Genomic DNA, 144,179 nt, shown 5'->3' on the forward strand with positions numbered 1-144,179 from the left:
TGGATTCCTAGTTGATTGGCGGCCGTATTTACAGGTGTTAAAAGTCAAAAATATCCCTGTGTTTTTGACTTCAAGGGTTTGCCATTTCAGTAATGGATATGATCGTTTTCTCCCATACTCGTAACCCCCACTCCCATTTCGTTTTTTTTTTACCATAATCACAACCAGCGGGAGAGTTTGCAAATTGCAACTCAGCCTCCATCAGTTGGTCGAAATTTGCCCTAGTCCTAATCTCTCCCTTCAGCAGAAACATAAAACGGAGAAGAGCCACAATTCATCATTTCATCATATATATATGGCCTTTGAGTTGAGACGCTTCACACCACAATCTCCAACGGTCAAAATCCTTATCCCCAAACCCAATCCAAACCTCGCCCAATCCCTCAATCTACCGTTTCCCTCCACACCTTTTTTCGCCCCCCAAAACGAAAAGAAATAGAAGAAATAAACATTCAACACTCACAGAACTTCTTCTCTCTCTTCCCTCTTCCCTCTGTAGATAGATCTCTGCAGAGCTAAGAAAATTCATCCTGACCATGTCTTGCTCCAATCTAACGATGTGGGTCTCCTCCAAGCCCTCACTCTCCGACCCTTCCTCAATCTCCTTTCGATCTCTTCTCAACCCATTTCGTCTCCCTTCCCACAGTTCAGCAACCAGTATCCCCTCTCGCTCATCGTCGACGAACCCAATCCAATGTGGTCTCCGCGAGCTTCGCGAGCGTATTGATTCCGTGAAGAACACACAAAAGATCACAGAGGCAATGAAGCTTGTCGCTGCCGCTAAGGTCCGAAGAGCCCAAGAAGCCGTCGTCAATGGCCGGCCTTTCTCCGAGACACTCGTTGAGGTTCTGTACAACATAAACGAGCAACTCCAGACTGAAGACATCGATGTTCCTCTAACTAAGGTCCGCACTGTTAAAAAGGTCGCATTGGTTGTTGTCACCGGCGATCGGGGTCTCTGTGGTGGCTTCAACAACGCAATTATCAAAAAGGCAGAGTCCCGGATTGCAGAATTGAAGGATCTCGGCCTAGATTACACTGTTATAAGTGTGGGTAAAAAGGGTAACTCCTATTTCCTCCGCAGGCCCTATATTCCTGTTGATAGGTTTCTTGAAGGTGGGAGCCTTCCTACGGCGAAGGAAGCTCAGGCCATCGCCGATGATGTGTTCTCACTCTTTATAAGTGAGGAGGTCGATAAGGTGGAGCTCTTATACACCAAATTCGTGTCCTTGGTCAAGTCTGATCCTGTGATCCACACATTGCTTCCACTTTCACCCAAGGGAGAGATTTGTGATATTAATGGTAATTGTGTGGATGCTGCGGAGGATGAATTGTTCAGATTGACAACCAAGGAAGGAAAACTGACAGTGGAGAGGGACGTTGTGCGAACCCCAACTCCGGAATTCTCACCCATTCTGCAATTCGAGCAGGACCCAGTTCAGATCCTTGATGCACTTCTGCCTCTCTATCTAAACAGCCAGATTTTGAGGGCGTTGCAAGAATCATTGGCAAGTGAGCTTGCAGCGAGGATGAGTGCAATGAGCAATGCCACTGACAATGCAGTCGAGTTGAAGAGGAATCTCTCAATTGCCTACAATCGGGAACGCCAGGCCAAAATCACGGGTGAGATATTGGAGATTGTTGCAGGAGCTGAAGCCCTTGCGTAGTTTGATTTGAGTCTGGTTCTTCGACCCCTTCCCTTCATTGTTATTCTCTTTTACTCTATTGTTATCCCTATATTTTTGTGGTTATTTTCTAATTCATTCAGATATGCCTGTTTAAGAAGACTTATTTAGAATAGACAGCTTCTTAGTTTTAATCCACGGCTGTGTGCATGCTTCCCTTATAATGAGAATCACAATGTGGATTTGGATCAAAAGGATGTTCCATGTCAAACTGTGTTCTTATATTCATAATACTTGTATCATATTGGAGTTCTTTGCTCCATGGACTACTAAAGTTATCTGTTAATATTTGGGTGGAAATAATAGTTCGGCATTGTTCAATCTCAATTTTATATAGAATCCTTGTTGGAATTTGATGTAATTCTCATGATTTTTTATCAAAATGTGATGAGGATTCTTGTTTCCTAGAATCATAATCATTCTATCTACAAGAACATAGGAATGTTAGAAAACGCCAGATGATTTTGTTCTACTTATGTAGCAGTGGTTTGGGTATATGTTAGGCTAAACTGATATGCAGTCCATGATGCAACATAGTTAAGTTAGATGGATGCTTCTTCGTTTGATTTTTCAATAAAACAAAATTCTTCCTAAGCCTATATACAACAGTCTCATATGGCTCCATAACATGTTTCAAAATGAAGCTTTATTTGTAACCAGAGAACTCATTTTTTTCTCTGATGGTCTTATCTCGATATATATATAATATAACAACTTAAGTAGAAAAATATATAATTTAAAATATTTGTGATACCAAGATCTGGTTGTAGTGTACTTGCAGAAAAGTCAGCTCTGAAACTAATTCAGTTGTCCTTGGTGACCTCCTAATGTAATGTGTATAGTTGTAGATAAACATTAACTTCTTGTTAATGTAAATCCCATTAATATTTTAAGTGGGTTTAGATATCATATTTTCATTATAAGAATTTATGTGAATCCAAAATTAGGCTCAAACTCGGCATAAAGCAAATAATATGGTAAAGCTGAAATGGGTTCCTTGACTCATAATTAGTCTGTTTAACCACTTGTGTCTCACTTCTTCATTTTCATTGTGTTCTTAAGGAGAGGAGGCATTTAGAAACACAAAAGTTTGTCAATAGAAATAAACATTAAAATACTAATTAAATATTTTAAGTATATTTATATATAACTTTTGATGTTCCGGTGTCAACAGAACTAACATTTGTTTAACAGCATATCTCCCATTATTGTTGTTAGTGTATGAAATATTGTATGGATGCATCATCCTGAGGTTTATCATACTCGTACATCAAAAATTCACTATAGTTGTAAGAGTGCCCATAAAAAAGCATACAATTATAAGAAAATGAACATTAAATGCATTCCGTTTTATTTCTACAACCATTAAACCTCCAAAGAAACAATAATATATTTATTCTTTCTAGATCCACGAAGAAAACTTGGTCCAAAACCTTTGTGCACTAATATTCTTTTTGTTGTTTGTTCAAATGAAGCAAAGCATGTGTTGTATTGAACAAGAATGAACTTTATCATTGCTACAAGGCTTATCACTGTGGCAATTAAGATTATTCCATATAAATATCTTTTATTAGATAAAAAATGAAGTAGAAAAGCGGATAGGTCGAATCATGGGAGAAGAAACCTCAAACCTAGAGTTCAAGAGGTTACTGTGGAATTAAAATTGAACTTCACCCTATCAAACTAATATTTTGATAGAACTTCACCTTACCATACATTTCTTCTCTGATACAACATATGAGGTAATGTAAAATTTAAAATTTTTAGTCATTCTTTAAGAAATTTTACATTTTTCTTATTATTTCAACACCTCTACATTTAACTGTATTGATGATTTTTATGCATCCCTAAAAAATGCATAGTACCTACCTTTTTATCAAATCTTGCTTGATAAACTAAATCTTGTAGGTGATAGATAAGTGACTTTTAGCAATCACAGGAAATTTATGCTATGACTTGTGATGGCTATTATTGCATCAACTCTATCAATTGGATTTTTTATAGAATTTATTAATTGGATCCAGTTATGTAAAATTTACCATATAACAAAATCAATTTCACCAAATTATCAAAGCATTATAATCCCAGGATAGTATTAATCTTTGCAATTTCAAAAAATTGCAAAAATAAAACTTATCATTTACATTTTCTAGCCTATTTAGACTCAAAATTTAGCATAACATAGTTGCAAAAATATTTTGTTTTGAAATTGTAAATGGGATGCTCAAGAAAATATAAAACATTTAACTTGGATTGCACATGCATATTCTATCTTATATTGATTTTAAAATTTCACAACAACCTAATTTTGTGATTTGGTAGAATGATTGCAACCAAAATGTCCCAATGTCATAGGACTTGCAATGTTGAATTATAAAACCCATATCTTAGAATCCTAGTTTTATGGTTATCTAATTTGCAATTACTTTTGATTTAGGTGATGATTCATACTTGAAAAAAGATTTTGTAACTCAAAAAATGAAAAATAACTATTTTGATTACAAATTTGAGTAACTACAATCCATAATTAGTTTTAGGGAAACTTGGATTTTCTCCTAATGAAGTGATCCCCACACCAATTCCACAACACATTTGCAACTATGTATTGGGAACTTCTCTCATGCACTTATTGTTGTCAGTCATGGGGAAAAGTTTTAAATGCATGATTGTATTGTGATGTGGGGAGCAAATTCGAGTTTGTCTTTGGAAATTAAATAAGTCTTACACCTCCAACAAATGCCTTGAGGAAAGATAATATCATTGAAAGGTAATTTGATTATGGTTCTTAAATTTCATTATAGACCATTCATCATTTACTTTGACGATTCATAAGAAGGACTAATTTTGTCTTCTATGAATGTTTCATTCCATATAAAAAAAAAAAAAAAAGAGAAAAGAGTTATTGGCACAATTAGTCTTACTATTAATTTGTTTTTAAGAGCGATTAATTCAGGTTATAGTTACAATATTGAATATAACAAAAGCACAAACAACAATATAACATCCCTTACTCTTATAGAAGTTCTCCAGTTATTGTATCAAACAAGAGATTTGTTTTCACTCATTGCACTAAAAATAGAAACAAAATCCAAAAATGGAAAATATGGTAAAGTAATGACCCAATAAATTTGATGTGGCAAGTGATCTATTAATTATGTGTTTGCATTTACTACATTCTTGTGTTAAATAATTTTGATTAACTATTTGCCTATGTCAATTCCGTTAATATTTTAAGTGGTTTTAGATATTATATTTTCATGATATGAATTTATGTGAATCCAAAATTAGGCTTAAACTCGGCATAAAGTAATTGAAATGGATTTCCTAATTCATCATTACTGCCTAACCACGTGTACATCACTTCTTCATTTTATTGTCTTCTTTAGGGGAGGGGCTTCTATAAATACAAACTATGAAAATATAAATGAATATTGAGATACTAATTAAATATTTTAAGTATATTCCTATATAACTTTTGACATTCTAGCATTAGAAAATTTGATATTTGTTTAACAATATATTTTCCATTATTATTGTTTGTGTATAAAATATTGTATGAATGCATCATTTCAAGGTTTATAGTACTCGTATATCAAGAAGTAATTGTACTTGTAAGAGTGCGTGTAAAAAAGCCTACAATTATAAGAAAAATGCACATTAAATGCATTCCGTTCTAATGGATTTGTGAACGACATTTCTAACATTCATGTGTTTATTGCTAATGTTGGTCTTTGCTACTTAGCTTAAGGTCCAAAATAGCCCTTTTAACTATTTATGATCGAAATTGGCTTTTTTGCAACATTCAGAGGATGTCAGAGCCAAAAGTCCTTTATATTATACATTTTTCACCTTTTATTAAAATGATGTTACATAATTTCTAGTTTATTTAGACTCTACACTTTGGCATAACATATATAGAGTAGATTTTGTGTTGTTTTGAAGGCCTTTTTATTTTCTTCACATTCTCCGCTAAAGTATTTATTACATAATTTTGTTATTCATAGTTTTAGGGAAAAAATTGTGCTAATTATATTTTGTCCAGAATGGAATGCTAGTGAAAATATACAACATTTAATTTTGATTGTATATGTATATTATATATCTCATGTCGATTATAAAATTCTACTACAACATAATTTTGTGATTTGAATACTATGATTTGATAGAATGATTACAATGAAAATGTCTCAATGTTATAAGATTTATATTATTCAATTTCAAAATCTAAATCTCATCATCTTTAATTTGTGGTTATCTAATTTGCAATTAGTTTAATTTAAGTGATTCATACTCGGATAATGACTTTATATTCATAGAAGGCAAAAGGATGTACCATTGCATATTGTGTTATTTCTTATATTCATAATGCTTGTATCATATTGGAGTTCTTTGCTTCATGGACTCCTTGAGTCAGTCATATGTTAATAGTTCAACATTGTTCAACTCTCAATTTTATATAGAATTCTTGTTAGAATTTGATTTAATTCTCATGATTTCTTTTATCAAAATGTGATGAAGATTGTTAGAAAATGCCAGATGATTTTGTACCACTTATATGGTAGTGATTTGGGGTGTATGGTAGGCTAAACTAATATGCATTCCATTATGTAACATGGTTAAAATAGATGGATGCTTCTTGAGTTCTTGGTTTGGTTTTTAGTGAAACAAAATTCTTCCCAAGCCTGCATACAACAGGCCCATCTGACTCCAAAACATGTTTTACGATGAAACTTTAGTTGTACCTAGAGAATTGTTTTTTTCCTCTTACGGTCTTATCTCCATATAAATTTTGGGTAAATTTCTTAAACTACCCTTATGGTTTAGTTAATTGACTAAATATCACCTTACCATTTCACTATTGTCTAAAGATATCCTTACTATTTCAGAAAATTACCATTGTTGTTAAGATATTAATGGAAGGGTTGAAATGTCCGTTTTGCCCTTAAGTCCAATTGGAAGTTCCTCCAGTTCTTCGTCATCTTCCTCAATCTGGTCTTCACTACCAGGTCCAATCACCCCGCCTCCAATACCGACACTGTTGGGTCCCGATAGGTTGGCCACATCATTTTCTATGTCTACGTGGCTCAGACTCACCGTCCTCTAGCAAATGAAATCCCTTTCTCTGAGGTGGGTATTGCACGACCAAATCAATTAGCCTTTTTTAGGTCGATCACTTAGAAACCGATGATTAACTATTGATCCATCTCCCAAGAGAAAGCTGGTCGGTGGGGATTTTGGGAGCGGAAGCTCAAATTTGAGTACGCCATCATATTCATCTTCGGATTCGACCTCACTTACTCCATCTATGTCTAATAGTCCTTCAGTAATTAGCTTAAGCTTAAGAAGCTTAAAATCAAAATTGCCAGACCTTGTTGCAACCTTACTTCCACCTCCTCAACCACCGTCGCCACCACCACGTCCAATGACTCCATCAACTCCCAAGAGAAAGCCCCCTTCACCCTCTCTGCCTTCTTCGCCCCCAGATTCGAAAATGGGTGTGATTTTCGTTCTATTAATTGAACCAATTGCAATGGATGTATCATTGTGTTATCTTCATGATCCAAAATCTGTACACATGAAAAAAATTAGGCTTTTCATACCCACTTAGTTTGACTCAAATGCCTTAGCTAACACGTGTATGCTTTTTTTACAAGGTCAAATGGTGGATCCTAGAGATATACAAATGTGTATAAATTCTTGTTGAACTTCAGTTATCCTGGAGATATAAGAATGGAATCCAAAGACAGTGATGAAGCTCTTCTCTATCGATCCCTTTCTCCGAGGTAGATAGGGGTGAACAAAAAAATGACCAAAATCGAACCGAAAAATCGGTTAACTGAATCGATCGGTTTGGTGTTTTTAAAAATTTGAAGGTATCTGTTCGATTTCAGTTAACCAATATAGAAAATCGGTGGTTAAGCGAACCGACCGGTATACATATATTTCTATATTATATATATTATGTATATTATATATATATTTATAATTTTTATTATATATTTATATATTTTTTAATATATATTGTAAAAATTAAAAACGAAAAAACTGATGAACCAAACTGGTCAATTGGTTAACCGATTGGCTTCGATTCAGTTTCGGTTACCAATTTTCCAAAAATTGGTAGTACCGGTTCAATTACAAAAAAGGCTCATGATTCAGTTACCCTAGATGTAGATATTGCATGATTAAATCAAGGAAACCTATCTCTTAGATCTGAGATGGGATTGCATACAGGGGAGGTGGAGAGGGAGAACGAAGAAGTGAAAGGGTGGAGGAAGAAGATTATCACCACTGCTAGAAGTTGCAGTGACGTTGGTGATTTTGATTGATAAGGGTGAGTGAGTGAGAGAGTGTGTGAGAAAGAGTGTGTAAGAGAGGGGCCGTAGGTGGAGGGGTTCGCTATTGCAACTCGAGTTGCAGCGGTGGTGATGAAACAAGGGGGAGATATCAAAGGGGGAGAAGGAGAGAGAGAGAGAGAGAGAGAGTGAGTGAGTGAGTGAGGGAGGGAGGGGTCGGAGGTGGAGGGGGCTATCACCGCCGTTGGTTAAGGACCAAGTCAGCTTGGTTTGCCACTACTTAAAGGAGGAAGAAGATGGAGGAGGAGGAGGAGAGGGGCAAAGGGTAATATTGGGTTTAAAAAACTTTATACATCACGTATGTATAAAGTTTTGACGAACATTGACGGATGTTAATGATAAGAGTAGAGCTAGTCAGTTGTTAGAAACAATAGGGGTAGCGCTAGACAATAGTCAAACAGTAAGGGTGTATACTTAGTCGATTAGCTAAACCATAAGGTAGTTTAAGAAATTTACCCTATAACTTTTGATGTTCTAGTGTCAACATAATTAAAATTTGTTTAGTGTATGAAATATTGTATGGATGCATAATCCCGAGGTTTATCATACTCATATATCAAAAATTCACTACAGTTGTAAGAGTGCTTATAAAAAATCTTACAACTGTTAGAAATGCACATGAAATGCATTCCGTTTTATTTCTACAACCATTAAACTTCTAAAGAAACAATAACACATTTATTTTTGTTAGATTCTTGATATATCAACCTCCCACACAACACATCATAATTGTGCATTACAAAGATCTTTCATACTTTTATATTGTCATTCATGGGGAGATGTTCCCAAGGAATGACTACAATGTATTTTAGCGTTGATGTGGGGAGCAAATCCAAATTAATTTTGAACTATAGCTAAGTAATGCCCGTCCAAAAAATGCCTTATGAGTACAAGGCTTTTAAAACTGACCCGAACAACGAACCAGTTAGGGGTCCGGTTCCCGAGTCAAACGGTTTGACCCATTCGAACCGAATGGTCGACCTATTGTTATAAAAAAATAAAAATAAATAAAAAACTGTCAAAACCATTTAACGATTTGAATGCCCGAGTCAGTGGTTTGCTGACCAAACCAAGGTTTTTTTGTTTTTTTGGCAAAAATCTGGTTTTGGGGAAAAATGAAAGCCTGACCAGTTTTCAAATTTTTGGTCCGACCGTTTGGTCCGGTCCAGTTTTGAAAACCATGTGTGAATATGTAGTGCCATTCAATGGATATGATTTTGTTTCTGAAATTTCATCGTAGACCATTCATTTGTTTACTTTCGACATTTCATGAGAAAATGGTAACTTTGTCTTCTATGAATACATCATTCCTTATATGGAAATAAGGAAAAGAGGAATTATTAGCACAATTAATGTCGTTATCAGTTATTTTTAGGGGCATTGTTGATTCGAACTAAAATTAAAATGTTGAACATAACGAAGTCATAAGCATTAATGCAACATGCCAACACCTCTTACCCTTAAAGAAGTTTTCCACTTATTGTATTGAGTGGGATGAATGTTTTCAGAAATTAAATCGAATTACATAGAATGTGGTGAAGTTTATTTTATCCAATACATTTAATGCGGCAAAAGATATACTAGTTATATATTTATGTTTATTAAGCTTTTCAATTAAATAATTCAGATTAACATTTTGGCAATGTTAATCCCATTAATATTTTCGAAGATTTTAGTTGTTAAGTTTTCATGATTAAAATTTATGGGAATCCAAGATTAAGCCCGAACTCACCATAAATCAAAGTGATGTAGTAAACCTCAAATTGGTTTCATAACTCATCTTTAATCTATTTAATTACCTTTTGTCTCTCTTCTTCATTTTCATTGTCTTTTTCAAAAGAGGGGCATCTAGAAACATAAAAATTAACAATGAGATACTAATTAAATATTATAGGTATATTTTTATTTAACTTTTAATATTTTAGTAACAGAAAAAACTAATGTTTGTTTAATGATAAATCTCAAATTGTTATTATTCATAGTGTATGAACTATTGTATGGATATATGCATCATCATGAGGTTTATCATACTCAATTTTTGGAAACTAAGTGCAGTTGTAAAAGTGTTCATAAATAAATAAAGAAAGAAAATACCTACAATTATAAGAGGATGTACATTATATGTATTCTATTTTATTTCTATAACTATTAAACCTCCAAACAATTTACTAACTTATTTTTTCTTGTTAAATCATTGAAAAAAATACCTATAATTATTTTTTCTTGTCAAATCACGGTCTACAAATGGGGTGGATCCTTTAAGAATGCACACACAACAATGACAATATTGGTATTACTATACCTGATATAAATTGTGTTGGATCCCAACCTTCCAATTTGGGCTGAAATTCCAGGAACATGGATCCTTAACGAATCCAAACACTTTGATATGGTGGTCCTTCAAGATTAAAGATTTCACGTCAACCTGCTCAGTTTCAAGACTCCAACAAAGTTGATTATCCAAACTAAGTTCAAACCATTCGTAGTTGGATCCATCAAGGGAAAATCTATTTTTAGTTTTAGTAATGTTAATATCATATAATATATTTTGCCCTAACAGGACTTCACCTGTCCCCATACCTGAAACTCCAAACCTAGATGATGATGAGAATTGATATATATATATATATATATATATATATAAATATAAAATAAAATTACACGTGCCATGTCAACATGTCTCTCCTTTGATAGAAGCCATTTATCTATTTATCTATTTTTTGTATTTTTTATTTTAAAAATATAAAAAAGTAATCATTGTCTATTTTGATTTGATCAATAAAACTATACACTATTAGAGAGAGAGAGAGATTTGGGTTTTCTATGGCCTCTTATTTTAATACGTGTTATTATTACATTTAAGAGAGAGAGAGAGAGAGAGAGCGAGAGAGCTTTGGGTTTTCCAAGGCTCTTATTTTAATGCATGTCATTATTGCATTTAAGAAACACATAATAGTAATAATATAAATAGTTTGAGTTTAAACAATAAAAAAATTATTAATTTAAAAATCCAATAGACTTTCACTCAAAATAAATATTAAAAAAACTTAGTAAATATTAAAAATGTGTTTTAATTCCACTTAAAAACCAAACTTAATAAACACAAATAAAAAAAAATTAATAATATTATTAGATAAATTTGTATTATTTCATTTTTAATTAATTAATAACTTTTATGATTTGAGACCATTATTTTGCATAATGAACTCATTAAATGTGGTAAAAATTAATGAAAATTTAAAATGTAGAACCCATTTTATTAACAATACTTTATTGCAAAAAATTACTAAATAATAATGAAAAAATACCAACAATGAATTAAAAATATGGAAAATTAAAAAAAAAAAAACTAAACGTAATTAAAATACTGAAAATAATTAAAAAATATTAAAAGTTAACAGTATTTTATATTAATAAGGGTACTTACTAAAAACTAATTTCAAAGTACAAATAATAGGATTTTATTATTAAAAAATACCCAAGCCATAAATTATTGAAAACTAACTGTATTTTTTATTAACTATTGTATTTATTTAGTTATTTTTTTTTATTTTTACTAAAAGGAAATGCAAATTAATTTTGTAGTGACTAATATGCAAAAGTAAATGCTAAAAATAATGGGAATTATTAAAAATTACTCATTTGCAAAAATGACTGAATAACAATGAAGAAAATACCAAAAATTAATTAAAAAGTCGAAAAAGTATGAAAAACCTAAAACTTAATTAAATTACTAAAAATAATTAAAACTAAATTAATTGTATTTTATTGCAAAAAAATATTGAATAATAATGAAAAATAATGCTTTTTAATTATTAACAATAATATAAATAGCAATAAATATTTTTAAAATGTAATTAATAGTAATTATAATTTAAGCTATACATAGCATAAAATCACATTTAATTACCAAAAAGTTATATTAAATTACCAAAAAATTACACTTAATTAGTTTTAGCCAATAAATTACCAATATTTCTGAAAATATGATAGTTTCCAGAAATTTACTATATTTTAAATAAATACAATATTTTAGTAGGTAATAGTATTTTAATAATTACAGTATTTTTAATAATTAATAGTATTTTAATAAATACAATATTTTTAATAATTAATATCATTTTATTGAATTCATTTTCTATTAAAATAGTATTAATAATTACATTAATAAGTAATGCATTTATTAATTAATCACTTGTATTTATTAAAAACATATTTATTAATTAACCGTGAATTAATAGTTAATAGTATTTTAACAAATACAGTATTTAATAATTAATAGTATTTAGTTAATTACAATATTTATTAATTAATATTACTTAACTAATTGCAGTACTTACTAATTAATAGTATTTAATTAATTAGCCATATATTCAATAAATATAGTATTTTAATAATTAGCATTATTTTAATAAATACATTATTTTTCAAAACAAAATTTTATTAGAATATTAATAATGGTTATAGTATCTTTATATAATTAACTATATTTATTAAAATATTTTATTTATTAATAATACAATATTAAAATGATCCTGGTTCATCTAGAAATCTATAACATGCAATCTATATATAATTTGAAGCCTAATAACTATAATTAATAAACTTACTAGAATTAATAAAAATATTAAAATTCAGCGATTTTTTATCTAACAATTATTAAAAGTTGTGAAATTAATAAAAATTAATTAGTAGTTCATAAATTAAAAATGAAATATAGTTAAGTAGTATAATTAAAATAAATATAAAAAGTAAAAGATTATAAAAAATAAAAATTAAACCATTTGTATAATGTCATAAGACTACTGGTACTTAGGGATGATCACTTATAACTTAGTTCAACCTTGGCTCAAGCAAATATTTTCTTCTAAGTTAGGTTTAGCTTAGATCTACACCACACCCATAGTATAAATTATTGATAAGATAATTAAATTTTAATAGGTTTTATTAGGGTTGAGCACCATTCGGTTAAAACTAAAAACCAAATAAAAAATTTTGGTTTCTACTTTTTTTCGGTTTGATTTTTTCAATTTTTGGTTAAATCGGTTTTTGGTTTTAGTTTTTAGAATTAGAAATTCGATTAACCAAATTAGTCAAACTTTCTATTATTATATATAATATGTAACATATAATATATAATATATTATACATATTAATTTATAATATAATGAAAATTGATTTCATAATATATAATATATGTTATTATATATAATAGAGTATATATTATTAAAATTTGGTTTTAATCGAAATAACCAAAATTTCCAGTTTTAGCTTTGGTTTTATTTTTTTAGTTCAATTTTTAAAATTTCTGTTTATTCGGTTCGACTTTTAACTGAATAAACCAAATGCTCACCCCTAGGTTTTATCTAGCAACTATTGAAAAGTAGTATTGATATGATAATTGAAATTAATAATAAAAAAGTAACAAATCGGTTATAACTTAACCTAACCCAATTAGATCTATAAATTTCCAAGCTCAAGCAACTATTTTCTTTTGATTTAGGTCTAGTTGAGATATGCACTAAGCCCACACATTATAGGGATAATCAGATTTGAAGTCTAATTAGGTATCAAACTTTTGGAATCCAATAATGTATTTAGTGGATATGGCCCAATCTAAACAACATCTAATAAGCTCAACTTGGAAGTTATATACATATATGGTAAAAGTTATTATATAATATGTGGATAACAAATTATATATATATATATATATATATATATATATATATATATTAGACTAGAATTAAATAAAATTTTTAATTTGTAAAAACTTAATAGTTTTATAATTAACATGGTCAATCCTGTAAGCCTATACAAATATTATTACACTTAAGGTGTGGGATGGGCTAGGCCAAACAATCTTAAAAACTACTAACACACTATCAAAATTTATCCTAAAATTTGTAATTTTTTGGTTCATCGTGTTACACAATATGGGTGGCCCATCCCTCATAGTTCCTTTGGTTTCAATATTATCTAAAAATAGTTAAAAAAACTTAAAAATAATAGATACATGAGTTGCACTTGGTTTGATGACTTTGGTCCAATCCAATTACGAATATTACAATGCATGCAACTTGGGTCAATTGGGTTAGAATGAGGATCAAACTAAGCCTAATCTGAAGTCTTAAACCCTGAGTTTGGACTTACATTAATTTAGTTAATGACTAAAAAAGTTAACTAAGACTAATTTAATTATAATTATAAACTAATTTTATAATATTTATTGATATTTAATTATTTTAAAAATATTTATTATTTCACTTTATTTGATACATCCCGTGCATCGCACGGGCCCCGCTAGTGTATGGCTGTATGCAAAAGCACCGGATCGAAAGAAAGCCAGTACGCCCTAAAAGTTAATTGATCTCTGCGGTTCGTATTGCACGGGATTATGATCGAACGGTAAGTATTTTATTTATTAAGTAATAAGCCAGTACGCACTAAAAGTTAATATACTCTCACCTGAAAGTATCACGTGACTCGTGTGACGTGTCCCCCCTCCCCCCACACACGAGTAGGAGAAGAGAGGTGTCACGTGTTCAAGCCCTAACGATCCCGCCTTCTAAAATCCAAAGTCTTTATTTCTTTTGAAATTCATATATTCCATTTCTTATTTATTTCTCCCTCTCCTCTCTCTCTTCCCTCCATTTCTTTCCCGCCTCTATCTTCGTCCTTAAAAACCCATCCGCAATCTGATCCTGCATTCCTCTCTCTCTCTCTCTCTCTCTCTCCTGCGCGGCTTTCTCTCCTTTTTCCCAGTCTGCTCTTCTCTGGCACATCTCAGTCGTCATGAATCGAAGGGTTCGAAGCCTCTCCAGATCAGCAGCGAAGGGAGACGAGGGTTTCTATAGATACCTAAAACCAGGAGCACTCGCTCAAATCAGGGATTCTAGAATAAGTGCCAGATGCCAACGACTCGATTTACAAGCTCAAATCTCTACCTACCGATTCACTTCGTCTTTATCGTCGTCGGTGTCGACTGGAAGCAGCATCCAAGCTCAGATCGCGACGATCGATGGCTTCCCTTGTTTTGGTAGGAGAATACACAGTCCTAGATGTCCGCAGAGGAAGAAGCTTGTTGCTGCTAAGTCTATTTTCTTTTTGAGCTCGAATCCTTCTAGTCCGGTGTCAGACTCGCTCGATCCCCTAATGGATGTATTGAGTACTGATCTTCTTGTTGTTCATTAAATAAATAGTTAAAAATGTGCAATGAATCCCATTTTTTCTGTAGATTCGCCTCCATTGAAGGATCGCTGCAATAAATCACATTCTTTTAAACGATTGACATGCGCATAAAAGAAAAAACAAAAATAACAAGTAAATCTGAAATGAATAACCTAACATTCGGCCTTTCTGTATTCAGATTAGAAGTTGTATATTGTAAGATCGGTTTTGTACTCAAATTTTCTTTAGCCTGGAAACTCTTTCTAGTTCTACTCAAGCTTTCAGTTTGGTGTTTGATTTCTTGAAACCTTCTGTTTATATCACAAGATTTTGTTCCCGTGTTGAATTGTTGCTTCTAGGCTCTATCTGAACGATGGAGGTGAAATTAGCCCGGTTTCAGTTTCCTGCCTTTGAATAGAATTTGTGTTTGTTTCTTTTTCCCTTTTAGTTTTCCTTGCAATTCTTTTCTTCTTTATTTGGGTTTTCTATGGGAAGCCATGGTTAGGTTAAATCTGTAATTAAGAATTAAACACTTTGAAGTGAATCCTTATTTTATAGATCCGATGCGAACTCCACTCATTAGTTGTTACAAAAATAAGGATTTTAGTTTTTTCCCTTGTCACCAACCATCAATTTGATGTTTGGTTGTTGCGTTTCATACTTTCATTTGCAATTTCCTCGTAGACCTTTTTGTTCTGCTGATGAGTTCTTTTGGAAAAAGGGCCTTTTAATTGAACTAGGTTTTCCAAAAAAGACCTTATTAATTGAACTAGGTTTTACAAACAAGATTCATCTGTTGGAGTTAAAGGCCCTACTTCAGTGAAAATAAAATTCTATCTTTTTGACTTGGGCTTCGTTCAACTCTTCTGTTTGTTGAGATTTATTAGCCAAGCTTAATTCTATTTGAGGTGTTTGTCTTGGATATAATTACTCTTGCTTCTAGGTGTTAAACTCCATTAGATCCTACTGCCTTTTTCTACTCTGAGTTGACTTGACTAATTCCAGCTTTTTGTTCATGGTCTAATTGCAATTGGTAACAAATTAATATGCACTGTCGGTGATTAATAATTAGGTAGATAGAATGGTGTTTTATTGCCTGGATGGATATGAATAGAACTTATTAAGTTGTCTATTTATTAATTGCTATGCATCAGACTGGTATATAGTATACTAACTTTATTTATTATCTATAGTAATTATGAAAATGTTGATTTCTCTGTATGTGCAATTGAATGAATTGAATAAGGTCTCATGTTGGTCATTGGGTTATTGATTTATACATAATTTCCTTCATGTTGGGTTCGGTTGTGATGTTGAAATTGAGGGTTTGCTTGAACGTCTGTTGGATGGTTTGTATATGTGCAATTTAATGAATTGAATAAGGCCTCATGTTGGTCTTTGGGTTATTGATTTATACATAATTTCCTTCAGGTTGGGTTTTGTTGTGATGTCGAAACTGAGGTTTTGCTAGAACATCTGTTTGATGGTTTGTATAAGATTTAATATTGGTCTTTGAATTACTGATGGATTGATAATTTTTCTGTTTGCGGGTTGGTTTAGAATTAGTATACTTAACCAATGCATTTCTTTCTTCGTGAACCCCCAATCATCTCCATGCTTCTCATCCTGTGTTTTCTTGAGTGGGTGTTGGACAAACAGCAATCTGAACGTATTGCGCTTTCTATTCCAACTGGTGAAAACTACTGTAAAGCCCCTCTGCTTCTTGCACTCATGCACATGCATTGACACAAGCAACTAAAACAAAAGACTATTCTTGTTCTACTTTTCTAAATCAGAAAAGAGTATTCTTATTCTTATTTTGGCTGATTCATTTCCATTCATGTTCTTTTAACTTCTAATCAATGATGGCTTTGCAGAAGGGTGGCTTAGTAACTTGTCCCTTTTTAAGGATCTTCATTGTATGCAGATGGGAGTAGGGGAATTTTTAACCATAAAACCCTTGCCACGTGTTCTTCTATGTACTTGTCTATGAATGAAGTAGAGAATCCATGGTGTACCTCCAGTATCTCTCAACCTATGATGACAGGAGATGGAAATGTAATTGCAGAGAAAGGTCGACAATAGCAATCCTCAAGGCTCCATTTTTTCTAATGCAAAGTGGGCATAAAACCATTCAGACAAATATTTGAGATATTTTCTCTCCTTTTAAGCATTAACATCAAAACAAAGCAAAGTAGAAGAGGTGGAACATGAAGTTTACAATTGCAGCCTAAAGGAAAAAAAAGTTGGAAAGCCATAACACATCAAAAGGTTATACTTTATAGCACAAGTGCCTTACAATCAAAATGATTTTGGCCACTAAAGTTATTTTCCTTGTATTTTTTCTTCTGATCATTTAATAAGGTTCTCTTAGCTAAAAATTAAAATTACGCTTTAGGCCAACTTTTCAGGGGTAATTAAACAGTTGGAACTTGGGAGTGCTGAAGTGTTGTCTTTTATTACAAATTCCAATTTGGGAGAGTGATATATGGATTATAAAATAAAATGACTTAAAAAGAATGTTAATATATAGGATCTCTTACTTTTGAGTGTACTTTATAATATTAAATATGTTTATATTTATATGTAAACTAATTTTAATAAATCCCACATATATAAAATATGTCATTTTCACATGTAAGCCTAATCTATTTCACAGAATTTTTTGTTAGGTTTTTATGCAGAACTTTCCATTTTGCACTTAATCACCTATGCTATGTAATTTCTTGGTACAAATACAATTGTAATCCATGTATCAACTTGTTATGTTTAGAATCTGAAAAGTTACGTAACATTGTCCTAGAGAGGAATAAGATTTTGATTTTGACAATTTTCTTGCATATCTTAAGTTACTTAACATTGTCCTAGAAGAGTGGGTCTCTGAATTTTTCTTGGTTAATTGATGTTCTGCCCAAGGTTTGAAGTATCAGAAAGGCAAATTTATGAGGCTTATTGGGATATGCCTTGGGTACATATGGATATGAACGAAAAATTAAGATATGCATAGAAATACATGGAATTGTTATAAATATTTCAATAAATCATAAATAAACTTCAGTATCACTAAATATAAGGCATAAATGGGCTATTTATGCATAAACATAACATGTTTTAGTGGGTTTTATGACAAAAACATATTATAATCAGTATACAGGAACAAAAACATACTATTTAATAGAGTACTCAATTCAGTTCCAATGTGTTTGCTTGTTTTATTCTAAAAGTTAAATTAAAATTAATAAAAGTAAATATGTAATAGAAAAATTGAATGGGTTTATGGACATAATAGATCAAGTAACTATTTTGCATGTTTCATTCTAATTTTCTAAAAACTAAATAATTATTTATTTTTATTCAAATAAATGTTTTGGATGTTTTATTCTAAATACTAAATTAAAATTAAGAAAAGTAAATATGTAATAGAAAAATTGAATGGATTTATGGACATAATAGATCAAGTAACTATTTTGCATGTTTCATTCTAATTTTCTAAAAACTGAATAATTATTTTATTTTATTCAAATAATTATTTTAGATGTTTTATTCTAAATATTAAATTAAAATTAAGAAAAGTAAATATGTAATAAAAAAATTGAATGGATTTATGGACATAATAGATCAAGTAATTATTTTTCATGTTTCATTCTAATTTTCTAAGAACTGAATAATTATTTATTTTTATTCAAATAATTATGTTGGATGTTTTATTCTAAATATTAAATTGTAATTAAGAAAAATAAATATGTAATTATTTGAATAAAAATAAATAATTATTTTGTATGTTTTATTCTAATTTTCTAAAAACCGAATAGTTATTTATTTTTATTCAAATAATTATTTTGCTTGTTTTATTCTAAAAATTAAATTAAAATTAGGAAAAGTAAATATGTAATAAAAAAATTGAATGGATTTATGGACATAATAATCATATAATTATTTTGCATGTTTCATTCTAATTTTCTAAAAACTAAAAAATTATTTATTTTTGTTCAAATAATTATTTTTTTTATGTTTTATTCTAAAATTAAAATTAAAATTAAGAAAAGTAAATATGTAATAGAAAAATTGAATGAATTTGATCTATAGGCATTGTAGATCATCCATAGATTTACATCATACTCAACCTATAAGGTTAAATTACATAAAATTAAAGATATTATAAATATTTTTTATTCTAAAAATTAAAAAAATATAAAAAAAATCAATTATTTATAAAAAAATTCAATTGATCTATGGACATGGTGGATCATCCATAGTTCTACAACACACTCAGCCTATAGGGTTAGATCATATAAAATTAAAGAAATTATATTTATCAATTATTTACAAAAATTTTCAATTGATCTATGGACATGGTAGATCATCCATAGATCTACAACATAGTCAGCCTATAAGGTTAGATCACATAAAATTAAAGAAATTAAAATTATATATATTTTATTTATTCTAAAAATAAAAAAAATAAAAAAATCATTGATCTATGGACATGGTAGATCATTCATAGATCTACAACATAATCAACTTTTAGAGGTAGATCAAAAGAAAAACCTAAAAATTTCATTTTTTTTTTCAGATTTTTTATTATTCTGAAATTTCTTCAAATATTTACAAAGATTTACATATAGCAGCAAAATAAGTGGGATTTTTCGCACAAGAATAGTAGATCAATATACATAAAGATGTTTTCAAGCATCCAAACTAAAAAGAACCCAAAAACATTGGCTGAAAAATGTAAAAAAATTTGAAAAAACATCATATTTTCGCTATTTTTTAAACAACCTTGAAAAACTTGTTGAATATTTCAATTTTGTAGGTGTTTTAATGGGTTTTTTTTTTCTAGATTTGAGTCTCTAAGAATGTAAAGAAAGTTTTTGGAGGGTTTGGGGAAGAAAGAGGGCTTCTGAAATGGGTTTAGAAGCCCCTTTTCGAAGGCTATTCTATTTGTAATAGTGAATTCATTGCGTATTGGCTGAAACATATCGAAACGAGCCAATACTGTTTTAGCACGACGAAAAGAGACGGTACCTTCAATTTAGGACCGTCTCTCGTGCCGGTAAGTTGAAAAACCGATACATATAAGTCAATACATGACAAAATTTTAAACCTTGGTTTTGCTTGATCCTATGCATGTGGATTCGATAGAGTTATCGTTTTAGGGGGTGTTTGGTTTTGTTTTGAAATAAAAACAAAACAAAGCCATGCTTTCGAATATCCCCTTAGTTTCTCTTTTCATGAAATATAATATTAGTTCTCTTAAAAAAATAAAAAATAGTGTCATTTACTAGATCCCCTATAGTTTTATAGATTTACTTAAACCAACCCTATATTTTGCATTTTATTAAAACATCCATTATAGTGTGCAACATATTCAAGGTTCAAAGTATCGACACGTAACGACCCGTATTGGCCGATACATATCATTCCGGGACCCCTCTGATACGCCCCTATAGTGGGTGTATTGGGGGTCTGACTGGTTCAGGGTGTGGAGGAGGCCTAAACCGGCTCCCCTGAAACAATTGTGGAAAAAAAGCACTAAAAAGCTGAATCGATTCGCCAGATACACCCATACCAACGTATCGATATTTTGAACCTTGAACCTATTTACTTAATTGATCTTTAATTAAGAACTATTTGTTTTGCCATCTGAAAATAGTAGCATGATCACCTAAACTAAGTGGGAAATGTTGAAGGGCATGAACCCATGATTGTTTATTCCAAAAATATCCCTAAACTTAGTGAAAAATGTTCAAGGGTATGGGTCCATGGTTGTTTATCTAAAAGTACCCCTAACACATTTTTGTATAGAAAATGAAATTGACCAAATAGAGAAAAATAGAGTGATCTATGTCAAGGTTCAAAGTATCGATATTGGCCGATAATACACTGGCGTATCAACTAGTATCGATCCTTTTTTTTTTTAACTTTTACTTATTTTTCGATTTTAGTTCAAAGGAGCTGGTTTAAGTCCCGACTACCCTCTAAACCTGGCCCTGACCCGATACAACCCCTATAGGGCGTATCGGGAAGGGTTCAATACGGCTCGTATTGACCGATACATAACGATTTTTTAAACTTTAGTGTGTGTTTTATTAGGGGCAAAAATGACATTTTTGCTTTTAAATTCTTTTGATTAAATTTAGGTAAATTACAAAGACCCCCCTGTACTATGACCATGAGACAAAGACCCCCGTTAGCCTTCCGCCGAAATTTGCCGTTACAATATTTTTTAATTCCCATACTACCCTTGGAAGAAAAATATTGTTCATCTTCCCCGACCTCAAGATACACGAATAGCAGCGACGACAGACTTTCGAAGTCCTCCCTTTCTCTCCCCCGATCTCTCTTCATCCCCTTCCCATTTTTCTCTGGTGCATAGGCTAAGTTCGGTTCTTTGTTCTGAACAAGCCGTTTCGTATAGAACGGTCGTGGCTTGTTCTCTATATTCTCTATTCCCACTCATACAAGGCGTCGATGGCTAGTTCTATACGAAAAAAAGGGGAAGCTGCAAATCAAAGAAAATCAAACCCCACATAATTAAATTAAAAGAAAAAGAAACAAAACCTCCAATGCGTATTGGAAATGAATTCAAGGTGTTGGTTGTTGTGGAGAAAACGATTAGAACCTATTGGGATTCATGATTAACATCACACTAATAATTTCAGTGGATTGTCAGACCATGAATTTCATCGTCACCTCGTCTTCCCCCAACATCCATCAACACACCATTAACCAGTGTTTTGAAATAAGGAAACTAAAGAAAGTGGAGAACAATCAGAAGTGAGGGAGAACATTTATTTGACTGAAGCAATTGCCAAAATTTATTATGAAGGTTAGAGTAGCCACCGTGTTTTCCTGCTGAATGTTTTTTTTTTTTATTTGGAAACTTCTAGCAAAACGTTCTCCACTCTAACCTTCAGTCAACTTCTGCAATTGATGGCGCCAGCTTCTGCTATGAAGGAACGGCTATTTGGGTCGTGCTTGGAGATGAAACGAAGCTCGGAGATCGCCTCAGTTTGTTCTGAAACGGAACTCAATCTCTGCACGAGAGAAAAACGGGAAGGGGAAGAAGAGAGAGAGGGGGGACTTCGAAAGTTTGCCGTTGCTGCTGTTTGTGTATGTGAGGTCGGGGAAGATGAACAATGTTTTTCTCCCAAGGGTAATATGGAGATTAAAAAATATTATAGGAAGATTTCAACTGAAGGGAGTCTTTGTCGCAAAACAAAGTATAAGGGGTCTTTGTCACAGACCCTATAGTACAGGGGGGTCTTTGTAATTTACCCTAAATTTATTTGAGTGGATGTTAAGATTAAAACTGTCATTTTCCACTTCATCTATTGGAATGTCGATTAAGTAAATTAATTGCAAACTGTAGGGGATGTTTTAATAAAACACAAATTATAAGATAGGTTTTAGTAAATTCATGAACCTATAAGAGTGTTTTAGTAAATGACCTTAAAAAATAAAAGGATGATCATCCCACAGTCCAAAGTGAAATAACTCATAAGTGAACCAGTTGCAGTGTAAGCTTTGTTTAAACTCCAATGTTATTTACATTGTTAGGGTTATGCTTTTAGGGCTGCCCTTTGGCGTACACTGTTTTGATAAGTGCGACGTACCCTGATACCCTTATTCAGTAGATATATCAGTTTTCATGGTCAAGTGGGAAAAATGTGCAATAGTTCTTTCATGCAAATGCTAAGTGGTCTGCTGTTCATTAGACAATTGCTATAAAGTCATCATTTTTTTTGGGTAAATTACAAAGAACCCCCTTTACTATGACTGAGACAAAGACCCCCTTTGTTTAGCCTTCCATTGAAGTCTGTAGTTGCAATATTTTTTAATCCCCATATTATCTTTGTAATAATTATTTCAACAATTGGAAAAAAAATATTATTCATCTTCCCTGACTTCATGATACACGAACAACAGCGGCAGCGGACTTCCGTTGATGTCCTCCCTCTTTCTCTCTTCTTCCCCTTCCCCTTCCCCGTTTTTGCATGCAGGTTCGGATCATTAAAGAAAGCTGCAACTAGTGGACATAACTGGACCCTACTCACCACTAGGCAAAGCAAGTTTCAGTCTCCATGAAATCCTTCTCCAAGAAGAACTCCAAGTTCGCTCTATCCAATCGACTATCAACAAACAATCCCCTCTGGGTTTGGGAGACTCCAAGACCAAAGTTACAATCAAATCAGCCCACCTTCTCAGAACATCCAACTACATTGTCAAATCGGACTGGGCACACCAAAACAAGATTTATGAGTGAACATGGACACCCGAAGCAACTTGAGTTGGGTCTGATGCCAACCTCGCCTGAATCAGTGCCCAACCCAGAAAACCCAGTTCCAAAATTACAGTTCAACCTCTTATCAGCAGCTCCAGAAGTAGAAGCAGGAAAGAAATGCTGATCTTTGCATTGTTGTTAGCATTCTCCACCTTGATGTAAGTGGGAATCAGGATTCGGCCTGACTCAATTGCATCTACATCCTCGATTAAAACCTCGTAGTGTTTCTTCAGTTCAGCAACAGTCTTACTTGGAATCATGGAAGCAATCTTCTCCCATTGGTCTTTTGAGTCGTCAGCAGGCTAAGTGCATTGCAATTGCAGTTTCGAACACCTTCTCCTCCTTTCTGCTCTGTCCTCCTACACTAGCCATGTTCGTTCATCTAGTACTGTTCCAATCAAGCTCAGTCTATACCAAACAATGTCGATGACAGATTAATTACAAGAATCCAGTTTCTTTCGTTAGCATGGCTATTTGGCTATGTTGGGATTCAGGGAGGGAAGAATGAAGGAAGGTGCTAAGGATAGGGAGATGGGTATCAGTGGAGATAAAGTTTTTAAAGACCACTTGGAAATTGAATCGATGGATCAGTTGTCATGTCAAGACAATACATATACTCTCTCTCTCTCTCGTGACTCTTTTTTCACTTACATAGACATAGTAATCATGGAGTGTGTAAAGGGGTGACTGATGAGGAGAAAATGAGAGCCAGAGAATCTTTCCAACAATCCAACTACCGCTTGTCGATTGGAGTCACAGCCATGAGCAAATCAATCAAACCTTTTATAAATTTGTGAATGTTTGGCTCCTCCTCTCACAGTCACAAATCAGAGATGGGTTAGTATCATAATGAACTCAGATCATAGTTGTTGTTGTAATTCTATATAATCATCAGATGAACTATAATTTTGGAGCAGTTGGTACAGGGTTGGCATCGGACCCAACTCAAGCTGCTTCCGGTGTCTATGTTCACCCAAAAATCTTGTTTTAGTGTGCCCAGTCCGATTTCTCTCCATTTGCAAGGAATGAAAAACAGAAGAAATTGGAAAGAAGATAGGGGAGGAGAGAAAGGGGAAGGGGAAGAAGAGAGATCAGGGAAGATGAACAATGTTTTTCTTCCAATTATCGAAATAGTTATTACAAGGGTAGTATGGGGATTAAAAAATATTGCAACGGCAGGCTTCAACGGAAGGCTAACGGAAGGGGGTCTTTGTCTCACAGTCATAGTATAGGGGGTCTTTGTAATTTACCTTTTTTGTTGCATATGCTGGACGTGGGCATTTGATGGTTGTTCACCATTCACCTCATTGTCATTAGCATTAACCTAAGAATAGACTTGTTCATGGGCCGGGTGGCCCGACGGGCCGGCCCAGCCTCCGGACGGGCTTGAACACGCAAATGAGCTCGCGGGCTTGACCTCGGACAAAAAGCCCGGCCTGCAATAAATTCGAGTTGGGCTCGGGATTTGCCAAAATAGCCCGGCCTGGCCCGACCTATAGACTAAACCCAAAAACCCTAATATCCTAAGTAACCCTTCTCATTCATCTCTTTCCACTTTTCCAGTTAGCCGAACTACCCTGCCTAGTGCCGAACCTCTCTTCTCTTCACATCCTCCTCACACTCTCAAGCAGTCGTAGAACCGGCGAACATTCACTGGCGCAACAACTCTGGTAGACCGGTGGCGAGTCTTCTCTCTCTCTCTCTTTTTCTTTCTCTCTCTCGTTCCTCTTCTCACTTCTTCTCTTTCAAATCTCAAACACTGGCAAGGCGGCAAACACAGGCACCAACGACGGCGGCGAGTCCTCTCTCTCTCAGATGCGAACTGACTCCACTTTTCACTGTCCAAATCGCATCTCACCACAAACTAAGCACCAACGGTGGCGGTGAATCCTCTCTCTCTCTCTCTCTCTCTCACACACACACACACACACACACACGGACTCGGCACCGACGAACACAATCACCGACGGTGAGTTCTTTCTTCTGTTAGGTCGGGCTTCGGGCTCGGGCCCAGGCTTCTGGCTTTTTATTAGGGCCGGGCTCGGGCCCATGTTATAGGCCCGTTGGTCGGGCCGGGCTCGGGCTTGGGCCTAAAAAAATCATGTTCATGAAGAGTAAGCCCGGCCCGACCCATGAATAGGTCTACCTAAGAAGAATGCTAAGTTTACGACATTTCAAAGATTATACGGTTCTTGGTAGTTCACAAGGCATGATAGAAATATAGGGCCCTTGGAGGATTGTAAACCAAAAATTTGGCAATCTGAATTGAACATAGGATTCTAAAAAATGAACATAGGATTCTTAGTCAATGGGAACCAAAATCCCATTGACCAACTTTCCCCCCTTTCAAAATACAGAAAAAGAACACCCCCTTCATATCAAGCTTAAAAAAATAAGCAATATTTGATTTTCAGATCTACCAAACAATGTTTCTTTCCAGCTTTCAGCAAGAGAGAACAATGGCATCCAGGTTTCATCTGCAACTTGTCTTTCTGAATAAAGAACAAAGTTTACCAAATAGAGTTGTTGCCCATATTTACTAGACTCCATCCAAAATACAAATATGTAGAAACTCTGCTCTTATTTTGGATGCAAACATGCCTTGAACTAGAATGCATATATGAACCTGAACCAGCATTTGCAATCTTCTCAAACGGAGCCTAAGGGCAAAAATGAAGTTTCCATTTTTATTTACAGGCATTATGGTCAAAACCACCATTTTTTCTCGGAACGCCCTCCATTCCATAAAAAAAACCCATCATTTTCCACTCCATTAAATGGAAAATCTATTAAATAAATCAGTTGCAAACTAGGGGGGGGGGGGGGGGGTGTTTTAATTGAATGCAAGCTATAGTGTATACTTTACTAAATCCTTGAAATCACATATGAAACCACAAGGGGTGTTCTGGTAAATGACCTATATCAAAGATTTTGACTATGATGCCATAAAAACTTATAACCAATAAACCAGTAAGCCCCACATCTTTACAGCATCATAAATTTTTCCTATATCAAGACATTACTAGCGGTGACCCATGCAATGCACAGGCTGCTTTTTAAAAATATATTTTTAAAGGGAAAAAATGAAATGAAAGTGATTCGCTGAAGTTTTTGTATATCTTGACTAGCAAAGACCTGGGATCAAATCCTGTTGCCACCAAGGTTGTGGGGTTAAAGCTTTGAGGGATAGGCTACCCCTCATGGTTGTGTAGCCCTATAAAGTAAAAAAAAAAAGTACTTAATATGAGATAGATAAACCAAGTTAAAAACAGTTTTAAAATTAAACCGACGAAGATAACCAAAAGCTCATGTTAAGTGTTTCTTTTATTGCATTTTGTTGTTGAACTAGGAGAATCCGTAAAACACATCTACATTAAATTAATAAAAAATAAAAAAAACCTAATAACTAACCCATGAAAAGGAGAATTGACTTTTATACAAGAATAAAATGGTTCACCCCATGTACTAGTGGGCAAATTTGAGTTTTGATATTAGTTTGGTCCAAATAAGGTTGGCCCTTAACCTAACCCAATCCATCTAATTGACACCTCTACTTTTTTAGAAAGTGCCAAAAGGGAATAAACGAGATTTAAGAGAAAAAGAGGGAATTAATGGGGAGGGGAGATGTTAGAAACATTAAGGGGTGTGTGTGTGTGAGAGAAAGAGAGAGAGAGAGAGAGAAGAATTGTCTTATTAGAGAATAAATATAGGTTTTATGAGGCAATGAAGACCCATGAGGATTTTAATATATTTTTTATGATTTCATTTAAAAATAAATATGTACATATGTGAAAAAAGAGAATAGTAGGTACCAAGGTTCAAAGTATCGACACGTATTGGCCTGCATCAGCCGATACGTATCGTTCCGGGACCCCTCTGATACACCCCTATAGTGGGTGTATCGGGGGTCTGACCGGTTCAGGGGGTGGAGACCTAAACCACCCCCCTGAACCGGTTTCAGAAAAAAAATAAATAAAAACTAAAAAAAAAGTTTCAATTCGCCCAACACACCCATACCAGCGTATCAGACGTATCGATATTTTAAACCTTGGTAGGCACATGTGAGCTCTAGTAAGAAAACCCCTCACCTCTCATCCTTCCTCTTTCTATTATATATATATATATATATCATGTAAAGCAAAATCCAAGCATAATATCCAAAAATAAAAGAAAAAAAAACCAATCAACCAAAATGTTAAAAGTAATAATCAATCAGGTGGTATTCATCAAAATTACTTAGATTGGTCAAAGTTCTTCCAGTATCATTACTTTCCGGCGTCATATTACTGAACTTAAATACACTGCTACAAAAATAGACTGTCAATACATTGATCCAAACAATTCACCCAGAACCATAGGCCTCTGGGAACGATCGAGCAAATTTCAAACATGCAAACAGGAAATTTGAATGCACAGTACAAATTACAATATGTAAAATATAATGAGTAGCATTGGCCTCGTTCTCTTTGGATGTTGGACCCATGGACAAACCTTAAAATTATGGAACTGCTGTAGGTGAAGTTGGCATGTGAGCCAACAACACAATCTCGTTACATTTGCAGGGGTTAACTTTGGCTGTTGGGGCCCAGACAGTTTCTGGGCTAGGCACGTTCTGGGCAGTTCATTTATTCATACCCATGCTTTTGTTCAGTCAAAATAAATTAAGATGTAATTACTAATTTACCCATTATGGTAACGTGGCATTCCCAAAAATTCTCTCAACAGCACAGGCTGTTGGCCCCCAACAGCTAAAGTTTTTCCCAGGCGGCAAGTCAGCAAGGACCTACTGTGCACGTGACATGTGTCTTTTGAGCATTTCCCATGTGTTAAGGATATGTTACTAGGAAGTATAACTGAACGCATGAGAGATTGATCATAATGGAGCAAATTAAATATTCAATAAATTAAGGGATATGCCAAAAAAAAAAAAGAAATATAGAAAAGCTTTTAGGGTAGAATTCACTCGATTACACTTCCCCTGCGGTGAATCACCCAGAATTTGGATGAAATAAACGCAGCAGAAGAGAAGTTACCTCTATCAATTACAGATCATGTGAACATAAAGAACTACATTATTCCACCCTCTCGCACCTGGTACTCTGGCAGTCTGATCCTTTCACCCATCATTATTAAGCCATACTCAAAACTCTCTTTGCAGGGTTATACACACTGTACTCGCCAAATTCCCGTCGGCCGCTGGCAAAAATATTGTTCCAATATCAGAGCCTTTGCACAAATAAACCAAGATTCAGTAACTAAACATGTTTCATCAATACTTGTGTGTGTGTGAGAGAGAGAGAGAGAGAGATTATACTTGTACACACTGTACTCGCCAAATCCCTGTACGAGGATGCCGTATTGTGTCAGATATTTCAATTTTTAAATTCCATATCTAATGCCATATCATGCTGTATTATCATATCTGCGTAACATAGTCTGTACTTTCCTGAAAATTTTGAGGATGTACCATCTAGATATTTACTTCCATTAATTCTTCTCCAGCCCGAGGAACGGATGAGGTTGGGCTAAAACTGTGACTACCAATCAAACATTTGGTAATAGAGCTTCAAATGATGACCTCAGTCTTGTAACACTAATGTTGTAAGAACCTCCATGTTAAGCAAAATTCATAGCAGGGGAACTGTAAACATTCAATTTGGACTATTTTAGTAAATTGACATGTAACCTCTTTATGCTTCTCCATTGCTAAATGCCAACTTTTATAATGAAGCAAAATTGTTCTGCATGAGGGGAATTGCAACAAACGCCTGGGAGCTTGTTCTGCATGCAGGACTGCACACAAGAGTTTGACACCACCTTTAACCCAAAAGCTTAAGCTATCAGGTCATGGATCAATCCTTGTACATTGTCCTTTTCATCTCTTGTTTCTTTCCAATGTGGGACTTATACACTCACACATGCATCCCAACAATTTTCAAATTTGATCACTCAAAAACATAACCTTTTTCATGCAACTTTGCCTCACTCCATCCCTTTTTTCAGTACTTTTGAGAAATGGGACAGCATTGAAAATCCCATGCTTTAATATCCATTAACAATCCACTACAAAATTTCAGACGTATTAAATTCTCCAACAAATATATCATAGAGTGCAATAAAAGTTAAAAGGGCGTAAGGGGGTATTAGTCTATTACTTCTAAAAGTAAAGAGCTAGCATTCTGCAACTCTCCCCTCCACAAAACAGCCTAAGTGTCAGGATAAGGACAGGCAGAAATCAGTGTATTACCCTGGTGGGTATGTAAATACATGGAGTGCCTACTCACCCTTCCCTACCTAGAGTTTCGGCGAGGTTATTTTCAGATCCAGGAACCTAGCATATACTGGCCTCTAGACTTGAAACCAAAGCTCTAGCCTCCCTGATTTTGCACTAAAGAGACAAAGGGCCTAGATTCCCACCTCTGCAAGTCACCTTCCACTGTAACTTTCACAAAGCTGAAAGACCTGCCAAATCCTAGGCCATGAAAAATTCCTCAACACTATTTGTGCTGCTTGGGATCTCATCAAACAGCTAGCTCTACCATCTAAGTGAACATCTCATTTGGATGGATAATATCTCTAGCAGATAATCCAGAAAGAGGTGTAAGGACAGCAGATATGCATCAGTGAGCGTTTCTCCCAGGACAAGTTTCTTTGTTTCATTCTTGTTTTATGGATTTTGCTTTTGCTTTCTTGATAAAGCCTCTTTTGTTATTCACCAGAAATAACATCATTTTTTTCTTCTGGGATTTTTCAATTTTCCTGTTATAGGAGCAGTTTGGTAATTTTGATCATGGTCACTGGGGCTAGCCCCAGTAATCTTGTTGATCTGGTTATGTCATCAAACAGCTAGCTCTACCATCTAAGTGAACATCTCATTTGGATGGATAATCTCTCTAGCAGATAATCCAGAAAGAGGTGCAAGGACAGCAGATATGCATCAGTGAGCGTTTCTCCCAGGACAAGTTTCTTTGTTTCATTCTTGTTTTATGGATTTTGCTTTTGCTTTCTTGATAAAGCCTCTTCTGTTATTCACCAGAAATAACATCATTTTTTTTTCTGGGATTTTTCAGTTTTCCTGTTATAGGAGCAATTTGGTAATTTTGATCATGGTCACTGGGGCTAGCCCAAGTAGTCTTGATGATCTGGTTATGAATGATCCGTATTTCAGTTTTCATAGTTGTAGGATGAGTAGAATTGGAGTCATGAAGCTTTTATGTGAGGGGCCCTCATGGAGTGAATTGGCTGTTGGACTTAAAAGTATAAATATGGGAAGTCGATGGCATAACATTCTTCACAATGAGGTTCATGGTTGCTGTGAGAATCACTTGGAATTATAAGGAATGAAACACATCAATGAGGGGTATTTCCGCAATTAACTATCAAAGTTATTTGATTCAAAGAAAATGGAGTGGGTCAATAGACCATCCTACGATTAGCCTTAAATTTCTTTCTGCTTTCTTTCTGGCTCTTGCTCTACTTTTGTCCTCTTCCTCTCTTGATCCAAGGTAGAAGGAAACCAACTTATACAGCTTAGTGGCTTCCAAGTTGATGGTATTAAGTTCTGTACCTTTTTTAATGATTAGTTTTGTAACTGTCCTATTCATACAGGTTAAAACCCTTTTAATATCAATGGAAATCAAGTTCTTATTAGTTATTACTCATCAAAAAGATAAAACTAAAAAGTGATAAAGCATAATAGTAAGGCATTTATAAAAAAACGAAAAGAGGAATAAGATACCTTTAATACAAATCAAATCAAAGAAAAAAGTAAGATGGTACCTGTGCATCACATCCCAACCAGCAGGTAAGAAACGAGGATTAATGGCTTCCACAAAGACTTGTCTCCACCTTTGACAAAATTGCCGAATTCCATCCTCTCCGTACTCCTTTAGTAGATAATCCACCACTTGTTTTCCATGTGGCCCATGTCCCAGCAATGATAATTTTGGATTGTATTTGAGAGAGGAATTACCAGTTTCTGTTACTACGCTTTCAAAACCAACATTTTCCAAAACACAAGCATTTACCCTCTCAAAGTTCTGATCCTCAGTACCAGTAGTGGAAGTTTCCTGATCCACTTCTATACCAGAATACATAGATCCTTCTCTTGCACATGCATCCATTTCCTTGAAAAGAATCTCGTCTCCTTCTGCGTTCGGTTCTGATTCTTTAGGACTGGGTGCACCATTTGATACATCAGTTTCCAATGTTTCAAGAAGAGCGGCTGTGCCAATGATTCCAGTACTGGGTCCATTGGTTTCATTTGAAAGGAGACTCTCCTTGGAATGTTTGAAGGACAACCCTCTTTTCTTTTCAAGCCTTCGTCTTTCATGAGGACTCATACCAACCAATAAAGCCCTTTCTAAATCTTCCTCTGATATTTCCCTCCCTCCAAAATATTTCATGACAACCTGCAAAGATCCAAAGAAACATTAATCAAACCCATAATGTTCTCTAAAGATGAAATAAGTTCAAACCTCTTCAAATATCAGCAAATGAAGTTGCATAAAAGTAAGAAAATTTGAACCAACTAATCCTTTTCTTTAACATTTCCAAGAACTAAAATTAAGTTGGTAAACGGAAAGTATGAGGATTTAGTTAAATTTGGAAAAGTAGTAAGACACACTTAAACATGGATTTTATTCTCAAAGAGCAAGATGAGGTGGACTGAGAAAGCAAAGTAATAAGACAACATGGATACAAAACTTCAGGTACATATTACATAACATAATAGAACACATCTCAAGAATAGAGATGTGTAAAAAGAATGGGGAAAACAAAAGAAATAAGAAATACAATGAATTGTTTAAAATTAAGACTAAGAGGTTGGGTCAATTCTTAACAAGAATATTCTAAGCAGAGAATTGATTAAAAATCAATTGTTGGATTCTGGGGTCTTTGATATCTACCAGATCTGACCCCTGTTGATGCAATTGTCTAATATCTGCATTGCTTTTCGTAAATCACACATATGCATAGCCCCTACAAACAACTCCAGACCTAGAAACCCCACTCTTGGCAAGTGTTTTTTTTATGGTAAAACTTTATTGACCATGAAGGAAAGACTGTTGTGTATAACACAGTTGGTTCCCTGTGCAAGGCTGGTTTCCCCACCTGCCCTCCTGTTCCCACTCTTGGCAAGATATTCAACTAAGAATTAGCTTATCTAGGGATCCAGATGAAGTAGTTTTTTTTTTTGTTAATATCAGTAACAGAAAAGAAACTTTATTGCTCAAGAACACAAAATTACATGGGTCATGTACAAGCAGTACTACCAGTACATAATATGAATATATATACAAGTGGAAACACCCCAGCGGCCAGCCCTTAGAATAGATCCCAAAGTACCTCGCCAATACCCTTTACATACGATCATTCCCAAACAATGCAGATCCTGAGAAAAAACTGCCTTCTTTGGACTCCTTGCCTAGCAAGAGCATCAGCTAGGTTGTTGGCAGATTCTCTTTACCCAGATGAAACCAATAGTCAACTCTCTTAACAGGAATTGAATCTTTCTCAAAGATAAACTGGATATTCATTGCAGATGCCAAAAAAAGATATCTTTTCTTTTGACAAAGTAAATCACTCGTGTAAAACATCAGAATAGAAAATAAGGAACTAGGGAAAAACAAACCAATTAGATCTATTAGTAGATGACACAACTAGAGCTGTAAAGTGGGTGGTGCCACCCACACCCAGCACAATATGGCTCGTGTCGCGGCCCAGTCACTCTAGCAATCAGGTTGTGCCACGACCTGACCCACATCCTCGGGCCATGCTGGGCTTAGGTTTTGAGGCCTGCAGACCAGCACAGCATGACATGACAAAGTGCATGTTCCTCTGACATGGCATGGCATGAAGCTTACCACCTACAGGCCATGCCAGCCTGCTAAGAATATAACTGTTGAGGGTCCCCAACAGCTTTTTTTTTTTTTTGCTTTTTGGGGGTTTTACCAAAATACCCCCAACAGCTAGTTTGGGGGGTATTTGTGTATTTTGGCTTTGGAGGGGAGGAAAATTGACAATAATGCCCCCAATAGCTATATAACAACTAGTTTAGGCGGCATTTTGGTAAGTGATAATTAACTTCATGAAAAACCAAAACATCCCTCCGAACAATTATAAAATGATTATTTTAAGGGTATTTTGGTCAATTGAATTAATTCCAACTCCTATAAATACCCTTACCCTCCCTCATTCTCATCACACCAATTCTCATACTCTCTCATACTCTATTAATCTCTTGCTCCCTAGTCCCTAATTCTCAATTTTATTCAATTTTCAATGAGAAGGTTTGCTCAAGTATCTCAAGTTAGCAGTTTGGGACTTGGGAGTACAGTCACAGTAATGATAGCACTGATATGGGTGCTAGTGCTTCTATGGTTGATGTTGCAGCTGAAGCCACCCCTAGAATTACTACTAGGGGAAAGAAAAAGTCCAGCCTGGTCTGGGAAATGTTTACTATAGAAACTCTTGAGGGGAAGGGAAAAAGAGTTGTTTGCATGAAATGTAAAAGTAATTTCTATTATAGCAGCAAGGGGGTACTAGCCATTTGGCTAGACATATGGCCACTCATCTAAAAAATAAAATAATCAAAATCAAAATCAAAATGAAAAACAAAATGGGCATGGTTTTTGTGGTAATTTGAATAATTCCCAAGAAAAAATAAGACAAATTAGCTATATATATACTTATAATTGAAAATTAATTCATTAACCAATGAAGAACAGTTACAAATAAGCCCAGAGAGAGGCTTGAGGTGCAGCCTCACTCTTAGGAAAGCCACAATTACAAGAAAAATACAAACTCACTACAAGAGAGATTAAACAGTTACAAAGCTGCCCAGAATAGAGAATCCCTCTTAATCCCTTGTTTTGCAAGAGAATCAGCCATCTCATTAGCTAATTTTCTTACCCATTGGATCTTCACTGTCATATTCCTTGTTAATCAGACCACCTTCTTAAGGAGGTCTCTGAAACCCCAGACAGTTGAATCCAGATCCAGTAACCATCCCACAACAACCTGGGAATCACCTTCAATTCTCAGTCTTTCTATACCAAGTTGACTGGCTAGCTGAATCCCCTATACAGCAGCTAGTAGCTCAGCTTTGGTAGTCTCCTAAGTTAGTTGGGCCTGAGAATAGAGATAAAACATTCCTGTCCTTATCCCTCAAGACTCCTATGCCAGAGGGGCCAGGGTTACCTTGACTGCTTCCGTCAAAGTTTAATTTAACAAAATCCTCAGCAGGAGGGACCTAATCTGCAACATAACTCTGTTTTGTGGATGAGGTGCTAGCCAATGTTGACCAGTTCCTCCAGAAGTCATCAAAGGAAAAGAGCTTGGCCAAGTTTGTTGTTCTTAACCAGTGAATTGCCCTAATCAAAATGCAGTCCTTCAATTCAGAGAGACTTCTCTCCTTATAGTGGAAGATTCTAGTGTTCCTCTCCTCCCAAATAGTCTATAAGGAAGTCGCCCTAATGCATCTCCACATCAGTCTTCCTCTTTTGGGTTGCCTACCAAGGACTGAGGGTTCAAACAACTGAGAGACTTCAGCTGGCAGCCACCACCTGCAGCCGAATAGGGCAAAAATCCACAACCAGATAGTTGTAGCAATAGGGCAAGAGAACACCAATTCGGGGACAGGCAAAGAGAACACCAAGCGGTTGTACATGTTGAACAACCACTTTTATTAGCTAAAGACCCTAGGCTATAAAGATTTTTACAACGATCAATAAATCCTCAATTTAAAAAAGTTTCTAACAATACAATTAGAGTAAATGCTTTAAAAATTTTTTGTTCAAATAAACAAAATTTAATTTCTACTTTGTAAACTCTTAATTCTAAAATTTCACTTACATCTGATATTTGGACTTCAAAATATAATATTAGTTATCTTTGTGTTACAGGGCATTTTGTTGATGAAAATTGGCTTTTACAAAAAAAGAACTTTCAGTTTTACAATACAATTAGAGTAAATGCTTTAAAAATTTTTTGTTCAAATAAACAAAATATAATTTCTACTTTATAAACTCTTAATTCTAAAATTTCACTTACATCTGATATTTGGACTTCAAAATATAATATTAGTTATCTTTGTGTTACAGGGCATTTTGTTGATGAAAATTGGCTTTTACAAAAAAAGAAATTTCAGTTTTACAAGACTTGAATGGCCACACGCATAACGGCCCAACAATGGTTGCTAGTATATTAAATATTTTATATACTTATGGAATTGGAAACAAAATTGTCTATTAGTTTTGATAATGATAATAATAATGATTCAATAATAAATATTTTAAAATCTCAATTAAAACGTTTAGATGGTAAATTATTTCATATTAGATGTGCTTGCCACATCATAAATTTATGTGTACAAGATGCTTAAAATATTATTTCTATTCACATTTCTAAAATTAGAAATTGTATTAAGTATATTAGAAGCTCAAGAACAAGAAAACAAGAATTTAAATATTTATGTCAAAAGTATGGTTTAAAATACAAAAATTTTGTATTAGATGTTCAACATAGGTGGAATTCTACCCATTCTTTGTTAGAGAGTTGTATTTCATACAAAGATATTCATACCATTTTTCTAATGAGAAAATGCCCCAAGATTTTATAACTGATGATGAATGGGAAATGGCAATTTTTATAAAAGGCTTTTTACAAATTTTTATGATACAACTAGTGCATTTTCGGGTGTTTATTACCCAACTTCTTCTATTTTAGTTAATTATTTATAATTAGTGAATATTTTTCAAAATATAAAAATATTTTACAACTTCAAAAATCAAAATATTATTAATGTAATGGGAATTAAATTTAAAAAATATTGAAAAAGTATTTCTGTTCTACATTGCTTAGTTGCAAACTTGCAATATTAGATCTTAGGATTAGAAAAAATGGTTTAGATGTTTTACTTGAATTTTATTATAAAAATATGCAAAGTGGAATTGGAACAAAAAATATGAAATTAATAATTTATTATTTGAAATGTACAATGTATATGAATCTCAAATATTAGAACATAGGAGAAGTTGTAGAGCTCCCAGTATTGGAACACTAGTTCTAGTTGTGGAAGAGATAGAGTTTGGTCACTAATAAATAGAAGGCAACAATCTGCTACCACTTCATCAAGTTCGTTTACTTAACTTAAAATTTTAAGGAATAAAAATTATCCAATTTTTGCCACCACAACACGTGATATTTTAGCTTGGTGGAATTAAATAATTTTGATATTTACTTACCAAAAATATAATTTTGATATTTTAACCTAGTGGAATGAGCATGGAAAAAATTATTCAGTTCTTGCCACCATGGCACGTGATCAGTATACTAATTCCTCTGGTGTCCACAATTCCACCGGAGTCTTGTTTTAGTGTAGGTACTAGAGTTCTAGAAGACAAAAAAGTTGTATCAACAATGAAAGCTTGGATGTTTGAAGGATTGGTTGGATCTAAAAACAGAATGTAGGATCAGGGAGGGCATGATACTTCACTTGATTTTCCACCACCAGAAACAGATGGTCTAAATCAAGATCAAGGAGATGGAGGAGGTGGAACTTGAAGAAAATGATGAAGTTAATATTTTTTTGTATACTCAATAATTGTACAACATTTTTAAAGTTATTGTAAATTTTGTTTTTCAATTTTATTTAAAAGTTATTTGTAATTTTTCAATAGTCAATACCACTATAATTTTTTATTTTCAATTTTATAATATTATTTTATATTTTATTCCAAATTCATTATAAATTTTTCAATATTTTTACTTTGTATTCATTAAATTCAAATGAAATAAAATTTCTGAAATTTTATTTTCAATTTGTTGTCTATTTTATGCTTTGTTAAATGTTGTGTTAATTTTTTATCATTCTTACTTATTAGCAAAAAGTGAAAAAATAACAAGAAAACTGACCCGGCCCATCACAGCATGGGCCCACCTAGGCTCGTGTTGTGGACTGTGCCAGGCTTGATCCTTAAGGGTTCCATGCCAGGCAGGCATGGCCTACCAAAGCCACATATCGGCATAGCACAACTTGGTAAAGCACAGGTGGCCCGCAAAATCGTGGCATGCCAATATGGCACGGCCCACATTACACAGACACCTCTAGACACCACACAAATGAAGATAAAAGGTGCAAGTAATGCACAAGAGAGAGAGTCTAACAAATAGTGGTAAATATTTAATCAAAAACTTCAAATGGCACTTAAGGCCACAAATAATAACTACAAGTAATTAGTCTTGTCAATCATATTTAAGACATACAAACAAAACATAACACACATGCAAAGGCTAATGACCCAAAAATTGGTAACTTGATTTCCTAGCATCCCAACTTGGGAGATTAATGCATCCCCTAGGACCATCAAGTAAAAAAGGCAATATGATCCACAAATGTTAGCTTCTAACAATTTATTCTATCCGAGTTTTTTTTTTTTTGTGTGTGACAAAATTCCAATGTTGGACCCGCTAAAATGTTGAGTTTGACAACCCACCACATGTCTTCCATGCATGCTCATTATGTAGATTCTTACTCACCAGGGTCAGCTCTTCACGGCGTTTTGCTGGCATTCTTGGCCCATGGCGCAAAAGAGCCATAGCTGCAGTTCGCAACTGCAAGGGAGACACACCTGCTTCCTCAATTCTCTCCATGGGCCCAGATGTCTCAGTTATGGCTTGTTTTTGAGTTGAATCAAGTACTTTCCTGACATAAAGTGGAATACCAAATTCTGAGGCTATCTGTTTTTTATATTTCTCTGCAGCAGAATGAGCAACTTCATGACAGTCCACACAAAGTAGGACAATATCATGAGAACGATGACTTTTCAAATGTTCTGGAAAGTGCATCCTGTAACATGAGGGTATGATTCGGTAGCGTAAATAGTGGTTTCCTTCACCACAGCCTACACATATATTTTTCTTGCTCTGTATATAGAAATCATTTCCTTCATCTTCTGGGCGACCTTTTGGCTCAAAAAGAAGCATTATAGCCAGTGGATCATCATCAATGAGTTTTGCTAGGTCACGGCGAAGATACCTGTTTGTCAATAGATTGTGATTAAAAATAGGAGGTACAAGACCAGTAATACAAAAAGACAAGAATGGTGACGTTGGTCACTTACCACTCGAGCTTTCTGCGGTCACAATAACAAAGTAACCGCCCATCACTTGCATAAATCCTACAGTTATGATAAACAGGAGATTTGCAGGAAAATTTCTGTACAAACAACTCTCGAGAAGACTTTCGACCAACCTTTTTTTCTGTTTTACTTCCCTTTTGTTTGACCAATAATCCATTTGTTGATTTCAGGTTTGATTTGGATAATAAAGCATAGTTATAAATAGAAAGTGGGCAACTACCATTGGAGCCAAGACACTTTTGCAGAGTTCTTTCAAAGACTTCATCTGGGCTGCCTAACTTGTCTTGAAGGATATAATGAAAGTCCTCCAAATGACTGCAGACAATAGGTGAAGGTGATGAAACCAAAGATCCAGCGGTCAAAAGATCCATGTTTATATCAGCTTCAGATATGGTATCAAATATTTCTTTTGAAGTCTTTGGAACTTTGGATGCAAGAGCAACAATGGCTTGGTCTGATAATACATATCTCAAGCTCTCATCATGCACGCGAGCCTGCAACAAAAACATGATGAGCATAATTAACATTTCATCATCATAAATTAAGAAAGACGCATAAACTCGAAAATTCCTAAAAAACATAATATCTGAGACATCATCTAAGTTTGTTCTTTTAAAGACCTTCTATGGAGTATAGACAACATGTAGGAAAAGATCAGGTGTCCCCCAAACTTTTTCTTTTGCATATTTTGGTATTTCTTTGTTCCCTGGTCGTACATGGACTAGATTTGTTAGATATGCAATCTTTTCTTCTTGAAGCTCCTTTAGCCTTGTCCTTTACTCCTTTTTGTCCACTAGATAATTGTATTTCTCTGTTTTACCTTTTGATTATTAATGAAATTCTTGTTATTGATAAAAAGTAGGATGGTCACAAATGACAAATAATAGTAGCAAAAGTGAATCCTGCAATTCATTTTGTTCAATAAGATGGGAAAACAGATAAATTCCGGGGAAGAGAAATTTTCAGTCAGTGAGCTTGGCCATTCAAATATTATATTTTACGTTAGTGGCCATGCGTTTTTTTTCTTTTTTTTTGTGTCAGAATTACATCACTGTTTTACATCAGTGACGGGTGACCATGCATTTTTTTTAAATAAAAAAAGAAGGGTCTCTTCTAACAAAATCCCCTCTGTTTTTACATCATTTATCATACATAATTTGAACTTGAAGACCAGATATTGATACACAACCTCTGAGACTTTGAGTTTCTTCTACCACCAGCTTACAGTTGATCATTATCCAACCCTCAGTTCCAACTTTTACTCAGTTCTTAAATTTACTTCATCTATTTCTCAATCCTTTCCAAAATTGCTGTTTTTTGTTTTTTTGTTTTTTTTGTTTTTGATAAATGATTGAAATTTTATTCAAGAAGATCAAAAAGATATTACAATACAGCCTGCCCAAAGGAGAGGCACGAGCTGGTGCCTCTCCACAACAACAACAATGTACTACCTCAGACTAGTAACAAAAAATTTACAAAGCTGCCCAGAATAAACGTTCCTTTGATACCCCTTGTTTAGCTAACCCATCTGCTATGGTGTTAGCTGTTCTACCCACCCACTGATAATTAACATTCATGTTCCTTGAGAACCACTTAGCTTTCCTCATAATATCCCTGTAGCACCAAACCACTGAATCTGGATTTTTTAACCAACCCACAACAACTTTGGAGTCTCCTTCAATAATCAAATTTTGAACTCCTAACTGGTCCGCAATCTGAATGCCTTGTACTGCTGCTAGAAGCTCAGCTCTAATAGAGTCTCCTATACCCACGGAGCCTGAGAATAAAGCTAATATATTACTATCTTTATCTCTCAGCACCCCACTAATTCCTGATGGACTCGGATTTCCTTAGCTGCTACCGTCAAAATTCAGCTTTGTCCAGTCTTCTGAAGAAGGTACCCACACATCTGGTACCCTGTTCTCTGTTACTGCTACTAGCCACAGCCATCCAGTTCCTCCACATGTCATCAAAGGAATATAATTTAAAGGAATCTAATGATCTCAACCAATGGATTTCCCTGGTCATAATGCAATCCTTTACATTCTGAACAATTCTCTCCTCTTGGAATATCCTCGCATTTCTTTCTTCCCAAATTGTCCACAAAGCAGCAGCTCTAATGCTCCTCCACATTGTTTTACCAATTTTTGTGGGCCACACAAAGAAGGAAGGATCAAAGATCTGATCTATGGCTGTGGTCAAATTCCATCTGTAACCAAACAAAGCAAAGATCCAACCCCAAAAAAGCAACAGAAAAAGAACAGGTTAAAAATAAGTGAGAGCAATCCTCACCATTAGCCCTGCATAGTACACACCAATTAGGAGACAAACACATAGAAGGCCTTCTCTTCTGCAATAAGTCTGAAGTGTTGATTTTCCTATAGAACACCTTCCAGCAAAACATAATAATTTTAGGAGGTACAGGTTTAGACCAAATCTCTTTAGCTGGGAAACCCACTTGTCCCAAGGGAGAGCAAAGGGACTTAAAGAAGGAAGCACATGTGAAGTAACCTTTTGGGTTTGGAGACCAAAGTCTCACATCAGAACTATAAGGGTCCAGAAAAACACTTTCAAGTAGTGACAAAAGGTCTGAGACACAGGAGAGTTCATGATCCCTCAAACCCCTACGAAATCCAAAGTCCCAACTCAAAGAATATGGAGAATCAGATGTTGGAAGAAAGTGAGACATTGTTTTACCCTTGTAGCAAGAAATGGAATAGAGGGAAGGGAAACTGTCCTTAAGGGCAGAGTTGCCCACCCAGATATCTTCCCAGAACAAAACAGAAGTACTAGAATTGACATCATACCTGATATAGTTGAGAAAAAGAGGAAGAATACGCTGAATTGCTTTCCAAGGAGTTACCAGAGTGGCTTGACGCGACACACCAACATCCCATCCATTTCCTGAACCGCCATGTATACTATCTATCACCTCATGCCAAAGTCTCTCCTGTTCTAAGGGCCATCTCCACAACCATTTTCCTAGGAGTGCTTTATTCTTCAAAACTAAATTCCCCAGTCCCAACCCACCTTCCTCTTTCCTCCTACACACTATTCCCCAATTTATTAAGTGATCCTTTTTTTCCTCCCCTGGCTCCCAAAGAAAATTTCTCATTAATTTCTCTAATTTCTTGGCTTCCCTGACAGGAATCCTAAACACAGAGAAATAATAAATCGGCAGATTTTCTAAGGAAGCTCTTAGTAAAGTAACTCTACCTCCTAAAGAAATATAGTTCCTTTTCCACGAGGCTAACCTTTTCTCAAACTTTTCTAGAACCAGGGCCCAAAAGGTGCTCTCCTTAGGGTTGGCTCCCAAGGGAAGACCTAAATACTGTAAAGGCCAATAGGAAATGGGACAACCTAAAAACTCAGCCACCGACTCAATAGTCCTCTCATCCAGATTCACTCCCACCACACAGCTCTTTTCCAAGTTTATTTTTAGATTTGATACTCTCTCAAAGTGCTTTATCAAAGATTTGAGATTACTTACTGTTCTCCCATCACCCCCTTCACAAAAAATTATTAGGTTATCAGCAAACTGTAAATGGGTCACCCTAATCCTGATCCTTCCTATCTTCCAACCTCTCACTACACCTTCCCTGTTTGCCTTAGAAATCAAACTACTAAAAACATCTGCAACTTGGGTAAAAAGAAAAGGGGAAAGGGGGTCACCTTGCCTTAACCCTCTAAAAGCTGGGAAGAAATCCTTGACTACCCCATTAACCAAGACTGAAAAGTGGCAAGAACTTATGCAGCCCTTTATCCAATTACACCATCTAACTCCAAACCCACAACACCCTAGGACCTCTAATAAGAAGCTCCAATCCACAAGATCATAGACCTTTTCTAAATCCAGCTTACAAACAAAACCTTGCTTTCCGGACTTTCTCATATCCTCCACACATTCATTTGCTATTAGAATTTGATCTGTTATTTGTCTCCCTTGCACGAAAGCTCCCTGGGCTTGACTAATGATGGAGGGTAGCACTATTTTAATCCTCAAGAATAATACTTTAGCCAGGATTTTGTAAATGCTAGTTGCCAAACTAATCGGCCTAAAATCTTTAGGATTTTTTGCTTCTTTCTTCTTAGGGATTAGAGCTATGAAAGTGGCATTAACTCCAGGGCTTACTTTGCTATTAACTTCAAATTCCTTAAACACAGCATAAAGGTCTTCTCTTACCACATTTCAGCAGTCTTGATAGAAAGCCATGGTGAAGCCATTTGGTCCAGGGGCTTTGGATCTATCCACTGAAAACACTGCATGCCTAGTTTCCTCTTCTTCAAAACTCCTCTCTAACCAGCTTGCTTGCTCTTCAGACAACTTGGGCCAATCTAGACCTTCCATCCTCAATCTATTACTCAGAGGCTTCCCTGCAATTGATTTAAAGTGATCTACTAACACTTTTGCTATCTCATCTTGATTTGTGACTTCCTCCCCATCCACTTCTAATTTGGCCACGATTTTTTCTTCTCCTCCCATTAGCCAACGCATGGAAAAATTTTGTATTGCTGTTCCCTTCTTTGATCCATTTGTGTCTTGACTTTTGCCTCCATGAGATCTCTTCTCTAAGAAGAGATCTTTTTTGTTCTCCAAAAAATATTCTTTTGATCCTCTACCCTTCCAAAATGCTCCCGATTCCACTCTTTAATCCTTGCTCTCAGTCTCTTCAACTTTTTGTGGAACAAAATTGCTGTTTTTTGTTCTCCAACGAAGGTTAGAAATACGGAAAATATGACAATGAGGACATTGGCATCTTTTATTTACTCTTTTGTTTTTAGAGAAAGGTAAAGTATTGTATTATATTTCTCCATTGTAAAAGATCATGTTTACATGCATAGACCATGTATGCATCATGTACAGCCAGGAACTATACACCTAGAAGGAAAAGCGCTAAAACCAAGGCACTCCATACAAAAAGACCAAAAAGTTTTTTTTTATCAGTAACAAATGTTAAGTTTTATTGGTTATGATAAAAGAATGAAGAAACTTATATACATATTTCTTGTTAGATGTATAATATCTGTTAACAAATTAATGTTTTTATCCATTACTGTTCAAAATATCAAGTATCTCAAAAAGTATCTTATGGTTTTTGAAAATACCAAAATTCTTTTGGAAATGGATAGAAGCTCCCTTTAACAAGTGTGATAAGCTTTGATTGTCCCATGGTAGTAAAGGTGAGTCCTTAATCATGAGACTTGCATTTATGGGTACACTATGACTAACCATTAAATCTCGCCATGTGCATAATTGCCTCACAAGTTCCTGAAATTGAAAAAACACCAATTACAGTGTTTAGTATAGTAGTTCAGAAAGAACAACTACTCACAAAGATGCAACCATAGAACAACAAAGAATACTTGGCATACCTTGGTTTCACAACTTGACAAGAAACCTTGTCCATTCAAATGACGTGAACATATCGATGATGCAGCAGAATCTCCAGGAGAAGCTTCAATCTCTTTCACATAAAGCTGCAAACAGACCATGTTTGACCTCCGGCTAGCCTCGAGAACAAAATGGAATTTATCATCGAGACAAGCTGAATTTTCTGACAAATTGATATCTTCAGAAATATAAGGCTATGATGAAAATGGATGAAGAATCCCAATGAAAATAATAACAACATACACACTAAAGGGAAACAATGAGATTTGGACTTCGAAAGGAAAATAATGCATGAGTAGAGATACAAACAGGACCACCCAAGCTGAAACAGCTTAACTTCAATACCCATGAATTAGCTGTCCAACCCCCAAGATGACATGATGCAAGTATGATATGACTTGTGAGTGTGAGCAATTTTCTTTTTAAGAAGTATAAAGAAGTTACAGAAAGGAAAAAAAAATAAAAGAGATAACAGAAAAGACAGTGGGGGGATCACCCAAAACAGTGCCCTATGCAACAAGTATAATACAAAAACTGCATGAGCTATAAATCCAATATACACAAAAGACCAGAAAATATAACAAGAATCTGCTTTAATAATTAAATTAACAAACAAAAAGTCCAAAATTTCTTTCCCAATTCCAACTTTGGCAAAGATATGTTCAGACTACACAAAGCACATGTCAAATGACAAGTCATTGTATAAATATCAAGTAATTAAGTAGAAAGTACAAACTATATGGAATCTTTCTTTTGTCATGTATAAGTCATAGTATTAATAGTAAGAATAGCCTAAAGGCATATACAAAAATATGCAGGTATAGCTGGTAAGTACATATTCTTAGCAGTACAATATGTTATACATCAAAAAGAACAAAACAGAATCTTTATGGCACTTAAGTAAGTGTTTGTCATAAGTTAGTATTTAATGAAGCTATTTTCTATGGATTCGTATTTCTGATTCAACTGGAAGCTGAAAAAGGTAATTACCCTACCTTTTTTATCAGCAAAAATAAATCTTATATTCTTATTAATTAAATTAAATGGTGAAAACTGAATGGTACAACATATTGGTTTGAGCCCTCCAATAAGACATTAGCCAACCTCAATCAAGGTTACAATAGTACCCCAAAACAATTGCTGCCTAATTTTTCTACAACAAAGTTACAGTAGTGCCCTATCCAAAAAAAAAAAAAAAGATACAGTAGTGCCCAAAACATCTGCTGTCTATAGACCCCTTGTTTTGCTAGAGTGTCTGCCATCCCATTTGCAGTCCATATTACCCAATTGAAGGTAATATTCAGCTCCTGTGACAGGTTCTCTATTTCCCTAAAAGCATGCGTATAGATCCATGGCACTTGATGCTTACCTTTTCACCTTACCTTTTCACCTTACCTTTTCAGCATATTTCACCCAATTGATAAAATAAACTTCAGCAGATATCATTAGAGTTGTTTCCACTTTTCATCCAAAAGATAGAACTTTCTTCACTGAACCAAGGAATGTTGAACGCTGAGTAGTACACCTCCAACTTTAGGATTTCCAAAATGGTGAGACATTATTTCTCCGTTGATTCTTCCTTGCCTTTTTTTCAGTAACTAATAAAATTTTATTAATCACCCAGGAAAGTACAAAGTTAAGTACAAAGCATCATTAGTCCATAGGTTAGTTAGATTCAACTAACCTTCCCAATACAAAATTTACAACTCCCCTCTCCTGTCCACCACACCTCAATACATCTGATTTCTAACAAACTAATCTTCCAATACAAAATCACAGTTCCTTGTTTTTCTATCTTGATTTATTATTTTATCTGCCTTAACCCTTGACCTATTTTGTCTTCTTTTTTCAGAAGAGAGTAGCATGTGATTTATTAAGAACAAAAGGATGTATACACCAGAGGTAGTACAGGAATACACAAAATTTACTTTGAAGCTCCATCCCTCAACCAAAAAGCTGAGTAGACAGAGAACTGCTGATGCTACAAGAAAACCCTTCCACTCCTACCTTTGTAATGCCACTGGCCACCGAACGAAGCTCCCCCTAAGAATATTTCCCTTATTTGATCCATAAAATGAGCAAGGTCTCAAGGTCCTAGGCTGCATCCTTTGCTCCAACAGATAGGTTTCACAGGGTAACCTTCAATGGCTAGAATCAAGGGCTTAACCTCTTCAACTTCCTTGTTTTCTTATGCTGAAAATTTGCTCTTTCTAAACAATCAGACCAGTAACTTTAGTAAATTTGGTTTTAGTAAAACTTCCAAACTATTGATTGTTTATACTAAATCTCAGATTTAGTTTTCAAAAATTCAATGATCCAATTGAGTAAAGCCTGAATATATCGCATTTATTCCAAATATCATCCAACCCTCTTTTATTTTCATCTTTCGATCAATACAGAGGATCTTATTTAAGATGGAGAAGTGAAGAACTGCAAGTACAATTATCATCACTCCTAAAATAAAACAGGGGGCATGACTATTGACTAACTTTTTTTATCAGTATTCAGGGTCCTATCCTTTTTTTTATAAGTGGTAAAATGTATTTTTTTTATAGGAAATGGTAACTTTCATTAAGAAATTAACAAGATATTACAACTCCAGCATCCCAAAGCTGAAATGCTGAACCCACATTCATAACCACTGTTACAAAGCAGCCCAGAAAAGTTCACTCCTGTTTGATCCTTGTTTGGCTAGAGCATCAGCCAGGCCATTTTCTGTTCTTCTAACCCATTGGAAGTTTGCTTCAATTTCCCTTGTAAGGCACCAGACTTCTCTCATAGCTTCCCTGTTGTTCCAGATTTCATCCAGTCTATTACTAATCTTGAATCCCCTTCCACTTCAATCTGGTGTAGTCCCATCTGTTTAGCCAGTCTCAGACCTTGAAGGCATTAGTATAGCATGTACAAAAAGAGCCAAAAAAAGAGCCAGAATTTTGCCTTCCCCGTCTCTAAAGACTCCTCCTACACCTGAGGGTTCCAGGTTACCAAGGGAGCTTTCATCAAATATACAAAAACAAAAAGGTATACAGTTCAGATGTATTAGTATAGCATGTACAAAAAGCCTATTTTCACTTCTGTCAAAAATAACAGAAAACCACCCATCATTGAAGGCATCAACATCCACAGCAGTAAACTTATCCAGCACCTTTGCCCACTAGGGCTGTTCACAAAAGGGTAAGAACCAAGCAAACTGGCTCAACTTAACCCAATTTGGGCGGTTCTCAAATAAGTTCAGTCAGTTTCAGTTTGAAAAGTTGTAAAACCCAACTGTTTGATTCAGTTGAGGGTTCTTATGTTGTAAAATGAACTGCAACCGAACTGGCTGGTTACATTTATATCTCATATATAACTACAACCTAGTCTCTAGCCTCCATGTCTATGAAGTTTTGTTTACTTTTTCTTTTCCCTTTTGGTAATCTGACTTCTTTCAGTTGCCGCCTCCCACTTTTCAAATTTTAAAAAAGCTCAAAATCCCACAAAAGTGAAAAAGCAAAAGGCCATTAAAGAGACCCTAGGGTCCTAGATCATGAAAGGCCTGTGGCGCAAGTCAATCTTGTCTGCATCAGTCTCTATATTTATTATTATTTTTTTCTATCAAGATTTGTCTCATTAATCAGCACCATCATGTGTAAAAATTTTATATTTCCATCAGTCCGATAGAAACCTATTAAACTGACTATATTGCGAACATTATTTTTCAGTTGGTTTGATTGTTAAGTGGTTGGTTTTGGTTTGTATAAAATTCAACCTGACACTTTCGGTTTGGTTAGAAAAATTATATAAAACTGAACCGAACCAACCCATGTACATTCAGTATGGCTAATGACCTCCTCTACAGAGGACCTTTTGCTCTGAAAAATCCTGCCATTCTGTTCTCTCCAAGCATTCCAACAGACTGCAAAGGAACCTGTTCCCATAAGATCTTTCCTTTGTCTGAGAACCCTGGCACCCTCTATGAGGGCAGTAACACATCCAAGCTTTGAGGGACTAGCCAATATCTTTTAAAGTTCTCATGAAATGGCTCCAAATAGCATACAAGAAGGTGCAGTGGAGTATCAGGTTTTGGCCAATTCTGGGGCTTCACAGAGGCTGCATGGGGGATCAACAACCATGCCTCTCTTCAGTAACGGATCCGCTGTTTGAATTCTTTTCCAGGTAGCAGACCACAAAAAGAAAATGTCTTGGGTGGGACCTTAGCTCTCCAAATCCAAGGCTGGGAAACACTCTTGAAGGGAGTCAAGCAGCAAATTGTAACAGTATTTGGTAGAAAAGCATCCTGACTTCTCTCCCAACCAGATTCTAGAGTTTCTCTTCTGGGGATTTAACTGCACGTTGCTCAATCATCAGGGTCCCAATCTTGGAAAGAAATAAACTATGTTTACCATATCTTAATTGCTTACATTTTTTTATAAAATAATTGCCTACATTAATCAACTGAAATTATACATCTAAAGCCTATTTCATCTAAGCTCATTTTCTAATGCTAGAGAAGTAAACACCCACAACATGTTAGAAATACAAAAAATTAAGTTTGATTAAAAAAAAAAAAAAAGAGAGAACGATTTAAAGCTGTCCAGTAAATTGCCTAAATCTCATTGCAGAAATACTTCATTTCATGTTAAACACTTGTAAATACTTCCATTTGTGTTTAGAATCACCTTAGCCCCAAAAAATACATATATCGAATAGTCTAAATAAATTTTTTATCCTAGCACAGCTTACTGGTTAAAGGTAACAAGTAGGTCCAGGAATATGAGCATCCTTGCCTTACAGCAATGTAAATCGATAGATTTTGCTTAGAATATTTATATTTTGTATTTCTTGCCTATAGATGTATCTTTTTTATGCATTGTTTTCTTTTAGATATCTCAATCCAGCCGATATCTGCAACATATGGCATCTTACATAGTCTGTCAGACTAATTGATAATTTTATCACTTAATAAATAACTTAATTTTTTAGCAATAATAAAGATAAAAATTAGCATTCTTTTAAACAAAGACATTTCAATGGCATACCAGTAACCTGTGACTTAAGTTCAGTGGCAAGACGATTGGCAATATACAGCAGGTAGTGAGCATCCACACGAGCATATTGTACCATTTCTTCTGATAGTGGTCGCATCCTCCAGTCTTCGCGCTGTAATTGAGAGAAAAATAAAACAACGCCTAACAATGTCAAGTTTTGAATTACTACATATTGCTTTTAATATGCATAATGCATATGGGGGTATAGCAATGAAAGGAAAAGGTTTAAGTGGCTGGTCAAGGACATGGAAAGTGAAGTTCAGATGGGTGAAGAGATCTGCTAACCCATTTGCTGATGAGTTAGCAAAGCTGGGGGTGGGTAGGGAAGTTTTATTTTGGGCTCAGTTGTAATTTCAGACTTTGTCTGGGGGTTTGCCTCAGTAAGGGGAGTTAAGAAATTTTATCTCCCTTTATGTACCATATTTACAGACTGATTAATGAAATTGTTGTTATTGATAAAAAAACATATATGCATAAATGCATACTTATACACCCAAGGACATCTATGAATGTGAAATTGTGACATCCATATCATCCTTCCTATAAGGAAAAAAAGGGGAAAAAAATCCAGACTTGCCCCCTCTGTGACAAATAATTTAAGGGCCAGCATTTCATTTTGTTCACATTAGGTTACATAATGATAAGAGACTTGTAGTTGAGAGACTCCAAAGTGGTTAAAGGGTGGCTGGAAAGTGGATCAAAGGTTAATAGCAGTACAGGAACACCACGAGAGAAATTGAACAGTTAGGAAAGGAAGTAGGAATCAGCTACTCATAGAGGTCAGCAAACTCAATGCCCGAGACAATAGCGGAGCAAGAGGTCTGTTGGGACCATATATATTGGGGGTGTTTTGCAAACATAAATAGAAAACTTAAGGCAGGGATAGACAGTAAGGATGGCCCAAACAAGAGGTGTGAACTTATTGTTTATATTCATTATTTCATCACAATTAATAAAAGCTAAAGTTTCCAGTACAAAAAAGTATGAAGAAACATGCTGAAGAATAGACATGGAGCTGGTTCTTCTTTCTGTTAATTTCTGTTTTCTTGGGAAAGGTGGCATCCTTTCACTGTAACATTTCTAATAAAATTCATGATCCGTTACCAGTCAAATGAGAGAGAGAGGAATATAAATATCTTTCTTTATCAATAAGAATATAAATATAATTGAAAAACATTAGAGACGTTTTACAAAAATTAAAGAAAATAGTATAAATATATTCCATGAAATCCAAATAAATATAAAAAAAAGCTGAATGGAATTGTAATAATGTGGATATGTTGAAAGGAACTGGAAATTACTGCAGAGTGCAGAGATAAACATATCCATAAAGCACCCACCAATACAAACATGCATTTACATCACATAAATAGCAACATAAACACCTGCAAATATAGAACCCTAACACTGAAAACCCACCCACAGTGCAAACTTGTCTACAGATGCACATTTGCAGCATGGACCATGTACATACACTTGTAACGAGAAAAATAGAAGACGCACATGCTTCATTTCCTGATTTATAGAACAGAATGTGGATATTCATAATGTAGTTATAGAAGAGACAGCGGTAACAATAACATTAATGAACTGCATAAAAGCTAAACAACCTCAACTAACCTGCAGCATTTTGTTTGTCATCACACCACAATATGTTTCAAGTAAATATGCCAAAGACTTGTGCGGTTTTGATAGCAACTCACATGCCTACAAGGACCAGTATCAACAATGAAATTAGGGATAAGTACATTGCTGGTTGTCACGTGAATGTAAAGTATCCAAAACATGGTGAAAAATATTCTTCTAAACCAGATGATCCATCATTTTAGGAAATGGAAAGAATTGGCAATATAAGTTATAACCATAAATTTATCTTTTAACTTCATGATCTTTGGTCGGGAACTGTTTTCTCCAACCTAGAGGTATCAATCAGGGGACAACACCTAAAGGCAGATTCTAATGCAAGGACTAAAACAATATTGGTTGAACATAACGGGGACCCACAGCCACCTCTTTTGGAAGGAATAGACGCGACCTTGCCCCTTTGTTTTGCTTCTCGAGATCCATTGGCCTCTTCCTACAACCTGTCAGGTAATATTGTCAATTCGTTTTATGGTACTGATGTGGGTTTTCTGCCTGGAACAGGTACTTTTGCAGCTCAACTTAATTCAACAACCATGGATGGAAAATATTTAATTGGGGATAAGGAGGGTCAAGGACGAGAAGAAGTGGAAAGGGGAAGGAAATTACAGGAGGAGGAGTTAGAGAAGATCTGGGATCAGATCTGTAGGTTTTTGGAGGAGTATAAGAGAAAGGAGGAAGAGGTAGGGCAGGGTGGGATTCAAGAAGTTTCAGTAAAAACAGGGGCTCAAAGTAGCAAAAAAGCTGGGGATGAATCAGTTATGGGAAAGAAGCAGGAGGAGGAACTAGAGAGGATTTGGGGACAGATTTGTGCCCTCCTTGAGTATAGGCAAACGGAGGAATCTGTGGAGGAAAGCCAAGGACTTCCAGAAAGGCAAAATAAAACAAAAGCAGCCTTAAGTAGATCTGGAACAATTAACAATCGAAGGAAGAAGAAAAGATCAGAGGTGGAAAGGTTGGTATTAGATATAGAAGAAAATTTGGAGTTTAGCGAAAGAGGGGAGAGAAGGAAAGCCTCCAAGTAGGGGCTTGACCTCAAGAGGGGATGCCAAATCTTTTACAAATCATTAGTTGGAATGTAAGGGGGTTGGGGAGTGCTAGGAAGAGAAGGCTAATTAAGAACCTCCTTAGAAGGGAAAGGCCGGATATAGTGATGCTACAGGGGACCAAACTAGCCGATATTGATAGAAGTTGGGCAAGAAGTATCTGGAAGTCTAGAGGAATAAATTGGGTGTCAGCACCTTCTTGGGGGGCTTCAAGGGAAATTGTTACTTTTTGGAGAGAGGATGCTGTAGAGGTGGTGGAGGAGCTAGTAGGAAATTTTTCAGTGTCGTTAAAATTCAGGATGGTAGATGATGGATTTACTTGGGCACTAACTAATGTGTATATGGACCAAGCAATTATAGAGAGAGGAATGATTTTGGGGAAGAACTTTATGGGATACAAGGGCTTTGGGATGGTCTGTGGTGCTTGGGGGGAGATTTCAATGCAATCCGATTTACGAATGAATCAAATAATCCCCAACAGGTCATCACAACCAGCATGCGGACATTCAATGATTTTATTAATAACTGTGAATAAAAAGAACTCCCAATGCTGCAAGCCCTCTATACTTGGTCCAACTTTCAGGAGACACCAACCTTCTCCAAATTAGATAGATTCCTCTTCACTGAAAGCTGGGAAAATAAGTGGGCAGACTTGATAACTAGGGCTTTACCGAGAGTCACTTCTGACCATTGCCCCATTGGCTTAGGACAGGAACCTTTTAGGCAAGGACCCCGACCTTTTAGGTTTGAGAACATGTGGCTGACTCACCCGGACATCGTGAAGAAGGTTGAGGAATGAAGGAGAAAAGACCTAAGGGGGGTGAAGAGGAAAGGAGTAAGATTCTACAAAAAACTTAAAAGATTGCGAGCACATGTGAAGGAGTGGAATAAGGAGCATTTTGGGAGAATAGAAGAAAGGAAATCCTCTCTGTTGACCCAAATAGAGGAATTGGATGCAAAGGAATCTCAAAGAACCATAAGCCCTCAGGAGAGAGATCGGAGATGGGAACTAAAAAGAGAGTTAGATGAAGTTGTTTTGAGAGAAGAAATTTCTTGGAGGCAGAAATCTAGATGTAAATGGATTAAGGAAGGAGATGGGAATACTAAATTCTTTCATAACCTAGCCAATAGAAGGAGAAGGAAAAACCTAGTATCCAAACTGGAAGTGGATGGAATAGTCTTTGACACCCGAGAGAGGATAGCCAACTGTTTTGTTGAGCACTTCAAATCCATTTTGAGGAGACCCCTAAGACCTAGTGTGGAGTTGGAAGGCGTTACCTGGCAGAGGCTTCCAGAAGAGAGTAGAAGCTGGCTAGAAAGGAATTTTGAGAAGGAAGAAATCAGAAAAGCTGTCTTTTCAATGCAGGTCAAAAGTACCAGGGCTACATGGGTTTACAATGGCTTTTTTCTTGTTGGGATGTAGTCAAAGAAGATTTAATCGAGGTCTTTAAGGAATTTGAGGATAACCCAGTTATGAGTTGTAGAATTAATGCTACTTTTTTAGCTTTAATTCCCAAGAAGAAAGAGGCCAAGCATCCAAAGGATTTTAGACCTATTAGTTTGATAACTAGTGTTTACAAGATTGTGGCTAAGGTCTTACATTTGAGGATAAAAAAGGTGCTTCCTTGTCTTATCAGCCAAGCGCAAGGAGCTTTTGTTCAGGGGAGACAAATTGTAGATCAGATTCTAATAGAAAATGAATGTGTGAAGGAGATGAGGAGATCAGGGCGTCAAGGTTTTGTTTGCAAACTTGATCTTGAAAAGGCCTATGACTTGGTGGATTGGGGATTCTTACTACTTGTGCTGAGAAAGTGTGGGTTTGGGGATAAATGGTGCGAATGGGTAAATGGTTGCTTGTCCAATTGCCATTATTTCATCCTAGTCAATGGGGTAGTTAATGATTTTTTCCCAACTAGTAGGGGTTTGAGACAAGGTGATCCTATGTCACTGTTCCTTTTCACTTTAGTTGTCGATGCTTTCAGTAGACTCCTCTCAGAAGTAGACAGAGTCGGATCTCTAAGAGGGTGGAGAATAGGTAGAGACAGAGTTTCAGTAACCCATCTTCAATTTGTAGATGACATAATAATCTTTTGTGAAGGTTGTGATTTGATGAAGGTAAGGAATTTGAAGGATGTAGTAACTCACTTTGAGAGGGCCTCAAATTTAAAGGTAAATTTTCAGAAGAGCTGTGTTGTGAGAGTTCACTTGAACAGAGAGGAGTTGGAGTCTATAGCAGCCTCGCTAGAATGCACTTGCTCTCAGTGGTCTCTATCCTACCTAGGACTTCCTTTAGGTGCAAATCCAAAGGAAAGTAGGTTTTGGAACCCAGTGGTGGAAAGATTCGAAAAAAGATTGGCAGCTTGAAAGAGAAACTATATCTCCAAGGGGGGTAGAGTTACTTTGATTGAAGCAACTTTAGCCAACTTGCCTTTATATTTCCTGTCAGTCTTTACAATTCCTAAAAGGGAGGCAAAGAGGTTGGAAAAACTAATGAGGGATTTCTTATGGGAACCTGGTGAAGAGAAAAAATATCACTTGATTAGGTGGAAGGTGGTGTGTCGGAGTAAGGAAGAAGGAGGTCTAGGATTAGGGAACGTGGTGAGCAAGAATGAGGCTCTTTTAGGTAAGTGGCTTTGGAGGTGGCCCCTAGAGAGGGAGAGGTTGTGGCATGAAGTAATGAAAAGTATCCATGGTTGTTTCGAATCAAGTTGGGATGCAGGAGTATCCCGAAGGGCTTTGCTCACAACACCTTGGAAGGCTATCTCTGGCATTCTCCCTAAGTTCCTCAGTTTTGTAAGGTATGATGCTTGCTCTGGAAACTCCATTCTTTTTTGGGAAGATACTTGGGTGAGCTCTCAACCCCTAAAAGACGGTTTCCCTTCTCTCTATTCCATCTCCCTTTTTAAAAAGAAACCCATTTCTTGGTTCCTTTCCCCCTCGGTTTGCCCTTTGGCCTTAAATTGGGATTTTGGGTTTCGAAGAGGGCCAAGGGATGAAGAATCTCTTTACGTTTCAGAGCTGTTGTTGCTTCCAGATTCGGTGTGTTTGGACCCCCCCTAACCTGGATAAAAGAGTCTGGTCCTTAACCACAGTTGGCTCATTCACCTGTGCTTCTTTCTTTAAAGCCCTTTGCTCAATTGCTCCAACCCCTCCTCTCAGGTCTTTCCCGTTAAAGAGGTATGGTCAAGACCAATTCCCCCCAAAGTAGCTGTGTTCTGTTGGGAAGCCTATTATGGTAAGATCAATACTGTGGAAAACTTGCAAAAGAAGAAACCTTTTATGTGGTCCCCTAATTGGTGCTCTCTGTGTAAAGTGAGGGGTGAGGACTGTAACCATTTGCTGATATCATGCTCTTTCGCTACCAATATTTGGAACTGGGTTGCTTCTTTATTTGGGTGCAGGTGGAATTTGCCCTCTGAAGTAAAACTGTTGTTCACTCCGACTGCCTTAGGGAGATTAACAAAAAGAGGGAAGCTAATGTGGAAATGTATTAGAGCCGCTACATTGTGAACTGTATGGGAGGAGAGAAATGCAAGAATATTTCAAGAACAAGGAAGAAGTCTTGCTGAAATCAAGGAATGCATATTGACAAGGACTATCTCATGGTTAAAGTCTTCACACTTGTTGGCAGATTACTCCTTTGATGACTTAAGGAGAAATTGGGTTGCAGTGGCTGCTATAATCTCCACCAAGATCAAATCACAAGCTGAATGGATCCCCCCCCCCCCGGATGGTGTGGTAAAATTGAATTTTGGTGGTAGCTGCCAAGGTAATCCAGGGCCATCGGGAATAGGTGGGATTCTGAGAGACAAAGACAGCAATATGTTGTCTCTATTTTCAGGACCAGTGGGTGAAGGCGATTCAGTAAGGGTAGAGCTACTAGTAGCGGTACAAGGTATACAGATGGCTAATCAGCCCAGAAACAGCCTGTTGGGGCTACAGGGATCTGTTAAAGAAAGTTAAATGGATGACAAGGAATATGACTGTGAGGTTTCAGTGGGTCAGAAGATCAGCAAATGCAATGGCTGATTCATTGGCCAAGCAAGGGGTGTCAAGGGGAGATCTATTTTGGGCTACTTTGTAATTGTGCCTCAGGCCTGGGCAGTTTTGGTGTATATGGTTCAGTCCTGGGGGGGTAATATCTCGTGCCGCCTCCTAGGCTGATTGTACTATTGATATCTGATTTAATAAAACTACTTTCATTCATAAAAAAAAAAAAAAAAAAAAAAAAAAAAAAAAAACTGTTTTCTCCAACCCACCTGCCTTGAATTCCCGTCCATTTGTGTCTTTTTATTAATATTATTATTATTATTATTGGAAGGGAAACCAATATGCAGATCTGAGGACAAGATATTTCTGATACAGGAAAAAAAAACTATCTACCCAAATAGTTGGCTAATTTATAGGGGCACAGCAGTAATATTTGACAAAACAACAGTTAAGACTAGTAAAGTATTACAGATAAACAACTAAGATATCTCCACCCATGGATGATATTTGGAGGGACCACCTTGCCATCAGATAATTGAAGAGGTCTTTAAAAATGATCACCAGCCAATAAATATATTAGTTACCCATTTATCAAAAAAATAAATATATTAATTACCATATAACCTTGATTCTTGATATATAGGTTTCTTCATACCATGGTGGAATGGAACTCTAATACAATACATTGTTGTGCAGTGGTAATACAAAATATGGTAAGCCAGAACCAGAAAAGTAATGCTCACCTTTGCAGTGTCAAATAAGTTTACCACGTATATGTGGAAGTCTCTCTGCAGCCAGAGGACATCGTTGTCAGCACCATGAAAGACCTACATAAGAAATACATGTCAATAATTAGATGGTTGTCACACAAGTCATAAGTTAGTGCTGAATGAACTTCAAAGCGATGTGTGAATAATGATGAACAGATGAAATGCAAAAACAAAAATGTTCCTGCATGTTAGTCTTTCATGATTGTTTCCAGTTCGATCAAATTACTTCCAAGGTTTACATCACAATTACTCTTCCTAACATTCTTAGTGTCATTGTGGATACCTTTTTTTTTGAAGATAAATAAAGAAAAAAAAAGTTTATTGCTAAAAAGAAGCAAGTGCACCAAAACTAGGTGACAAGATATCACCCCCACCAGAATACAAGTGAGACAAAACAGAAACCACAAAACAAAACTTTCAGGATCAAAACAGACATCAGAACTCCTTTTATGAATTCAGAGAAGTCCAGAAATCAGCACCAAAGTCTTCTTTCTACAGACCATGAAACTCTAGAAGCAGCAGTACCAAACCAAGTGTAGATGATGTGGTAAGGCTAAGTGTGGTGGTCTCCTTGAAGGACGAAGAAAGGTCAGAGGTAGCGAAGGTAAATAGAGGTCTCAGAGTTGATAGAATCGTGTGCCAATCACAATTTATTCACCTTTTTATAGGGGGGAGACCCCGAGGCTCTCAAGGGAAGGAGCCAAAAGGGGTTTGATTCCTATTTGGAAAGGGGATATTTAATCCGATGTCAGTTGTCAAAAGGACACTGCTGAGGGTTCGCCATGTATCACACGGGATCTTTCTAGGACGAAGTTTCCTTTCGCCTAGGGATTCCCGTAGTGCACGTGTGCTACTTCCCCTCATGGGTCTCCTGTATCGACATGGCGTGGATGACGTCAGAGTTAGCTTGACGTGTTTTTCTTAGTTCGCTAGGTGTCCTGTTGTGAGTGACTTTGGCTCATTGTGGTCGTGTGATGGTCCCTTGGTCCACCACAGGTCCACCATGATGGGTTCGAGCTCATCGTGAACTTGGGATGAGTTGTAGGCTTCTCGTAGGCCCTTGGTGGTTTCCGTGTTATCATAGGCGCTTCTGTTATTCTGGTTTGATGCTTCCATTGCAATTACGAATGTAGAGAACCACATGTACTTACACCAAGAACTGACGAACTAATGACAGCCACCACCTCTTCCAGTTTTTTCTTTTTCACCTAAAAAATTCTTCTATTTCTTTCCTTCCAGATCTCCCAATAAACAGCAAAGGGAATACATGTCCATAAAATCTTAGTTTTAATACTACCTTGGATTCTTGGCCAGCAACTAAAGATTTCAGTCGGATCTAACATAGAGCACATGTCCACCTTGAACAGATTGAAGAAATAGGACCAGACAGGAGTTGTAAAGCTGCGATGAAGCAATAGGTGAAGAACATCTTTCTCTCCAGAAAAACACAGTGCACACCTAGTTGGAAACTGAAAACCTCTGAGTTTTAAGTTGTCCTGAGTTGATATGCAACCTCTAGCAATCAGCCAAGCAAAGGCTTCAGCCCTTGGTGGCACTGGTTTCCCCTAAACACCTCTAACTGGATCAGCCTCCACCTGATTTCTGATCAGTGCCGTATACATTGACTTGACTGTGAACTTCCCATCCTTACAGTCTTTCCATAATCTGATATCTGCAGCTGAGGGATTGATTTCGAAGGCCTGAAGCTTTGCAATCAGCTCCAAACACTCACCACCTCCCAATCAAAAAGAGGTCTTCTGAAATTTGGATTCCAAACCACAGCACCATTAATTACTTCATAGAATTCTGAAATAGGCACTTCTTTCTTGCCCAGATTGTATAACCTTGAGCAGATTTCACAGAATTTCCCAACCCAACCAATCATATTCCCAAAACCTTATACTTGAACCAGTCCCCACTTTCCATGTATAAAAAGGAATCATCAAAGAGTTAAATCTCATAATCCCTTTACATACACTACTTAGTAAATGATTGACTTAAGACATTTGAAGATGGACAGAACCCAAAGAGGGAGGGGGGGAGCCAATATCTATGCTGCATGTAATCCAATATTGTTCAAGTTCTTACCAGTAACATTGCAGCACCAATGAGTTTACTAAGGCTCTGTTTGTTCCACTGTAAAATGGACATTTTCAACATAAATATTTAGTTATATTTTTGCCCCTTTTACAGCCAAAACTGTGTTTTTGGGAGGCGGGGATCTCATGCCAATCAGGACTTGGTAACCTTACATGCAAATCTTTTTTCTTTTTTTGAAGGAAAATAACAAGAAGTTATATTAAATTAGAACAAAAAGGATCTACAAACAATGACAACTTGTCCAGTCAAATATAGCTAAATAAATACATGACAGCACGACAGATTAAATAGTGCACTAGACACCATTTTTTTGCTATCCTGATGGTAACGTTTTATCACTGTTAAAATTCAGGTCTGCCTTAGAGTTCAGCCTGACTGAGTTCAGTTATGTAGAAGAAGAAAAAGTGATAAAGAAAGAGAGAAAGAGAGAAAGAGAGAAAGAGAGAAAGAGAGAAAGAGAGAAAGAGAGAAGAGAGAATTCTGGTTCGAACAGAGTCAACTTGACTTTTCCCAGTCGGCCAGTAAGTATTTATATTATTATTAAAACATGACTAAAAAGACCTATGTGCCCTTACTTAAGTTAAGAGCACATGTTTCAACACAACATTACAGATCAGCAACATCAATCAAGGTATAAAGACAGAAATACCCCTACGCTAACACTCCCCCTATATACTCACCAGCTTGTTACATATGTAGTCCACTCTTCCCCGACTCAAGCCTTTTGTAAATAAGTCAGCCCACTGATTTCCTGTATTAACATGTGTAGTGTCTAGCTCTCCATTCAGCACCTTCTCCCTCACAAAGTGACAGTCAACCTCAATGTGCTTGGTTCTTTCATGAAACACTGGATTAGAAGAGATATGAACTGCAGCCTGATTATCACAATAGAGCTTCATTGGAGTGTTAATGTTGTACCCTACTTCCTGTAGAAGGTTCCTTAGCCACACTAATTCACAAGCGGTGTGCGCCATAGCCCTATATTCTGCTTCTGCACTGCTTCTTACTTTTCCATGTCACCAGGTTATCTCCTAGAAACGTGTAATAGCCTGTAGTAGACCGCCTATCAGACATAGAACCGGCCCAATCAGCATCAGAATATCCTTCTATTTCAAGTTTTCCCCCACTCTTGTATATCAGACCGCGACCCGGGGCCCCTTTTAAATACTTCACAATTCTCAGAACCGCATTCCAATGAGGAATCAGAGGTTTTTGCATGAACTGGCTTACCACGCTAACTGCAAATGAGATGTCTGGTCTGGTAATGGTTAGGTAGTTCAATTTGCCCACAAGTCGTCGGTATCTGCCAGGGTCTTCAAACACTTCACCCATATCACTGCTTAGCTTGGTATTTGTGTCCATGGGTGTTTCAGCTGGTTTGGCACACAACAAGCCTATTTCTTCCAGCAAATCAAGCACATACTTCCTCTGGCACAGGTTAATCCCATACTTGGATCTCGCTACCTCTATCCCCAAGAAGTATTTCAGTTTACCCAGATCCTTTGTTTGAAAGTGATCCTGTAGATAAGTCTTCAGCCTGTCAATACCAATGTTATCATTCCCAGTAATAATATCATCTACATACACCACCAATAGTATTTTTCCTCCCGGAGAGTCATGACGAAATACAGAATTGTCAACTTTGCACTGTTTCATTCCAAACTTCTTTACCACCTCACTGAACCTACCAAACCATGCTCGAGGAGACTGTTTAAGCCCATATATAGCCTTCCTTAGTCTGCACACCTTACCATCCTCCCCCTGAGCAACAAACCCTAGAGGTTGCTCCATGTAGACCTCCTCGAGTAAGTCACCATGCAAAAAGGCATTCTTGATATCAAGCTGATATAGTGGCCACTCATACATGGCTGCAAGAGAGATCACAACACAAACTGACCCTATCTTAGCAACCGGTGAGAAGGTCTCTATGTAGTCAATGCCATAGGTTTGGGAGTACCCTTTTGCAACTAATCGCGCTTCCAGGTGTTCAACACTACCATCAGGCAGATACTTAACCGTATAAACCCACTTACAACCAACAGCTTGCTTCCCAGGAGGAAGAGCAGTGAAGTCCCAAGTATGATTATGATGAAGGGCTGAGAGTTCTTCTTCCATGGCACGGCACCACCCTGGAGAGGCAAGGGCTTCCTGGACATCTTTAGGAACAATAACTGATGATAACAAGGTAACAAACTGGCGATGGGAAGCGGAAAGGTGAGTAAGATATACATAATTAGAAATGGGATGAAGAGTGCAAGTACGTTTACCTTTCCACAAAGCAATGGGTAGATCAATCTCAGATGCTAAGTGGGGGTCTGGTGCCGGATCCGTCGATGGAGATGTAGCCGGAGGAGCAGTAGCTGGTGCACATGGGCGATGTGTATACACATGACGGATAGGTGGGCGTTCAACAGGTGGTGGCACCGGAGGCAAGGATTTGATCACGACTGGAACAAAGGGAGGAGGATCGACAACGGGAAGTGGAAGAGGAGGAGGTGATGAGGAGGAAGAAGAATCACCAGACCCCAAAAAGAGCGGAGTAGACTCAAAGAAACTGATATCAGCACACACAAAGGACCGTCGAGAACCAGGATGGTAACACCTATACCCTTTCTGGGTCCGAGAATAGCCAAGGAAGATGCACTTGAGAGAACGGGCATCAAACTTGTCGTTCCCGGGACCCAGATTATGGACAAAACAGACACACCCAAAAAGTCCCGGCGTAAGAGGAAACGGAGACAAAGTGGGAAACAAGACCTGAAACGGAGACTGACCATCAAGGATGAACGTGGGCATCCGATTAATTAGAAAACAAGAGGTAAGCACTGCATCACTCCAAAAAGGTTTGGGAACATGCATGTGATGCATTAGGGATCTTGCTGTTTCAAGGAGATGGTGATTCTTTCTCTTAGCCACCCCGTTTTGTTATAGGGTGTAGGTACATGAGGTCTGATGTATAATGCCGTGTTGGTCCAAGTATTCCTGAAATGATGAGGATAAATATTCGCGGCCATTATCAGAACGAAAAACTTTGATGTGGGTACCAAATTGGTTACGAATTTCAGCATAAAATTTTTGAAAAATGGTAAACAATTCACTTCTTTCTTTCATTAAATAGAGCCACGTCATCCTTGAAAAATCATCCACAAAAATGACAAAATATCTGTATCCATTATACGACATTACTTTATAAAGACCCCAAACATCTGAATGAACTAAAGAAAAAGGACTCGACACACGGTTATCAACCCTAGAACTAAAGGGAACACGATGGTGTTTCCCAAACTGACACGACTCACAATCCAAAACAGAAAGCTGACTCAAGGACGGAACCAAGGACTTCAAGACTTAGAGAGGAGAAAGAGATGACTGGAGAACTGTTGAAGTTCTACCACCACCACCGTCAAGATAATACAGTCCACCTGCTTCATGCCCTCCACCAATCTTCATCCCCGTCTTGAGATCCTGAAAGACACACATAGAAGGATAAAAGGTAATGGAGCAGTTAAGTGATTTGGTCAGCTTACTAACAGACATAAGGTTAAAAGGCAATTTATGAACATACAGAACTGATGAGAGGGATACAGGATCTAGGTCAACATTACCAACACCACAAATTGAGGATGTGGAACCATTAGCAAGGGTGACAGATTGTGAGTTGAGCAATGAGATAAAGAGGAAAACACACCTGGAGTTCCAGTCATGTGATCGGAGGCTCCAGAGTCAATGATCCAGGGATTGGGTGTAGATGCCAGACAAGCCATACCTGAGTGAGCAAAAGTCGTCGTGTTCTGCTGTGATTGGATAAACCTCTCATATTCATCACGGGGAACACTCACCATCTCCTTCATGGGACCATCTGTGGATGTAGGAGGCAACTGGTCAGATGAATGATTCTCCTATCTAAAGCTGGAACTTGAGTCACCAGTCGCAGCATGATTGGCCCAGGTTGAGGGAGGACCATGTAGATCATAACAATAGTTGATGGTATGTCCATCCATACCACAATGAGTGCACTTCCTCGGGCCTGAGCTACATCCTCTACCACGGGCTCCCCCTGAATCTCTGCTCCCAGTACGACCACCACCACGATTATGAGTAGACCCACCATTGCCACTTCGGCCATATGCAGAACCACTACCACCACCACGGCCAAACTGAGCTCCCCGAGCTCCACCTCTACCACCACGGCCTCTCGATGCAGCAAAGGCAGATCTATCTGAGATATTAGAGTTCTCAGTAGATCCGATAGAAATCCTTCGAAGTCGAGCAAATACCTCTTCTAAGGACGGAAGAGTTGATCCCCCTAATATCTGAGCCCGTACTGGTTCATATTCAGACTTTAGTCCCACCAAAAATCTAGTCACATCAAGTTTTTCTCTCTGTTGTTGCTGAATCTTAACATTAGAAGTGAGAGGATGATAGACATTCAACTCATTACATATGTTCCTCATGTTGGCATAGTACTCCTCAAGACTCTGATTGCCCTGTTACAGATTAAAGTACTCTTGATAAAGCTGATAAACTCTGGTTGTATTGTCCTGCCCCGAATACAATTTCTTCGCATGGTCCCACACATCTTTGGCAGTATCAAGGAACATGAAGTTCACACTAATCTTGGGTTCCATACTATTCCACAACCATGTGATGATCTGAGCGTCCTCTTGCTCCCAGTCTTCATATTCGTGAGAGTCAGAGGAGGGTTTCTCCTCTCTGATGTGTTTTACCTTCTTCTTTGCCTTCAGAAAGACTTCAACGGATTTAGCCCAAGGCACATAATTCTCTCCATTTAACTTAATGGAGGTCATTTGAACATTCAGGTAGTCTGTAGGCACCATCACACTAGGTTTATAATCATTATTGTCTCCCATTATGTTATCACCAATTCTGCACACTTGCTGAATTCTATTATCATTGAGATCTGCACACTACACACCACTAGGTCACACCTGTCACACTGATTGCAGCACTAATTGTTGCTGGAATGTGTGCTCTTTACACCACAAACCCTAGATCACACCTGTCACACTGATTTCAGCACTTGTTGTTGCTGAAAAGTGTACTCACACCACAAACCCTACTCCTACAACTACTTGAAATCTCACCACTATATGATCATATCTCTTCCTTCAAAATGCACAAAGAAACCAGCATAAACCCTAGCGCTTACTGGCCGAAACCCTAGCAAATGGTCTGAAACACACCTCCTATTTAATCCATAACAGATATCATGCACTGAAATCTCTTACCTTATCGTTGAAGTAACACCCATGCGAGCAGGAGAGCAGTCCACACACAACAGCCGCTTCACACACAACAGCCACTGCCCACACAGCTCGGCCCTCTATTCTTCCTCTACTAGGAGAGGGCGATCTCGAAAATCATAGCAACCGACCACATACGACCTGATTGGAGGCATAGAGACCCCCAAGGGAAGAGGGCGATCACTCCTTTTCAGCCCTTTCCCTTATCTCCAATCGAACACAGAAAAAAAGAGGAAAACCCTAGATAGGGTGCACAAAGAATGAACCCTAGGCAAGCAGAAATCTAGGCAGATTTAACCTGGCTCTGATACCATGTTATAATTCAGGTCTGCCTTAGAGTTCAGCCTGACTGAGTTCAGTTATGTAGAAGAAGAAAAAGTGATAAAGAAAGAGAGAAAGAGAGAGAGAAAGAGAGAAGAGAGAATTCTGGTTCGAACTGAAAGAGTCAATTTGACTTCTCCCAGTCGGCCAGTAAGTATTTATATTATTATTAAAACATGACTGAAAAGACCTATGTGCCCTTACTTAAGTTAAGAGCACATGTTTCAACACAACATTACGGATCAGCAACATCAATCAAGGTATAAAGACAGAAATACCCCTATGCTAACAATCACCTTAGGGGAAAAATAATTGTATTTAAGGTTCAGTTTGGGAGGAGTGCAAATACAAATATGTATAGTGCAAATGCAAGGTTTAGAAATACAGTAAATAAGGTTTTGTATTGTACACATTTGTATTTGTGATCTTCCGAAATTGAGCTTAAAAGGCACATCATTTCATTTTCTTTGATTCCCAGGGTCAAGTTACATAATCAAGAGAATGCCAATACATAGCAAGCATGGAATGGATAAAAAACAATACAATAATTAACTTCACTGCAAAAAGAAAACCATTGTTTTCTCTATCCATTATGCAACTTCAGTACCTTGCAAATACTCGGATTAGAAAAAACAGGGCGAAGGATGCTCATTACATCGTAGAGAGCGATTGTGTCAACCAGATAATCTTCCTTCTGAGTGGAAATCTGTTCGAAACTCAGGGACGCATGAGATGTAGTGGTTCATATAGTGTACCAAAAAGGTAATAGCATCGAGGATTATACCTGCACCAAAGCCGTAAATCCTAGGAAGGAGCGCAGGCTATGCTGTTCTGTATCAACTGCGAAAACTCGTTCGTTCCTCAATACCTCGACAAGCTCCTTCAATTGAGACTCCGTCTCAACCCAAACGTGAGAACCACTCATCTTTAAATTAAATTCACCGGTAACGAAGGCGAACTCAACCGGAGGTTTCTCCAACAGAGCTCTAATCTCTTGTTCATATGGATGTGAGTTTGAAGACATCTCTGAAGAAACAAAATAAAGTAAAGAAGCATTGGTGAAATTAGCTAGGGTTTATGCACCTAAATCTGATAAATGAAATGTACCTTCATGTGTTTCATTTCGATTGAAGTGTTTGAATGGAATATATGAGTTATCAGCCAATAAACGTTTGAAGGTATTCTGTGGCTTCTGCTCTTTCTCCAGGTAGCAGAGATTTGCAGAAAACTTCTGTTTACGACGTCTCCGATAAGTTGTGGTGACGAAGAATGAGATTGCAGCAAAGCAAGCAACTGTGAATACGAACTTGATCTTCTCCACGTTTTCCATTTTTTTCTTTTTTTCGGAGCTCGGCTCAGCTCAGACTTCAGAGTCTCTACGAGTATCGCTTCGATATCTTTAGTTGTTTGTACTTCGAACACCGCAGCTGTTAGAAGTAGACACTCTAGATACTTTTACCGAAAAGGGCACTTTAAATATCTACGGTCAGACTGCAGGCCTGTTTAGAAAACCGCCGGAAAGGATTCTGATCCAACGTATGATTCTAAAGACAATAAATACGATTATGATTAAGTGGTGTTGACAGACAACTACAACCCTAGGTCCGTAGGACCCATCCTATCAGTGGACTTAAGAGGTACGTGGATCCGAACCCGGGAAGGACGGATCATGTCGATAACCGGTGCCCAGATATCTCTGATTGAGGACTTGACGTCTGTTGATCTGGTTTTGGAATTTGGAGCAATGAACAGTAGAACATGTAAAGTGATGTAGGCGTTTGGTATCGACGGGACTGTATGTGTGAGGTTTTAAGAGGACAGGATATAGTAGGGACAACATAAATAAGCACTTTAATCAACCGAGGGCTGGCTCTTAGCTAGTTTGTTCTCGTGGAATTGAATCCCGCGATCAGCACTTTAGGGAAGAAAGGATCAAGGGAAGTTATTAATGATGCATGGTATTGAATAAACAAACGGAGAAGTACGGATACATACTATGCATAATTCTGAATTTCAGCCCCCTACCCTCTCCCCCTATAAACCATATCCTGCCCGTGAATTTGGCATCAATTCACGGTCAGGATGCATTTTCCTTGTACTTTAGGGCTATAAAATTTTGATCGTCATTCTCCCAAAAAACAAAAAAAAAAGGTAATCATCTTATATGAGCACTTGATAATTATTTTGATAACTGTCAAAAGTGTGTTTTAATCTTTTTCAAGAGTGAGATTTTGAGGGACAGGTGTCAACAAATTTTTCAAGTGCTCATTGTTGTGCCTCTCAAATCCGAACTCGGTTTTAAGCATCTTTGTTTGGCATCGGTGCTGCCACCTAAGAGATCTTCTTTCCCACAACAGGAACCCTCCTACCTTTCACTAAACAGCAGAAAGAATCGGTCGATGCCGTATATATGTTGCAGACATCCTAGAGTATCTGGCAAGCTCGAGTTTGGCTGATGCCATAGATATGTTGTAGAGACTAGAGAGTACTCAATCCACTTGTTGCCTAGGATTTCAACGCCCTCAACAAATAAACAAACCCTAGAGAAGGCAAAGAGAAAATGGAGGAAAAGCCATGGCCATTGATACTTTGGAAGATGCTTGAGTATGAAAAGTGAAGGATAAGATGCGAGCAGTTTCGTCATGGCCAGACCTTGAGCCATTTCTTCCCCCAATCTCCCTCTCTGTCTTGTTCTCCGCCATGGCCAGACCTTGAACCATTTTTTCTCTCAATCTCCCTCTCTATCTCATTCTCCTATGTGCCTACTATTGCCATGAAGATGCGATGCATCATATCAATTCAAAACTTTGCCATATTGGATGCCACATCATGTTACCATTGGCAGCAACGGATACAAAAAAAAAATGATGTATTCAATGTTTCCTCAAACCACACCTTCCTGATTTTTAAGGCATAGTCATTTTTTCTCCATTTTATAGAAAAGCATAACCAAATAGTGCACTGTCTTTTAGAGCAACATTTTTTCTGTCGTAGTGCCAATGTGATACCGTTTTATGGAGCAATGGCATCGATGCCAAACACTGCCTATATTTTTATCGCACAAGTGTTGTTGCTTGTTAGGCATCTCAAGCATAAGATAAGCAAAACAAAAATGTAACAATGAAAACATTAAAAGATCAAAACGATGTTTTCTCTCGAAGTGAATTTCACATGACTTGTAATAATAAAAAATATAAAACGTTTTTAATTGATCAATCAGCTAAAAAAATCAAGTACAATTGTTATGTGGTGCTGGTGTCACCAAAACATAATCACAGAAGACCCCCTTTTTCCAAATCGGTGGTTGTGGGATTTGATTCTACGTCAATGCTAGAGCAAACCAACTTACATACCAAAGAGCCACCCCTTGGTTGGTTTAGAATAAGTGCTTACTAAAAAGCACTTTATGAATATTTGGTAAAAAACACTTCTATTCCGAAAATTTTATGGCAAGCTAACAGGAACCAAAACACAAAGCCTTGTAAGTGCTTATTGTTTAGTTCACCCTATATAATTGCAACAATACTTGATGATGATGATAAAACAACATAGTATTTGATGATTATTATTAAGAAAAACAATATGATAATGATAAATTAGTGAATACTTAATTGGGAAGAGCGCCACCATGCATGTTTGTGTTTTTTTGTTGCAAAAACATGCATTTTTCCCCAATGATCAATTTGGAAAGAGAACAAATACATATATGTAAAACGCAAAGCCTTGTATTTTGAATTTCTAAACCTCTATTTATACTATACATATTTGTATTTGTATTCTTTCTAAATTGAGCCCAGAGAATAAAGTATCAATACATATCATATTGTATTTATATGATACGTTATCAATACATATCATACCGTGTTGAATTTTGAACATTGGAAGCATGTGTGAAAACCTCATATAAGAATGGACATTCGTTGAAACATAAATAACTATGTATATGATGAAGGATAATTTGGTCCTCTGAATTACATCACGAAATGTGTCTACCAAATGACACCATGGCGTTGAGTAAGCAAATCACCTCGACAAATTGATTAGTAGCACCTCGCCTAGGGCGAGCTAAGGTATAAAAGGTCTCTAATCCCTCACATCTATATAAAGGTACCATTCCTCTCATACAAGGTATGTGCGATTAAGCTCTTGCACTCTTTAAACTTCTAAGTCTCTCAAAGAACTCTTTGCTGACTTAAGCATTTGAGTGCCCACCTCACGTAAGAGCAGCTCGGGCACTCTAACTCTCTCTGCCAACACCTGGGTTTTGCTCAATCTGCCATTTGTACCCCCCAATTCACCCTAAATGCCCAATCAAAATCATCCAACCTCTCTGAAACACTCAAAAACCCAGAAAAAACTGACTTTCAGCTCTAAAGCCCTCAAATTCATCGTTAAACCTGCTCAATACCTATCTGATGGCCCCAATCGATCCTCACTTACACCTCAACCATTAGATTAAACACAGCTACTAGACCCAGGACTTCCCAAAACACCTACTCACAAAAATTTAACTCAAAATTCCTCCGTTCACCCTTTTATCAAATAAAGATTCCATTTCGACCTTCTTGTACCCACAACCCACATCCACTTGATCCGAACACTTATCAACCAATCAAACCATGCCAATCACCCCAGAATACCAGAAGACCCCTACATATGAAATTTCAGCCCAAAACTGTCTTTATTTGCCCCTTCATCACACAAAGATTCCATTTCGACCCCTAGATTGACCAAATTCACCCTTATCCAAATCTGCCCAATCCGGGCCCAGTTGGGCCAATCTAAACCTGTCAATCAACTCAAAACGTCTGAAAACCCCACCCTATAAAATTTTAGCCAAAAATACCCTCATTAACCCTTCCATTCAAAAAGATTATATTTTGGCCAATCCTATTAGTCCGTACGCACAAACCCACTCCCTGTGGTCAATCCCATCTCAACCCTTCATTTTCGATTAAAAAATATCCACCCTTGAACCAGGCCCTAGGTCGGTTCAGTTTCCTGGACCGGTTCTGACCCGGGTTTACGAAATTCCGAAATTACCCATAAATTTGATAAAATCACAAAAACACCCTTGCATTCAATATAAAAATGCTTGAAACCTTCATTTACACTAATCCGAGAAGTTTATGAAGAGAGGACTGTTCATTCTTTTCTCCGTTCGAACCAGCGGTGGAGCAAGAAAGATTTCACCTTGCTCCCTTTCTTCTTCTCCCCTCTTTCTCGGTCTTCCTCCTTTTTCCCCTCCTTCTTCTTCCTTCTTATCTTCTGCCTGACCCAGCAGTACAACAGCGGTGAGACGGAATCTCCCCCACCACCAAATCTCCCCTTCTCTCTTCCTTTAGTTTAATTTGTTTCAAAAACACGATTGTCGTCATTGCTTCATCGCCTTCTGATCACTTGCTCCTGTTGTTGCCTATCCCACCTTCAACGTGAAGCAGAGGAGTTGCAGAGCAAGCTCCTGTTCGAACAGAACACCTGTGCAACGTCGGGTTCAACTTCGCCAAACAATTTGGGTTTCTCTGAAGTCCAGAAGCAGACCATTCTCCCTCCCACCGAAGCTCAGTCAGTTCTTTCATTTTCCGACAATGTTTTGGGAATAAGTGTGATCAGGTAATCTTTTCAAGATCAGTTCTCTCTCTTTCTCTCATTTATTTACTGTCTTTTTTATCTATTTATGATCGAAGGATGAGAAAGGGGAAGAGCCGATTCCCAGTAAGCTCCTGTACCCTTCCTAATCCTGCCTTGCTTAAGTCTTAGTTTTAAATTTGTTTATCTATTTCTCTGTTGGTTTCCTTTTTTATAAATCTTCTCTGATGTTTTTTTTTACACCGCATTAGTTATCCCTTCGTTGAACTTTTTAAATCTGTTTTTGCGTTATCTTAGTTTTTAGATCTTAATGTTAAGCCTGTTTCTCTGTTCCCACGTTGGTATCTTTTTCTTTAAACCTTCTCTGATGCATTTTACCAAACCATTTGTATTTCTTTGTCGTTGCACTTTTACCATTCCTTCTTTGTGCACTTTACCATTTCTTCTCTAATGCATTTTACCAAACTGTCGAATAGCAAGTTTAATTGGTTTTTGATATATTTCTTATTAAACAGCTTCTAGTTCTGCATTTCTTTAGACAGCTTTTTATATTTCTTTTTGAAAATCATTTTGGAGGTCCCATCACCTCTATTTCTTAAATTGATGGGTGGCAACTCCATTTCCAGCCCAAGTGGCAAGTGACCCGTTTTCCGACACTCACACTCTCTCTTGCAGAACCATCTAGCTTGGCCAGACCTAGCTCGGCCAAACTTAGGTTGGTCACTGACAAAGGAAACTTCAAGCTCGGTGTCCGAGTCACCTGCCAAGCGAAATCCGTTAGATCGCACACCATCAATTGGCGCCGTCTGTGGGATCCACTACAAAAAGCTAAGTTTTCACCTCTAAGCATTTTTATAACAGCATCCATGGCTTCTTCAAGCAAGCAAGCAACCAACAACAATAACAACAACAGGTCACTGGAGGACACGACCAGCTCGGACTAATCCCAGAAGTTCCCTCAGTGACGATTGGACAAATCAACATACCTTTGACTCCACTAGGCGTCCCTCCTACCCTCAACTCGGCCTTTCCACCATCTCAGGTGAATGCGCCTCCTCTTGCAGTCGAGCCCTCTGTGGCTCCTGCTGGGGTCAATGTGCGCTAGTTCTATGACTTGGTGCAATGTGTTCAAGGGATGAGCTCCCAAATGAGGGCTTGAGAAGATAAGTTTGCCACCCTAATAGGGGCAACAATAGCAGTAGACCCAACAATAGAACTAGCGAACATAGCAGTAGTGGCTACAACAACATCAGTACGCTAGGCTGAACCCTAACCCAACTCTTATTCGGGTTCCTAGTCAGGTCCCTAACCAGGTTCCTAACTAGGTTCCTGACCAAAACCTGAACCAGCCCCCGGTGGAAAGCCGGGCTACCGCGCCTATCGGGATTGAAGCCACTAGTTCATCAAAAGGGTCCAGAAGGAGGCGTCGTAGAAGTATTCACCGTGCCTCGAAGAATAGTCAGCTCGCTTCATCTGTGAGCGAGATGGATAGAAGAAATGAAAATAAGGAAGCCAGCCAGGTAGGTAACTCGTCTGGGTGGCCAATATCTCACACCTCACCACTGGCCCCCGAGATACTCATAGCTCCGCGGCCTAAAGACTTCAGGGCCCCCAACCTCAAATCCTACAACGGAACAATAGACCCTGAGGACCGTGTTAACAGTTTCTAGGCCTTAATGCAACTACATGGGGCCAACAATGCGAGCTTGTGCATGGATTTCCCAACAACTCTACGAGACACAGCTCGGTTGTGGTATTTAGGATTGGCCCCCATCTCCATAAAAAGTTGGGATCAGTTCACTAATCTATTTATTACTCATTTCATTACTAGCAAAAGGTGTCCTAAATCTGCAATCTACCTACTGAACATCGTGCAGTGACCAAATGAGACGCTTCGGGAGTATGTCAAAAGATTCAAGCTAGAACGTCTCCAAAATCCCCAACCTCGACCTGATGGTACAACTCACCGTAGCAGTGAACAATTTCCACCACCTTGACTTATGCTGGGAGATCGAGCTGAACTCTCCAACTTCTATGGAGAAGTTCCTTGTCGAAGCAAATAAGTTGACCAAGGCGAAAGAAGCACTAGGATCTCGGTTAGAGCTGTCTACGAAGAGGAAACGAGCAGAAGAGGAAGCAGGAAGCAGCAAACAACGACGAAAGAATAAGTCGGCGAAATGGAGTCGGTCACCCCGCAACAGGCAAAGTAAGTCGCTGAGAAGAAAGAGCAAGTCTCCCCATCGGAGTTCAGGATTAGGCCGACGATCTAGAACCCCACCTGAACAAAATAGAAACTATATTGCCCTAAATAAAAAAGGGGCAAAATTTTAATGCATATTAAAACAACTGAATATGTAAAGTGGCCACCTAGGATAAAGGGTGACCCAACAAATAGGAACCCAAATAAATATTGTCATTTCCATCGTGACATAGGTCACAACACCGAAAATTGTAGAAACCTAAAAGATAATATCGAAGAGTTAATCCGTTGTGGATATATAAGACAATTTATCAAAAGAGAAGAAACAGGCTGACCTGCCGAGTAGCATAGGGAGGCACCTCAGACAAGGAAGGAGTAGGAAAGAGACTAGCCTCCTCGAGACTCACAGCTAGATCTGTTCATGGGCCGGGCCGGCCCATCGGGCCACCCGGCCCGGCCCGACCTTCGGACGGGATTGAACATGCTTATAGGCCCGCGGGCTTAAATTCAGGCCAAAAATCCTGGCCCGTAATAAATTCGAGCCGGGCTCGGGTTTTGTCAAAAATAGCCCGGCCCGAGCTCAGCCCGGCCTGACCTAATATTAAACTTAAAATTAGTTATGTGATTATGTCCATTTGAATAATTTTTTTTATTTAAGAATGTAAAATTGTATTTTAAAATATAAAAGAAAGGGAAAAATACCATCTTGTAGGCCCATTGTTCATTTAAATAGAAAAAAAAAATACTATTTGAATTTTTAATTCTAATTTGAATAGGGAAAATTGTTTTTTTTTTCAATTAGGTTGGGCTTCGGGCTCGGGCTCGGGCCCAAGTTATAGGCCCGTTGGTCGGGCTCGGGCCCAAGTTATAGGCCCGTTGGTCGGGCCGGGCTCGGGCCTAGTATATTTTCATTAGTGACAAGTGAAAGCCCGGCCCAAGCTTGGCCCGGCCCATGAACAGGTCTACTCAGCCAGCAGAGTGGCCTACCCATGGAATCATTAACATGATTACGGGAGGGTCAATTGTAGCAGGGTGCACGGCTTCAGCAGGTAGAAGCTCAATTTGAGACCTTGAACATGATAGTGATAACCCGCCGAAGCGCCCTCGCACAGAAGAAGTAATCTATTTCACAGAAGATGACTTGCGTGGTATATAGTACTCCACACGATGATGCTCTGGTAGTGAAATTGACAATAAATGACTTCGAAGTAAAAAGAATTCTAGTCACTCAAGGAGCTCGACCGACATCATCTTCCAAGAAGCGTTCGAGCGGATGGAGCTCGACAAAAAGGATCTATAGTTAGCCGACATACCCTTGGTTGGCTTCAACGGAGAGGTGGTCCAGCCCCTTGGCTGGGTGAGGGTACTAGTTGTAGCAGGTTTGAACCCCAACTCGGTCCGGTTTGATCACGACTTCCTTGTGGTTGCAACCCCCTCACCTTATAATGCCATCTTGGGCCGACCTATCCTGTACTTCCTCCAAGCAGTAGTGTTGACCTATCACTAGGGGTGATCATTTCAACCAGGCGTGGCCTGGCATAGAAATTCCGAGCTTGGGCCTGGGTTTTGTGTTCAGGCCTAGCCCAGACCTAGGCCCACATCAGGTCCACAAATTTATATATATATATATATATATTATATAAATATTATAACATAACATGTATAATTTATATTATATGTAATATTTCTATATTATATAATGTATAAAATAAGTTTATATGCATGTTATGTCATTTAATATAAAATATTATAGATATGTAATGTTTTATATATGAAAGACATTGGCCTAGAATCAGGCACGACTCGGCCCGGAACCCCAGGACGGGCCGGGCTTGACCCATGATCTCCCCTACCTACCACTTGGCGGTGAAATTTCCTATGACTAGAGGCATCGGAGTTATGCAAGACAACCAGCTTGAGTCTTGCAAATGCTATGTAGCAACGCTAAAGGCTAAGGGAAAATAGTCATCGACGTTGAATTGGAGTCGCCCCTAGAGAACATCGACGAGTGAGATTGGCCTATGGAAGATATTGTCCTAGTGTCGGTCTCAGAGGCCGAGCCAGAGAAGACAGTACAGATAGGAGCTCGCCTCACTGAACCAGTGCGCTCCAATTTGGCAAGTTTTTTACTTAATAATCTAGATGTTTTCGCTTGGTTGATAGTAGAAATGCTCGACATAGACCCCTCCATAATTACTTATAAATTAAATGTTGACCCCTCAGTCAGACCAGTCTGACAAAGGAAAATGAACATCGCCCCGGAAATATGGAAGATAGTAGACGAGGAACTAGGGAAGCTACTTATAGTAGACTTCGTTAGAGAGGTTCAATATCCGAGTTGGATTGCAAACTCAGTACTTGTGAAGAAGACCAATGGCAAATGGCGTATGCGCATCAATTACAAAGACCTTAATAGAGCTTGCCCGAAGGATAGCTTCCCACTTCTCAGAATCAACCGCTTGGTAGATGCGACCTCAGGGGATTTTGATGGACTCGACCGACGAAGAAAAAACCGCGCTTGTAACTGAGATAGGCTTGTACTACTACAAAGTCTTGCCCTTTGGCCTAAAAAATGCTAGGGCGACCTTCCAACGTCTTGCAAATAATGTTTTTTCAAACATAATTGGAAATAAAGTTGAGTGTTATGTAGATGATATGGTTGTAAAAACTGATTTTTTGAATTCTTCAATTGTTGACATAGATTGCATTTTTAACGTCTTAAGAAAGTACAACATGAAACTCAACTCGAAGAAATGTGTCTTTGGTGTCACGTCAGGCAAGTTCCTCGGATATATAGTTAGTTGACGTGGCATCGAGGCCAAACCGAATAAAATCTAAGCAATCCTAGACATGCAACCTCCCAAGTCGGTCAAAGAAGTACAAAAGTTAATTGGCCGAATAGCCGCCTTGAATCGGTTTATGTCTAAGTCAGTTAGGCGGTGTCTCCCATTTTTTAAGGCCATAAAAAAACCAAGATTTTGAATGGACCAAAAAGTGTCAGCTTGCATTTGACGAGCTAAAAAGGTATTTAAGTTTGCCACCTTTGTTGACCAAACCCGACCCCGGGGACGAGCTTAAAACAATATGAAGCAAAAATGGTAATACAACCATCTCGAAAGCTGAAATCTGGGATGCTCTCCATTTGCAAAACCAATCCATTCACTATTGAAGGAGACTACTCTCCTCGTAATTAACATCCTCAAAGGTGTCTCGGAAGTCCCGTGGCAATGTCTCTCGCTTTTTACAGAGTGCAGGAATCTAGTCTAGAGTTCATCATCAACATCCATGTATGGTCACTACCACAGAGAAGGCAACACAACTACTAGCTGGCTGGCCAACCACTACGACGATCTAGAAGCCCCACATCAAAGCTCCACCCCTGGGACTGTAGTTTCTTAATTCTTTTAGATGCACCTGGGAGGTCTCTCCCCCACTAGTGCTATGTTTCCCTTGTATAAAAAAATTGATAGCATAAGGTGCACTGTTTACTTGAGTTGAAGACGAAAGTGAGAAGAAGCTGCTTCAAACCAAAATATTGATCAATTTGAGAAACCTTGAACGTTCTTTGTACATTGAACATATTTGATTGAACTGGAACAGAAAAATGGTTCTCTTTCTACCTCAAGTGTATGGAATCGAACATAGAAACAAAGTTAGCATTGTTACCCTTCTACTTGCACATTGAAAATTGGTTTTAAGTTCTTAACAAAATTTCTTGTTGTAACTTGTTTTCTCCTCTTTAAACCTTGTCCCACATTGGAAAATTGTTGAATTTAACTTGAGATATTTGAATAGGAGCTTGTTTATAATCCTTAGAATTATAGAGATGATAGTTTAGAGACATGCTATCGTGCAACGTGCATGCATATGTGTGTGTGACACAATGAGGCACTTTAGAGGCACACTTTGCTTGTATCCACATAGTTCGCGTGAAGTGACTATAATTTTAGTGCGATGATATATATTGCGATGAGAAGATTTGCAATGTATGGAATCTCAGATTGCGATTTGTGAAATCGCAAATCATAAATAGATGACTTTGCAAAATCGAAAATTGCAGGCGTGGACTTTGCAAAATTGCAAATTGCTAACTACAATTTTGTGAAATCATAAGTAACACATTGAGCAAAATTGCAAATCACAAATAAATGACTTTGCAAAATCGCAAGTTGTGACTCGCACTTCACAAATAGAGACTCAAGAAAAATCGCATCCAATTTGAACCACACATAAGGGTGTGTTTGGTTTTGAAGGCTGAACCATGATCGTTGATGTTCTTAGTTAATCCAACGGTTATGACTTGATTGGGTGTGATTAAGGGACATTATTCAAATGTTGACGGTCACTAACTATTAACTAACCATGAACAGTCACAAAATTTGAAATCATGATTGTACAAAAAGCCTCTTTGAACCAACACATTCCTCTTCGTGTTGACTCTCGAACCAATACATTCTTCAACTTTATTGGTTGTAGTTTCTCACCCAAGGCTCTATTGTATCATGGGAACGAATTTTACTATAACCCAACAACAAACTCATTGAAACTAAATAGGGAAAATAACATTCTAAAGATAGAGTTTTTAGATATGCCTTAGAGCATCTCTTCCAAATTTTCATGACCCAATTCCCAATAATTTTAGAATGTTATTTTGCTATGGAGGTGGAAATTAACATGACTTTGATTGAGATGATGAACCAGGACCTTGTTTGACTTAACTAGTTTCATGGAGCAAATTTCAATCTATGGAAAGACAAGATGATCTTCTTCCAGATTACATTGAAATTGTACTATCTTTTGGATCTGAATTTTCAACCTCTTCTTGAACCTATTGACAAAGACATAGAAAGACTAAAGAAAGAAAGAGGAAAGTGAGAGGAGGATTCACTTCTGTGTCAAAGACATACACTAAGCACCTTATTAGACTAACTCTACAATTTCTACAAGGAACTCTCATTTTCTAAAGAAATATGGAAAATTTTGGAATTCAAGGGCAAGGTGAAAGAAGTAGGTATATGAGCAAATATCTCATTGCAAAATACTTTGACTTCGCCATGAACGACCATAAGCCCATACTAGAGCAAGTTCATGAGTTGTAGGTGATAGTCAACAAAATTCGGTTTCTAAACATCATCCTTCCTGAGTTGTTCCATGTGGGAGCAATAATTGACAAACTTCTACCCTCTTGGAAGGATTACAAAAGAAACTTCTGCACAAGACAGAAGAATTTACCTTAGAGCAAATTCAGCAACACCTTCGCATTGAAGAAGAGTCTCGGATTAGAGACAACAGGGATAAGACCATAGCTAGTATACTAAACTCTAAAGCTGTGTTTGGTTTGAAGGAAAAAGTAGAGAAAGGAAGGGAAAGTAAAGGAAACCTTTACAAACCTTGTATAGGTTTTCCTACCTTTCCCTTCTTTTCCCGACCTTTTCCTTCAAAACAAACATAGCCTAAGGTTAACTTTGTGGAAAATGGATTGAAGAAGACTTCCCTTGCATTGCAAGTGAAGAAAAATGACCGAGAAAAGGAAATAACAAAAAGAGTAGTTGAACAGTCTAAAAACTCTAGATTCTAGTTTTCAAGTAAAATTAGGAATGGGAGAAATAAGAGTGAATAGCTACATTCTATAATAGTGGCAAAGGTTGTAGTGATTATTTTTCTTTATATCATGAGACTTTTTGGATGGGGATTGATCCATTCTCCATTCATGCTAGAATATAAAAGAATTGTTCTTTATTACATCTCTCTCTCACTTGTGATTGAGTATTTGCAAAATGATGTAGAATATAAAAGAAGAAAATTCAAAAAAAAAGGAAAAAAATTAGGAGGGGTTTAGAGAAAGGAGAGGCATGTGATGTAGCATACATTGCTTTATATATATAGATATATATATATATATATATATATATATATATATATATATATATATATATATATATATATATGTGTGTGTGTGTGTGTGTGTGTGTGTGTGTGTGTGTGTGGGTGTGTTTATTAGGACTGGCATTCGAGCTGTCTGCCAATAGGGAGCACCAAATCGTGCATCATTAGTAAGCATTATTTTTTTGGTATGTATTGTTTGATAAACTTGTATTAATTTTATTAAATTTTTATTTTTAATTATATTTATTGAGGTTGATTATACTAATGTTTTAAAAACCAACCCATTATCAGAACCAATTTAGCCACTGGTTTCTAGGTTAGTGGTTTGATTGCAGTCCGAACGGATGGTTCATTGCAATTTAAAAGAAATAAAATAATAAAAATTATTAAAATAAAAATGGCAAAAAATTGTTGTTTGGGCCGAATAGTCCGACTATTCGGTGACACGTGGACATGACTCAGCATAAGTAACAGCTCAGCACAACAGCCTCACCGCGATTAAGTAACGAGCCCGCAGGATATCTCGCTACGTCACAGCTCGCCATAGGGTGAGCCCGCTATAGCGCGAGCTCGAGGACCCCCAATGTACTAAAAGGGAATACTCCAAGACAAGTCTACCCCAGCTCGCGAGCTAGGATAACCAGCTCGATCCAATAATTAGGCAGAAAAATTGCCTCATGGGCCACTTCAAGAGGAATCACCTCGCAATACCCTCAGGAGCTCGCTACAAGGTAGCTCGCGACAGGATAGCTCGCTACAGGGCATCTCGCTACTAAGCGACATGATGTTTTCAGAAAGCTTCTATCTGACAAGACCATACCCGTCAGACTGTGCCACGTCTCCTAACCGACGGCGCAGTCCCTGCCAACCCGACAAGTCTGTGCCCATGTCTCTTGACAGGTGGTGGCGTGTCTGTCCTTCTGGGATGTGTCACTCATCCGATTGGGTAGTACTCTGCAACAGTGACCTGTGCAGCCCTGGCAGATAATGGCTGCGACAGAGGTCTAGTGGCGGTTACGCCCGATTTGACAAGAACGCTCATATATAAGAGCTCCCTAGTGGATGGGAAGGGCTCTCTCTCGCTCAAATATCTTGGGTATCTTATCTTGAACTTACTCGAACTTTCTCTCGAGCTAACTCAGTGATTTAGCGCGACCTACACTCTTAGCCTTCTTTGCACTCTTTATTGTTTTCTCTAGCATTATAACTTAAGCATCAGAGTATTCCCACCAGGCAAGTCCCCCGGGAATCCTTCACCGTCTTCTTCTCAAGTACCGTCCGTCGCCAGCGAGGAGCTAGCAAGTTGCCAGCTAGGAGTGACCGGATTGCGCAGTATCATTTGGCGCCGTCTATGGGAATCGCTTAAAAAAAAGCCTTCCTCTAAGTTTCTACATTTTCCTTTTGAGAACTTAGCATTCATGGCCTCCTCCAGCAACGCCGGACGTGGTGCCAGCCAGAACGCTTTTGGGGAGCAACCCCGGCTTCCCACTGTCTGTATCGGATAGTTCACCATTCCCCTCTCTATGGACGGGATCCCCAGCTTGAACGTGCCTCTCACAGTGGCACCCGTGAACGCTCCGCTCCCTTCCACGGTTGGAGCGACCTTTGCTGAACCTTCGGTCGTGCCCTAGTGACCAATCAGAATCAGTTAGAAGTCCTAGTGCAGTGCATGCGAGCCATGCAAGCTCAAATGCAGCAGTTCCAACTCTACCAGTAACAAGTGCTGCATTAGGTCTCTCAGTACCAGTATCAACAGCAGTTCCCTTCCTTGCCTCAGGCCCAACAGCTGCTTCCCCCTAGGCATCCAGCCTCGAAGCAAGCCAAGCCCTCTCCCTGGAGCGAACGGCCTCATCGGGGAGAAGCCTCTCAAGCCCAGGATCTCTCCAAGAGCCAAGTCTCTTCCCATGGCAGAAAGGAGAGGCCAGCCACCCCCGCCTCGCAGCCTGTGGGCAGGTCGGGGGCCTCCTAGGTAGCCAAGCCCGCATCGCCCAGCACTCGCAGTTTGAGCTCCTGCTCGTAGAAAATTCGTTTGAGGTTCTAGCCGCAGACTACAAGCAGGGCCCTTCGATTCAGAGCTACCACCAGTAGTCTGAGCCCATCGAGCTCGGTAACTCTGAAGCAAGCAGCACCAACGTTGAGCTGACAAAACAACAGCGAAGACGCCGACGAGCTCGCCGAACTGCTACCCGTGTCTCACCCGAGCTCAAAGGTAAAGAGGAGGTGAGCTCAGGTGAAGTAAAAGCTACTCCTCTCCTCTCAGTTCCTTCCCCACTGTCTCTAGAACTTCTTGCTGTCATGCCAAGGGACTTCAAGCTCCCTCCATTGGACAAGTATGATGATCATTTGATCCGAATGATCATGTGGACGCCTTTCAGTCCCAGATGCACCTAGCAAGGGCCAGTGAATCCTGCATGTGCGTGGCCTTCTCCACCACCTTCAAAGGGGTAGCCCGCACATGGTACCGATAAGAAGCTGGGTGCAGTTCGTGCAAGTTTTCACCTCCCACTTTGTCACTAGCAAGAGGTGCCCAAGAACTCAAAAAAGCCTCCTCGGCATAGTTCAAGAAGAAGGGAAGTCCATTCGGAGTTACATCAAGCGGTTTAATGACGCTTGTCTATAGATACCCGATCTGGATCTCGCAGTTCGCCTCATCGCAGCCAAGTGAGGTATTACCCACAAAGAGTTCAAGTGGCACGTGGTCGTCAATCAGCCCAAGATCGTGACCGAGTTCCTCAAGCTCGCAGATCGGTTTATCGGGATGGAGGAAGAGATCAACCAGAAGGGTGAGCAGGCCCTTGAGAAAAGGAAAAGGGAACCAGAGCCCTCAACTCAGGGCGACAGCAAGAAGAAGAAGGACCAAGCTTGGGGGGCAAAGCCAAATCAGCCTTTCCGAGCTCCAGTAGCAGAAAGGGACTACACGCCCCTCAATGCGAAGCGGGCCAAGATCCTCATGGCGATCAAGGACACCCCGTATGTGAAGTGGCCACCTCGGCTGAAGGCGGACCCTAATGTTAGAAATAAAAATTTGTATTGTAGTTTCCATAAAGACCACGATCACAGCACCGAGAACTGTAAAAACCTCCGCGACGAGATAGAGGAGCTCATCTGAAGCGGGTATCTGAGAAATTTTGTACAAAATAATAATAGTAATAATAAAGCAGGTCGGCAGGGGGAGCAGAGTAGAGATGCTCCCGAGTCCAGCAGGCAAGCAGAACAGCCGCAGAAGCAGCCCCCTAAAGAGAGACCAGTTTAGGGGACCATCCACGTGATAGTCAGAGGATCGATTGTAGCGGGCTGCACCTCGGACATCAGCTCGCGAGGCTGCCAGGGAGGAACAGAACCCCCCGAAGCGGCCAAGGATGGAAGACCCAATCTTCTTCACAGAAGATGACGCGCACAGGGTCCACTACCCGCATGATAACGCGCTCGTCATAAAGATGAAGATCAATGACATTGAAGTCAGGTGCATCCCCGTTGACTCAAGCAGCTCAGCAGACATCCTCTTCGAAGAAGCCTTCGACAAACTTCAGCTCCAAGAGAGCGACCTGAAACCCGCGAACACTCCCCTGGTAGGCTTCAGCGGAGAAGAAGTCAGGCCCTTGAGAAGGATTACAGTACTTGTGGAAGTCGGCACTTGGCCTAGCATAGTGAGGCTCAACCACAATTTCTTAGTGGTCGCAACCCCCCCCCCCGTATAATGCCATAGTAGGTCGGCCGATCACCCATGCCTTACGAGTTGTGGTATCCACCTACTACTTGGCCATGAAGTTCCCCACGGACTACAGAATCGAGATAGCGCGAGGTGACCAGCTTGAGTCTCGCAAATGCTACGTCGCCGCCCTCAAAGGGAAAGCCAAGGTGGCCGACGACCTCGAGTTGAAGTGACCTACGGAGCAGAGCGAGGAGTGAGCTGCGCCCATAGAAGAGACCGTCTCCATCTCGACATCGACGGAGGACCCAGCCCGAATGCTTCAGATCATCGCTTCCATTAAGGAGCCTCTACGATCTAAACTGGTACGCTTCTTACTTGAAAATTTAGATGTTTTTGCATGGTCTGCGGCTGAAATGCCCGACATAGACCCTAGCATTATCACTCATAAAGCTTAATACTGATCCTGTATTTAGGCACGTTAGACAGAAGAAACGCAACCTAGCCCCAGAGCGATGGAGGGCAGTTGACGAGGAGGTCGGGAAGCTCCTTGCAGCCGATTTTATCAGGGAAGTCCATTACCCGAGCTGGGTGGCCAACCCCGTTCTGGTAAAAAAGGCTAATGGTAAATGGTGCATGTGCGTTGACTACATCGACCTGAACCGAGCTTGCCCAAAGAAATGCTTCCCACTCCCCAAGATCGACCGTTTTGTGGATGCGACCTCGGGGCACAAGTTGCTGAGCTTTCTAGACGCCTATTTGGGCTACAACCAGATCAGGATGGATCCGACTGATGAAGAAAAGATTGCCTTCATAACCGAGCTTGGCCCGTACTGCTACAAGGTCATGCCCTTTGGGCTAAAAAATGCCGGGGCAACCTTTCAAAGACTTGTAAATAAGTTGTTTGAGCCATTGATTGGCCGAAAAATAGAGTGCTATGTAGACGACATGGTCGTCAAAACTCAGTTTTCGCATGAATTAATACAAGACTTGCATTCAGTTTTTGAAATTTTGCATAGATTTAACATGAAGTTGAATCCAAATAAGTGTGCCTTTGGTGTCACCTCAGGTAAGTTCCTGGGGTACATCGTTAACCAGTGCGGCATTGAGGCTAACCCGGACAAAGTAAAGGTCATCCTAGACATGAGACCACCCTGAAAAGTGAAGGAGGTTCAGAGGCTGAATGGCCGAATAGCTGCTCTGAGCCGCTTCTTGTCCAAGTCGGTAGACTGCTGCCTACCTTTCTTTAAAGAAATTAAAAGCAAAGGGTTTGAATGGACCCAAGATTGTCAGCTCGCGTTTGACGAGCTCAAAAAGTACCTCGCTAGCATACCGGTCTTAACCCGGCCCGAGCAGGACGATGTTTTAGAGCTATACATCTCAACAAGTGATGAAGTGGTCAGCTCGGTACTAATAAAAGAGGTAGATCGGGTCCAATGACCTATCTACTATGTTAGTAAAGTGTTGCAGGGAGCAGAGACGAGATATCCGGAGATAGAAAAGCTGCCTACGCATTGGTTATTGCAACCCAAAAGCTCCGTTCGTACTTCCAAGCTCATACTGTTGTCGTCCTCACCAACAAACCTCTGAGGCAAGTTCTGCTCAAGCCCGAGGTCTTTGGTCGACTAACGAAGTGGGCCGTTGAGCTCAGCGAGTACAACCTCCAATACAAGCCGCGAACTACTATCAAGGCCCAAGCCTTAACAGACTTCGTTGCGGAATGCACTTTCAGCTTCGAAGTCCCCAGGCCATTTGAGCATGAGGCCCCTAGTTTGGGCGAGCTCTAAGCTCCCAGGCCAGTTGAGTCCGAGCACCGTGAGGTAGCAGCCAGTGTGGCATCTCTCCTAGTGAGGCCAAGCGCGAACTGGGATGAGGAGCCCTGGATCCTTCACGTAGATGGTTCCTCGAACCAGCAGGGCAGCAGAGCCGGAATGGTTCTGTACGGCCCAAGTGGCACAAAGTTGGAGTACGCACTACGCTTCGAGTTCGCGACATCCAACAATGAAGTTGAGTACGAAGCGTTGATAGCCGGGCTGGCTATAGCCAAAGAAGTGAAAGCCAAGCATATCGTCATCTGTAATGATTCCCAGCTCGTGGTCAATCAAATCACAGGCGAATATGAAGCTTGCGAACCAATTATGATTGCCTACTTAGCCAAAGTAAGAGAGGCTCTGCTTAACTTCCAGTCACACATCATCAGGCAAATCCCGATGTTGGAGAACGCTGAGGCCGACGCCCTGTCCCGGTTAGCTTCCAGTCACCGTGTACATAGAGAACTTGCCTCGGCCTAGAATTTTCGGGGGGGCAGAGGAGGTCGCTCCTATCGTTCAAGCGGAGCCGAGCTGGATCGATCCGCTTGCAAGCTTCTTGCTACACGGGACCCTCCCTGCAAACCGCAATGCCACCAGAAGGGTAGAGTGTCAGGCGGCCAAATATGTCATGATAGACAAACGACTGTGCTGAAGATCCTACACGCTCCCCTACCTACGCTGCTTGCGACCTTTTGAAGCCGATCTCGTACTCCGTGACACTCATGAGGGCCTGTGCGGCAGACACTTGGGGGGGCAAGCCCCTCGCCCAAAAAGCGCTACGACAGGGGTACTACTGGCCAACAATGAAAGCTGATGCTATTGAGCTCGTCAGAAAGTGTGACAAGTGCCAGAAGCATGCCAATATCCACCATTAGCTCGCTGCCGACCTCAAGTATCTCACCAGCCCGTGGCCTTTCACGCAATGGGGCATCGATATACTCAGACCGTTTCCACCAGCGATAGGCCAGAGGAAATTCTTAGTGGTAGTAGTGGATTATTTCACCAAGTGGGTAGAAACTGAACCTCTCATGAAAATCACAGCTCAAAATGTACAAAACTTCTTTTGGAAAAATATAGTGTTCCATCTTGGGTTACCTCGGGTACTGATTTCTGATAACGGTAAGCAGTTCGAGGACATTAAATTCTAGAACTGGTGCCAAGACATGGGCAGACGAGCTATTCAGCATTCTATGGGCTTACCAAACTACAGTGAAGATTGCCACAGGAGAAACCCCCTTCAACATCACCTACGGCACAGAAGCAGTCGTCCCAACCGAGATCGAGGTTCCCTCGCTACGACTAGAAGCGTAAGGTGACAAGGCAAACGAAGATGAGCTACGTACCAACCTTGACCTACTCGATGAAGTAAGGGACCTCGCATATATCAGGACCGTAGCCTACCAGCAAAGAATAGCTCGGTACTATAACGCCAGGGTCAAGAAGCGGAACCTCCGCGTTGGCGACCTGGTCCTTCGCAAAGTTATGGTACTTGAGCTTGGTGTTGGCAAGCTCAGACCGAATTGGGAAGGACCCTACCAAGTGAAGCGGGTGCTCAGGGAAGGAACATACGAGCTTGAAACCCTAGAAGGGAAACAAGTACCTCGGGCATGGAATATTGTCAACTTAAGGCAGTATTACCTGTAACTACTGAGTAGACCACGAGTCACTCTCAGAGCCTAAGGGCCAAAATGCCGAGCTAACATTGACCTCGATGCGATAAGACTCAGTCGCCTCTATGGCATGGGCGAACTACTGAGTAGACCACGAGTCACTCTCAAAGCCTAAGGGCCAAAATGCCGAGCTAACGTAGACCTCGACGCAATAAGATCCAGTCGCCTCTGTGGCATGGGCGAACTTCAAGAGTGGATTATAAGTCACTCCCTTAAGCAAACGGTCAAGCAGAAGTCACGAACAGAGCCATCCTCCATGGACTGAAAGCACAGTTAGACCGAGCTAAAGGACTATGGGCAGATGAGCTATCCAGCATTCTATGGGCTTACCAAACTACAATGAAGACTGCCACAGGAGAAACCCCCTTCAACCTCACCTACGGCATAGAAGCAGTCATCCCAACCGAGATCGAGGTTCCCTTGCTACGACTAGAAGCGTATGGTGACAAGGAAAATGAAGACGAGCTACGTACCAACATCGACCTACTCAATGAAGTAAGGGTCCTCGCATATATCAGGACCGCAGCCTACCAGCAAAGAATAGCTCGGTGCTATAACGCTAGGGTCAAGAAGCAAAACCTTCGCGTTGGCGACCTGGTCCTTCACAAAGTTATGGTACTTGAACCTGGTGTTGGCAAGCTCAGACCGAATTGGGAAGGACCCTACCAAGTGAAGCGGGTGCTCGGGGAAGGAACATACAAGCTTGAAACCCTAGAAGGGAAACAAGTACCTTGGGCATGGAATATTGTCAACTTAAGGTAGTATTACCTGTAACTACTGAGTAGACCACGAGTCACTCTCAGAGCCTAAGGGCCAAAATGCCGAGCTAACATTGACCTTGGCGCGATAAGACCCAGTCGCCTCTATGGCATGGGCGAACTACTGAGTAGACCACGAGTCACTCTCAAAGCCTAAGGGCCAAAATGCCGAGCTAACGTAGACCTCGATGCAATAAGATCCAGTCGCCTCCGTGGCATGGGCAAACTCCAAGAGTGGATTATAAGTCACTCCCTCAAGCAAACGGTCAAGCAGAAGTCACGAACAGAGCCATCATCCGTGGACTGAAGGCACGGTTAGACCGAGCTAAAGGACTATGGGTAGACAAGCTACCCAACATTCTATGGGCTTACCAAAATACAGTGAAGACTGCCACAGGAGAAACCCCCTTCAACCTCACCTACGGCACAGAAGTAGTCATCCCAACCGAGATCGATGTTCCCTCGCTACGACTAGAAGCGTATGGTGACAAGGCAAACGAAGACGAGCTACGTACCAACCTCAACCTACTCGATGAAGTAAGGGACCTCGCATATATCAGGACCGCAGCCTACCAGCAAAGAATAGCTCGGTACTATAGCGCCAGGGTCAAGAAGCAGAACCTTCGCGTTGGCGACCTGGTCCTTCGCAAAGTTATGGTACTTGAGTCGGGTGTTGGCAAGCTCAGATCGAATTGGGAAGGACCCTACCAAGTGAAGCGGGTGCTCGGGGAAGGAACATACGAGCTTGAAACCCTATAAGGGAAACAAGTACCTCAGGCATGGAATATTGTCAACTTAAGGCAGTATTACGTGTAACTACTGAGTAGACCACGAGTCACTCTCAGAGCCTAAGGGCCAAAATGCCGAGCTAACATTGACCTCGACGCGATAAGACCAGTCGCCTCTATGGCATGGGTGAACTACTGAGTAGACCACGAGTCACTCTCAAAGCCTAAGGGCCAAAATGCCGAGCTAACGTAGACCTCGACGCATTAAGATCCAGTCGCCTCCGTGGCATGGGTGAACTCCAAGAGTGGATTATAAGTCACTCCCTCAGTCTAAGGGCTAAAACACCGAGCTAACTAAGACCTCGTCTCGGTACACTAGTTGAACCCAGCAAGGAACGACCTATGAACATACAGTTCGGGCATACGTGATAATTACTTCGGGGCATACTATAAAAGGACCTCAATTATTAAGGGACAGCTCGGGGTAACAACTGCCGAAAAATCCTACTTCGGGTATGTAGCATTAATAGCTCAAGTGACAAAGTTGCTTCAGTAGAAAATAAAGAGCATACCATACTTAGCGAAAAAAGATAAAAATTCCATTTCTAATTTAAATAAAAAATCCGGGCTTAACAGCCTGAGAAGAGTTCAACAAAAGTAAAATAGGGCCCAACCGCCCAAGAGAGAGATTTTAAAACCAGGTTCTGACACCCGGGAATCACCAGAATTCATCGGAGAAGGAAAACAGAAGAGCAACCGGCCTCAGGGATCCACCGCCTCCACCTCGTCCTCATCCTCTGGAGAGTCAGGCTCCTCCTCCTTCGCCAGGTCTGCCGTCTAAGGATCCAGGCCCTTCATTGTTATGCCGTCGAGGTTGAGCCCAGAGAACTTCTTGTAGACCAACCAGCGGCAGAGCTTAAATCCAGAGCGGTATGAGCTTGAGCCATACTCCACTTGGAGGTCGTGGTACTCCTGGGAGTCCTTAAAGTCCCACACCGCCTTAGCCCGCTCGGCCTCCACCATGGTGTCGAAGTTCCGAGTTCGGTCCTGAAGAGTGGACTCCAAGTCTTGAACCTGCTGGCGAAGAAGCTCCCTCTCCGCCACCACTCTCGATGACTCCTCCCGGTAGCGAGCGCTCTCCTCAGATAGTCAGGTGATCTACGCCTCTTGGTCCTAGACGAGCAGTTCCTGGGCCTCGCTCCTCTTTTGAGCCTGAAGGACCTCACCTCGGGCCTGGTCGAGCTCGCCTTGGAGCTTCTGCACGGTTGACCTATGATTATGAGCATTGCCGGAGTGGATGTTGGTCTGGAGGGCCATGGCGTGGATGGCGGAGTTCACCTGCCTGCAGGAGACTAAGGTCAGAAAAGAGAAAAGGAGAGAAAAGAAAGAAGGAAGAGAAAGGACACTTACCACCATGCAATGGGCGGAGGCAAACCTGGCGAGCTCGTTGGGGTCCATCTCTCCCCAGCTAGCAACCTCCTCGTGGCAGATCGCCCTTCGGCTCTTTCGTGCAACCACGATGTAGTCATTAACACCCTCCCAGCTCCCGATAGGGAACTGCGGGAAGGGGAAGGGGCGGGATGACCTAGACGAAGGAAACTGCCCTTGCGCCGGGAGATCGGGCTCTTCTGCGCCACCTTCCATGGTGACTCCCTTGAATGGAACCGGTTGAACTTCAGGTGGTGGAGAAGCAGACTCGAACTCAGCACCCCCAGAAGTGGAGGCTCGGTCAGGACACGACCTCTTGGCCTTGCGCTTCTGGTTGCTGGACATAAGGCGGCGCGCGTCTACACCAGACATGATGGCTGCCAAAAAATCACAAGGTATTAGTGCAATAAAAAAAGAAAAAAAAAGAGAAGAGAAAATTTTACAAGGCACTACGCGACTTAAAAGGCAACCTACCCGGGCTTAGACCGGCCTGCGCGAGCTTCTCCTCGGTCAAGTAGTTCGACCAATGGAAGCCAATTGCTGCTTAGGACTGCAGCGTTTTCCGAACTTTGGGGTCCAACTCAACCCCTGAATCCTAGATGGCGGCCCTCCAATGAGTTGGGAAGGGCCACCCTTCGGGGTTGCGAACAACAAAATAGTCCTGCTTCCAGGCCGGGATCCTGTTCGACAGCTCGTATAAGAGCTTGAAGCCGCGGCGAGGAGAAAAGTAGTAGGAACGCCTTTCCGGAGGCGCTCCGGGAGAAGCATTCTTGATGCAGAGGATGGTGGAAAGGATGTCAAGATTAAGGGGAAGACAGTCTCATAAAATAAGGAGATAGTCCCAACTACATTTCGGATGGAGTTGGGGTGAAACTGGTCAACAGTGACATTGAAGTGATTCAAAACCTCCACTATCAGAGGGTGCAAAGGAAGATGGAGGCCAGCGATGAGCTGCTCTTGGAAAATCACTATCTCATTGGGACCATGCTCCCAGGGATAGTTACTGGAAGGGAGACTATAGATAAGGTCTCCGGGAGGGTTAAATGAAGGACTAAGGACCTAAGCCTCTCCATCGACATGGAGGAAGGACCAAAGCTATCGGGCTCCCTGCCCTGAGAGGTGGAATCTGTCTCACCAGAGGCCTCCCGAGCCTCTGGAGCTTGCCCCCAAGCTCCCCCTGAGCTCGAAGGGGCGTCATCTTGGTCATCACCCCGGGAAAAGACGTGGTACAGATACCCAGACATACTGACAAAATGATAAGACTCACCAGGGAAGAAATGAACCGAAAAGATGGTGTGAGCAGAAGAAGAGCTCGGGCAGCTAGGATTGAGGCCTGGGGCCCTCCTATTAACAGCCACTGTGCCCTCAAATTGACGGCTCGGATTGAGACAGATCTGACGGTTTGCAATCAAGTTGACCGCACACCTTCTGAAACCGAAATGTGACTGGCTGCACGTCTCCCATGATTAAGGTAATGACAGCTGCACGTCTTCCGGAATTAAGAGCCACTTCTGCACGTTCTTTTTGGCATTCAAAAGGTCCAGAGACCCCCTGACTTCTGCACGTGCATTTAATGTGATCAGTCAATCAAGTTTGAACTTCGGGTCAAATCCACCCGTCACACTTCATGAACTCCTCACGCTAAGGTGGCACCCTTAGCCCGAGGAGTAGGGGGCAATTAATGGAGGATGATTTGACCCGACCCCTTGAGACAGTGACACGTGGACATGACTCAACATAAGTAACAGCTCAGCACAACAGCCTCACTACGACTAAGTAACGAGCTCGCAGGACAGCTCGCTACGTTACAACTCGCCATAGGGTGAGCCCAGTATAGCGCGAGCTCGAGGACCCCCGATGTACTAAAAGGGAATACTCAAAGACAAGTCTACCCCAGCTCACGAGCTAGGATAACCAGCTCGCTCCAATACTTAGGCAGAAAAACTGCCTCAAGGGCCACTTCAAGAGGAATCGCCTCGCAATACCCTCAGGAGCTCGCTACAGGGCATTTCGCTACTAAGCGACACGATGTTTTCAGGAAGCTTCTATCTAACAAGACCGTACCCGTCAGACTGCGCCACGTCTCCTGACCGAGGGTGCAGTCCCTGCTAGCCCGACAAGTCTGCACCCACGTCTCTTGACAGGTGGTGGCGTGTCTGTCCTTCTAGGATGTGTCACTCATCCGATTGGGTAGTACTCTGCAACAGTGACCTGTGCAGCCCTGACAGATAACGGCTGCGACAGAGGTCTAGTGGCGGTTATGCTTGATTTGACAAGAACGCTCATATATAAGAGCCCCTAGTGGAAGGGAAGGGCTCTCTCTCGCTCGAATATCTTGGGTATCTTATCTTGAACTTACTCGAACTTTCTCTCGAGCTAACTCAGTGATCTAGTGCGACCTACACTCTTAGCCTTCTTTGCACTCTTTACTGTTTTCTCCAGCATTATAACTTAAGCATCGGAGTATTCTCACTGGGCAAGTCCCCCGGGAATCCTTCACCGTCTTCTTCTTAGGTACCGTCCGTCACTAGCGAGGAGCCAGCAAGTTGTCAGTTAGGAGTGCCCGGATTGCACAACATCATAAAGTATTGTATATAATATATATTATAAGTGTCATATTATAATATTTATATGTAAAATATAAAAGATCATATAAAATAATATACCGTACATTATCTATTGGGGGGTTAGTGTCCGGCTTGGGGTGGGCTAGACAAATCGTGGTTTCTAAACAATTGTTTAGTCAGACGACTGGACTGTTCAACCTAAAATTCATCTAGGCAATCAGTTTTGTTTCACCTCTGAACTGTTCTTTTGCCAAAAATTATTGACTTGGTAACCCATTAACCCTAGTAGTTAAACCATCAACCCAAACAATGATTTTTAGAAGTTTTTTATATTTTATTTTATTTTTTAAATTGCAATGGGTTGTTCATTTAAACCAGATGGTTGAACTATTGACCCAGAAATTGGTGGCCAAAACGGGTTTGGTTCGAGTCAATTTTTAAAACATTTGAACAAATACCACCCACCTTGTCCTTGGTCACCAAAGTTTGGGCTTCCTTGAAACCCACCTTAAACCAGATCAATGGTTAAAACAATTGCCTTGATTGGGACGGGGCAGTTGGAGCTCCAGTAGGGGCAGGGTTAGATTGCTATTTTTACTTGGGTTTTCAAATGCACTATAGAAAAATACAATTGAAAAGATGAAAGTTTGGTTGGTATTAGGTTGAATGAACCCCTATAGGATTGGGTTGGGTTCAAGTATAAGCATTAGAGGGTTGGGTTAGGATGAAGGCAAACCTATATTGAACTCGAATTGTTGTGTTTATTTTTTTCATTATTTTGAAATTGAAGTTAAATAAATTTTAAATTAATAATTTTTACTTTTATTAAATTTTAATTTATTTAGTAAATTGGTATTGATGTGTAATTCAAGTTATGATATTATGCTATGTTTATTGTTGTTTAAAATTTTTAATAATTTTAGAATTTGTTATTATAAATTAAGTGTGAAGACAAACCTATTTGTCTTTATTTTTCATTATTTTAAAATTAAATTTAAATCAATTTTAATTTATTTAGTAAATTATTATTGATGTATAGTATAAGTTGTGATATTATGCTAAGTTTACTACTATTTAAAAATTTTAAAAATTTATAATTTGTTATTATAAATTAAGTACAATATTCTTGTAATTAATTTTATAATTATTATTGATAAATTGAAAATAATAATTTATTTTAATTTTTCTATTATGTTAATAAATTTTAAATGAAAATTAAATAAATAATGTTATGATTAGTTAACTAACTAATTAATTTTGAAAACTATTATTATTAATTGAATTTAAGATATAATAGTAGAGGTAATGCCAACACATGGGGCCCATATGTGTCTCTTTTATTGACCCACATAAATGAATAGAAAGTAATTAGGAGTTCTTTAGGAGAAAACATGGGGTCAATTAGAGAATGAGATATTTTAGGAAGATTTAGAAGATATTTTAGAGAGAGAGAGAGGGAGGGAGATTTTAGGAAGACTTAGGAGAAGCTTTAGGAGATAGAGATATTTTAGGTAATTGGGAAATGTGGACTAATATGAGCATTGACAATGTGGCTCAATGAGAGGGGTAGGGAAGGAATAATGTGGGGAGAGAGAGAAGGAGAATGCAAGAGGGGGTGGTTAGTGAAAGGAGAGGGGGAGAGGTCATGTTGTTTATAGGTTTTAGGGTAAATGATAGATAAATACCCTGTACTTTGGGGGTAGTAACACTTAGATACCCTCGAACTTTTAGAAATAGACACTTAGGTCCATTTCCATTAACTCATGTTATAAATTATTGTAAAGTTATCAAAATATCCATATTTTTTCAAATTATATCAAAGATAAATTTCTTAAACTATCTTTATGGTTTAGTTAATTAACTAAGTGTATTTTTATTGTTTGAAAATTGACTAACACTATTCTTACTATTTCTGACAATTGTTTAACTCTACCCTTACCGTTAACGTTAAGTTCCGTTAATATTTCGTCAAAACCCGTATACCACGTGACTTTTAAATCTTTTTAAAACCCAATATTACCCTCATCCCCTTCCTCTCGACCCGGCACTCAGACCTATCTCTCTTCCCTCTATTTTCTTCCGACCGTTTCCGTCAATCGGTTCCGAAATCAACATTTGAATTCTCGAGCCATAATAAAGAAAGATTCCTCGGTCGAAAATGCCTTGGAGAGACATTCTGAATTAGTTGATGACCATATCCATTAGTCGGCTTCTGACAGATATCTAAACGGTAAACCAGATTAGAGATCGCAGCTTGGGAACAGTAACCTTTAATCCTCTAGAGGTTACTGTTCTTGCTCTCGTCACTCTGTCGCTCCTCTCCTTGCTCTCTTCACTTTGTTCTTTGCCGAAGACGATGAGCAGTTAAACTCTCGTGAAGTCCTCGCCTTTTCCACCTTTTGTCTCATTCATTGAAGTACAGACCGGCAAGGAAGTTTAAATCGGCCTCAAAGGCTCTCAAAGCTTTGCAAATTGTTAAAGGCAGATGAACCCATCTCTGTTTCCTGCGCTGCAGTCAAGCCTGATGTGGTTGCAGATGAATCCCATCTTGGGTTGGGTCTTTTCTTCTGAAACCCTCATTCGGACATCGCTTCGATCTAGTTTTCATCTTCTTCCCCTGTTTCTTCTTCTTGACCTGAACCTGGCTATGCATGTGACTTTCGGGAACCTCAGACCGTGATTAAGATGAGATCTAGTTCTCATCTTCTTCCCTCAAGAATGGAGACAAATGGATGAACGACTCAGTCTTTGGCTGAGTCCCTGCCGTCTCACATCAATTGATGTTGTTCGTCCGTGGTCTCGTATCGGCTAGTGTTCGCATGAGAGAAGGTTGGAGCCTGGAGGGGAGTTTGAATGAGAGGGAAAAGTCCAACCGGGTCTTAGGAGCAGCTGGGCGTTTAAAGGACTTAGGTAAAGAGTATCGGCAATAGAGGAGAAGAAGGATTCTTTGCAGATCGAAGCGGTGAGTGCCTACATTGAAGCGGCGGACGACGGGCCAGATCCTTTGGGCATCTTTTCAAAAGTTTTGAGATCTACAACCTTTCTCCGCCGATCTTGGGAAGCTTCTTCTGCAATAGGGGCCTTCTTGGCCTTTTTCTCCTCTGTTGGCTTCTTCTCTGCCTTTGACATCATTGAAATGTCTGAAATTTATCACCGTCGCACCGCCGTCCGGAAATTGCAGCGACAACCATCGCAGGCGAAGGCGATGGTGCTTCATCTCTATTCTTGGGCACTCTATTTATCTCCATCCTTTGGTGGGTTTGAAAATCCTCTTCAAGTCGAACATTTTGAAAATCCTCATCCAACGATTTGAAATGGTGCTTCTCCTCTACTGGCTTCTTCTCTGCCTTTGGCATCATAGCAATCTAAGGTTAACCTAGCACAGATTGGCGGCAATTGATCTGGTGTTTCCTTCGAGTATAGATCGGCGGCAGCTGCAGCGAGGAGAGATCGGTGGCCACTCATCCAAGCTAAGTGAACCCATAGGTATGAGGGATAAAAAGATAAATTTTCTGATCAATCAAATATTTGAGTTAAAAGGTAAAACGGGCATTTTAGACTTTCGGTTCATGTTTAACTACACCGATAAGACTTAAGACAATTGTCACAGAAATTGTAGTTAATTTATGTGACAATTGTAAACAGTTGGGTTCTATTTAGTCAATTAAGTAAACTATAAGGGTAATTTAAAAAATTTACCCTTGTTTAAATCATATATTTTAAAAAAACCAAAATAACCCTGATTAGAAGCTGGGTTCTATTCGGTCTGGGCAACGCTGTTGCTCACCGTGGGGAGAAGAAACTATTGCCGCCGTGGGTAGAAGAAATTGTTGCTGCCACCTGAGAAGAAACCGTTGCCGCTGCTTGAGAAGAAACAGTTGCCACCGTGGGGAGAAGAAACCATTGTCGTCGTGGGATCTAAAAACCATTGCCTCCGCCTTAGAAGAAACCATCTCCCTTCTTAGCATATATGTTAGATATCAGCACATAAGAACTTGACTCCATGGGTTCCATCTGCATGAAAGCCTCAGTAGCCCTTTTATCCATTTCGACATTCCCATGAATCCTATAAGCCCCAAGTAAGCTCTGCAATGCAGATAACCCTGGCTTTGTTGACATCTGACGCACAAACTCCTTTGCCTCATCGAGCCACCTTGCCTTGCCCAACATATCCACAATACATGAATAATGTACAGGGGATGGTTCAATGTGATGATCTTTGACCATTGAATCAAATACTCGACAACCCATATCTACCACCCCACGTCGGCCACAGGCAATTAGAACAGATAGAAAGGTGATTGAATCTAGTGGGATTGCTTTTCTTTACATTTCCTCAAACAGACCCATCACTGATCCATAGTCTCCATGCCTTGCGTAAGCAAAGATAATTGCAGTCCAAGAAACTTTGGCTTGTTTGAGGTGATTCACAGAATATTTTCTGTGACTAGATCTTCAATGTTTCCACACTTTGCATACATGTCAAGGAACGCACCAGATACAACTGGGTTGGTATTTAACCCAAGTTTGATTATGCAGGAATGGCAACGTTACCCTTGCCTCAGTGATACAGATTCAGCAGATCAAATTGCACTTAAAACACCGCCAAAAGTGAATTCATTTGGATAGGATTATTCTAGTATTGCTAAGGAGAATGTTTGTAAAGCTTCTTGACACATCCCATTTTGCATGTGCAGACCCAGAAATTAAAGCATTCCATGATATGGTCTCTTTGCAACTAATTAATCTCATCAAGGATCTTTTTTGACTCCTTCGTGGACTCAAATTAGAATACCTGGTAATGAAACTATTGGAAACATTCAATTCAGACAGAAATCCAGTTTTTATACAAAATCCATGAATTGTATTCCCTTCTTTTACTAAATTCTCAACTGATATAGCATGGATTAATCCAACAAATGTTACTTCATTTGGATAAACTCCACCTTTTCTCATATCAATGAAGAGGAATAGCATCTTTTTCATTATTTATAGAAGTCATAGTCGTCCATGAAATTACATTGCGTTCAGTCATGCTCTCAAACACCATATTAGCATCCTCAACCACCTCACACTTCGAATACGTTGAGATGAGAACATTACAAACTGAAACATGAGTCCCATACCCAAATCTCAAAACGAGACCATGTATTTGTCTCCCAAGTTCCAAGCTTTTTTTTCATGGCCGCAAGCTGAAATAGCATTAGAAAAAGAGACATGATCAAGCTCCATACCTTCCTTCACCAACTCAACAAAGGTATAAACCGCGCTTCTACCTCATAATTTCCTTCCTTGACATAGCTTGAAAGTACGTAGAGCATTCCAAGAAACCAAAACCCTTTTGGGCATTCCATCAAGCAATCTCTTGGTTCTTCTAGATTGCCCCACCTTGAGTACATTGTTATAAGTGCATTCCCAACAAATGTTTCAGAGTCAAACCCAGATTTAATTACAAGGGAATGAAACTAAAACCCAGAAGACAATCCTGAATATCTGAGCAAAAGTTAAGAGTAGTAGTATAAGTCACATCATCAAAGGAGAGCCCAGTTTGATGCATTTGAACAGTGAATTAGGGCATCCTGACTTTTATGAAAACCTGAAAGAATTGTGTTCCAATAAACAATATCCGGGCTACTTAATTAAGTTCTTAAAGGTTTCAAAAACTTGATCAAATTGTGCCGATTTGCAGTACATATTCACAAGAGAATTCCAACACAGTGACAAACGAATCAAACCCAGATTGAGCCATTTTTGTTGGGTCAAGTTATTTTGCATCAAACTTAATAGATCAATGCAGTTGGTAGCAAAAGTCTTATGAATTCATTTCATCTTTATAGACAAAACGGTCAAAAAATACATGAAAAGGGCAATTTTGATATTATAAAATGTTTAACTGACCGAATACGAGTGGACCTAAGTGTTTATTTTTTAAAGTTCGGGGTACCTAAGTGTTGCAGGTATTTAAGTTTAACTACCTCAAAATTATAGGGTACTTATCTATAATTTACCTAGGTTTTATTTATGACATACAGGTTTGACCCAATTGACCCATATGGTTTAACCATATGATAAATATATAAATATTTTTATTTCTCTCATCTAAAACTATAAACTAAAAAAGAATAATAAGAAATATATTAATTTAATTAAATCTTTCATTTTGTAAACTTAATAAGTTAAGGAATTTAATTAAGTTATGTTAGTTAATTTAAGTTTTTTATTTAATTGCCTATTTTATCATTTTAAATCAATTAGGTTTAATTAAATAAATAAATTATTTACCTAATTGTTAAACTAATTTACTTAATTGAATTATGTTAAGTTCACTCAACATAACTGATGGTGTACAATTTGACTACTCCTATTTGGAGGGCGATCCAGACTCCAGGTAGACGACGAGCTGGATCGGTCTGCAAAACAATCTATCAAAGAACTCGAGGTAGCTAACCCGGTGAGGTTGCTCTGATGCTTAAGTCAGTAAGTATGATGTAAATGCGAGATGAATGCTTGAGAGCTTGAGTGCTAGAGAGTAGAGTAATCACACGTACCTCTCTTTTTTTCTCCTCTTTGGGTCTTTGGGGTTGGTGCCTTTATATAGGCATTGTTTAGTGTGGGCCTCACACACCGCATCCAAGATTTCCAGGAGATCATGCCTAACCTGTCCGAAATCCTTGGAGGTAAACATCATGCACGTTGACCACCCTCCAGAACGTTCGGTACGTGGGCCAACTTCCAAGAATCGTGGGAGTGTCGGGATATGCATGCCGAATTTGTTGGCGAGCACGTCTCACAGGTCGCCCTTGAGGGAGGTCGCTCCTTGCGTTGAGGTCACTTCGGCCAGTGACGAGGTGTTGTAGGTCGGCCCTGGACAAGGTGCCTCTAGCCGACTTGAGTTGTGGTCGAGGTCGCTAGGTTGGTGGTGAAGGCAGGTCGCCAGGTCTGGCGAAGAGAAACCACGATCTGGGACTCCAAGTCATTGCTTAGGTGGTGTCTATGTGTCAACTAGCTGTTCCAAGATGCCATGTGTCATGATGTCATTGGAGGGCCAAATCCACCCTCATCAATTGCCCCCACTCCCGAGCTGAGAGTAGCTTGGCGAAGGGAGGAGATTGCTCCTTTTGGCCCAAGATGACTGATCCGACCAGTTCGTAGTCGCAAGCGTTGGTCTGATTTACTTCTTAGATCGGAATAGTTTGAGTGTTTACTGCCTTACGTAGGACTTTGTTGTCTTGATTCTTGAGGCATGAGAGCGAACTCATCCTCTCGAGGAGAGGTGAAACAGTTACCCCGAGGACATTTACCTTATTAGGGATGCAACCGTCAAGGGGTTCTGCAATCTGACCATTACCTCGAGAGCGAAGCTTACCATGCTGTCCTCAAGGGGGGGTTCTAACTGCGTGACTGCTTTATTAGGTCGCTCCACCTAGGTAGACTTTGATGCAGTGTCACTCGAACTGGTTCTCAAAAGAGGAGCCAGTGAGTTCGACGTAGAGCCTAAAACCGAGGTAGAGGTCGACTGTGAAGAGATTAGCCAAGTTTGCGTTTGTCATGGTGCCGAACTGATATGCCGAATAGGTGCTATATTTTGTCCTTCACTCCATTGCGTAGAAGTTTTCTGAGTGTAGATTACCCCGAGGTGCCAAACTGTATGCACACCGATGAGACTAAACACGAACTACTTTTTTATTTTGCCCATGCCGAAGAGGCGACTAGGTATATGCATGATGTAGTCGTTCCTGGTCACGTATCAATTTTTTTGTGATGTATCAATTTTTTGGCTAAGTACCCCATCAGTGACGTCTGCTCCCAAGTGGCATGTGACTCAGAGGCTGAAGTGGAGCTCCCTAGTGGCGAGCTACCTAGTGGCGAACTGCCTGGTGGTGAGCTACCTGGTGGCGAACTACCTTGATGAGCTGCTTGGTGGTGAGCTACCTAGTGGCGAACTGCCTTGTGGTGAGCTACCTTGACGAGCTGTTTGGTTGTGAGCTACCTGGTGGCGAACTACCTTGTGGTGAGCTACCTTGATGAGCTACTTGGTGGTGAGCTACCTGGTGGCAAATTGCCTTGTGGTGAGCTACCTTGATGAGCTACTTGGTGGTGAGCTACCTAGTGGCGAACTACCTTGATGAGCTACTTGGTGGTGCTGAGCTGACCAGGTGCCGGGCAGGTGCCGAACTGACCAGGTGCCAATCTGGGCAGGTTAGGTGACGAGCTTCCTTGCTCCTTAGAGTCCTGCAAGGAACCAAATGTCAGAGGAACTGGGGTGGCTAACCCAGCGAGGTCGCTCCGATGCTTAAGTCAGTACTCTCATAGTAGACTGCGAGCTAAAAATCATAAAGTATGAGAGCTAGAATATGCTTACTTGCCCCCCCACCCCCCATGTCATTGGGGTTGGTGCCATTATATAGGCATTGTTTGGCGTGGGCTTCATGCATCGTATCCAAGATTTCCGTGAGGTCATCTAAGTGGGTCGAGATTCATGGAGGTAACTGCCATGCACGTTGACCACCCTCCGGATCGTTCGGCACGTGGGCCAACATTTAAGGATCGTGGGAGTATTAGGATATGCATGCCGAATTTGTCGGTGAGCACGTCTCACAAGTCGCCAGGTCGCTAGGTCGCGCCTGGGCCAGGCCGCCAGGTCGCGCCTGTGCCAGGGCTGTCAGCTCGTGCCTGTGCTAGGCTACCAGCTCATGCCTGTGCCAGGTTGCCAGGTCGCGCCAGGGCCAGGTCATGCCTGTGCCAGGCTGCCAGATCGTGCTTGTGCCAAGCTGCCAGCTCGTGCCTGTGCCAGGCTGCCAGCTCGTGCCTATGCCAGGCTGCCAGCTCGTGCCTATGCCAGGTTGCCAGCTCGTGCCTGTGCCAGGCTGCCAACTCGTGCCTGTGCCACGCTGCCAGGTCGTGCCAGGGCCAGGTCGCGCCTATGCCAGGCTGCCAGCTCGTGCCTGTGCTAGGCCACCAGCCCGCCAGGTGGGACACCATCAACTTGGCTATGGCAAGTTGTTGCTAAAGTGGTTTCGGGTGTCACCTAGTTGTTTTGAGGTGCCATGTGTCACAATATCATTGGAAGGCCAAATCCGCCCACATCATTTGCCCCCCACTCCCCAGCCGAAAGTAACTTGGCGAAGGGAGTAGATTTCTCCTTTTGGCCCAGAATGAATAATTCGATGAGCTCGTGGGCCAACTTCTAAGGATCGTGGGAGTGTTAGGATATGCATGCCAAATTTGTCGGTGAGCACGTTTCACAGGTCGCGCCTGTGCCTGGGCTGTTAGCTCGTGCATGTGCCAGGCTGCTAGCTCGTGCCTGTGCCAGGCTGCCAGGTCGCACCTGTGCTAGGCTGCCAGATCGTGCCTATGCCAGGCTGCCAGCTCGTGCCTGTGCTAGGCTACCAGCTCGCGCCAGGGCCAGGTTGCGCCTATGCCAGGCTGCCAGCTCGCGCTTGTGCCAGGCTGCCAGCTTGTGCCTGTGCCAGGCTGCCAGGTCGCACCTGTGCTAGGCTGCCAGCTTGTGCCTGTGCTAGGCCGCTAGCCCGCTAGGTGGGACACCATCAACTTGGCTAAGGCAAGTTGAAGGGATGAGAGATCCATCGTATGTACGCCCAAAGATTGCGGAATAAAGGGGCGAATTTCAAAAATTTTTCTCTCCCTTCAATTGGGAATCGCATTCCCTATTTAGAAAATCATATTTTCAAGGATCATTCTTGAACCATAAACTGAACCAGATCTGAACCAAAAGGAGTAGGAAAGGATTATACCTGATATGGAGAAACAGTATCCCCCAACGAAGGTGTTCACACCCAAGGAAGGATCCAAAGACTGCTCCCATTGAAGATGACGCAGTGCAGGATGGAGCAAAATAAGCAGTGTTCTTCTCAAAGAACTCTGTCCTTCGCAAGAAACAGCAGGATGGCATGTGAACACAACTTCCTATCAATTCTTCCTCCAAGAACTGATGTCAAGATCGAATCTTGACTTCTCCCACAACTGGAGATCGAGCTGGCAAACAAGGCGGCAAGAACGGGGATGCGGCAAGAAAGAATTCTGCAGGGTTGCTTAATTCTTTCTTCTGTGTTTCTTAGAACTAAAGAGGATGTGAATCTGTGTCTAAGGCTGCCGCCCCCTCCTTCTTTTGTTAACCCAAAAGATCAGCTCCTAATTGGATTAGGAGCTGCTTATCCAAATCATATTTGGATCAGCCCTCTCTTTAGGTGATAAGGATAAACCCTTATCTTATCTGCAGATTAGATTAGCTTTCTCCTAATCTCACTAGGAGGTTTCTAGATCTGAATCACATTCAGATCTGGACTCTCTGAGTGGATAGGGTCAAGACCCTATCCTATCTGCTAATCCATTTCAGAATTCGCCCCCATAATTAACTAATTAAATAGCCTAGTTCGAAATGGGCTTTATGCCCATTAAGCTTATGTGCTCACTTAACCTTCCTAACTGCTGCCCAGTTGGGCTTCCTTGTATGGCGTGGGACCCAAGCATTGATCTACACATCAGCCACATGGGTTCGGCCCAGCCTGTGTTACAAGGCCAGGCCGAATACACTGTTATGGACAGTGCACCCCCTAAAACCCATCAAATGGGCTCTATGGGCCCAACACTTACCCTATGTGGTCCTTGGGCCAAGCCACCTTGTAACACCTAGGGACTGTGGGCAGATGCAAGATTAGCCCATCAGGCATTATCCTCAATGGTCTTACACTTAACATCTCAGCCCATAATGATCATACACTGCCCGACAAGAGAGGACCTCTCCCTCGACTGCAAGGAACAGTGTTGCACTCTCTACTTATATGGATCCCGGGAATTAAAACCTTCTTGCAAACATTTTAGAAACCATAATATATATACTTTTATATCTCATATAAAATATACTTTGCAAAACAAATCTCAACGATTGAAATCGGCTGCCGGCAGTCTTGGTTTCTATCAGTGAGAGTGCATCCCCGATCATTACCTTTGTCCGACAAAGGGGTTGATCCTGTCACTATGATCACCCACTCAGATGAATTCTTAGACTGTTCCAACATACCTAGGTTTTGACCCCCGCTAAGGATCTCACTGATTGGTACATCAAAGACAGCCAGTCCGACACCTAGTGCAGTATCATAATCGAGTCTAGGGGTCGGGTGTAACTTTCCAGTTTTGCCCATCAATCTCCAAGGTCCAGGGCAATACTGGAAATCCGGTCCAATTCAAAGATTCAATCAATCCTACACTGTATGTGCCTAGGGTCTCCCCCTGGCAGCTGAGATAGGCCACCCCAACCGACTTGGTGGCACCACAGTGTCAACCTTATCCGGATAGGTCTCACAGACCGACCCACTGGCTGTGAACATTCTAAACTAGCACGAGTCTCATTAAGTGTCCAGTTTAAGGGTATTACACAGAAACATACCAAGGGAACATGAATCATATATGCACTTTTATTCATTTATAATAAACTCATAAAGTACATCATACTGGTTGAAGCTAAGGGCATACAAAACTGTCTAACAGTTTACAAAGTGGTTTCGAGTGTCACCTAGTTGTTCTGAGGTGCCATGTGTCACAATATCATTGGAGGGCCAAATCCGCCCTCATCATTTTCCCCCCACTCCCGAGCCGAAAGTAACTCGGCGAAGGGAGTAGATTTCTCCTTTTGGCCTGGAATGAATAATTCGATGAGCTCGTAAGCGTCGATTCATTTCCTTAGGCTCTGGGAGCGACTCGCAGCCCACTCCTTGATTTTGCCCATGCCGAAGAGGCGACGGGGTCTTATATGGTGAGGAGTTCTTCGCTAGTTCGGTATTTTGGCCCTTAGGCTCTGGGAGCGACTCGCAGTCCACTCTCCTTGGTATTTGATTTTGCCCATGCCAAAGAGGTGACTGGGTCTTATGTGATATTTTAGCCCTTAGGCTCTGGGGGCGACTTGTAGTCCACTCTCCTTGACTTTGCCCATGCCGAAGAGGCGACTGGGTCTGGTGATGAGGAAGCCTCTTATCAGTTCGTCAGTTCGCGCCTGGCCAAGCCACTAGGTCGGTGCCCGCGCCAGGTCAGCACATGTGCCAGGCCGCTAGGCCGCGTCGGGCCGCGCTTTTTGCCGTGGGGGCGCCTTAGAGCTATGATTGTGCTGCATCAGCCTCGTAATGCCGGTCACCCACTCCTACAAGAAGCTACTAGGAGCTCGACCTTCGGGGGCAGCACTACTAACTTTGTGTCGCCAGCTCGCATGGGAGCCTTGGAAGGCTCGACCAGCAAGGGCGCCCATGTAGTCTGTTGGCCGCCAACTCCCACGAAAGCTACAGAGAGCTCATCTTTGTAGAGGGGACCTCACAAAGACGTCTGATGAGGTTTTATCTGAATTGAAAGTAAAGTTGGTAGAGCTGCTTAGTCTGTTAGCTCCCTCCATAGTCTTTGAGTTCATAAAAATGGAAAGTATAAAGCGAGAGCTTTTGTTTCTAAGAAATGAGGACTTAGCTTTTTGAAGAAGAGGACTTACCTTTTTAGAGGAGGAGAACTTAGCTTTTTGTAGCGATTCCCACAAACGGCGCCAAATGATGTAACCATTCCTAGTCACGTATCAATTTTTTTTGTGATGTATCAATTTTTTGGCTAAGTACCTCATCAGTGACATTTGCTCCCAAGTGGCCTGTGAATCAGAGGCTGAAGTAGAGCTCCCTAGTGGCGAGCTGTCTGGTTGCGAGCTACCTAGTGGCGAACTGCCTGGTGGTGAGCTACCTGGTGGCGAACTACCTTGATGAGCTGCTTGGTGGTGAGCTACCTTGATGAGCTTCTTGGTGGTGAGCTACCTGGTGGCGAACTACCTTGTGGTGAGCTACCTTGATGAGCTGCTTGGTGGTGAGCTACCTGGTGGCGAACTGCCTTGTGGTGAGCTACCTTGATGAGCTACTTGGTGGTGAGCTACCTAGTGGCGAATTACTTGGTGGCGAACTACCTTGATGAGCTACTTGGTGGTGCCGAGCTAACCAGGTATCGGGTAGGTGCCAAACTGACCTGGTGCCGATCTGGGCAGGTTAGGTGACGAGCTTCCTTGCTCCTTAGAGTCCTGCAAGGAACCAAATGTCAGAGGACCCGGGGTGGCTAACCCGGCGAGGTTGCTCCGATGCTTAAGTCAGTACTCTCATAGTAGAATGCGAGCTAAAAATCATAAAGTATGAGAGCTAGAATATGCTTACTTGCCCCCCATGTCATTGGGGTTGGTGCCTTTATATAGGCATTGTTTGGCGTGGGCTTCATGCACCGTATCCGAGATTTCCGCGAGGTCGTCTAAGTGGGTTGAGATTCCTGGAGGTAACTGCCATGCACGTTGACCACCCTCTGGATTGTTCGGCATGTGGGCCAACTTCCAAGGATCATGGGAGTGTTAGGATATGCATGCCGAATTTGTTGGTGAGCACGTCTCGCAAGTCGCCAAGTTGGTGCCTGTGCCAGGCCGCCAGGTCGCACTTGGGCCAGGCCACCAGGTTGCGCCTGGGGCAAGCTGCCAGGTCAGACCTGTGCAATGGCTGTCAGCTCGTGCTTGTGCCAGGCTGCCAGCTCGTGGCTGTGCCAGGCTGCCAGCTCGCGCCAGGGCCAAGTCGCGCCTGTGCCTCGCTACCAACTCGTGCCTGTGCCAGGCTGCCAGCTCGTACCTGTGCCAGGCTGCCAGGTCGTGCCTGCGCCAAGCTGCCAGCTCGCACTTGTGCCAGGCTGACAGCTCGTGCCTGTGCCAAGCCGCCAGGCTGCCAGGTGGGACACCATCAACTTGGCTAAGGCAAGTTGTTGCCAAAGTGGTTTCGGGTGTCACCTAGTTGTTTTGAGGTGCCATGTGTCACAATATCATTGGAGGGCCAAATCCGTCCTCATCAATGCCCGAGCTGACGTGGATAGGTGTGGATTACTAACGAAGTGTCGGGCTGACGAGCTAGGCTCTGTTAGGAATAACCCGATCTCAATGTACGCCAAAGTGAACAGACATTGTAGGGTATGTGCCCGTCCTACTTGCGCACAAGCTACTTTTTTATTTGCCCATGTCAAAGTGGCGATTGGGTCTCATGTGGTGCCGAGGTCTTTTATCAGCTCGACACCTTAGCCCTTGGGCTCTGATAGCGACTCGTGGTCCACTCTCCTTATCCTTATTTAGCCGACGTGCGACCTGACCTTTCCGCCTAAGCGGGTGCTCATTCTGTAGTAACTTCTCATATGACTGCTTCTACGTCATCTCGTGGGATTATCTTCTTGGGAGAGTGCTTGCGAGACCACAACGTAAATGTTCTGCCCCCCTTGCGAGGGCATAATGTTGTTGTCGATGTGAGTTAGCAGTTTAGAGCCACGGCTGCACTGCATCAGCCTCGTTAGTGACGCCAGTCATCCACTCCTACAAGAAGCCACTAGGATCTCGACCTACGGGGGCAGCACTACTGACTTTAGGTTACCATCTTGCATGGGAGCCTTGGAAGGCTCGACTTGCAAGGGCTTCCATGCAGTCCATTGGCTGCCAACTCCCGCGGAAGCCACGAAGAGCTCATCTTCTAGAGGCGACATCGCGAAACAGAGCTGATGAGGCCTCGTCTTGGCTGACTGCTGTTGAGGATGAGTTGGGGATATTCTGTTGTTGTCTATATCGGGCTTCTCCCATGCTCAGATCTGGAAATTCATGCTTCATCTCATAGAACTGCTACGCTTCAATCTCGACGGGAACCACTGATGGCTCTACCGCGGGGAGAGGGGCGTTCAAATATAGTAGCGGTGTATTTATCTAGGGCACTATGGATGCTGAGTTTGGTCTGAACTTGTTTGCTTGTCAAAGGGGAGTTCTCCAGGTTCATCATAGATGTTTTTGCCCCCTAGTAATCGGTATTCGTTTTGGGTGTTGATGCTGCTCAAAAGTGCATTTGAGTTCATAAAAAATGGAAATTAAAAAGTGAGAACTTTAGTTTCTAAAAGGTGAGATCTTAGCTTTCTGGAAGAAGAGGACTTAGCCTTTTAGAAGGTGAGAACTTGGCTTCTTGTAGCGTTTCCCACAGACGCCAATTGATGGTGCGCGATTTGACTACTCCTAGCTGGAGGGCGATCTGGGCTCCAGGTAGACGGTGAGCTGGATCGGTATGCAAAACAATCTATCAGAGAACCAGGGGTAGCTAACCCGGCGAGGTCGCTTCGATGCTTAAGTCAGTAAGTATGTTGTAAATGCGAGCTGAATGCTTGAGAGCTTAAGTGCTAGAGAGTAGAGTAATCACGCGTACCTCTCTTTTTTTCTCATCTCTGGATCCTTAGGGTCGTTGCCTTTATATAGGCATTGTTCAGTGTAGGCCTCACGCACTGCATCTGAGATTTCCGGGAGATTGTGCCTAACCAGTCCAAAATCCTTGGAGATAAACATCATGCACGTTGACCACCCTCCAGAACGTTCGATACATGGGCCAACTTCCAAGAATCGTGGGAGAGTCGGGATATGCATGTCGAATTTGTCGGTGAGCACGTCTCACAGGTCTCCACCTGGACCTTAGTCAGGCCGGCACGCCCTCGAGGGAGGTCGCTTCTTGCATCGAGGTCACTTCGGCCAGTGACGAGGTGCTGCAGGTCAGCCCTGGACGAGGTAACTCTAGCTGACCTGAGTTGTGGTCGAGGTCGCCAGGTTGGCGGTGAAGGCAGGTCACCAGGTATGGATGAAGAGAAACCACGATCTGGGACTCCAAGTCATTGCTTAGGTGGTGTCTATGTGTCAACTAGTTGTTCCAAGGTGCTATGTGTCATGATGTCATTGGAGGGCCAAATCCGCCCTCATCAATAACGATTACCATTATTTTAGTAATAAGTATTATTGTTTTATTTATTATTAATTAAATTAACTTTATTAATAAATTTTCAAAAAAGCTAAAGATTTTCTTTTTTTTTTGGTGGTGGATGGAGCCCATTTGATGTGCATGAGTACCATTTGGGTATTATATCAATTTCCAGAATAAAAAAAGAAAAAATAATAAAAAAGTTAAATAATCTATTTATGTAAGTTGTAAGTGTAACAAATCAAGAAACTTCCTCCTAACAGAAAGAGGTAGAAAAGGGACAACTCTGGCAAAAAGTAGAAAAAAGTGTAGAAGGGTATTTTCATTAATTGAATCCTAACCAACGGAACGGAAGCACAACTTCCGCTTCTGTCAGAATAAGAATAGCGCCTTGGATTAATGGCTTCCAGTCGAATACGGCTCTCGAGTCGCAAGTTGCGGCTTCTCTGAGTTTAAAAATGGCCGTGATTTATGATTCCCGCTCCTTCTCCCACCCCTGTCGCCTCTGGTCCTCTGGTTTCTGTTTTAAGGTTTTATAAAACTCCTTTCTCTCTCTCTGTCTCTCCTAATATCTTAGGAGAGCATGATCTTGTCGATTTGAATTCTTTCTACCTTCCTTCTCCTCCTCTTCTGATGGTCTCTCTGGTCCGATCTTCGTCGCGGTAGTGACGATCATGCCACTCCCATGGAAGAAGGCGAAGGTCGGCCGGATTTCTCGTTTCCTGGCCAATGTCCGATCAATGAAGCATGAGGAGTCACTCGTCGTTGAGACCGGTTTCCCTACTTCTATCGCAGATGTGGTCGTCAAGAACCGAGATCGATTTAAGAAACATTCGAAGAAGAAGCATTCGGACATTTCTGATCGTTCCTTATCCCTTAATGATCAGGCTTCTTTAAATTATTCCAATTCCAATTATTGTTTTCCCTCAAGCCAAGTGGTGGTCCCATCCGTGGAAACCAGGAACCCTAGTCAGCCTTCTTCAAAGCCCCTGCTTTTAGATCCTGAAACAACCAATGACACCAGGCCATCAATTAGCAAGCGAAGTTCCCCTGTTCTCGTTGTTAAGAAGGTCGAAGATGTTTCAGTGAGAAACAAGATTGAAGATGTGGTTGAGAGTCCGGTTCGGAATGAAAAAGCTTTCGTGGCAATTGTAAATCTTTTTCTCATGCTTGTTTTGGCTTTGGGAACGAATAACCTTGTACTTGGGGTAATGGTGTCAGTGTTTGCTCTTCTGTTTTTCGAATCTGCATCAGAATACTTGTTTATTTTCTTTAAGCCGTCTTCAGATGCCCATCAAAGACTTGAGTCCCTTGGCGATATATCGCTTGGACCTGAACAAGAGGATATAGGAATTGTATTCCAGGAAGAAGAAGATGATGGTGCAGAGAGTGAGGAATTTGGATTGATAGAGAGTAGTTTAGATCGGATCGAAGAGATTCGAAATGTAGAGCCTGGATTTCATTTGCTAGGTGGTGTGAGAAAAATGGGAGTTTCAGACTCCGTTCGGATGGGGAGGATTCCGTGGAAAGATGAGGATAATATAGAAGTTAGAGACCTCAGAAATCAGAGGACCAATGGCGCTAAAATTAAAGCGAAGAAGTTAAAGAAGTTTCTTACAAAGAGGTTTCGTAGCTCGAAGAGCAAAAAAAATGACAAGAAGGAAATGGATTCAAGCGATTTAGTATGCAATCCAATGGGATATGAGAAACTGTTAGGCATGGATGAACAAGAACAGAAAAGAGAAGATAAACAAGAAGAAAAGGAATATGAAGAAGAGATAGAGAAAGAAGAAGCTGAAAATGTTGAAGTACGTTGTTGTGAAGATGTTTCCAACGTTAAGTTAGATTCGATTGTTGTGGGAGAAAATAGTGGAAGAAAATCACAGGGACAGAGATGCTTAGGATATCTGGTTCTTTTTGCAATTGTTCTTTTTGGACTAGTAGGAGGTCGGTTTCCAGCAATTATACTTACCCTAATGTGGTGTCTACTGTTAAATTTAAATCAACTGAAGCTCTGATGAACAGGCAAGCATCTTCAGGCTATTTTTTAGAAGGTTCAACCTTTTATTAGCAGTCCAATTCAATTTAGAGGTAATGTACTCTGAAATGGACACTGCAAAACTGCAGAAAGATTGAGAATTGCTGTATACATTTTTTTTTTTTTATTTTTTGATTCTCCATCTTGTGTAGTAGCCTGATTACTTGTATGATTATCAACAAAAACAAAAAAAAAAAAGTGTTTTCATGAGATTACATCTCTCTTTTGCCTCTTTCTTTCAACAGAACAGCCGAATAACCCATCTCTTTGTCACTGCAATTGCAGATAATCAACCTCTTTCTTTCTCGTCAATTTGAACAATCAACAGTTGAATTTTGCGGAATGAGACAAGGACAGATTTCTACGAAACAATTATGAATTTTGCCATTCATAAACAGTCGGGTCCCAAGTCCCAACCAATTGACTGATTGAGTTTGAAGACAAGGGTTGAGTGTCTCGAAGTCTGTCTAGAATTCTCTCATCTTTCGTTTGGTACATTACATCCGTTACTACAACTACACAAGTTCCATCAATTGACCATTACTGTGTGGGGAACTCAAAAGAGTGATAGAAGTCCCAGAAAGGCGATGTAATATCATTGCCTCATTTGGCACAGCGACGCTATCAATTAATTGAGAAGAAATGAAGAAATAAATGAAAATAGAGGCCACTAAGGCTGTGTATTAGGGTTGAAGGAAAGAGTAGGGAAAGGAAAGGAAAGGTAGGAAAACTTTTACAAAACTTTTGTATAGGTTTCCCTACCTTTCCCTGCCTATCAAACATAGCCTAAAGGTTCATCGGAGATAACTCAACAGATATCTATCTCCCTATAAGGATATCCTATCAAATAATAGTAAATTAGTTGACACAAATTTTAAGTAATAATAAACTGGTATTCGTCTGAGTGAACCTAGTTGTTTTGTCAATAGACATGGTAACCGTGGTCTGTCTCCAAAGATTTCAGGTGATTAAGGATTAAAATACGCCCGATAAGGGGCATATCATATCGGTATCGGAATGCATTGATACAAGATAAGCTATACTGTAAGTGTATTCTACTAGTCATGCGTATCGGCATGTCTCGTATGTCCGAGTGCACAAGTACCTTTAACCACAAAGTCGTTTCTTATTTCATGTCAAGTGTAATAAACTAACTTTTATTAAAATTAATGTTTACACGCAAACAAAAAAGCAACATACATTTATTTTCAACAACTCCAACAATAAATTAAAAAGAACAATATTCAAAATTAGTATTTTATAAATAAATAATTTATAAAATCCACATATATATCAAAAATGAATTTACATTTAAAAAATTTATACAAATAAAATATTACTAATAGAATAATTATTTTTTAAGAGTAATAATATAATAATTATTTTAATAATTAAATTTTATAAATTTGCACATGATATATATCTTAAAAATTTTATAAATTATTAATTAATATTTTAATTTGCATGAAATAACAATGTATTTATTATTTACAAAAATAAAAATATTGTTTACAAAGTATTGAAAAATATAGTATAAATTGAATCTATCAAATCCATTAATCTACATTTTATATAAAAAATAATTTTTTTAATTTGAAAATATTATAAAATAAAATATTAATAATGAAATAATTATTTTAGTAATTAAAATTTATGAACTTTCATATGATATGCATCTTTAAAATTTTAATAGATTTCATATATTAGTTAAGATTATATATTTTTATAAATTATTATTGATATTTTAGTTTACATTTTATAATAATATATTTATTGTTTACAAAAATATAAACATTGTTTATCAAACATTTGAGAAATAATTTTTTAGTTGATTTTTTTAATGTTAAAAAATAAAAATAGAAAAATAGAAAAAATGATATAATAATTCAAATATAATAGTTGCATCTGCTTTATGCCTTACACTTTAATAGATAATAAAATAATATAGGCTTGTTTCATGTATTAATTTGTAAAAATCTATATAATATGTGCCTTGGACTCTTGATTGATTAATTATTAATAAAGTTGTATAATATCTACATGTCCTACTATATTAATTATAGTATATTTCTTCATCTATATATTATTTAAATATACAATTCCAATATATTTATATATTATTTATAGTTGTTTTGAAATTAAACTTAACGCTATTAATATATTTATAGAATTTGTATGCATTTTCTTAGTGTACCCAAGCGTTTGCATATTTTTTTCATCTGTATCCATGCATTTTCTAAATGTATCTGCATCCAAGTTATCTGATACAATACCCGATACCGATACTTTAATCCTTGCATCTCCTATGAATGGAAAATAAAGTATGAAGATATTCCAAATGTATGGCTATAGGTTTTGTCAGACGGTGTGAAGATAAATTTTGTAGGACAGAATCCAGTCTCCACTTAGAGTTCAATTCATCCTATTTATGTATATTTCTTCTTTTTTCTTTAATGGGGAATTCTTCTAGAAGTTCCTGGTCACTATGCCATGTAAGCATAGGTGGTCAGTTGCCAAACATTAGTCTTTAGGCTTTATTTAAGGCTCAATTTATTTTACTATTTTGTGACTTGGTTGGATCGGAATTCTGGTTCAAGACAAGTTGAACCAAGCTTACATCATTTTATATGTTATCTATCATACATGTTTGCTTTAAGACGCCTAACTACTGGGTTATTCATGGTCATCTAGTCATGAATCCTGTGAATGGGGTTTAACTAAACCGGTGATAACACTCCATGCCAATGGTAAAATATATGGGGCCAGGCCGGATATTTGGAATTTGGATTAGCCGATACTATATAAGGTTGTGGAATCAATAATAATGCCCCATGCATTAGCTATATAATGGTTTTGGGTTCCAATGTATTTTATTATGGTGTGGAGTAGGGGTGATCATTTCAGCCTGGCCCGAAAAATTTCAGGCTTGGGCCTAGGTTTTGAGTTCAGGCTCAGCTCGGGCCCAGGCCCACATCAGGATTGCAAATTTTAGGGTCGGGCTTGAGCTTAATACTTCAAGCCCGGCTCAGGCCCAGGTGGGCCCGTACATATTTAAACTTACATATTTTATGTATAATGTATACATTTGTATACACGCTATTTTACATTATATTATATATTTTATATATAAATATTATAACATGACATATATAATTTATATTATATGTAATATTTTCTATTGTATAATGTATAAAATAAGTTTATATGCATGTTATGTTATTTAATATAAAATATTATAGATATGTAATGTTTTATATATGAAAGACATTGGCATAGAATTAGGCTTGGCCCAGCCCGGACCCTATAGACCTAGGCTAGGGCTTATGTTTCATGCCCGGAACCCTGGACTGGGTTGGGCCCGGGCATAAGCTATATCCCTTATCATAAGTGCAAAGCCAGGCCCGGGCCCAGCCCATGATCACCCCTAGTGTGGAGTGTAATTATTGATTCTAAAGCCTATTGAGCAGCTATTGTGTTTGGCTAAATTCATCTTGAATGTTTTGAGGTCCCATGTATCTTATAACTGGTGTGGAGCATTAGTATTGGTTCCATTGCCTATTAAAGAGCTTTTGCGTTATCTTGTTTGGCATGATGACTAGAAAATCTTGTTTGGCCAACAAAAAGAACCAAGGAAATCTTTCAAAAATTGGGCCCACATAATGCACCAGATCGTGATGCAAGACGTGGACTATATATAGCAAGATGGTCCACGTTAGCATGCCTCCTTGCTCCAAACCCCCTTCCTAAATTGTTGTTTTTTTGAATTTTTATTTTTTAATTCCACATAATTACCCATTAAACCAATAAGAAAATCACATATGCTTAATTAGTTCTAACAACTATAAAGAAAGAGAGATTTGCTTTTCTAATGTTTCGCCAAGTGGCACCACTTTCCCCCACTTCCTCCTAAATTGTCTTTAATTCCTATTTATCTCCTAAATTATCTCTAACTTCTATTTATCTCTTAAATTATCTCTAATTGATTCTCTCCTAAACTATCTCTAATTCCTATTTATCCTCTCCCCCACTTTTTATCTATATCTATCTAAAGAAAGTTTCAATTAGAAAAATTCAGAACAATTTAAATGTTATAATGAAATTATATACTAAATTTAAAACATTTATTCAAAACACAAAAAAATAATAGATTTAATAATATTCATATTATTAATAATTCAATAATTTTACAAAATTCATCATGAAATTATGTAGTAACAATATAAATTATAATTTTACGAATTATTCAATTAAATGTTATTCAAATAATAAAAATTTAACATTAAAAAATAAAACATTAATTAAATATTTCAATAACTAAAAATATTAAATAAAAAACACTAAAATAGCTAAATAATATAACAAACTATTTAATATTACATAATAAAATTCAAATAATGAAAATTTTACATATTATTTAAATATTTAAATAACAAAATATTTAACATGCACAATTTTAAATAGTTAAAATAACGAAATTATGGAATAAATTAAAAAAAATCTTAAAAGTAGAAAAATAATTATAATAGAATTCATAATATTCATATTAATAATAATTTAATATTTTACAAAATTAATAACGAATTATGTAATAATAGTACAATTATAATGTTATTGATTATTATATTCAATAAATAATGAATATTTTAAGAATTTAAATAACAATATTATTTTAATAACTAAATAATATTGTAAAAAACTAATTTCACTTATGTCAATTAATAATTATAGAAAATAAGTATCAACAAGATTATATTTATTAGTAAAAATTTTACAATAATAGTGTATATTCATTATATATTTATATATACTATAATTAATATTTATTTTATTTTCAGTAATTATTTATTGTTTTTTTATAAACATGTTTTCAATAATTATTTATAAATCTATTTTTATATTTTTAACTAAATAATTCTTTTTCAACTGTATTTAACAATTATTATATTTTTTTCAATAAATATAGTAATTTAATAATTATAGTATTATTAATAGTTTGTATTTTAATAATTACAATATTTTCTGAAAAGCAGTATTAATAAATATTTTATAAATAATGTATTTATTAATTAATAGTAATATAATTAAATGTAATTATTTTTTAACTATAACTCACAGTAATTACATTTAATTACATTTAACAATAATTAATAAATACATTATTTTTTAAAAAATAATTTTTTTTTTAATTAATAGTAATTAACACTAACTATTTTTAATTATATTTAAAATAGAATAAAATTACATTTAACATTTGATGAAGGGTGATTTGACCCGACCTAGTAAAGAGGGGACACGTGGACACGACCTAATCAAGAGATGACAACTCAGCTTATCATGACCAGTCCGCAGCAGATCGAGCTTGGGTACCCAACCATCACGGGCTAAAGTGACCTCGGGACAAGGCCACCTCAAGACGAGATCGCCTCGGTACCAGATCGCAACAAGAACACCTCGATGCCAAGGCACTTCGACACTCAACCCAGTTCGGGACTTAAAGACATCAGTTCGGGGATACCGACATGCCATTACGTGGTGATCCCGAAAATCCCTCCAATGGATCCCAGGCCTCTCGGGATCACGCCGCGTAACAGCTAGCATTATCTCCCCAACCGATTCGGGCGGAAGTGATGAACCTTATCGGTTGACAGCGTTATCTTCCAACTAACGTAGAAACTGGTCCTATCGTGACGAAGATCCCGGAATTGATCCCCGAAACCCGCGAGGACTCGACTATATAAAGGCTCCACCCCCGGAGGTTCAAGGTACACGTGATTTTTGTGCTCTCTAGCTCTCTGCATTCTTAAACTATTTCAGCTCGCAACCAATATACTAACTTAAGCATCGGAGCGACCTCGCCGGGCTAGCAACCCCGGGTTCTCTGATCCTACTTTTGCATATCAACTTTGTTCGTCTGCCTAGAAGCCAAATCACCTCCAGCAGGGAGCAGCGAGATCGCGCAGCATCAACATTAATTAACAATAATTATAAGTTAAGCTATAAATAGCATAAAATTACAAGCTATAAATGGTTTTTAAATTGTAATTAACAATAATTATAAGTTAAGCTACAAATAGCAAAAATTACATTTAATTACCAAAAAATTACATTTAAATACATTTAACATTAATTAACAATAATTAATTAACACTAATTATTAATTAACAGTAATATAATTCACAATATTTATTTTTAAGTTGTAACTAAATTATTTTTAAACTATAATTACCAAAAAATTACATTTAATTAGTTTTATCCAAGAAATTACCAATATATTTATGAAAATATGATAATTTCCAGAAATTAATGTAGTTTAAGTAAATACAGTAATTTAATAATTATAGTACTTATTGAAAAATAGTATTATTAATTAATAGTATTTTTTTCATAATTACAGTATTTTTAACAATTAACAGTATTATTTAATTAACATTATTAATTAAGCATTTATTTGTTAACATTTTGTGTTTAAAATTCTTGGTTTATTTATTTGAAAATGGTGTAGATTATTTTTGTTTTTGTTGTTGCCATCTATTTGAAAATGTTTGCTTTATTTATGTGATTGATGTGTAATTAAATTTTATTTTGATATTTTCAATTTATTGTTGCAATTTTAAATCCATAAAAAGATGATAATAATAATAATAATAATAATAATAATAATAATAATAATAATAATAATAATAATAATAATAATAATAATAATAATAATAATAATAATAATAATAGTACAATATTTTATTTAATTAATAAATATAGTATACATTTAATTAATTAAAGCGTTTTTATTTTTAGTTAATTACAGTATATTATTAATATGTGATTGATACAATATTATAAAATATAGTATTAGTTAATTAACATTATTAATTACAGTATTTAATTAGAAGTATTTATAATTGCATTATTTTTTATAATTTTTAATATTTAACAGTATTAATTAATTAATATTATTAATTACAGTATTTAATTAGAAGCATTTACAAATGCATTACTTCACCTTTTTTACCAAATCCCATGCATTGCACGGGTCCCCGCTAGTTGCCTATTAAACCAATAAGGAAACAACATAGGTTAAATTATCTCTAACAGCCACAAGATAAAGAAAGAGAGATTTATTTTTCTAATGTCTACCCAAGTAGCACCATTATCCCCCACTTTCTCCTAAATTATCTCTAATTCCTATTTATCTTCTCCCCTACTTTGCCAATTGGCACCATTATTCCCCACTTTTCCTTATCTCTAATTCCTATTTATCCTCTCCCCCCACTTTTTATCTATATCCATTTAAAGCAAGTTTGAATTAAGAAATAAAAAAATTATTTAAATATTATAATATAACTTTAAAATATTTATTAAAAACATCAAAAATAATTACAATAGATTTAATAATATTCATATTATTAATAATTTTACATTCTTACATAATTCATTACGAAATTATGTACTAACAATATAAATTATAATTTTACAGATTCTTCAATTTAAATGTTAATCAAACGTTAAAAATTTAACATTAAAAACAAAATATTATTTAAATATTTTGATAACTAAATATCTTAAATAAAAACATATTAAGAATAGCTAAATAATTATATAACAAAATATTTAACATTATGTAATAACTTTAAAATAAATATAATTTGAATAATGAAAAACTTTAAATATTATTTAAATATTTATATAAAAATACTTTAAAAAGGAAATATTTAAGATAACTAAATTTTAAATAGTTAAAATAACAAAATTTTGAAACAAATTTAAAATTTTTCTTAAAAGTAGAAAAGTAGTTATAATAGAGTTCATAAAATTCAAATTAATATTAATTTAATATTTTACAAAATTAATAACGAAATTATGTAATAATAGTATAAATTATAATTTATGGATTATTAAATTCAATAAATAGTTAATATTTTAAAATTTTAAATAATGATATTATTTAAATAACAAAATAATATTGTAAACTAATTGCAGTTACATCAATTAATAATTCTGGAAAATAACTTTCATAAATTAATGTTTATTAATAATAATTTCAAAATCTGAACCTATGTTTATTTTATATTTATATATACTACAATTAATATTTATTGCATTTTCACTACTTATTTATTGTTTTTTTTGTGATAAACATATTTCTAATAAATATGTATAAATCTATTTTTGTTATGCCTTTTAACAAAAAAATTTCAATAATTGTTGGAGATTAAACTCCTTTTATTTAACTTTTTAAATTCAATTTGTTGTATTTATTGTAGATTTGTTATAAATTTATTTTTAGGAATTATGTATTTTATTTATAATTTATTGATTAATATTTATTAGAGATCAAACTATTATTTGGGATTACACTATTTATTGACTAATTTAATATATTTTTAGTATTTATTATATTTTTGTAATTATTATATTTTTATTAGTTTTGTATTGTATTTTCGTTATAAATTTATTTTTAATAATTGTGTATTTTCACTATAGAGTGTTAATAATTATTGGAGATTAAACTGTTGTTATTTATTAGCGATTAGACTATTAATTTAGCTGAATTTTGGAGTGTTTACTGGTTGGTTTGATTTGGTTTACAAGCTAATTGGCCGACCAAGGCCGCATTTGGCAAGTCTTTCCGCGCGGGCTTCGGGCTGTTTAGAAGCCCGGAAGCCCGAATTTCGGGCTTTTCTCGTTTGTAAATGGTAGATCTATTCCGAAAAAGATGCAGCCCATTGAAGACGTGAAAAGCCCGAAATTGGGCATTTTCGGGAAGCTTCGATTGAATCTTTTGCAATCTTCTAGCTTCTTCGAATGTGTGTTTCTCTACACACGCTTGTGAGAAAATAGTGATCTTTCGATAAAACTCAAATGTTTTGAGGCTTTGAGCCCTAATCCTGAGCTCTGCCATTGTCGACCTACGTACTTCTCTCTTCTTCTTCTTCTTCTTCTTCTTCTTTGAGTGTCGTTCTTCTTTTTTTTCTTCCCATGGCTAATCTTTCTCTCCTTTTTAAAGGTATACCACCAAAGGTAACTTGCTACGATCGAAGATTTGAAGACTTGTGGAGCCCACTAATGGTATATACATGTGGAGCCCACATTACGTATTACATGTGGGGCCCACATTGAAAAATAGTTTTGAACTCAATAATGAGGGATATATAGTTGGAATTTCATGTGGGGCACACACTATGTATTATGCGTATGTTGAAATGTTTGTGGGGTCCACATTACGTATTATATATATGTTGAAATGTATGTGGGGCCCACATTGGAAAAATACATGCGGCGCACATTTATGGTGATTGCATGTGGGACCCACAACTATGAAATGTATATTTAGGCCTATATGTGGGTCCCACATGTGTTAAATGTTATGGTTTATTGGCCCACATATGGAACATTCATATATACATAGCACATATTTTCATCACATTACCAAACGGTCTTCGAGCTTTTATGGTCTTTCCAAAGATCTATTAAAAATATTTCAATCAAACAGTCTTTGGTCTTCCAAGATCTATTTGTAAAAGCTCACCAAGTCTTTTAACCATCAGATCTTGCAATAGATCTTCTGGAAAAGACTTGCCAAACAGGCACCAAATCAACATAGTCAGGTTGGGGAGTTGGTCACCCAAAACTAACTAATCATTTGTGAAAACTAGCCAACTTGGGTTGTAATGGTTTGGGTCAATTTTTAGTTTGGTTGGTTGTTCAAAAGATTTAAATTTAAAAATTGAACTTAAACTTAAAATTTAAATTTAAACAATTATAGTGGCATTTTTAAAAAATAAATTAAAAAAATTAAATTTATGATATAAAATATTTCAGACTAAGGAACATGTGAGTTTTCCCACTTTCCTCTATTAAAAAGTATATTTAAAATATAAAATATTAATATACATCTATGGTCATGTTAGTTCGGTTTTGGTCGATTTACAAATGGCCAAACCGAAATTAATCCAACCTGGTTGGGTTGGGAAATTGTTGAACCAAAGCCGATCGGAAGTATTAGAAACCGACCAGCTTAGGTTGAATTGGGTCAGATTGGTCAGTTTCTTCAGTTTTATGAATAACCCTACTTGAAATTAATTATTGTTTTTTTTTTGTATTGTAAAAAAATTATTAAAAGTAATGGGTCAGATTGGTCAATTATGTACTTTTATGCATTTCTATAATTTTGTTTTCTCTTAACAAAGCGTGTGCATTGCATGGATCCCTGCTATCTATCTATATATGTAGCAAGATGCATGCCTCTCCTTTCTTCATTACCCCCACCCTGCATTCTCCTTCACTCTCTCTCCTCTCTCCTTCCCACCACTCCCATTAAGCCATGTCACCATTCCCAACCCAACTACCTAAAAATATTCTTAGAATCTCTCTCCTAAGGTATCTCCTTTAAGCCATTAGAAATATATCATGTTACCCCATTCCTCAATCAATTCCTAAAATCTTTCCTCTAATCTATATCCACTCTCTCTCATTTAAAACGTTCATATTAATTAATAAATAGTTAAGTACTGTTAATATTTAATCCAACCCATATTCAATGAGTATTAAATAGTGTTATTACCAAAAGTTAATAAATACAATTAGTAAATTACCAAAAATTAATAAATATTGTTATTAATTAACTCATCATGAATTTTTAATGTATTTTGGGTAAATACTGTTATATTCATATTAACTAACAGCATTTTATAGAAATTGAAAACTCTTTAACTAATTTCTATAAAATTAAGAATTATATTTAAAAATTATAAAATTTTAGTTAGTGCTATTATTATAGTTAATAACCGAATGTAGATGGGGGAATAAAATATTATAATGTTGGAAAATGGAATTAATAATTAATTTATATTAGAAAATAAAAGATAAATTAGTATAATTTTGTTAGTAAACTACCTAACAAAGATAAATATTTAATAACAATTTAAAATAATTCTCAATAAATCTTCACAATTACACAAATGTAACAAAATTTTCATAAAACTACATTTTCGTAAAATAACATTTTGAAAATTAAAAGATATAAAATTTTTGAAAGTTTATTTAAAATGTATTAATTAATTATTGAAAAATATTGGAATATTTTGGAAATTTTAGGAAAATTTATTACATTTGATAGATTTTGGAAAACTATTGAAAAATTATGTAATTTTCATTGTAAATTATTAAAGATAAATGACTATGGGAAATGGAAAATAGTAATTTGAACCAATAATTACACAAATTATTAAGATAAATTAGTATAATATTGAAAAAGGAAATTATTGATTAGTTTATATTAGAAAATATAAGATAAATTAGTATAGTTCTGTAAATAAACCATTTAAAAAGAAAATAAATTATTTAATGATATTTAAAATAAATTTGAATAATTTTTCAAAATTACCAAAGTGTAATAAATTTTCTAAACTTTTCACAAAATTACACTTTTGAAAATTAAAGACAATTTAGTGTACTTTTAGAAATTTACCATGTGGTCGATACTCAATTTACCCTTTTTAGTAAATATGTATAAATCTATTTTAGTTAAAAACCATTAATTTGGTTAGTAAACCACTGACCTAGGCGGTTGAACTGTTAAATCGAACAATGGTTTTTGGCATTTTTTTTTGTTTTTTTTGTTTTTTTTTTTATTTTTTGTTAGAGTGGGTCATCTGTTTTGATCAGGAAGTTGGACCGTTCAACCCAAGAACTAGACCCCAGAATGGTTCCCTATCTTGTTCGATTTTAAAAACCTCGGACGGGGAGTAGGTACCTTGCCTTGAGCCCGCTCGACACTAGGGATAGAGCAGGGAAAATTTGAGTATTCCCAATCCTTTGATGAAGAGTGTGTGCCTTGCCCTGAACTCACACGACATTGATGATGAGGCGGGGAAATTCGAGGATTCCCTATTCCTAATGGTGAGTGGGTGCCTTGCCTTGAACCCACCTAACACTAGGGACGGGGCTGGGATGGGATAAAATATCTTGACTACGGGAGGGGATAGGGATGGGGTGCCCCGCCCCGTTGCTATTCCTATATAATTGTTAATTATTAGTGAAATTAATAAAAATGTTAAATTTTGTAATTATTTTTATTTATTTAAAGTCAATCAAAATTCCATTTAAAATAATGAAATTAACAAATTATTACTACAAATGATTAGTAAAATTAAATTTATTAAAAAATATTTGTTCATATTAAATTAACAATAATTATTTTCTGTAAATCAACATAAAATAAAAATACAAATATTAAAATTTTAAATATTAACAATAACTTTGATTAATTTTAGTTAATTAACAGAAAATTTTGATTATTAATTTATTAATTAATTAATAATAAATAAAATTATTCAACCATTTAGATTTTCCTGTGCATTGCACGGGTCACCGCTAGTTTACATATATTTTTTGATCTTTCGGAAAAGTAAAAATGGCAGTCCAGTCCACGAGACTCCCACTAATTATTTTTTTTTTTGGGGGGGGGGGTTGTATATGAAATTTTTAAGGGTTTGACTATAGTCAAAACTTTTCTGGTATCTTTCTCACATCATAGATTTTCCCTTTTTTTTTATTATATTCATGGGAGAATTTTGATTGGTTAAAGCCCTTGTGATGTTATGTCTTTTTCGCACCATAGATTTTTTTTTTAATTTTTAAGTCTTTATTTATATTTTATAATACTGTACATATTTATATTTGCACTCTTCCCAAATTAAGCCAATCTAAAGAGACTATGATTTAGAATTTGATCGGTTTATTGCTTGGTTTTGTCCTACAACTTGGTTAAAACTCAAAGATGATGGGTTTGACGAGGCTTCTATGTTTAGCATTGCTCTTTCACTAATTTTTTTTTTTTCTGAACTATGAAAAAAAACAGAAAAGAAAGCTTGGTAGCTGGAATCGTTAGGTTCCAAAGAAACTTTTCTGTACATAGATTATAATTAAAATTTAAAATTGTAGTGGGCCCGGCCATTTGCTTTAATGTTTTTACGTTTTTTCTGGGCCCTCTCTTTTAACCTATCGTCCAATGTCCATAAACAACCATGAACTCTTTGGTCTTTGCTGCAATCAGCGGTGGATAGGACGATGGGTTTTATTTTCGGAAAAAAACAACCAAAACCTTCTTTTTCATATTTGTAATTTTATAGTGAAAGATTAGTCTAACCAGGAACCAGCTTGTTTGTAACATTGCTCACTTTATTTTATAGAGGCAAAGACGTTTCAATCTGTAAAACTTGAGTAGTATTTTAGGACCTTTTACAGCCAAAGCTCTCTTTTCCACTCTTTTTGACAGGAAAGCTGATAAGAGAAATGTGATTATTGTTCTAGTTTTTAACTTTTAGGAGCCCAGCGGAGTCTGGAGACAGAAGGGTAAAGAGCGGCGCATCAAAGTCAATAAGAGACACCCATTTTGTTCTTTGCTTTCATAATTTGTCCAAATATTTTTCACATGCTCACCACATGGCGGGTTTGTTTTTTATTTTGTTGGCGCTGCCAGACACGACGCCCAGACACCACACGTTTGGTCTCTCGTGTATTGGATCCCGAAATCTTACTCTCTCTCAGTCTCACTCACAATCATGATTTGAAAAGATCCCCTCTCTCTCTCTCTCTCTCTCTCTCTCTGCAACTTCCATAATCTACAGTCGTGAAGGCATAAACACCAAAGAAAAAGAAGATCTCGAAGATCTCTGAAGCGCGCTCCTCGCTGTTTAATTACCTATCTGTCGCCCAGTCCTTCCTCTCCACCTCTTCCAAAGATAAGCAAGGCTTTTGGGAGGAAAGAAGCTTGTATTTAAAAAGGTCCAACACCCCCATTAAAAAAAAGGAAATTTTATTTTCTTGCTGCCCTACTGCTCCCCTTTTCATAGTTTCTGGTACAAATTCCATCCCAAACAAACAATATATGTATTATTTTCTTTTCATTTTGCAGAATACCCAAGCAAAAGGTGTGATTTCTTTTTGGAGCTTTTCAAGCCAGGGAAAGGCATATCTTGGGATTCCACAACTCCTCTTTCGTTTCCTCTCTCTGGGTTTGCGGCCTGCAACATATCATTCTGAAAAATCCTTCTAAAACTGCAGCTTCACTCTACTTTCCTTCTATCTGGTTCAAGGGTTCCAGCCTCTGCCTGCAATATATATATATATATATCTTCTCAGAAACCTTGGAAAAACTGCGATCTTTGGAGGGGAGTTTCAATTTTCAAACAAAAAGAAAGGTATATATTTCAGAATTCCATCTTTCTTCCCCTTGACTTGATGGTTGATATTCCCCAGAGAGTAACCAAATTCTTTACATCTGCTTACCTGTCGTTGTTGTAGATCTTGCGCCAAACTGAAAACCCACTTGGGAAGCTCCTAAAGACGCTGAAGGGTCTTTAGGAGAACCATTAATGGAAGATGGGTATGACATTTTCAACATGGACTGTAGTGGTAGGAGATCGATCAGAAATGAAGAATTTGACGAGGAAGATGTTTGGGCTGTTATGAAAGAAAGAACAGACATCGGTCTCAGGGTCATAAAATCAAAGCATCCATCCTCGGTTTCTAGTCCGGCACCGAGGCGCTTTCCAACTGCTTCAAGAATGATCCCAAGAGCAGCTAATAATCCCACTTACGAGGCCAAGGTTCATCAGCAATCAGCACCTGTAAACATTCCTGACTGGTCAAAGATCTACAGAAAGAGCTCGAAGGGGGCGTCAGGTAGCTTCAGGGATGGTTCAAGTTCTCTTCGTGGTAGCCACAAAGGTGCCTTTCTTAACGATGACGGGGAAAGCGATGATGCTGCTCATGATGATGAGGATGATGATGATGATGATGATATGATACCACCACACGAATGGATTGCAAGGAAGTTGGCAAGGAGTCAGATTTCTTCTTTTTCTGTATGTGAAGGTGCTGGGAGGACGCTCAAGGGGAGAGATCTCAGCAAAGTGAGGAATGCTGTACTCACTAGAACTGGGTTCTTAGAATAGATTAGCATCAAAATGCCATCAACACCATCATTTAATTGTAATCATCTTCCGGTAAACTGGTTTCATGTAAACTTGTTTTCTGCTTTCAGTAATTCTGCAGCTTGCATCTGCCTTGGTGTTGGCTCTGACTTCACATAGGCTCAGTTTGGAAGGAGTACAAATATGTAGAGTGCAAAATCTTGTTGTATTGTACAAATATGTACTCTTTCCAAACTGAGCCATAGCTAAGCATATTAATGAAAGATATAGAATCTCATTCCCAGCTTGCTTCTGCCTTGGTGTTGGCTCTGACTTCACATAGGCTCAGTTTGGAAGGAGTACAAATATGTAGAGTGCAAAATCTTGTTGTATTGTACAAATATGTACTCTTTCCAAACTGAGCCATAGCTAAGCATATTAATGAAAGATATAGAATCTCATTCCCAGCTTGCTTCTGCCTTGGTGTTGGCTCTGACTTCACATAGGCTCAGTTTGGAAGGAGTACAAATATGTAGAGTGCAAAATCTTGTTGTATTGTACAAATATGTACTCTTTCCAAACTGAGCTATAGCTAAGCATATTAATGAAAGATATAGAATCTCATTCCCAGGTGAAGGGTAGGGAATGGCCGTGAGATTTCGATTCCATCCAACCAAATAATTGAAATCGGAATAGGCAAGGCCATTCTGGTTCCGATTCCAGACCCTTATTCTGGAGAATGAAACGGGCCTTAAATTTTAGAAGTGAATAAATAGTTGGTTTAAAAATGGATTATTTTTTAATCAGGTCAATTCCAATTCAATTAGAGAACTCCAATTCCGGCACTAAAACTTTTGCCAAACCCCATGAATCACGTGTGATCTAGGATTGTATTATTAAGTCCTACGTTCCAATTAGGTCTGCTCCAATCAAGAACGAATTGGAGTTTTGTTCGATTAAGATCACTTTTCTGAAGCCCAAATGAATTTGCCACGTGGAAAACTAATGAATCATTTATCCTATGTTTGGTTTGAAGGAAAAAGTAGGAAAAGGTAGGGCCTATTCCTTTTTTTTTTCTTCAAACCAAACACAGCCTTGTGGAAGCTCTTTAAATCTCCAAACTAAGCAAACTAATTGGCAGCACAGTGTAAACTCCGCACCCTGCCAATCCACCTTTAGCCAACGTTTTAAAAAAGGGATTTTTGGACTGCAATCCCCCTCCTAGTCTACTATAGCCCCCCTGGGTTTGGGATAAAACAAAACTGGTTGTCTGGACGGTTCCTGGGCTGAATGGTCCGACCATCCGGGTCAACAACGGTTTGGAAACCTTGCCTTTAACCAGTTGGTTTTGACACCACTCTATGCAAGCATGTCTCGGAGTCTGGTGCTCAAGTCAGACTGGTTAGTTTTTTTTTTTTTTTTTTGCTTCATGGAGCTACACAACAGGGGGTAGCCCATCCCTTTTCCCTTGACCCCCCCAACCCTTAGTGCCAGTGGGATTTGATCACAGGTCTCTACTCCGACGAGTCAGAGAACCTATCAACTGAGCCACCATTAGTTGGTAGTCACTCACACATCTATACTACCTATAAAAGAGTGAATGCCTCTTTTTTTTTGGAATTTTCATTGGACATTTTCTATCCCTTTGTCTAAGATAATGGACATAGAGCATATATGTCTTTTACTCTCACTTTAGAAACTGCCCACCTCTAACCATTCAAAAATTGTCCATGAATTATAAATAATTTTGTCTTGGAAATACTTCCACATACAAATGCACGTATATGTTTACTAGTATTACTAAAGAATGAATTGCATATCATATTAGTGTGGGTCCATAATTGATCCACCTATAAATGGATCAAATTCTGATAAGGATTTTGAATCTGAATTTGGACAAGTAGATACAGTTTACAGGCCAGTCGGTCTCATTGGAGTAGATATACAGTTCAAGCAATATTGGGCCAGTCCTCGTCATTTTTTTTTATGAAGCCCGAAGCCAAAATTGACTTCGTCATTTTGGTACATGCATGGGTAGGCCCATATGTTAGGCTGGTATCCTTCCATTGGAATAGAAAATGTCCACATGGCGAATTCAAAATTGGCTCATAGGGTATATAATTCATGATCATTTTTCAGCACCCAATTCAAAATAGCAACTTGTATATGTACTTTTCCTCCCAAAACCTTGTCTGTTTGAAGTACTCGTCTGTTTGCGTTATCTCAACCTGATACAGATTTTGTCGACTCAGATTTGTATACATTTATTTGTTTGTGATTATAATTTGTACTTGTATGATTATACTTATACGCATATTTTTTTTCGCTTCAACCCACTTACGAGTATATGATTATACTTATACGCTTATACTTGCTACAAAATTTGCACCTTTTGTCTCAATATCACTGGTGCAAATTTTGCATTTAAAAACTGGTGCCAAATTTGTATCACCTTCCTCCTATTTTTTATTCTCTCTCATATAAAGTGGGGATCGAAATTTCTACTGATTAGTGGGAGTTGTTATCACCACTGATTAATTTTGCCATCCTACCTTGTGGGTTGGGCCCAGGCTAGGGCCTAAACACAAAACCCAGGCCCAAGCCCAAAAACTTGTGCTCTAAGATGAATCGGACTAGAAATGATCCTGTTCTACCATCAGGGGTAATAGTTCGAAAAAGAGGTCTAGCAAAGTTTAGTAATCCTGTTCTACTGAAAGATCAATTAGATGTAGATCGATGTTGTTAGAAATGCATAGAAAATTAATTTATTAGCCGAGGTCTAATGGGCTTCCCAATTTCTTCTTTGGAAGGAAATTGTTGAGTTAGATTGTATTTGGTATCTGAAACGTTTTGAGTAATGTGGGTGGTGCAAGTTTCGATGGTTTGTTTGATTAATACTTAATGTTTATAGTCTCTACAGCAATGCTGATTAGGCGTTTATAGTAGATATGTGTTTGGTATGTCCTGTTTCACGTTGAAGTGTTTAAAGTAAACTTTTTAATTCTATGTAACACCAATTACACTTCCAGTTACTGTTATGCCAATCTAATAAATAAAAATTTTCCAAATCCAGGATTTCATCAGATTTTATTTTTCTCCAATGTAACACCAATCACGTTGAAGTGTTGTATGATATGTGTTGCACCATATCAATTCATCACCATGCTACATCAGATGATAGGTAAGTGCCATATCAGCAAAAACATTGTGAGATGAAATGGCTGTTGGGGAAAACCTTAATTTACATTTCCTCCAATGCCCCCTCATTGCTATTTTCAGATAAAACGTTTTTTCTTTTACTGTTTTGAGTTAAAACAGTCTCAACCAAATAAAAAGTTCCCATTGCAATTCAAAACACCTAGGTGGCGCTGATGTGGCAGGGTTTCAGCTGGAAACAACAATGACAACCCTTAGTAGTCAAAGGTGTGGAATCTTTTTTCTTTTTTCTTTTCAGTTAGGTAAGATGGGCATGAGCCAAAATGAAACTTTCATAGCACTCATTCCCCAAGACCAAAAACCCTAGACAAACTAGTCCATTTGGACTCATTAGCTTTTGCAACACAATGTATATAATCATAGCCAAAGTGCTTACAAATAGACTCAAGTTGGCTGTAAATGGGGTCATCAGCAATAACCAAAGTGCTTTCTTGCCTAACAGATTCATAACTGGCAACGTTTTGGTTGCTCATGAGATAATACATTTTATAAAACATACTAAGGTCATGTTTGGGAGTGCTTAAAAATAAGTGCTTATTTGGGCCATTAAGCATTTATTGGTCTATGGGAAATAAGCCCGAAATAAGTGTTTACTTTTAAGCCCAAATTTCTATCTTTATTAAGTGCTTATTGTATAAGCACTTATTCAATTTTTTTTCCTTCCAGATTTATTCCTAGTTGAATTTTAAAATACCACTTATAAAATTATCCCTAGTTGAATTTTATAAAAGTACTTTCATAAAAACACTTTTATAAAAGTGTGTTCATAAAAGTGCTTTCACAAAAGTGTTTTTATAAAAGTGCTTTAATAAGGGTATATTTTGAAAATTTGAAAGAAAATGAAGGACTAAATAATCACAAATGCTTGTTTAAGTGCTTATTGGAGAAAAAGACTACCAAACGCCCAATATGAAATGAGTGCTTATTTTTTAAAATAAGCATTTGAAAAAATTGGGTGCCAAATGCAAATGAGTGCTTATTTGAAAAAACACTTGCTTTTAAGCACTTATTTTTAACTTAAGCACTCCCAAACATGGTCTAAGATGAAGAAATGAGTAATGGTTATAAAATTGGATATGAATAAAGTTTATGATAATATAAAATTGCCTTTTTAGAGAAAGTTATGTATGTCATAAATGAACTTTGGTCAGAAATGGATAAGATGGATCATGTAATGTTTGAAGATTGTGCTTTACAAAATTCTAATAGATGATTGTTCAATCAAGAAGTATGATGGACTTAGATGTGGGAATCCTTTGTCTCCTTTCCTTTTCTTGATCTACTCTTGAAGTTTTGTTTTGCAAGATTAAATGAATTGGTTCGAAGTAAAAGCATTTCTGAATTAAAATAGCTCACAATTGTCCTATTGTCTCCCAAGGAAATATCAAAGAGTTATCATAGTATCATGGATGTTCTCAATGAGTATGAACAAGCTTCAGTTAGCAAGTGATTATTTCCAAATCTCAAAATTTCTTCCGTTCAAGCATAAGACACGAACTTCAACTCATAGGTGAGCAAATTCTCCATCTACCTTGGACTTCTGACTGAGTTTGGTAAGGTAAATCCAAAAATTCATGCCCCATTTGATGTGTCTTTTTATGCGGGCTGTCAGCTTTTTAGAAGTCCGGTAGCCCACGTTTTGGTCTTTTCCCAATTGGTTGGGAAAAGATCTATCCATCAAAAGTCATAGCCCCGAAAAGATGCAAGAAGCCCATTACGGGCTATTTTTGGGTAAGCTCCAAATGGAGCTTTTCACCTTTTTTTTTTCAACTCGCGGAAAGATACACTGACAGATATGCCTTAAACAAACAATCTTCATATTGTTAAGATATTGATGCAAAAGCTCACATCATCTTTTGACTATCAAAACTTTTAGAAGATCTTTTAAAAAAGATTTGCTAAATGACCCCTCAATTTTCAAGGTGAACATATCCTCTATTTATCTTGGCAGGAAAGGGAGGTTACACACTTACACTCATGAGAGGATCTCATACAGTAAGAATGTGCATCCAACTACATATTGAAAACATTTCTCCATAAATTTAACATACATGTATGTATGAGAGATATTCCCAATATACGGTTGAAAGCCATGTGAGCAGAGTTATTATTTGCAGGAGATCCGAGCTTGCTCGTGATACTCAAAGCTGTGGTGACAACAATTCCCACTTTTTCGCTATATCATGTTTTTAACCGTTCAGCTCAATTTGTGATGAAATTGTGAAAATTCAAGCGAGTTCTGGTGGGGAGGTGGTGATATCAAAAAATAAAATAACTAAAGGGAAGGAAGAGAGAGTTTGTAAAAACAATCTTGATGAGGCATTAGAAATAGCGACCCCTGAGATTTCATTAAAGCTATTCTAGCCACACAAACATGGAGAGTTTGTCCTCAACGGTGTAATTTGGTGGTCAAGCCGATCAAGGCAAAATATACAAATTAAAGGCAAGAATTTTCTTGGTGGTGAACTACCTAGTCCGGTTTTTGGGTTGGAGAAAGTTGGAGAGATGTTCTCTTAAAAGGGGAAATGGGATATCATAACTGGGCACAATGTAAAAAAAATCGGGGGGACCCATGAGACATTAATGTATATTACCCATGGGCCCACAACCAGATCCAAATCACCCCCAATTTGTTGAAAACCTCATTGACTATAACCTGGTGAATAAGATAAAAAGTACGAGTCTTTTCTTGTTTTTCCAGTTCCTTTTCTTTTTAAGAAATTAAAAAAAGTGAATTATGGATTCAGAAGATTAAGAAGTACATCGGGTGGGCTAACATCCCACATACAGTCAGAACCAACCTCACAATAAGTAGATGCAAGGCGGTGGGCTAATAAATTCAAGGATTTAGGAATATATATATGAACAAATCGGATCCATGCAACCCCGAACAGCATTAAGATTATCAGAAAGAATAGATGTTACAAAATGCCCTCTCAAAGCAAACCTTTCAAAGAATAGATGTTACAAAAGTTAAATTAATCAAGGCGAAGATCAATTGTGACCACACCAGATGTGTCTGGTTTGTTTTCGGTTTTGGATTCAGAATAGATGTTACAAAATGCCCTCTCAGAGGCCTTCTTGTTCGGATGGCATTGTTTTGAACTATATCATGTACGCGGATGATATTTTGATTTGTAGACATGGTTCCAAAAGAGAAATTCACTGTCTCAAGGAAATTTTAAATCAATTCTGCTCTTGGACAGGTCAAGAAGTAAGTTCAGCTAAATCCTCCATATTCTTTAGTAAGACTGTTCATAGGAGGAGTCGACAGAGGATCATCTCTCCACTGGAAGAGTTGGTTCTTGTCTCATGCTGGGTCGGCCCACACTACAATAAATTCTACCCCATATATGGAGTCTGCATTCTGTGCACTGCACTGGACGAGTGCACCAACCAACTAGAATCGGCCACGTCGATAGAGTAGAGCGGGGAAGAGGTAAGTTAACGCCTTAACGGGAGGGATTTTGGCCGTCAACTAAAAGTGTTCGGTTGAACCGGACACAAAAAGACAAATACCTTTAGTTGACGGCCAAAACACTCCCACGTGTTTTAGGCTTTTGTCATGTGGCTACCAAGTACCTTACCACCACTGTCACTCACTAAGAAGAAGAAGAAGAAGAGGAGAAGGAGGAGGAAGAGAGAGAGAGGAAACAATTGTCTTTTTGTGTCCGGTTGAATTGAACATCTTTAGTAGACGGCCAAAATCCTGTTAACTTACCTCTTCCCAGATCCATCGACGTGGCCGAATCTGGTTGGTTGGTGCACTCGTCCAGTGCACCCCTTTTGTGTTCCAAAAACCTTTACAGTGGATTGGACCTTTACTAATGAAATGAAACTATGTTGGCGGTTCTTAATAGAACAGGATTACTTATGGAACAAGGTCTTAGGCCTCAAGGTATTTGACTACTAATTACAGTTTTTGAACAGCACCGAGGTGTACAACGTATCTTGACTCACACCTGGTCTCTAGTATGCTCAAATGTCTTGAATTTCTTCGATAAGACTACAACTGGATAGTAGGAAATGGATGGTCCATAGACTACAACGTACCCATTTCCTACAACAATGGGTAACAACCTCGTGATTTGTTACCCACAACTCCACATATTCACTTCCAATTCTCGGGGTAGTTCTAACTTTATACATCTAGAATCACATGATGAGTGGATGCATTCCAGAATATCATCAGATTCCTTTGGTGAAAATATTATGGCTTTGATTATCTCTATTCCACTCCTTTTGTTTAGTCATGAGTTGAAAGATATTCTTGTCTGGAAGCATTCTCAATCTTCATCTTCCTCTGTTGCTTTTTGGTAATGTAACTTGAGACATATATCATTCTTAAAAATCAAACATCTGCCCCCACCCCCCGTGTACACATGTTTCTTTGGCGATGCCTAGATGGGGCTTTACCTATTGCAAGCTCTATTTCTAAAACCCATTATGCCATCTTTGTGAAATGGCGGAGGAGTCCACCGACCATTTATTCTTCTCTTGTCCAATAATCGCTAGAACATATATGGTTTGCTTCCCAATTTTCATTTGGAGTGGATTTGAGTCCCCATTGGACAGTTCAGGATTCATTGCTCAACTGGTTTGAAATGGACAATTTATATGGGGAAGATATGGAAGGTGAGGTGTAAGTTAGTGATGGAAGACAAAGCATTAATTCAACCTGTGAGTAGTAGTGTTTGCAGCACAATCATAAATATAGTTTATATCTTCAACAATAAGTCTATATATGTCCAACATTACTCAAGAGAGCTTAGTTAGATGGGGGAAACTTTCTCTCAATTCTCTTAAGTTACTTCGATGGGGCTACTAATTCACAAGCTGAAGGAGCTGGGTTCCTCCCCAGAGACTCTTGTGGAAAGTTTTGTTTTGGTAGATCAGTAAAGTTGAGGATTGGCGATCCTCTGGAGATTTTGAGGCTCAAGCTGCCCTTTTAGCTCTTATGTTTGCTCGATCAGGAGTTAGGCCTTTCTTCATTTATTCTTGAGGGTGACTCTCTTATCGTAATTAAGAGTATGTTGAACTATGACCTCTCACCTCCTTGGAAGATCAGACACATTATAGAAGATTGCAGATTCATCCTTTCTAGATTCCCTCACTGCTCGGTGCTTTGGGCTCAACGTTCGGAAAATCATGCAGCTCACAAGCTGGCCAATCAAACTATTAATTTCTCATTGTTTTACTTGGTCCACCATTCCTTATTTTTTTATTTGAAACTATATATTCTGAGTGTAACACCGAGAAAATTTCTTAATGAATTCGGTCGTCAGCTCCATGTTGATCGACCTGATTACCTAGCTTCAAAAAATAAAAAAAAGGGGGGGGGGGGGGGGGGGGGGGGGATTACAAAGGAAAAAGAAAACTTCTTAACTGCCCTTAGAGATTCCGGATCTGCTATTCACACCAACCTCACAAGTTAGGTTGGTATAAGGAGCGCTTTGAGAAGAGCATGTCTGGTCCTCCTTTCTAATTAATTCTGATTTAATCCTCACAAGTCACAACACTTGCAGCCTCTAATCGTGAATGTTCCAAATGTACAGTTAAAAGTGTTGTGAGGACTGAATCCGGCCTCCTTCCTTTCCACATATATATTTGCAACTTGCATAAACAGCTATCACAGAAAACGTATATCAGTTATTGGTACAGTTACCTGATGTGGTATCAGCATCACTGCAGACAGACTAAGTCACTAAGGTAGGCTTTCTGCATCAAACAGACAAACACACCACACACACACAAGAGAGAGAGTAAAATGTTGAGATATCTTAACTAACATTTATCCCAAAAGCTTGCTCGAACAAGGCTAGAAAGGGTCTGAACCATGCCTTGGTTGAATCCTTCAAGTTCCTTGAGTGCTAAACTTGTACACCTCTCCACCAAATCTGTGAAGCCCTTCTCCTCCCCTCCAGTCCTATTGTTATGATAATACAGCATTAATCCATGTATCTTCCCCACATAGAGGCCATAATTCCTAAGTTTCTCTATCTCCTCTTCACTACCTCCTCCTAAAATGGCTCCGCAAGCAGCCCCACAAGCATACAGCCGTCCTTCCTTCTTCTCGCACACATGATCAACCCATCCCACGTCACACAGTTCCTCCGAACCCAACACGCTGCACAGCATTTTCCGGTACTGACCATCGACCATTCCTTCTGATCCCATAGCGCGTGCAATCTCGATGATGACCCTTAAAAGCCGTTCGGAATTGCCACCGGCGGGGTCGTCTGATCTACCCAATAACTCATACACAAAACTTAAGATGCCATCCCCAGTTAGAAGCTCCACACCAGCGGCGAAGGCGTGATGATGGGTTAACGTTTCTGGGTTTGACGGAATAGGGCGATCCGTCAGCGGCAGCTGTTCATGGGTAAATAGTGCAGCTTGCACGAGGTGTAGAGCAGAGGCAACCACCAGTGCTTGGTTTGGGCTTATTGGCTGCTGCCCTCCGACGAGCTCACAGGTTGCCACACATAGGGCAGGTGCCATGGTTCTTCGGGCGGTGAAGACAAGATGGTGCATAGGCTCATAAACCAAGAGGGGTGGACGTACAGGGATGAGCTGCTTGAGTTGGTCCTCTATTTTCTGAGTTACACAAGTCCAGTAAGATTGATTTTGGGACATACTAACCTTTATGGCTCTATTACATGGTGATAAGCAATGGAGATGGGATCTTGGACTAGGAGATGAAGGAGGATAACCCAAGCTGCCCGTGAAATGGGGAGGTGCTGCCATTGCCGGAATAACAAAGGAATCAACCAAGAGAGAGAGAGAGAAGGAGAAGACTCAATTCCTCTTGTTATTAATAGAAGATGTATATGTTGCTGAAGACAAAGATTTAAAGTAAAGGATGTGTACAACTACAAGCTGATGATGTGATTTGTCGAATGAATTTATTCGGAGTGGCTCACAGCCCCACAGCTGGTATTTCGGTCGCATGAGGCCACAGTCGTGGCAGATATTAATTAATTAACGAAATAGTGAATGTGTATAGCATATTACAATTTGTGAACAGGGAGCTGGGATGATATTGGTCTGGTGTTCACATGTGATATTGAAATATAATAGAGAATACAAAGAAATGGATGATTTCTATGTTTATTATCATATGAAAAAATTATTACCTAAAAAACAAAATCATAAGAAAAATTAATAAAAAAAAAGAAAGAAAGAAAGAGAAAAGAATCATGCACATCATCAAATGTCGGTAGGTAAAACGAGTCCGATTGATACAGAGGTAGATGTAAATTTGATTGGTTTATATTTGAATTCCAATCCAATTTGGATTCTTATGGAGGTTGCGTAGTATTAATATTTTAAATAAAAAATCAAAATATTATATTTTATCAACAAAATGACTTAAAAATCACTTTCATATTGTTTATCGTAAACAAAACATATTGAAAATAAAATTTGAACCAATGACTCTTTAAAAACACAATAAACATTTGCCATTTGAATTCCTAGGTATCATCATTAAGCTGTCATTGGAAATTGTGTAATGTAATTCTAATGCCATTGGAACAATGATAAAGTGACATGTTAGAGAAACATATTTGACATTGTGCCTGTTTGCCAAGTCTTTTTCAGACGACGATATGATGGTTAAAAGATTGGGTGAATTTTTGTAAATAGATCAAAGACTGTTTAGTTAAAATATTTTATATAGATTTCACAAAATACTATAAAAGTTAGAAAACCGTTTGGTAATGTGAATATCTTATGTATGGGCTAATAAACCTTTTATTTAACACGCGAGACTCGTATATTTTTTAAGGTGGGACCGACATACTATTGATGAATATTTTTGTGGGGCTGATGTACATTTTACAAGGTGGGCCTGATACCGTTAGTGGACAAGCATGTGGGGTCCATGTGTGGACATGTATGTGGGGCCCACATATAGTTTACAAAGTGGGCCCCACATCCCATTGGTGAACATGCATGTGGGTCAATGTGTGGACACGTATGTGGGGCCCACGTACATTTTACAGGGTGGTATTGACATACCATTGGTGGAGATGCATGTGGGATCAATGTGTCGACATGTAGGGGCCCACCTATATTTTACAAGGTAAGCCCGACATACCATTGGTGGTCATGCATATGGGGTCCATACGTTGACATGTATGTGAGGCCCACATACAGTTTACAAGGTGGGCCCCACATCCCATTGGTGGACATGCACGTGGGGTCCATGTGTGGACATTTATGTGGGGCCCACATACATTTTTCAAGGTGGGCCCCACATCCATTGGTGGACATGTATGTGGGGCCCACATGCAGTTTACAAGGTGCGCCCCACATCTCATTGGTGGACATGCATGTGGGGTCCACATATAGTTTATAAGGTGGGCCCCACATCCCAATGGTGGATATGCATGTGGGGTCCATGTGTGGACATGCATGTGGGGCCCACATACATTTTACAAGGTGGGTCCCACATAATACCTAATGTGGGGCCCACATACATTTTACATGGTGGGCCCCACATCCCATTGGTGGACATGTATGTGGGGCCCACATGCATTTTTCAAGGTGGGCCTCACATGCCATTGGTGGACATGCATGCATGTGTGGACATGTTATGTGGGGCCCACATACATTTTACAAGGTGGGCCCCACATAATACCTAATGTGGGCCCCACATTCATTTTCCAAGGTGAGCCCTACATCCCTTGGTGGACATGTATGTGGGGCCCACATACATTTTACAAGGTGGGCCCCACATCCCTTGGTGGAAATGCATGTGGGTCCATGTGTGGACATGTATGTGGGGCCCATTTACATTTTACAGGGTGGTACTGACATACCATTGGTGGACATGCATGTGGGATCAATGTGTCGACATGTATGTGGGGCCCACCTACATTTTACAAGGTAAGCCCGACATACCATTGGTGGTCATGCATATGGGGTCCATGTGTGGACATGTATGTGGGGCCCACATATAGTTTACAAGGTGGGTCCCACATCCCATTTAGGGGACATGCATGTGGGGTCCATGTGTGGACATTTATGTGGGGCCCACATACATTTTTCAAGGTGCCCCACATCCCATTGGTGGACATGTATGTGGGGCCCACATGCATTTTTCAAGGTGGACCCCACATCCCATTGGTGGACATGCATGTGGATCCATGTGTGGACATGTATGTGGGGCCCACATACATTTTACAAGGTGGGCCCCATATGCCATTGGTGGATAGGCATGTGGGTCCATCTGTGACATGCATGTGGGGCCCACATACATTTTACAAGGTGGGTCCCATATGCCATTGGGGGATATGCATGTGGATCCATGTGTGGACATGCTTGTGGGGCCCACATACATTTTACAAGGTGGGTTCCACATAATACCTATGTGGGCCCCACATTCATTTTGCAAGATGGGCCCCACATACCATTGGTAGGTCCCACTTACACATTCAAATAGTTTTTGTGGAAAGATAACCCATTTTCTTCCAAGCGTGTGCATTGTACCACATGTTTGAAGAAGACGGGGTGTTAAAAGACCGTAAAAGCTTCATTTGAAGCTTCCTAAAAAAGCCAAAATTCGGGCTTCTGGCGTCTTTTATGGGCTGGAGCTTTTCCCAAATAAATCTTTCTATTGCCAGACAGGAAAAGCCTAGAAGGTCTTATTCTCATCCCACCTGGATCGGATGAACACGATAAGCCTTATCGGCTAACACGATATCCACCTCCTGGTGTGGAACGAACTCCTAACAGTGTGGGCCGAGGATCTCGGAGGCATTTCGTGAGACACACGACAACTCACCTATATAAGGGCCCCTACCCCCATAGCACAAGGTATGTGCGATTTAGTGCATTCTAGCTATTACTCTCAAAAGCTTTCAGCTTGCATACATCAACTAAAACTTAATTATCGGAGCGACCACCCCGGGTCCTTTGAACCTTGTTTCTTGCAGTTCAACCGACCAATTAGGTGAACGACGTCCGAGCTGCCCTCTAACTAGGAGCATCTAGATCGCGCACCATCACACATATTATGAATTGTGAACCAATGAAAGGAGATCGAGTTCTACGCACCCGTGGGTGTACTCGACGAGTGCACCCACGAGCGTTAACGTGGCCTGGCCGATTCAATCAAGCGGTTCACATGGCCACGAACTGGTTTGTGTCCACGAGAACTGGTTTGGAACACAAACAAAAGGCCCCATTTCTTCGATTCCTTTCTTTGATTTCTTTCCATCGAACCCTGCCCATACACCAAACCCTTCCTCCATCAGTGGCGACAGAACTCCGACGAGTCATCGATGGTGACAGAGGTCTGGCGACGACATATTCTTCTTCTCTTCTTCTCCTTTCCTCTTCATCTCCTCTCTATTCTTCTTCTCGACAAAGTTCCAAGGCGTTCTCCTCCGCAAAGCGGCGGATGTAGACGGAAAAGAAACCCATGAAGAACAGAGCCGTCAAGAGCATCACCAGCGTCAGAGCCATGGAGGAATCGAAGGTCGACATGGGTTGCAGGGGTTTTCTAGCTATCGCTGCCGAGGCAATGGTAGGGGTTAGTGGCGGGACTGGGTAGTAATCTTGGGAAGAAACGGAGACTTGTCGGGGTTGGGGGATCTCTGTCGAGGAGTTTCCGGGTGTAGGGTTTCTTCATCTGTAATGGCTGACTTGCTTTTGGCTTTCCTGGCACCAGAGAGCTGTACTTCAACATGTGCAACGCTGCAAATAACTCTGCAAATAGCTCTACTTCAACATGTGCATTCCATCTCTCTCTCTCTTTTCTTCTTCCCCTTCTTTCTTCTCACCGAAGTTCTTGTCATCCGATGAAAGCGAAGGGATGGTGGATTTTTCCCGCTACAGGTGGATTACCCGTTCACGACGCTGGTGTTTACTGAGTTGCCATGAATGTTTGATTCGATGGAGGAGAGTCAACAATAGCCAGTTCAACCAGTCAAATTATTAATAATGGAGAAAACTTCCGTTAATTCATGGTTAACAATCGTCCAGTGCACCCATGGGTGCAGAGAATGCGTTTTCCAATGAAAGTAAGTAGACTAAGTACAAATCACATACACATTTAGTGGCGGGCTAAAAATGATTTAAACAACACTCTGAGTTAACAAGGGTTGGGTTAGGTTGGATTATGTGTACCCATTTTGATCAAATACTTGAAATATTTTCATTGATAGACAACTTTCTCTTTTCTCTTTCTAATTTCTTTAGGTCGTGTTTTGATTTGAAAGAAAAGTTAGAGAAATCTACACGAGGTTTGTATATGTACCTTTTCTTTCAAACCAAATACAGCTTTAGTGAAATTCAAATTTGTATTTGGGTTGAACCAACATGTTAACACAAAAAGAGCAGAAATTGATTAAGGGAAATACTGATATTTGGAGAATAAACTAAATACCTTTTATTGAAGCACAATCAAAAATACATTCGACTGCTGAAATTTATAGATTTAAAATAACAACTTTTCCTAAAAACAATCAACTACTTAGCATAAAAATCTATCACCGCAGACTAATTGTTCTTTTATTTGACAGCTCATACTGACTTAGTCTATGCCAAAGAAATAGCAACAGAAATTTAACTAAGTAAGATGCACTAATTTGTAACACTCCCCCTTAGTGCATGCTTACGATCTACAACTACAAGTGCAGCTCTAAAGTTTTCAAATTTTGCTTTTGCTAAAGCCTTTGTAAATATATCTGCTACTTGATTGTAAGTAGGAATTCCTTGCAGCTCAATTTCTTGATTCAACACTTTTTCACGAACTAAGTGGTGATGAACTTCAATATGCTTTGTTCGCCCATGAAAAACTGGATTCGAAGCAAGTCTGATAGCACTCTCATTGTCACAATAAATATGTACAGCATAATCAACCTTAGAAAAAATATCTTCCATCAAACACTTCAACCAAATGCATTCTTGTGCAGCTATTGTTGCAGCCATATATTCAGTTTCAGTACTAGATAAAGCAACAGTTGATTGTTTCTTACTATACCATGAAACAATAGCTGAACCAAGACTGAAACAATACCTTGAAGTTGAACGACGATCGACTGCATCACCTGCCCAATCTGCATCAGTGAATCCTCTTAAGACAAAATCACTTCCTTTCATGTACATAAGACCATAAGTAGCCGCACCCTTTACATATCGCAAAATCCTTTTGGTAGCATCTAAATGATGAGTTCTTGGATTTTGCATAAACTGAGAAATAAAATCTACAGAATGTGCAATTTCTGGTCTTGTGATAGTTAAGTAGATTAAACTATCAACAAGTTGTCGAAACCGTCTAACATCCTTCAATAGCTCTCCTTCCTCTTTCTTGAGCTTGAGATATGGCTCCATGGGAGTAGCCATTTCTCTTGACTCCCCCATTCCAAAACGTTCCAAGAGACTCTTTGCATATTGTCTTTGAGATATAAAATATCATTGATATGATTTCTCCACTTCTAGCTCAAGAGAACATCCAATCTCACCCAAATTTTTCATTTCAAATCGGGTTGGCAAATTGTTCCTCAATTAAAAAATTCCAGCTTCATCATCTCCGGTGATTATCATGTCATCCACGTATAGTAAAACCAGCAAATGCATCTTTGATTCTAATTTTACAAATAAACTAGAATCTGAATTAGCAACTTTAAATCCACAAAAGATGAAGTATTGAGCAACTTTACCATACCAAGCACGTGGTGCTTGTTTAAGGCCATACAATGGATTTTTCAACCAGTAGACATGTTGAGGAAATTGCTTGGAGATGAATCCTTTGGGTTGTTCCATGAACACCTCACGGTCTAATTCACCGTAAAGAATTGCGTTCTTTACATCAAGTTGCCATAACCTCCAATTTCTAAAAGCAGCAAGTGAAACAATTGACCTCACAGAAACCATTTTTGCCACGGGATTGAAGGTCTCCTCATAATTCAACCCATAGCTTTGAGAAAAGCCACGAGCAATTAGACGAGCTTTGAATTTGTCAATTGTGCCATCTGATTTCTTCTTCAATTGATAAACCCATTTGCAGGTGACCGGAGTGCAATTTTCTGGCTTAGGCACAAGCTCCCATGTCTCATTTTTCTTTTAGGCTTCAATTTCTTCTTGCATTGCCGCTTCCCATCCTGGACAACCCTTTGCTTCTTCATAACATGCTGGTTCTTCTTCTGTTAATGCTCCTGTAAACAAGCAACTTGTCACAGTACAATGATTGAGCTGCACATAATCTTTGAGGTAGGCTGGTTGTCTTTTCTCCCTTGTTGATCTTCTAGTTGCTTGCTCACCATTGTTTGAACTTGAAGAAGCTGGAGACTCATCACTTCTTTGTTGACTAGGATCATTGTTATCAGATGTTTGTGTATTAGTTTCAGGAAACGGCTCCATATTATTTTGATCATGATCAAAATCTATATTTTGAACAATTAATTTTTGAGCTGGATACCAAGATGACACCTCATCAAATACGACATCTCTAGATGTGACAAATTTCTTCGTCTTTGGATCCATGCACCTCCATCATTTCCTGCATGAGTCATAACCAACAAAAATACACTTCTTTGCTTTCGGATCAAATTTGGTTCGATTAGTTTTAGGAATATGAACATAATAAATAGAACCAAACACCCAAAAGTAGTTCACATTTGGTTTCACATTATACATTATCTCAAATGGAGCCTTTTCTTTACTTGACCAAGGAGGTAGCCTATTTATCACATGGCATGCACATTGAACTGCTTCTGCCCAAAGCTCTCTAGGAAGATTTTTCTCATGTAGCCATGAAAGACTGATTGATGTAAGATGTGCCAACTTCCTTTCTGCAACCCCATTTTGCTGAGGGGTGTTCGGACATGTCATCTGCCGTTGAATACCATTGCTATCACAATATTGAAAGAAATCAGTTGACATGAATTCAGCACCATCATCGTTCCTCAAACATTTGATTTTCTGTCCAAATTCCTTTTCTACAACCTTATTCAATTCAATGAACTTAGATAATGCTTCACTCTTCTCTTTTAAGAAATATATCCAGGTATACCTGGAATGATCATCTACCAACACCATGACGAAATGATAACCGCTGTAACTTGGTGTTCTTGTTGGCCCCATCAGATCAGTATGAACTAATTCGAACAAAGTGGATCTACGATTTGACGAGCTTTTGAAAGGAAGTCCATGTGTGGACATGTATGTGGGGCCCACATACATTTTACAAGGTGGGCCCATATGCCATTGGTGGATATGCATGTGGGTCCATGTGTTGACATGCATGTGAGGCCCACATACATTTTACAAGGTGGGCCCCATATGCCATTGGGGGATATGCATGTGGGTCCATGTGTAGACATGCATGTGGGGCCCACATACATTTTACAAGGTGGGTCCCACATAATACCTAATGTGGGCCCCACATTCATTTTCCAAGGTGGGCCCCACATACCATTGGCCTGGTCGATTCAATCAAGCGGTTCACATGGACACGAACCGGTTTGTGTCCTCGAGAACTGGTTTGGAACACAAACAAAAGGCCCCATTTCTTCGATTACCTTCTTCGATTTCTTTCCACCGAACCTTGCCCTTACACCAAATCCTTCCTCCATCAGTGGCGACAGAACTCTGACGAGTCATCGATGGTGACAGAGCCCTGGCGATGACATATTCTTCTTCTCTTCTTCTCCTTTCCTCTTTATCTCCTCTCTATTCTTCTTCTTGACAAAGTTCCAAGGCGTTCTCCTCCGCGAAGCGGCGGGTGTAGACAGAAAAGAAACCCATGAAGAACAGAGCCGTCAAGAGCATCACCAACGTCAGAGCCATGGAGGAATCGAAGGTCGACATGGGTTGCAGGGGTTTTCTAGCTATCGCTGCCGAGGCGATGGTAGGGGTTAGTGGCGGAACTGGGTAGTAATCATGGGAAGAGATGGAGACTTGTCGGGGTCGGGGGATCTTTGTCGAGGAGTTTCCGGATGTAGGGTTTCTTCATCTGTAATGGCTGACTTGCTTTTGGCTTTCCTGGCACCAGAGAGCTCTACTTCAACATGTGCAACGCTGCAAATAACTCTGCAAATAGCTTACTTCAACATGTGCATTCCATCTCTCTCTCTCTCTCTTTTCTTCTTCCCCTTCTTTCTTCTCACCGGAGTTCTTGTCATCTGATGAAAGCGAAGGGATGGTGGATTTTTCCCGCTGTAGGTGGATTACCCGTTCACAACGCCGGTGTGCACTGAGTTTCCATGAGTGTTTGATTCGATAGAGGAGAGTCAACAATAGCCAATTCAACCAGTCAAATTATTAATAATGGAGAAAACTTCCGTTAATTCATGGTTAACACTCGTCCAGTGGGTGCAGAAAATGCGTTTTCCAATGAAAGTAAGTAGACTAAGTACAAATCACATACACATTTAGTGGTGGGCTTAAAATGATTTAAATAACACTTTGATTTAACAAGGGTTGGGTTAGGTTGGATTATGTGTACCCATTTTGGTCAAATAATTGAAATATTTTCATTGATAGACAACTTTCTCTTTTCTCTTTCTAATTTCTTTAGGTCGTGTTTTGATTTGAAAGAAAAGTTAGAGAAATCTACACGAGGTTTGTATATGTACCTTTTCTTTCAAACCAAATACAGCTTTAGTGAAATTCAAATTTGTATTTGGGTTGAACCAACATGTTAACACAAAAAGAGCAGAAATTGATTAAGGGAAATACTGATATTTGGAGAATAAACTAAATACCTTTAATTGAAGCACAATCAAAAATACATTAGACTGCTGAAATTTATAGATTTAAACATAACAACTTTTCCTAAAAATAATCAACTACTTAGCATAAAACCCCTCCCATCTATTGTGTAGGTCCCTATTTCAGGTTTAAACCCACCTATGAAGGATGAAAGGGGGAAACCTAGGAAGTTAAAAACCAAGTGGGGTGGACCCTTTAAAGGGGCTAAAGTATTACCTCATGGAGCGATTGAAATACATAATGATGATGGGAATATATTCAAGGTAAATGGACAACGGTTGAAGCATTACATTGAAGGAGAACAACCCATCCACCATGGGTCCATTCTCTCCTTGAAACCGCCATGAAGGCAAGGTGAAAGTCAAGCTCACGATTTAAAACGAGCGCTTGTGGGAGGCAACCCATTAAGTTTAGTTGTTTGTTTTGTTCAGTATTTTTTTTTTTATGAGTGTGTTTTTTTTTCGTAGCTCACATCTGTAGGATCTCAACGAGGCATTCAGGGAAGTCCTCTCATATCTCTCTCCTTGTTCTTGTTATGCATACATTGAGGACAATGTATATCTTAAGTGTGGGGGAGGATTAAGGGGTTGATAAACAAATTTTTTTCAGACCCTAGCATGCTTTGATCATCACTTTTTAATCTTTCCTTTTGAAATTTCTGCTCCTTAGAGACTTGTTTTTGAATGATTGCAAACCACCCTGAATCATGTTTTTAGGTGGGATAAGCAAGAAAGGAATCAAGGATGCAGGCAAATCTAGCTGAAATTGTTGGTCCATCTCTCTCAATAGTTTGAATGATCAACGGGCAAGATGCAATACAGATTTAACCCTTGTGAGTATTTGGTTTCTAATAGACAAATATGGTTTGATTATTGCAGAACTTGTTTTGGTAGACATGTTGAGACCATGATAATGAGTTCATGTATTGGAATGTGTTATCCAACAAAAAAAAAAGAAAAAAAAAACTCGTGTGAGATAGAGCATAAAATGCACTCACACCGAGAGAAAAAAAAAGACCTAGTGTGAGATGGAGCATAAAATGCACTCACACTAAAAGAATAAGAAAAGGGTGAGATGGAGCATAAAATGCACTCATCCTTAGATCCCAAACCCTAATTCACCTTTTGATGCATTGGACTCATGATAAGTGGTGGAGATGTGACACATAAGCAAGCTTATGGTAATAACATTCTTTGTTTTGTTTTGAAAAATCGTGAGAGGGTATTTTTGAATCTTGCTGTTAGACAGTTTTGTATGCCCTTAGCTTCAATCCGATTTGATGTACTTTTGACATTTAGGGTAAATAAATAAAGTGCATGTTTGATTCATGTTGTTTGGTATAATTCTGTGTAAGACCCTAAAACTAGACACTTATAGAGACTCGTGTTAGTTTAAATGTTCACAGCCATTGGACAAGTCTGGGAGATTTATCCTGCCAAGGCTGATACTGGTGTGCCGCCAAGTGTTGAGATGGCCTGTCTCGGCCACCAGGGTAAGACCCAAGGCACATGCAGTATGAGATTACTCGAATCCTTGAACTAGACCAGAATTCCAGTATTGCCCTGGACCTTGGAGACAGATGGGCAAAACTGGAAAGTTACACCTGACCCCTAGACTCGATTATGACACTTCACTAGGTGTCGGATCGGGCTGTCTTTGATATGCCAATCAGTGAGATCCTTAGCGGGGATCAAAACCTGGGTATGTTGGGACAGTCTGAGAATTCATCTGAGTGGGTGATCATAGTGACAGGATCAGCCCCTTTGTCGGACAAAGGTAATGATCGGGAATGCACTCTCTCTGATGGAAACCAAACTGCCGGCAGTTGATTTCAATCGTTGGAATTTTGTTTTGCAAAATTAAATATATATATATATATATATATGTACGGTTTTGAAATGTTTGCAAATGGTTTTAATTCCCGGGATCCATGTGAGTAGAGAGTGCAGCACTGCTCCATCTCTCTCAATAGTTTGAATGATCAACGGACAAGATGCAATACAGATTTGACCCTTGTGAGTATTTGGTTTCTAACAGAC

General features: G+C 38.7%; 6 protein-coding genes, 1 long non-coding RNA gene, 1 other non-coding gene and 1 pseudogene across 14 annotated transcripts in view; 5 read left to right on the forward strand and 4 right to left on the reverse strand.

The window, feature by feature from the left end:
- The first annotated feature begins 93 nt into the window (after window positions 1–93).
- On the forward strand, window positions 94–2,012 carry LOC104610940 (ATP synthase gamma chain, chloroplastic). Its single transcript, XM_010277809.3, has one exon. The coding sequence runs from the start codon at window positions 537–539 to the stop codon at window positions 1,665–1,667; it is 1,131 nt and encodes a 376-aa protein (XP_010276111.1). The 5' UTR covers window positions 94–536; the 3' UTR covers window positions 1,668–2,012.
- A 12,658-nt stretch (window positions 2,013–14,670) lies between these two features.
- On the forward strand, window positions 14,671–15,277 carry LOC104610941 (uncharacterized). Its single transcript, XM_010277810.3, has one exon. It carries the CDS (start codon window positions 14,837–14,839, stop codon window positions 15,233–15,235), a length of 399 nt encoding a protein of 132 aa, XP_010276112.1. The 5' UTR covers window positions 14,671–14,836; the 3' UTR covers window positions 15,236–15,277.
- Window positions 15,278–21,822: 6,545 nt separating this feature from the next.
- Window positions 21,823–21,909, reverse strand: LOC148803950 (small nucleolar RNA snoR14). Its single transcript, XR_016081791.1, has one exon. It is a non-coding gene; the product is annotated as a small nucleolar RNA snoR14 (small nucleolar RNA).
- A 6,455-nt stretch (window positions 21,910–28,364) lies between these two features.
- Window positions 28,365–65,629, reverse strand: LOC104610942 (Polynucleotidyl transferase, ribonuclease H fold protein with HRDC domain-containing protein). Of its 7 annotated transcripts, none has more exons than XR_016080331.1 (13): window positions 65,297–65,629; window positions 64,974–65,215; window positions 64,797–64,895; window positions 56,478–56,561; window positions 50,678–50,764; window positions 49,049–49,169; window positions 44,012–44,193; window positions 43,869–43,907; window positions 38,621–39,132; window positions 38,037–38,535; window positions 31,275–31,906; window positions 28,810–29,136; window positions 28,365–28,691 (listed from the first exon to the last, which is right to left on the reverse strand). XR_016080331.1 is itself a non-coding variant. In XM_088894588.1 (12 exons), exons 1-12 carry the CDS (start codon window positions 65,517–65,519, stop codon window positions 28,715–28,717), a joined length of 2,727 nt encoding a protein of 908 aa, XP_088750714.1. In that variant the 5' UTR covers window positions 65,520–65,629; the 3' UTR covers window positions 28,365–28,714. The 7 variants fall into 7 exon arrangements, 5 of the variants coding, with proteins under 5 accessions (XP_088750714.1, XP_010276113.1, XP_010276115.1 ...); XR_737532.3 differs by having other exon boundaries at window positions 44,012–44,208; XM_088894588.1 differs by lacking the exon at window positions 28,810–29,136 and having other exon boundaries at window positions 28,365–28,721.
- A 26,884-nt stretch (window positions 65,630–92,513) lies between these two features.
- LOC148803951 (pentatricopeptide repeat-containing protein At4g32430, mitochondrial pseudogene) lies at window positions 92,514–96,224 on the reverse strand (annotated as a pseudogene).
- A 10,701-nt stretch (window positions 96,225–106,925) lies between these two features.
- LOC104610943 (uncharacterized) lies at window positions 106,926–108,387 on the forward strand. The gene is made up of 2 exons (XM_019200020.1): window positions 106,926–107,933; window positions 108,277–108,387. The coding sequence occupies exons 1-2, from the start codon at window positions 106,926–106,928 to the stop codon at window positions 108,385–108,387; spliced, it is 1,119 nt and encodes a 372-aa protein (XP_019055565.1).
- A 13,221-nt stretch (window positions 108,388–121,608) lies between these two features.
- On the forward strand, window positions 121,609–123,505 carry LOC104610944 (senescence regulator (Protein of unknown function, DUF584)). Its single transcript, XM_010277816.3, has 3 exons — window positions 121,609–122,071; window positions 122,202–122,487; window positions 122,591–123,505. The coding sequence occupies exon 3, from the start codon at window positions 122,662–122,664 to the stop codon at window positions 123,241–123,243; it is 582 nt and encodes a 193-aa protein (XP_010276118.1). The 5' UTR covers window positions 121,609–122,071; window positions 122,202–122,487; window positions 122,591–122,661; the 3' UTR covers window positions 123,244–123,505.
- Window positions 123,506–131,630: 8,125 nt separating this feature from the next.
- Window positions 131,631–133,235, reverse strand: LOC104610946 (heterodimeric geranylgeranyl pyrophosphate synthase small subunit 2, chloroplastic-like). Its single transcript, XM_088894590.1, has 2 exons — window positions 132,207–133,235; window positions 131,631–132,043 (listed from the first exon to the last, which is right to left on the reverse strand). Exons 1-2 carry the CDS (start codon window positions 133,162–133,164, stop codon window positions 131,973–131,975), a joined length of 1,029 nt encoding a protein of 342 aa, XP_088750716.1. The 5' UTR covers window positions 133,165–133,235; the 3' UTR covers window positions 131,631–131,972.
- Window positions 133,236–135,951: 2,716 nt separating this feature from the next.
- The window catches only part of LOC148803952 (uncharacterized), a 20,268-nt gene continuing 12,040 nt past the window's right edge, over window positions 135,952–144,179 (forward strand). The window contains exons 1-2 of the long non-coding RNA XR_016080332.1: window positions 135,952–136,239; window positions 139,436–142,972. This is a non-coding gene — a long non-coding RNA (uncharacterized LOC148803952). The remainder of the gene's footprint in view (window positions 136,240–139,435; window positions 142,973–144,179) is intronic.

This window comes from Nelumbo nucifera, chromosome 1 (assembly GCF_055504915.1).
Source record: "Nelumbo nucifera cultivar China Antique chromosome 1, China Antique-T2T, whole genome shotgun sequence".
NCBI lineage: Eukaryota > Viridiplantae > Streptophyta > Magnoliopsida > Proteales > Nelumbonaceae > Nelumbo > Nelumbo nucifera.

Excerpts from the sequence above, each read along its gene's own strand:
- LOC104610940 (XM_010277809.3), top strand. The coding sequence starts at position 537 with ATGTCTTGCTCCAATCTAACGATGTGGGTCTCCTCCAAGCCCTCACTC.
- LOC104610941 (XM_010277810.3), top strand. The coding sequence starts at position 14,837 with ATGAATCGAAGGGTTCGAAGCCTCTCCAGATCAGCAGCGAAGGGAGAC.
- LOC104610942 (XM_010277811.3), bottom strand. The coding sequence starts at position 65,519 with ATGGAAAACGTGGAGAAGATCAAGTTCGTATTCACAGTTGCTTGCTTT. Across the intron at positions 56,562-64,796 it reads CTAATCCGAGTATTTGCAAG|GTCTTTCATGGTGCTGACAA; the intron begins GTACTGAAGTTG and ends TTTCTTATGTAG. Across the intron at positions 38,536-38,620 it reads GACCGCAGAAAGCTCGAGTG|GTATCTTCGCCGTGACCTAG; the intron begins GTAAGTGACCAA and ends ATTGACAAACAG.
- LOC104610943 (XM_019200020.1), top strand. The coding sequence starts at position 106,926 with ATGCCACTCCCATGGAAGAAGGCGAAGGTCGGCCGGATTTCTCGTTTC. Across the intron at positions 107,934-108,276 it reads AAATGGATTCAAGCGATTTA|GCAAGCATCTTCAGGCTATT; the intron begins GTATGCAATCCA and ends TCTGATGAACAG.
- LOC104610944 (XM_010277816.3), top strand. The coding sequence starts at position 122,662 with ATGGAAGATGGGTATGACATTTTCAACATGGACTGTAGTGGTAGGAGA.
- LOC104610946 (XM_088894590.1), bottom strand. The coding sequence starts at position 133,164 with ATGGCAGCACCTCCCCATTTCACGGGCAGCTTGGGTTATCCTCCTTCA. Across the intron at positions 132,044-132,206 it reads AGCAAGCTTTTGGGATAAAT|CTGTTTATGCAAGTTGCAAA; the intron begins GTTAGTTAAGAT and ends TTTCTGTGATAG.